The following is a 144,179-nucleotide window of genomic DNA, read 5'->3' on the forward strand; positions in this document are numbered from 1 at the left end:
CACCCCAGCCGGTTTTGATTAATCGGGGGGGGTTTTGAATCTGCATGAATTCATTGTTAATAATAATGTTTACATGTGTAAAGACATTTGCATGCAGAAAAGGCACAAATTGTTACAGAAAAATTCCCCAGAATGCAGGGAATTAAGCGTTTGATGCTCAAAAGTTCCTCGTGGACAACCAGCAGACACCCCGGTTAAGGTTTGTCCCCCCTTAATGTTGAAACAAACGTTTTCGTTAGATAGGTGGAGATCTCAAATTTTAAAAACTGAAATATGTTTAATTCTGCTCTGTATTTGGTCGACATTTCCTTCTTTTTATTACCCAAATTTGTACCATATATTTCAGCTTTGAAGAACTTCAATTTTTACACAAGCTAAAAAAAAACAAAAGAAGGTTGCCTTGTGTGTCTGTTATTTTTTGAAATACTTTGGGGAGAAGCAGATTAAATAAAAAATGAAATAATAAAGCAGCTGTTCCATATTTATTACATGGAAGGCACTTAGAGGCTGAACACAGAGGAAATCTGTGCGTGTGTGTGTGTCGGCTGTTGCGTTACATGTCTGAGCACGCGGGAGCAGTGTACCAAATGTTTGTGGTTTTTTTTTTGCTGTTGCTTTATTTATTTATTCATTTATTTATTTGTTCTCTGGTGAGCGGCATTACCTCTGAATAATGGAACAGTCCCCTTTCTCTCCTTAAGTAAAAAATAACATCTGTCCGGCAAATGGAGAGCTTAGTGTTTCTCTATAATTGATGGTAAAAGCCTCCAGAGCCGCACATAAAATATACATCCTCCGTGCAGGACCCCCATAACAAAGAGAGCGAGAGAATGCAGGGGGAGAGAGAGAAAGAGAGAGAGAAGGGGAGGGGGAGGTCAGTGAGAGGAGAGGAATAAAACACAGAATCACAGAGTAGATTATCGAAAGCGTTCAGTGTCTGGAGATGTGTGTTTAAATCTGCAGAACGCAAAATAAGAACGTGAATTCATTCCAGAAATTCCCAAATAACAGCTGTTCATTTGATAGTCATCTGTCTTGATTTTTTATTATTTGTTATTGCAGCTATTGTTTCTGGGTAGAAATGGTGCATAGTCTCATTTTGTTTTATTGTTCTTATTCCAGGCTTATTCCAGGCTTATTGAAATCCTTTTAAACGATGACTGGAGTCACCTGTAACAGCATAGGGAGTCCTGTGTGTGTGTGTGTGTGTGTGTGTGTGTGTGTGTGTGTGTGTGTGTGTGTGTGTCACCAACGTTAAAGTGACTCTGAGACTCTCACACGCTGTGTTAGAAGTTAAACTGAAATGATGACAAAAGGACAACACTAAGACTTCGTTTTCTCAGCTCTCGGGTGTTTTGGGGCGAGTAGAAACAATCTTCTTTTGTTTTTTACTTCTGGGATTATTATTGAACTTAAATTGTCGCATGCCAATATTGGCAAAAAACGTAAATAACTGCATTTAGGCTCCTACATTCTTGTAATACATGGTACAAGTGGTTTTCAACCACTTTAACCCTCCTGTTGTCCTCGGGTCTAATTTGACCTGTTTTTCAGAAAGTTCAGAAATTTGGGGTTTACCTCAACAAATTATCAACAAACAAAAAAACCTGGATGGTTCCCTACAATGCTCAAATAAAGGATCAGTTCACTACTTTCATTGAAGAACGTATAATTCAATTTTATAGCGTTTTAATTTTTTTATATAAAAGAACGTTGAAAAAAAGTGATAAAACTTGGAAAATGTTACAAAAATGTCCAAAAAAGCTTCAAAAATGGCAAGGAAAATGAAAAATGTGTCGAAAATGTTCCAAAAAATGCGGCAAATTAAATAAGTAACAAAAATACTACAAAATTGACTAAAAAGACGAGCAAATTTTTTTTTTTTGACCCAGAAAAATACACACACACACACACTCTCACATACTCACACACACACACACACACACACTCTCTCACACTCTCACACACACACTCTCACACATTCTCGCCACACACCCACTCACTCACACACACAGACTCTCTCTCTCACACACACACACACACACAATCTCGCACGCACACTCACACACACACACGCATGCACACACTCTTGCACACACACTCACTCACTCACTCACACACTCACTCACTCACACACTCTCACACACATTCTCACACACTCACACACACTCACACTCTCGCACTCACTCAAACACACACACACACTCTCACACACACATTCTCACACACACACACACACACTCACACACATTCTCACACACTCACACACACTTGCACACACATCGGGAAAGGCTGCCGATATGGTGGACATGAAGACAACACCAGGGTTAAAGTCAACACCAAACGACAATCTGCTCAACGATCAGGGAACGGTGAACACAAACGGTAACCATGAAATCAGAGATACATACAGGCTTTCACGATCGGATGTACTGAAGCACTCGATCCTAAAATGAAATATGGAGCTTCACAAAATACCGTGAGTTTACATCAGGTCTGAGTGATGGAGACAAACACCCACAGAGAGACAAGAAACAGCCTGGAATAAACCTGAAGACGGATCACACAGGAGGAGAACCCATCAGGTGTACAAAAACATAGCTGCTACTATTTTGTGACATATTTGTCATAAACAGCATTCCGATTACAATCTACATTTAGATATCTTTGTCCTGAGCCACCCCTTCTTTCAATTCAATTTGTATTTTGTATTTATTATAAGGATCACCATTAGCTGACGCCTAGATGACCAGCTAGTCTTCAATTCAATTCAATGTTCAATTCAATTTCAATTACTTTTAGAAAAATTAGGATTCAGCAATAACAAAAAAAAAAAAAAATGGAACATGCAGTTACATCATTGTCATTAGAAACTTCAATTAAGCTTACATCACTAAAAAACAATATCTGTGATCAGGTGAACAGCTGCCGTGTATACATACACACACACACACACACACACACACACACACACACACATACAAACACACACAGCCCCCACCGTCATCTGCTGGGACCCAGGTGTACAGTGAACAGCTCCCAGCTGCTTCGTTTATTGATTAGTGATAGAAAAATGATTTGCTGTGGAAGTAAACACAGAAGCACTCAGACAGTCATCAGGGAAACACACACACACACACACACACACACACACATATGTCATTAAATTTACAGACCGCATGGTGTCTGTTAGGGCCCACACACACACACACACACACACACGCAGAGGAAAAGATGAGCGCATCAGTAAGTTACTCTGTTAGAGTTAGAGCAGATTGTTTACTGTATTTATCTGCTCATGTATTTATTTATTTGTCGATCTGAGCCGTGTTAGTGGAGGTAGAGAGCTGCAGTGATTCACGGACATGTTCAAATATCAGTGAGGAACACCTTCTATGGATTTACGCAAGATATTCAGGCAGTACTCCACGAAGAGACATAGAGACCTCCAGTGGGCTCAGCATGTCAGGACAGCATTTAAACAGTTGGCGCAGATTTTTGAAGTCATTCATTACTCATTTTTATTTTACGTATGAATACGTTGAAAAAATCCTCTGAAAACCACCTGAAAGTGTGATTAGCGGTGGCAGAGAAAGGCTTATGTAAGGAAGTGGACATGTGTGTTCAGTGTGCTTTGCTGGTTTGGTCAACCTACTTCCAATGAAAATAAATTATTTTTAAAGATAGCTTTTTGGGTTTTTCTGCCTTTAATTGTTGACAGGACAGCTAGGTGTGAAAGGGGAAGACATGCAGTAAATTGTCACAGGTCAGATTTGAACCCTGGACCTCTGTGTCAAGGTATATACCTCTCAGTATATGTGCACCTGCTCTACCCACTGATCCAACCCGGGCCTCTAATACCTCAATGATGAATTAACTTTTGTTTTTGACCCTTTCAACATGACAATGGCCCCATTTCCCCAGTTCTTCCCAAGAAGAAGTTGACTGGTCTGTGCAGAGCTCTGACATCAACCACAACCAACACCTCGTACTGATAGCTGGACAAGATCCCCTGAAGCCCTGGAGCGGGTTCACCATCTGGTGGAAAGACTGAGTCCGAGTGGAGGCTGTTAGAGCGGCAACATGAATGAAAACACCTAACAAAACAAGCTTGCTTCATTGAAATCATAAAATAATAACTTCATTTTCATGAGAGACAAATAATGATGGTAGTGGTGGGCTTATTTACAAAACAACCCAACATAATAAAGATTATAGAAAAAATATATTATATTTGAATACATTATTTTGTTTTGGTTATTTATTTCATATTATGTACTATTATTATTATATATATTTTGTATCACTACTCATATGTCTTTTTTCATCACTACTCTTCATGTCATTATACTATGTTTTGTTTTCATTGGGGGAAAAAAAATAGGCCTAGAAATAATTACAATCATTTATTACTTTTGTCGGACTCGGAACCAATGTTTGAAAGCCGTTCCCCGCCGGAGCACTTTAGATGTTGGACGGGAGCGATGGAAAGATGGCGGCGGCCATCGTACAGATGTCTTGTTTGTACCGGGGGATGTTAGCGGTCAGGGCCACCGGCATCAGGACGCTGATCCCCGGGCTAGTCCCGGCGCAGTTCCGAGCCTTCTCATTGCGGAAGGAGCCGGAGCTGGAGCAGAACCCGTACTACAACAAGTACCAGGACAAGATCCAGAAGCTGCGCAGGTTAGCGGGCTAACGTAGCTAACAGAGCTAACGGAGCTAACAGCCACACAACGCAATATCACAATCAGAAAAGCGTTTATTACCACAGTATGTTACACTTACGTATCCGAATCTCATTTAAAAAAGGTTATTTACTGTTTTACCAAGTGTAAATAGTAGTTATTAGGTTCCCATCTCTAGTCACTACACTTGGCATTAACCTTCATCCTGGACTAGGCTACATCTGCCCATTACAGATACTATATATAATATATGTTTTGCACATTCTTCACTTAACCCCTTCAGGCTCTATTTTCTTATGCAAAACAGTTATTTTGTGTGTGTATATTTGTTTCATATTAAAGTGCTCATATCATGCTCATTTTCAGGTTCATAATTGTATTTAGAGGTTATATCAGAATAGGTTTACATGGTTTAATTTTCAAAAAACACCATGTATTTGTTGTACTGCACGTTGCTGCAGCCTCTTTTCACCCTGTGTGTTGAGCTCTCTGTTTTAGCTACAGAGTGAGACATCTCACTTCTGTTCAATCTTTGTTGGGAGTCGCACATGTGCAGTACCTAGGTAAGGACTACTAGCCAGTCAGAAGCAGAGTATGAGGGCGTGCCCTGACAGTACCTAGGTAAAGACTACTAGCCAGTCAGAAGCAGAGTATGAGAGCATTCCACGCTAGCAGCTAGGCGAGCATTATAACGTGTTACAAACTGACCACGTTTGTCTCTGAAGTAAAGGCTGGACTACAATAGAGCTGTTTGGAGCAGTTTGTGAACAGTGTTTTCTAAAAAAAGATGTATAACACAATAAAGGAAATGGGGAAAAAGCCAAAAAAATCATAATTACGCACCATTCACCAAGGCAAGTTCCATGTAAGTGTAACTTATTGTGGCAATAAACCCTTTTCTGATCAAACCACCGAGCAGTGTATCCATGTTTGACATGTTAACATTTACATCAGACTTTTTCTCTCATGACGAGGTATGGGCCGCTATAAGATTCTGACGGTATGATAACCGTCAGCAAAAATAGCACGGTTTTACGGTATTGCTGTATTGCAATTACAGCTTTGAAATGTATTATTTTGAAATGTCTTTGTTGAAGACAATGCAATGCATTTCACTGCACACTGTCAAGGCGAGGGATTTCTGACTTTCTACACTTGAAGACTCATAAAAAAACAACGGCACATATGACGGAAAATTGTAGTAGTTTTGAAACGGTGACATTTTCAAACCGCGGCATACCTTGGAACCAGTAACCGGTAACCAAGCCTAATCATGACCTGTGTTTCACCAGAAGTAGCGTTTTGCTAAATTTAGGACTAGACTGTTGATTCACGGACCTATGAGAGCATGGAGGGGTTAACGCTCATTGGACCCTCCCCTTGACATCCCCACCTAATCAGTGATGTACACAACTGATGGTTAATCTTACTTTGCAAAATGGGCCTTTCACTTTTCATAATACCTACATCTTTAAAACATTTTCTGCTATACAATGTCAGAAAACAGTAAAAATATACATCACAAAGTTTCTTATGTCTGTCTTAAAAAAAGTTCCAAACCCAAAAAGATCTTCAATATCCAAAGATTCAAAACGGAAGAAATGCCAAAATCTTCACATTTGAGAAGATGGGACAGAAAATGTTTTGATTTTGCTCGAATAAATGACAAACAATCCACTCTTTGTCAGAAGCATTTGAAAGCAGGATGCTTTTAAGAACTCTCCTGGTTTTGTGTTGAAAGGACACTGGAGATTAGATTAAAAGTGCTTTATTTTGCCACTGAAAGATTTAGATTATTATTCTAAGTGTCTGACAACATTGTGGAAAGGATGCCTACAGAGATACTCCTTTTTAAAACTTCTTTAAGACCTTTCTGTTTAACCAGAAACAGTTCTGAAGTCGCTAGCGCTAAACCCACCAGACTCCCATTTTAAAAAAACAATACTTTTAGCGTGTGTAGAGCCAACATATTTTCACATGTAAATTTGATGACTGATATCTGTTGATTTCAACCAAAACTAGAGTTGTGATGGTTGGAAAAGTGGTAAGACGACCCAAAATGGCTTTTCATAGTTTTATTTAGTTTCTGTCGACTTTGAATGAAGTTTAACGAAAGCAATTTTGGGGATGTTTATATGTTTAAAAAAAGGATCTTACTCTTTAACAGAAAGGTCGACCTCCTTGGAAATCCTTTCCATAATGTTGTCGGACAGAATATTAATCTGAGCCTGTCAGTGGCCAAACAAGCACTTTTGTGAAGGTAAATACAAGTTGCACTTACATTGTAGCTTGTTTCACCGCTGTCTACTGCAGCAATCTTGCTTAATACTGGACCAATGTCAAAGATTGTCACAAAAATATAAGTTAAAAGAAATGGAAGTTACCATTTAATGAGATTAAACATAACAAACTAGAAGGGCAGACCTCCACCAAGGCATGCCCTATCTAGCACTGTTAATGTTCTGACTTGAGGGGGCGTTCAGGTGAATATTCCCGGTCGGGAACTAATTTTTCCGATTAAATGGACACACCATGAATGCAGCACAAATGCCCTATTAACGAAAGTGAAAAATAATTTGTGTTTTTGTTAAGATCGGGCCAGTAGTTTTTCCATAATTCTGCTAAAAAGGCAAACTGAGCTGGAAACATGATATCCTTGTCAGAGGCAACTAGTAGTATGGTGGGGCTCCAAAAAGACCAGGCCTCTTTTCTGAGTTAGCTACAAGGTATTCTGGGAAATCTTGGGAGTCACTAACTTAAAAAAAAAAGGCAGGTTTTCTAGAACTGTAAATCATTGTTGCATTTCACCTCACCACAGAATGAGAGGGGCTTTGACGTTTTGTAAGTTGCTGGCATTTCACTGATTTGATGTCTGACTTGTTTTCAGCGCCAAACCCCAGGAGTTCAAGGCCCGAGTGGAGAAAAGTCATGAGTCCAAGAAGGAAGTGCTGGGACACTCAAAACAGGCGGAGTTCGTCAGGCTCATGGAGCAAGAGGTGGAGTATCAGCTGGGCTCAACACACAGCACACACAAGTCTTTAATTGCCTTTTAAAATAGTCAACAGGATACATTAGAGCTGGGCAATGTATCGATATTATATCGATATCGTGATATGAGACTAGATATCATCTTAGATTTTGGATATAATATCGGGATATGGCATACGTGTTGTCTTTTCCTGGTTTTAAAGGCTGCATTACGGTAAAGTGATGTACTTTTCTGAATGTACCAGACTGTTGTAACTGTTCTATTATTTGCCTTTACCCACATAGACATTATGTGTACACTTACCCTCTTTCAATAAATATCCTTTCACCAGGCATCAATTTAGATATCCCGGACGAGCCCCCATTTATGTTACGTCCCGTAGTGTCTAGGGGTATCAGGACACAAACATAAACCAGATGTAATTGGTATTTGAAAGGATATTTATTCAGGAAAAGGCAAAAAGAACTTAACAACAGGGAAAATGGGCCAAGGGGTGCTGTGGAAATCAAAAACAGAATATAACAAAAAGAGATCCTCAAAAGGAAGATTACTAAAACTAAAAAGATAAACCCAAATCCTCCCTAACTAACATACTTGGTGAAACTCAAACACAATACTCACAGCACCCCTGCACCTACTGTCTCTATACAAAACAAACCTGGTAGATGCAAGAAGGATATCAGTTTTTAAAGCTCAACCCTGGCTCACGTCCTCACACTCTCATACATCAAGTCAGGTCAGTGGTGGCCTGCCGCACCAATCAGCGTCCTCCTCCAGGAACTGCATCTTAGATATAGCACAATCAGCTAAATACACACACGAGGGTGCCGGCGGCAGCCATAAAAAAGCTATTAAAATAGTAATTGTTGGCATGATTTTATCATGTTTTAATGTTAAACATGTGGCTCAGTGAATCCTAAGGATGACTGGCCTGTAGGTCAGGTTGTCACGAAAATAGCCATCCACAGATACAGATAATCCTATCATTAATGGGGCGTTTTCTCACAATTAAGCTGATTTATAATTATATAAAAGTATAAGATGTTTTAGTAAAAAAAAAAAAAAACTTTCAATCATTTGGTCCCCTCCCTGCAGTATCTCTGAGGGCCCCCTGTTGAGGATCTCTAATCTACATAATGGAGAAGGATTACAGAATATGTTTCTCTGGTTTCATTTCTTCACGTTCTTTGCAGTTGGAGAAAAGGGACAAAATGGCTGCCGGCGAGGGAGGGTCCGGAGGTTTCACAAAGAACAAGGTGAGATGTTTAATGGGCTTGGTCTTACATCATATTGCTTTTAGTTCTCTTTAAACTTATTCTGTTTGCTTTTTTAATGTTTTTTTTAAGGGTTGCTCATGATTACTTTTTTACTGAACAAAAAATAATGTCCTAAAGTTGCAAATCTTTTTGGACTCATGGTCAACAAACTACCACTGAGCTGTTTAATTCACAATGATGTGAAAAATCGTAATCACGATTTAGATTTTCATTAATTGCACAGACGTACAGCACCGTAAATGACATTTATGTAACCAAAGTGAGGATTTTGCCTGTGGATTTTATTGTTGTTTTTTTTTAGGGCAATGACGTCCTAAAATATGACGACAGACATTCGAAGCTTCATTGGAAAACCTCCAATAAAAGCCCTCCTTCGAATGTAAAAAAAATCAAAAAAAGATCAGGACATTCAGTACAGCCTTAGATTATGATGAAGTGTGTTCTGGTACCAGACTGTGTGATGTGTTCTTCAGACGCTGGACTCCATCCTGAACCTGGAGATGATCGCGGACAAGACGTGCGAGGAGATTGCAGAGGTGAGTCTTGGTCAGCTGCAGTTTAACCACCGATGGTCCCGTTGTTTTCTGTGCTACCTGAAACCATCTCCAACTGTTGAAACTGTTCTTTACGTTTTGACCTTTTGTGTTCGTCTCTCAGCTTTGGATGAAATATTATTCGACCAAGGACACAATCAGCGCCGTGATCCCGGTGAGTTTTAACACGACAGAGTCTCCCAACATTTAATGCATTTAATCACATATCACATCACATATATAGTAGTAGAGTAAAATATTTAATCGCATTAATGTCATAGTTAATTGGCAATTAATTGCACATTTTCTCTATTCTAAATGTCCCTTGATTTCTTTTTGTCCCATTATTTTATAATTAATTTTTTGACGAGGGGGCGGAGAATTGGCATCAGCTGTGTGCTCGGCCATCAGCTGTGCGCTTGGCCATCAAGTGGTATTTCAGACTGGACGTGCTGCTATGATAGCTCAGTTCACAACGACAAAACACACAGTTCACTTTGGTCTTGTCAATGGAACCATTTGGCAAATTTTTAAAAGTAAACTTTCCATTCAGAATCTTATTGGCATCCATTTCGGCGTCTCGCGCTCGCCATCCACTCAAAACGTAATGTTAGCCTACTACTCTTTGGCCGGCTCGTGAGCCCAAACCAGTGTGTGCAGCATGCCTGTTGTTTTGTTTCCGGTCTAGCTAGATCCGGTGTGGTGTTGTAGTTTTTTCTAACGTTACTAGTTGTTGCAACTGCATGTGAAAAAAAAACTACAAAGTTTGCTAGGCCAAAAAGAACGTTAGTCTTGCGGTAAAATATTGATGCTGTTAAAATGGGTTTGCGTTAACGGCGTTAATAAAGCGTTAAACTGACAGCACTAATATATATTATATATAAAATATATAGTACACACAAACACACACACACACATATATATATATATATGGATGTGTATGTATGTGTATGTATGTGTGTGTGTGTGTGTGTGTGTATATATGTATATATGTGTGTGTATGTATATATGTATGTATGTGTGTATGTATGTATGTGTGTGTATATTTATATATATATATATATATATATATATATATATATATATATATATATATATATATATATATATATATATATATATATATATGAAATATCCAACTTTTAAGGACAGCAATTTTCTTTGTGAATGAATAATGTATTGTAAATAAATACATTTTCTTCCTTAAAATACATGCATAAGTATACACACCCCTATGTTAAATTCCCATAGAGGCAGGCAGATTTTTATTTTCAAACACCAGTTATTTCATGGATCCAGGATACTATGCATCCTGATAAAGTTCCCTTGGCCTTTGGAATTAAAATAGCCCCCCCACATCATCACATACCCTTCACCATACCTAGAGATTGGCATGGTTTTATTTCAGTTAGCCTAATAGCTGGTTTGATTTGCATTGAGATCTTATGGAAAGTACCCCCTTTTAAATAGAAGATGTTTTGATAAAAATGACTTTTTAGGTTAAAAAAAAGGTTTATAGATCCAACAAAGAACACACTCTGGAACGTGTCTGCTAATGATCTAATAACCTGTCTCCCTCATTTTGCAGACACAGATGTACGAGGTGATTCTGAGCAGATCCAAGTCGTGCCCGATGGTAAGATCACCGCCGCTCACACTGAAACATTGGTGATGAAGAGCTGCAGAAACTCAACTGTATTATCAGTCATTATAACCAAAAACAAAAACATTGTGATATTTTGTAGAATTGTTTTACATCACATGACAACCTATGTCGGGTCGCAGGGACCCAGGTTTCATCCAGCCCGAGGCTATTTGTTCTGGGTGAGGAGTCCATCCTAAGCGGGATGGCTGAGCACATACGAATCTGGGTCCAGACTAGTTTAATGATAGCCAGACAGATTTTATTTTAAGAGGATGGAAGAATGAAGGGGTGCCGTCAGTCCAGGAGGGGGCTTGTGAGACGGCTCGGGCTGACGGCATTTGAAAAAAAATGTCATATAAACGGTTTGCCAGATTGGACGTCTGCAATATAAAATGGGTAAAGTACCTGATCTTTCTGGGGGGGCTCCTAGGAAGCTCTGTCCTACGGGGAGACGTGTGTGATGGGCTTGTGGTGATGTCATTTATACATCTGTATGGGTGGGTGGTGATGAGGAGGAGGGGTGGGGGCATCATAAACAACTTCATTAAATTCTTAACTTTAACTATCATCACAGTCATGTTGCGAGTTGTATGTTAAAAAAAAAAAATTATAATTTGTTAATCACAAAAAACGCTGTTTTTAATCAGCGTCTGTGTGTGGTTTCCTGCTCCTCAGTTCCTCTACGCTCTGCCTCAGAGGGAGGGCTACGAGTTCTTCTTGGGTCAGTGGTCCGGACATGAGCTCCACTTCACCTCCCTCATCAATGTCCAGGTAAGCCAAATCCCACGGTGCCTTCACATGCGGCTGGGAAAGCCTGGCACTCTCTGGGCTTCTAGCAGCACAGCTTCCAAGTGCTCCCTTCATCCCTAAATCACTTTGTGTCCACGCTGCGGAGATCGTTGATAGCACGTTTTCACTGCACAGCGGCATCGATGAGGCGACGTTATGAATGGCAGCTTTAAGCCCAACACGAGTCCCGTCAGGATTAAGTGGGAGTTTCAATGAGACGTCCTGTCGTAGCACAAGTAGACTTTTTATTTCACAATTGAAGGCAGCTTCATTTCAAAGGAGAGAAAGAAAAGAGACGAGGAGGAAACATTCCACTGTTCCACAAAGTCCCGGGTGGTTCAGTGTAGGGTTGGGTACCGTTTGGATTTTTAGGAATGTGATGCCGAACCGGTGCTTTTAAAACGATTCCGATTCCTAAACCGATTCTTCAAAAACTGAAAAATGGCATCAAAGAAAGGCTCTTTTTATAGAGTTTTTTTTTTTTATTGAAAATTATTTAATTGTAACAATATATTAACGTTTTAAAGTACTTAAATATATAATAAGAAAGAGAAAGTGTGATATGTTTCCGTCCGTTTCGGAGCGACAGAGGGAAAATATTTCCGTTGACACTTTAAGTGGAACCGAAATTTGCATTCTGATACTATGGAACCGGTTCCATAGTGGAATCGGATTTCGGTACCCAACCCTAGTTCAGTGCTTGCGTTTCGTTTCTTGTGGCAGCAATAGAGGCAGTGATGTGTCCTGGTTCCTGTACGGGACTCTCAACACCGCCTCAAAACACATCGACAAGTCCGTCTGTCTGAGTCGGTCTCAACTTTTCGCCCACAGGCCCGCTGCGTTTGTTTGGGCCCCCTGGGGCAAACCCCCGCTGCAGCCTAAACGCACTACCCCCATTCAAAATGCATAGAAAGACCTTCGGGACGGCCGACCCTAAACGCAGCCTTAATTCCAGCTTTTCTCTCCCTGTTGGTGTCCAGATGCTGGGTGAGAACGCTCCCAGTCAGCTGATCCTCTACCACTACCCAGACCTGAAGGACGAGAAGGGCGTGGTCCTCATGACGGCCGAGCTGGACCCCAAATTCATAGTAAGCCCTTCACCTGCTGCCATTCTTATTAATGGAGCCGACCTGTGTGTTGGCCCCATTATTTTCAGATCACATGCACTGTAGGCCAACATGATGTGGGCAGAGGTGTCCACGGGCTTTTGGCCGTCGCGTAGATCAGCAGCACATTGATGCTCATGGTTTTGGAATGCCATTTAAGGCCCGTCCACACCAACAACGATAACTATAACCATAACTTTGACTATAACGAAGTGAGCATCCACGCTGCTCAACGCTAACGTTCTGTAAACAGCGGCGTCGAGCACGCACTGCACGCTCCAGCTGATAATACAAAATACGCTGATTACAGCAAACGTTGCAACATACGATTACAGGAATTTCTGTCAGAATGTCTTACGTATTCGGGAATTCAGGTACATGTTATGCAGAGCACCGCAACAAAAAACGCCGACGGTATGATAATCGCATCCAAAACACCAGATTTACCCTCAGCAGTTTCTGCGACATGAGAAATGCTTTCTAAGTACCAATGTTTAAAAAATACAAAAATCACGCCACGCCACTGACCTGTGTGAAACCAATCTTTCCGCAGTGTCTCTCTCGGCCGTGTCCTGTTGTAAGTTCAGATGGATTCTGATTGGCTGTCAGTGTTTCTGTCGTTCATCAAATCTCCCTGAACGATATCGTTCGCCGCTGCAGTTGTCATTATGGTTGTGGCGTGGACTCCGCCATCCACTTGAGTTAGAACAATTGGTAACCCTTTACTTAAAGGTATCTACATTATGACTTGTTTATGTTTATGACACGTTCACGACAGTGTCATGTCACTCTTATGTAGATACACTACCCGTCAAAAGTTTGGGGTCACGTAGAAATGTCCATTCCACTCCATTATAGACAGAATACCAGCTGAGATCAGTTGCATTGTTTTTTTTTTTTATCAGGGCAGCAGTTTTCAGATTACATTATGTGCTTACATAATTGCAAAAGGGTTCTCCAATGTTTTCTCAGTTAGTCTTTTAAGATGATATCAGATTAGTAAACAGAATGGGCCTTTGGAACATTGGATGAATGGTTGCTGATAATGGGCTATGTAGATATTGCATTAAAGATCAGCCACCCACTCAGATCAGCTGGTATTCTGTCTATAATGGAGTGGAATGGAAATTTCTAAGTGACCCCCAAACTGTTGACCGGTAGGTGTACCTTCAAGTAAAGTGTAACCGAACAATTTTTAAAACTATATATTTATAGTTCTAGTTCTTGGTGTGGACGGCCCTGAACAATTGCACACAGGTGTAATGTTCAGGTGTCCTCATACTATCGACCGTGTAGTGTATCAGTCTTGGACAGACCGATGCATTCAAAGACTCCAAATGTTGGCTCGGATGTTAAACCGTCTGTCCCTCGTCTCCGCAGACCGTGCACCAGGCTCAGTGCTTGGCCAATCAGGTGCAGATGTTCTACGGCACGCAGAGGCAGGAGACGTACCGATTGGTCGAGACATTCAACCACCACCCTGCGGACTTCAAACACATGTCGGTGATAGCAGAGCTGGAACAGAGCAGCCTGGGGTCGGCGGTCCACACCGGGGGATCGTAGGGAGACCGGAGACGGAGCCAGGTCACCAACCAGCTGGCCTACGGTCGGAGTCCCAGGACTGTCGGTGTTTATTTAAAGTCACAGAGAGATGTGTGCGGCAGTGGATACACCTATTCCTCGTACTGTACTGCAAAATAATTTAAAGGCGCATCCGAAGCTTCTCATAAACTCTGTCTGGGACTTGATCATATGACCGCTGCTACACATCTTCATTGTGCGTACATTTGTAACCACAGAAGAATAATGTGGTATTGGTATGTGGTATCAGTTCTATGATAAATAAACCCCTCTGTATCCTTCCCTCCATATTAGACCGGGCTTGAAGTACTTTGTTAGCCCAGTAGCTATCCCTGAAAACCAAAATGACGTTTAATAAATCCCCTGCAAAATCCCAAATCTTTGAATCTGACTGCTTTCATGCTGAGATATTCCACATAATGCTGTAATTCAGCAGGTACTGCATGGTGCGTTCGTCTGTAGTACGTACGAGGCGATTTTTGAAAATGGCCGGAGAGTCGGTGAGAGGAGGATGTGTTTCTAATTTGTCGTGACATTTCCCCCACCAAGTTGTGTTAATGTTATGTCCGCGTCTTGATTGTCTACAAATGGAACTAACAACTGAGTGTCGGCGCTGTTTGTAACGGCAACGAGGAGCGAGCTGGTCCAAGGAGCGGCGCCTGGAGTCGAGGACTACGGTAGGCCTCTCGTCCTTAGCTTCGTGAGTTCAAATAATAACCACCAAACCCTGTAAAGTTTCCACGTAGCCATGATATCAGCTTCTCCCCAGGGTTGTGGTTATGGACAACCGGGACAACTTTTACTGTTAAAGCCACTTGCTTTTTGGAAAATAGGATACGTGTTGATTTGTCTCTAAACTGTGTGTATGGACCCTGTTATGTATCTACTGTAAAACTGTCACAATAGATAATTTTGCATTTGGTGCAAGTAGGTTTATGCTATAATCTACATCAGACCAGGATTAGTGGGGCAGGGGTGATAGTGGTTTGTCAGGGTCAGCCCTATGTTCCCACAGCCCAATGGTCCCACATTTCTAAGATTTTTCTTAAAATTAGGCCCTATGTTCCCACATTTCTAAGATTTTTCTTAAAATCAGGCCCTATTTTCCCATATTTCTAAGATTTTTCTTAAAATTAGCCCCTATGTTCCCACATTTCTAAGATTTTTCTTAAAATTAGGCCCTATGGTCCCACATTTCTAGGACATTTTTAAAATGAGGTCTTGTGTTCCTACATTTCCCTTCAATTTAAGCTATCCTCCCAGGGTTAGGGGGATCAAATCTGATACAAATTTATGAAAAAGGAAATGTGGGAGCATGGGGTCTAATTTTGAAAAATAATCGTACAAATGTGGGAACATAGGCAAGCTCCCGATTTGTCAATTGTCACAGAATTTTCTAGAGCAAGGTAGCCATCTGTTTAAAGGATAGTTTCGGTTTGTTACAACTTAGTGTTTTTCTTCATAGTTTATTCCTTTCTGTAGCAATAGTTGTACTAATATTGAATTGCTGAGATCAGGGAACCTGTCTAACCAGTTTCTTGCTCCATTGAACAGATCTCAACTGTAACCCACTGTGTCTTATGACATACTATACTATAATTTTTTCATACTATGACTTTATAATCCTAACCCCTGAATAGAATTTCAATTCAGTTACACAGCCTAAGCTAACAGTTACATATAAACTTTGGAGGTTTGTTTTTACGTCTGTATTTTTACATTTTTAATTTAGTTCAGCACCAGAAGGACGAGTAGGAGGAGGTTGTCTCTGAGACAGGCATCTGAGTCAGTGCAGAGTATGGACGAGACTGTGAGGAGGGGTCTCCATCTCCTACAGAAAGGAAATCGACAGCATACCTCCATGACCATATTCAGGCATTCAAATACACATAAGAACTGCCCAGATTATTAGAAGTTAGACAGAAATGATTTAATGCACTGTAGTGGTCAAATTATACAGCTCACACTGCAAAATTTTCTTCATTTCAGTGTTACATTTTTAGCAGTTCTCTGAATTTAAGCTTTCCGTAAATGCAGTTTGGCAGCAGTGAGTTAACTTGGTACAAAAGAAGGTACAAAATAGCTTCCTGGTGGATCCTCAAGTAGTGATGACTGCATATATGTGGTAAAAGCAGTGTGAAGTATATATCAGAAGTACGATGAAAACCTAAGATACAAATGTTCGTCACGTGCACCCTCAAAACGTAAACATCCGCTAACTACCAAAAACTAAACGCCTAGGAAGCAATAATCTAGTTCTGTCATTCCCTTGTGTAATAGAGAAATGTCTGCGGTTGTATTTACTGTATAGACTATATAACGTGTACTGTCGTTATAAGGTATGTTTTGGTGAGAGGGTCGAGTGAACATTCAAGCAGATCCAGCTGACAGTGGTTCATTATTCACTTTTATTGTATTTATAGGCTACATGAAAAAATACAGTGCAAATCCCCAATTTCAGTCATTAAGGGGATGGTCAGATATTCAGTCAAAAACACAAATGGAAGGAAACCATATTCCTCTTCACAACACTCCTCAAACATTTACTCACTCACTCACTCACTGAGTACAGGAAGCTGAAGAGGAACGACTGTACCAGGAAGTTTCTTTGTGATCACAACATGAAATCAAGAAATTAATTCCATGATTATGAGCATGATTATTGCAATCTTGGCTTAAATTGTCAACAGTTTTTTCTTTTTATTGTGATCGCTAAACTTTCTTCCATGAATACAGAAAACGAAAACACATTACAGGTCAATTGTTGTGATCACGTGGAAACATGACATGAGAAATCACTGTTTGTCCTCTCTGGCTTTCTGTACTTATCACAAACATTGTACAGAAAGAAGAAAAAAAATAAAAACACAAAAACACAAGCCATGGCACACAAAAAAAAAACAGCATTCATTTTTTGCTGGATCAAAACAGTAATGTGCTAAATTTTTCACATTTCTAGTTATATCAAAATCTTACAAAAAGTTCAAACAATGTTAATTTAAAGAACATTTTTTTTCAACTAACATCTCATCTATTGTTCCTAATATTGGCTGGCTGTGACATACAGTACAGTGTCTGGACCGTTCTCAGAAACCATTAAGGAAACAATAGATATCAGATAGGGACGCACTGAATCCAGAATTTGGCTTCCAATATTGGGCTTTTTGACGGAGTTCGGTTTCTGCCGAATTTTTTTCCACCGAACACTACGCTTGCACTACGCGCGCTACGCTGGTCGTTGTTAACCATTTGTTTACTTCATTCATGTGTTAACTGTGTTAATGGACTGAGGATGGGAGGAGGATTCGGCAGAATCTTAACCAGTGGATTCGGTATTTGGACGAACCTCCAAAAATCTGGATTCGGTCCATCCCTAATATCAGTTAATAGAAAACACAGTGGACACCACATCTCTCAGTATCACATTTCATTTCAAATACATACAACTGCTCTGTGCGAGTGTTTCGTGTTCATTATTAACCCATCAGGTCAGAACTACATTATAAACAAGAGATTTGTCATTTTCCATATTCACAGTGCATTTAAAAATACCCAAACTACAAAACATTGGATCAAAACCTCTGAAGTGCTTAATCATCCGAAATGACAAAACTAAACACAAACTTATTATCTTACGTTAAGGACAACGTAGAGTATCCGTGAATGAACTGATCCAGATCTGGAGAGTTTAAAAAGGGGACGGTTACAGTTTTCTGTAACACTTCATGTTACAATACATAGGTTTTGTGTAAAGTTAAGTAAAGGCCCTGACACACCAATCGGATGGCTGACCGTCGACCGAAAAGCCAGTTTGACTGATCAGTCGGCTCCCCGAGGTCCAAAAAGTGCCTCGGAACACACCAAAGCGACGGCGACTTGAGCGTACGTTCTGCGCGTGCGAGAGACGTAATACAAAAAATGAAAACCGGAAATGACGAACGCGTCACGTGGGTCTGGCTTCTCCAGCTGACCGATAATGGCCGCTTGTTCGAAATACGATCTCGTATTTTCGAAAATAGTTCACCGAAACGTGTTTTTGAAAACATTTTTAGCGAGAAATAGGCCATGCAGTTGCTGAATCTGTCTTCATTTCAGATCGACAAAGGTCAGTTTAAAAGATTTCCATCTGATTTTGAGAGGCTGCTCGTCACTCATCATGCTCACCATTTCCGGGGTTAGCACTCCACCAATCAGATTGGTCATTGAGTCCGACTGCCCGCCCTCCGACCCAGCAGGTCAGGTCAGCCAAGATGAAGGCCGATGGCACGGAACACACCAAACAGACTCGAGTCACCGACCTCGCCAGACGATGGCCGATTATCAGCTTGGTGTGTCAGGGCCATAAAGGAGCTTTCGGAAAATATTTTATTCACTAAAGATTTTGCCAGCTGCGAAGGGAGCGAATGTGATCAAATCTCTGCTTTTCTAAAGCATCGACACCAGGAAATATGACTGAGGTGTATCCAATGTCACAGGGGTGGAGGTCTTCAAAGAATACATGTGAACAGGCGTTATGTGTTTACCTTAGTCAATAAAGTCAGACAAACTTTTTTGATAAACCCAATTCCAGTTTAGAGTAATCTCCAAAAGCACTATTAAGACTGCCAGTCTGAATCTGGGTTAAAAAAACTAAAACAGGAAATGATCTTTGATTTCCTGTCAGACCTCAACATTCACAAGCTGGGAGCATCGTTAAGACTAAAATGCGAGGCTGTCAGCCGTTGGTTAATTGACCCATTCACTAGTCAATAGTCACTAGTTGTTTGGGGTAACTTTTTTTTTTTAAATGTTAGTCTCAATTGTTGGCTCAAAAAAGTTCATTGACGTTGAAGTCCGTGGCTTCCAGTCTAACAGGAAGCAGAGCAGGCGTACCAGCGTGGCCGTCTGTAAAACTTTACAAATTGAGCCCTGTCTCAAAATGATTTTTTAAACCTGCATAGGGTCGGGCATCGTTTGGATTTTAACAATTCTGATTCCAATTGAAACGGATCACATGCCTATTTTCACAAATAAGAGGAAAGTTTTATTGTTATTCAATGGGTTGCAGTTTAACGTAAAATAAAGCCACACTAGAGCGCCGCTTACTGTGCTCCATGGCTGCAACACAAGCGACTGGCCGCTACGGAAACCACAACTTGCTCATATTAAATTGGGAAGCGATGATCGAATTTGAAACCAAATCCTCTAAATGATGCCAAACGATTACAATAAAGAAACTATTCTACTGGAATCGTAATTTTTGAACCGATTCCAGAAAGAACCGGTTCTCGATGCCCAATCCTAGTCCCTCATCTTAAACCTTTCCTTGAACTCTGTCTCAACGCACATTTAGACTCCTGTGAAGTACACATCACTACACAGAGTACTGCTACTCCTCAGAGGCAGATTGTCCAACTCTGGAAAATGATAATGGCAAAAATAGTTAGCTCGTCACTCTTGCAAGGTAACAATTAGCAAAAAGCTACATGTTAGAAGGTTTTCTACCTGGTATGTGTGCTTCCACATATTTGATTGGACTGTGCTGGAGCCAGGAACAATTTACTGGACTAACCTTTTGCTTTTGTGTCAGAGCTCTCTGCGGCAGCATCCCCTGCTGATGCTTCCTGGTGCAGCACTACTGTCAGTCTGAACGCGGTCCTGATCGTACCTTGTGCTCCGCTGCTGTGATTCCCTGAGTGGTTCCTCTGCCCTCGTGTCTCAGTACATGGCCTCCGTGTCTCTTATGCTCCCGAACGACAGACTGAAAGTGCTTCCTAGTCTCTTAGTGACCCCCCCTCCCTCCCTCTTCTTCTTCCTGTTCCAGTTCAACAAGGAGGCGGAGCTCTGGCCCTTAGCTCCACCCAGCAGACGCTGGCGCGTGTTTTCCTTATCGCTGCCTAGAGACAGCATGACGGCCCTCCTCTCCACCTGCTCACACACACACACACACACACACACACACACACACACACACACACACACACACACACACACACACACACACACACACACACACACACACACACACACACACACACACACACACACACACACAGGTAATGGCTTGGTCAACTCAAATCAACAGATTAGTTTTTTTAAAGCTGTACTTATAGTGTTATCCAATTGTGTGCAGTGAGTTTTCGAATGCATGTTTGGTGCCGCCCCTCAAGTTGGGCCATTTTCATTACGCAGTGCCAGACCCTTAATCTTTCGGATTTGGGTCTAGATTTCCAGGCTAGCTCATCTCCAACGTGCCTAATGAAACAGCAGCCACTGACATCTCAAACACACGTACTTACCTGTGTGTCATGGGAGTGTAATGTGACCACGCTGAGCTCTGCCCCTCTGTCGCTGCAGCTCTTTAGCATGTGGACCACCTCGCCATGTTTGGCCCATTTACAGTCCTGTCCGTCCACCGCTACTATGTAGTCTCCTTCTCTTAAGCCGGCCTCCTGCGCGACACACAAACATTAGGAAAAAAAGTAGAGATGTCCCAATCAGCTTTTCTTGGCGCCCAATCTCAATCAGATATTTAAAATATTGAATATCTGCCGATACAGAGTCCCAATCCGATACTAGTACCGCCTCGCGAAATGATCGTATTGCAGATATTGCAAGTAGATGTTGTACCAGTTTCACTTTCTAGTTTAAAATCCTCACTGCTGACATTTTTGTAATGTTAATGAGTCATGCGAGTTTACGTTCTGCCGCAAATTGTGCTCCGCTGACGTAAATGATCGGAGTAAGGTGATCAGTTAAAAAAAAACAAAATAAAATAAAAAAAAAAGATTCTTTGTTCAACACTAAACAGTAAGGTATTTCTTCATTTTCTACAGGGTTGAAAAGTGAGTAATACACTTTCAATTGTAAATCGACAGACATCGGAAAAAGTAACAAACTGGGTGCCTGGGTAGCCTAGTGGTAGAACGAGCACCCATATAAAGGGGATGAGTCCTTGATGTAGAAGTTGCGGGTTCGATTCCGACCTGCGGCACTTTCCTGCATGTCATTCCCCCTCTTTCTCCCCTTTCATTTCTAAGCTGTCCTGCCTAAATACCAGAAAATAATCGTAAAAAAAAAAACATCGGCGGGAAAGTGACAAAAGTGTAAAAAAGAAAAGTTGCTTGATGTTCGACGGGAAGACAACACAAGGGTTAAACTTTGTGGTCAAGCTAGACTGTTCCAACATCATCCCGTAGGGAGCACTGTTAAAAGCCCACTTGTCTCCTTTATAAAATTAATAAATGTACCTTTACTGTAATACACATAAATAACTGAAATGGTTGTGATGCTAGTTACAAGGTAGATACAGCATCATTGTTTTTCAGATTTTACAGAAAGAAAATATTATTAGAAATACCCAGAAGCAGATTTCATTTAATTTCGTTTAAACAGGATTTCAGCTGGATTTTATGTCTGCACAAAACAAAAGATTATTGAGTTTGCTGCTGGCACAAGACACCGTTCACTGCAGTTTACCAAAAACACAGTACAGCTCAGAAATGTTCCCAGCAATAGAAGAAAAAATGGAGTGCAAACTTAAATGAGCTGCGAGTTATGGACTAATTCATAAAACAGCATCGAAGCATTGCTTTTCTTTCTTAAAAATCTGATGTACAGTATACTAGTGAAGTAGTTGTGATTCTTGAGAATCTAACTTTTGTAACTGCTTCTAACCATTAAAAAAAAAAAAGATACCTCTGCATTTGATTCATCTGACAACGTTTCAGTCCCAGGGACCCTTTCTCAGGACACGTTTCTCAAGGTGAGGTGTCTTGAAGAAGCTCCCTGGGACTGAAACGTCGACACATGAATCAAATGCAGAAGTGAAATGTAAATGTTCTCTTCTTTTTGGAATGGATCTTCGAGGGATTTAATTCCCTGCACCACAAAGGAGACCAAGCAAGTTGTGTGTGTGTGTGTGTGTGTGTGTGTGTGTGTGTGTGTGTGTGTGTGTGTGTGTGTGTGTGTGTGTGTGTGTGTGTGTGTGTGTGTGTGTGTGTGTGTGTGTGTGTATGTGTGTGTGTGTGTATGTGTGTATGTGTGTGTTGTTGTACTGCTTCTAACCAACTCATAGTTTTCCAGGATGTGGAAGACGAGCGGTTCTGCTGTAACTAATGCACATGAAAGGTCTGTCTTACCGCTGCACAGCCTCCAGGCACCACTCCAGCCACCAGGACGGGGGAGTCTCCTCTGAGCGTGAGACCCAGTCCACCCTCTCTCCTCTGCAGGCAGATCACACGTACCGGACCCCAGCGAGCACGTGCACAAAACACTGACAGAGGCCCCTGCAGCACAGGAAAGACTCATCTTCAACTCATGTACCAGTAGGTGGCACTGCCATTTTTTTTTTAGGGCCATCTTAATATCCGACTGTTCTTATGATGAATATGCCTTACCAGTCTTTGGAAGATATCAGTAACTTGGACTGTAGAGAAGTTGATTGGAGTGATTTCGGGTTTCTGATGGGTTTGAGCTGTCAACGGAAGAAAGCACAATCTCGTACGGTTATTTAACCATAGAGTCATGTTATTGATACGACTTAAACACAGATACTTACACTGTATCTCTGGAGCCTCTGCAGTTTCATCAAAGTCGTCCTCTCTGTCCAGCTCCGAGTACTTGTCCAAAGAGCGTTTGTGTGTGAGAGACAGCACATCCTGCAGGATGTCCATCTTCCTCAGGATCTTACACAGACTGTGGACACGCATGGCCTCCTCATGTCTCATTACAGCACGCCGCAGGTGAGCTTTACCTGCATAAGTGTAAGCAGACGTATTTTAAAAAATGTGTTAAAAGGAGGACCTATTATATAGCATTTTTAGGTTCATCCTTGTATTTTGTGTTTGTACTAGAAAATGTTTACATGCTTTAAAGAAAAAAAAAAAAACTTGCACCTGTATTCACCCTCTGTATGAGATGCTCTGTAGGAGCGCCCGTCTCTTTAAGCCCCCCTCCAAAAAAAGCTTTCCCCAGACTTAGCATGTAGCTACATGTGACAATGTAAACACAGCAGTAGATTAAAAAAAAACCCCGCTTCAGTAGCTTGTCTGGAGCAGATGAGCAATAAAAAACGCTGAGACCGGAGTGTTCAAAACGGTAGAAAATCTGAGGTTTTAGCTCAAATGGGATTTCTCTGAAATACATTTACCTCGTTATTTGAAGCTTGAGCCGTTTAACATTATAGATATGCCGTAAATACGTAATTCCGAAAATACGGAAAAGCATAATAGGTCACCTTAAATTCAACTTTAACCCAAAGGGGCATACTTGGCAAATTACTTCCCTTATGTTTGCACAAAGTTGACCTTGACAGAAATATAATTGATACTTGAAGCAGATACCTGGTGCTTGTTTTCTTTATGACAGAAGGCCTCGACTGCATCTGTCGGTCTCTCCCACACACTTGATACTGCTTTATATCTAAACTAAATACAGATGAAGCCATATATTAACTAGTAAAGACGACAAAACATCCTTTCATTTTATAATTTAATTTGGCTATAATGCATGTTAAAAATTGCCACCGTAGGAACACGGTTATATAGCCTAACCTTTGAAATGAGCAACATTTTAACCGTGCACTGGTAAAAATAAACAAATGTAGGCCTTATTAAATGCTAAATTACAATAACTAAATAATAACTAAACAAAAAAATAGCGAGACTAGAGAACTATAAAATTATAACAGTAGGCTAGAACTACTGTATATTAGAAATCATTGACTTGGAATGAACTTGATTTGCTACATGTCTCTGGGGGATAGCTTCAGTGTAGTAAAGCATTTAATGTACAATAAATGGTAGCTTAACTCACTACACTTTGTGAAGGAAGCGCCACCTTATGGTGAAACCCTGCAAGTTTCTATTATTGCAAGACTATTATCGCCTTCACACCCCCAACCGGCCCCGTCAGACACCGCCTACCAAGAGTCTGGGTCTGCCGAGGTTTCTTCCCAAGAGGGACTTTTTCCTCGCCACTGTCGCAATAGCCATTTATAATGCTTGCTCTTGAGGGAATTACTGTAATTGTTGGGGCTTTGTAAATTATTGAGTGTGGTCTAGACCTACTCTATCTGTAAAGTGTCTCGAGATAACTCTGTTATGATTTGATACTATAAATAAAATTGAATTGAATTGAAGTGAATGAATGGGTGTGGTTACAGTGGAATATAGACACGCCCTGTCAGGATGCAGGAGAAGGGGGGTGACTGGAAGTGAGCTGGAAATCGGGAGGCAACCGGCTGACAGCCTTCTGGCTTGGAGGAGAACATTTAGATGGCTTCATCTGCATACTACTAAATATAAACACATTCCTTGAACTCACCAAGCTTTCTTCTTTGTTCAGGGTCTCGTAACACCTGGCTGAGTGGTGGCCCTGCAGGTACGTTGACATAGAACTGGAGGAAAGCCTTCTCTGCTTCCTTATCACCCTCATCCTCCTCAGCAGACACTACAGAACAAGACATTCCAAGTTAACGTGTGAGATACAGTCGTTTTGGGTCAGGATAATCAAAGGGTGAGCACTGAATTAAGTGGCTGTATCCAAAGTGTGTATAGAAAGAAGCAGCTTTTAAAACTCTGTAAAATTCAATTAAAACCTACCCTAAATTACCCTTCTGAATAGTACTGGAATAGTTGTGTGTGTGTGTGTGTGTGTGTGTGTGTGTGTGTGTGTGTGTGTGTGTGTGTGTGTGTGTGTGTGTGTGTGTGTGTGTGTGTGTGTGTGTGTGTGTGTGTGTGTGTGTGTGTGTGTGTGTGTGTGTGTGTGTGTGTGTGTGTGTGTGTATATAAATAAATAAGTGTTCTTCCTACTCCTTTTTGGATATTTATTCATGTTTATTTATGTTTTATGTTGAGTTTGTATATGGAGAGTTTGCTTTATGTTTGTTTTACGTTTGTTACTTACATGTTACATGTTTGAAATAAATTTAAAACTTTTTGTATTCACATTGCCTAGGCAGCTATAAGTTTGATTGCCATCCAGCCATAAAAAACATTGGTCTTTGCAAAATATCACCCACTGAACCGGGCAAAGTCTGCACTACAAAAGCTACCTATTTATGTATGTAAGTGTATCCATTTGTCCCTCATTATTTATAATTCAAATCTTTTGTTTATCTTGCTTTTAGTTTTAAGGATGGCTATATATGTACAGTATGTGTAAATGTATACTTATCTCTTATGGGCAAAAAAAAAAAAAAAAAAAAAAAAAGGCCATTAATATTAAAACAACTGAATGTGTTTGCAGAGGTTAAAATCGTGTAAAAAGCCCACTACAAAAATATGAAATTAAATATCCTGTGTGGTTTGGTGTGACTTACACGTGTGATCACAGAGTGCAACAGCAGCGTAGTAGTGCGAGAGAGCGCGGAAGTGTTCAGATTTGACCTGAACCATGGAGGCCCAAGAAAACGGCACGTAGTCCTTCATCAGAGGCTGCGTCATGGTCTGCTGCACTAAAATGTAGACGTCTGACACCTACAGGACACGTCCGGAGTGAGAATCACAAGATAGGAACAGGGACAACAGAACACAACCAGACACGTGTTATCTCACCCGTGCAGCCTCTTGTGCCAGGCGGAGTTGGGAAGTGAAGTGCGTGTCCTGTGTGGTGAGTGTGACACGCTCAAACACACACTCCTGCACCTGGGCAATCATTAGCCGTACCAGCATGCAGAGCGACGGACCACTCATGTCCAGACTGGGAGCGTTGGAGAAATTCTCTTTAAGGTAATTAAATGCACCTGAAAAAAGGTTGTGCAAGGAAAGGACATAAAGATACAAATATCCAAAAACATAATTATTTTGTTTGTTAATTAATCAATTACTCAATGTATGCATTAAGCAAAAACGCTGAACATTGGCCGGTCTCAGCTTCTTATAGTTGAGGATTTGCTGCTTTTCTCTGTGTTATATCATTAGGAATTGAAAAACTTTAGGTTTTAGACAGACAAAACAAGCTTTGAATACCATTGAATAGAATAAAGCATGTATTAATTAAAGAAAATATTACATAGATTAAATGATGAGGAAAACCATTAGTTGTTGCCCTAGGTGAATTAAAATCTATATATACAGTATATACAGTGCCTTGCGAAAGTATTCGGCCCCCTTGAACTTTTTGACCTTTTGCCACATTTCAGGCCTCAAACATAAAGATATAAAACTGTAATTTTTTTGTGAAGAATCAACAACAAGTGGGACACAATTATGAAGTGGAACGAAATTCATTGGATATTTCAAACTTTTTTAACAAATAAACTGAAAAATTGGGCGTGCAAAATTATTCAGCCCCTTTACTTTCAGTGCAGCAAACTCTCTCCAGAAGTTCAGTGAGGATCTCTGAATGATCCAATGTTGACCTTAATGACTAATGATGATAAATAGAATCCACCTGTGTGTAATCAAGACTCCGTATAAATGCACCTGCTCTGTGATAGTCTCAGAGGTCCATTTAAAGCACAGAGAGCATCATGAAGAACAAGGAACACACCAGGCAGGTGTGTAAAGCCAGATTTGGATACAAAAAGATTTCCCAAGCTTTAAACATCCCAAGGAGCACTGTGCAAGCGATAATATTGAAATGGAAGGCGTATCAGACCACTGCAAATCTACGAAGACCCGGCCATCCCTCTAAACTTTCAGCTCATACAAGGAGAAGACTGATCAGAGATGCAGCCAAGAGGCCCATGATCACTCTGGATGAAGAGCAGAGATCTACAGCGGAGGTGGGAGACTCTGTCCATAGGACAACAATCAGTCGTATACTGCACAAATCTGGCCTTCATGGAAGAGTGGCAAGAAGAAAGCCATTTCTTAAAGATATCCATGAAAAGTGTTTAAAGTTTGCCAGAAGCCACCTGGGAGACACACCAAACATGTAGAAGAAGGTGCTCTGGTCAGATGAAACCAAAATCAAACTTTTTGGCAACAATGCAAAACGTTATGTTTGGCGGAAAAGCAACACAGCTCTTCACCCTGAACACACCATCCCCACTGTCAAACATGGTGGTGGCAGCATCATGGTTTGGGCCTGCTTTTCTTCAGCAGGGACAGGGAAGATGGTTAAAATTGATGGGAAGATGGATGGAGCCAAATACAGGACCATTCTGGAACAAAACCTGATGGAGTCTGCAAAAGACCTGAGACTGGGACGGAGATTTGTCTTCTAACAAGACAATGATCCAAAACATAAAGCAAAATCTACAATTAACCCTTGTGTGGTCCTTCGGGTCCTTGTGACCCAAAGGACAAAACAAGGGTTAATACAGCACCTTAGTGCTTGTTTGTACAACATTTTGGCCAGCTTAAACTGTGTTTAAATGTGCTCTAGAAACAAACTTTCTTACTTACTTTACAAGAGACAGGGTTTAGAGAGCAATTCTCTTGTGTTGTCCTTTGGGTCCCGGTGACCCGAAGGACAACACAAGGTTTAAATAAACATATCCAAGTGTTAGAATGTCAAAGTCCAGACCTGAATCCAATTGAGAATCTGTGAAAAGAACTGAAAACTGCTGTTCACAAACGCTCTCCATTCAACCTCACTGAACTTGAGCTGTTCTGCAAGGAGGAATGGGCAAAAATGTCAGTCTCTCGATGTTCAAAACTGATAGAGACATACCCCAAGCGACTTACAGCTGTAATTGCAGCAAAAGGTGGCGTTACAAAGTATTAACTTAAGGGGGCTGAAAAATTTTGCACGCCCAATTTTTCAGTTTTTTATTTGTTAAAAAGGTTTGAAATATCCAATAAATTTTGTTCCACTTCATGATTGTGTCCCACTTGTTGTTGATTCTTCACAAAAAATTACAGTTTTACAGTGGGGGAAATAAGTATTTGACCCCTTGCTGATTTTGCAGGTTTGCCCACTTACAAAGAATGCAAAAATCTACAATTTTAATCATATGTACATTCTAACAGTGAAAGACAGAATCCCAAAGAAAATTCCAGAAAATCACATCATATGAATTTATTAAAATTGATAACCATCTGATGAGGAAAAACAAGTATTTGACCCCCTGGACAAACAGCATGTTAATATTTTGTAGAAAAGCCATTATTGGCCAGCACAGATGTCAAACGGTTTTTATAGTTGGTGACAAGGTTTGTGCACATTTCGGCAGGGATGTTGGCCCACTCCTCCCTGCAGACAGCCTCCAAATCATTCAGGTTCCGAGGTTGTCGCCTGGCAACTCAAATTTTAAGCTCCCTCCAAAGATTTTCAATCGGATTCAGGTCTGGAGACTGGCTAGGCCACTCCAGAACCTTGATGTGCTTCTTCTTCAGCCACTCTTTTGTTGCTTTGGCGGTGTGCTTAGGGTCGTTGTCGTGCTGAAACACCCATCCTCGACCCATCTTCAGCTCTCTCACTGAGAGAGCTGAATCATATGATGTGATTTTCTGTAATTTTCTTTGGGATTCTGTCTTTCACTGTTAGAATGTACATATGATTAAAATTGTAGATTTTTGCATTCTTTGTAAGTGGGCAAACCTGCAAAATCAGCAAGGGGTCAAATACTTATTTCCCCCACTGTATATCTTTATGTTTGAAGCCTGAAATGTGGCAAAATGTCGAAAAGTTCAAGGGGGCCGAATACTTTCGCAAGGCACTGTATTTTAGCAGGTAAGGTGAACAGACTTTTGTTCAAAACAATGCTTCAGGTAAGTATGTACTGGTGCAATACCGGCAGCTCTCTGAAAGGCATCTACAGCTCGGTCTATGCCAGCTGTTACAGAGCGGTCCTGCCGTGCTCCGATCTGTGTGTACAGGGCACCGATGTTGAACAACACACTTCCTTTTTCAAAGGCCAACGTACGCTGACACGACGGGACGCCTGTCAGAGAGTCGTACCTGAGTGACGGAGAAGGAGAAATAAAATGACTTCATGCATTCTGTTTGTGTGTCATTAACTGTCTCATTAATCATATACTATATATAAAGTATATGTTCATAGATAGGTATCATAGTATAGTATGTCATAAAAAGTCCAAAGAAAGTCATAGTATAGTATGTTGAAAAAAGTGATGAAAAAGTCATAGTATAGTATTTTGAAAAAAAGTTATAGTATAGTATGTTGAAAAAGTGATTAAGTCATAGTATAGTACGTCGAAAATAGTGATGAAAAGTCATAGTATAGTATGTCCAAAAAAGTCATAGTATAGTATGTTAAAAATAGTGATGAAAAGTCATAGTTTAGTATGTCGGTAATAGTAAAAAAAAAAGTCAGTCATAGTATAGAATGTCCAAAAAAGTAATTAAAAAGTAATAGTATAGTATGTCGAAAATAATGATTAAAAGTCATAGTATAGTATGTCGGTAATAGTAAAAAAAAGTCATAGTATAGAATGTCCAAAAAAGTCATAGTATAGTATGTTGAAAAAGTGATTAAAAAGTCATAGTATAGTATGTTGAAAAAGTGATTAAAAAGTCATAGTATAGTATGTCGAAAATAGCAACAAAAAAAAGTCAGTCATAGTATAGAATGTCCAAAAAAGTGATAAATAGTCATAGTATAGTATGTCGAAAATAGTGATGAAAAGTCATAGTATAGTATGTCCGTAATAGTAAAAAAAAGTCATAGTATAGAATGTCCAAAATAGTGATGAAAAGTCATAGTATAGTATGTCCAAAAAAGTGATAAAAAGTCATAGTATAGTATGTCGAAAAAGCAATTAAAAAGTAATAGTATAGTATGTCGAAAAAAGTGATTAAAAAGTCAATAGTATATAGTATGTCATAAAAATGTCATGAAAACGTCATAGTATGTCATAAAATGTCATAAGTAAACAGTCACAGTATAATATGTCGGAAAAAGGCATAGATAGTATACTACGGTATAAAAAAAGTCATAAAAAGTCATAGCATAGTATTTCATAAAAAGTTATAGTATAGTGTGTCGAAAACAGTCATAGTATAGTATGTCAAAAAAGTGATTAAAAAGTTATAGTATGTCCAAAAAAGTGATAAAAAGTCAGAGTGTAGTATGTCAAACAATTTATGAAAATTCAGAGTATAGTATGTCGAAAAAAGTTATAGTATAGTACAGTATGTCGAAAAAGTTATAAAAAGTCATAGTATTGTACGTCGAAAATAGTGATGAAAAGTCATAGTATAGTATGTCCAAAATAGTGATGAAAAGTCATAGTACAGTATGTCGACGGTAGGAGAATGCTCTATAACCAACAGATTTTTTTGTTGAAAAAAGTGATAAAAAGTCATAGTATAGTATGTAAAAAAAAGTGATAAAAAGTCATAGTATATAGTCTGTCATAAAAAGTCATAGAGTAGTAGGTCATAAAAATGTCATGAAAACGTCATAGTATGTCATAAAATGTCATAGTATAGTAAACAGTCACAGTATACTATGTCGGAAAAAGGCATAGATAGTATACTATGGTATAAAAAAAGTCATAAAAAGTCATAGCATAGTATGTCATAAAAGGTTATAGTATAGTGTGTCGAAAACAGTCATAGTATAGTATGTCCAAAAAAGTGATAAAAAGTCAGAGTGTAGTATGTCAAAAAATGTATGAAAATTCAGAGTATAGTATGTCGAAAAAAGTTATAGTATAGTACAGTATGTCGAAAAAGTGATTAAAAAGTCATAGTATAGTATGTCGAAAAAGTGATTAAAAAGTAATAGTATAGTATGTCAAAAATAGTGATGAAAAGTCATAGTATAGTATGTCCAAAAAAGTCATAGTATAGTATGTCCAAAACAGTGATGGAAAGTCATAGTATAGTATGTCGAAAAAGTGATTAAAAAGTCATAGTATAGTATGTCGAAAAAGTGATTAAAAAGTAATAGTATAGTATGTCGAAAATAGTGATGAAAAGTCATAGTATATTATGTCGAAAACAATCATAGTATAGTATGTCGAAAAAAGTGATAAAAAGTCATAGTATAGTATGTCCAAAATAGTCATAAAAAGTCATAGTATAGTATGTCGACGGTAGGAGAACCAACTGATTTTTTTGTTGAAAAAAAGTGATAAAAAAGTCATAGTATAAAAGGTAAAAAAGTGATAAAAAGTCATAATATAGTATGTAAAAAAGTGATAAAAAGTCATAGTATATAGTCTGTCATAAAAAGTCATAGAGTAGTATGTCATAAAAATGTAATGAAAACGTCATCGTATAGTAAACAGTCACAGTATAAAAAAAAGTCATAAAAAGTCATAGCATATTATGTCATAAAAGGTTATAGTATAGTATGTCGAAAAAGTGATTAAAAAGTCATAGTATAGGATGTCGAAAATAGTGATGAAAAGTCATAGTATAGTATGTCCAAAAAAGTCATAGTATAGTATGTTGAAAAAGTGATTAAAAAGTCATAGTATAGTATGTTGAAAAAAGTGATGAAAAGTCATAGTATAGTATGTCGGTAATAGTAAAAAAAAAGTCAGTCATAGTATAGTATGTCCAAAAAAGTGATTAAAAAGTAATAGTATAGTATGTTGAAAAAAGTGATTAAAAAGTCATAGTATAGTATGTCGGTAATAGTCAAAAAAAGTCATAGTATAGAATGTCCAAAAAAGTCATAGTATAGAATGTCCAAAAAAGTGATAAATAGTCATTGTATAGTATGTCGAAAATAGTGATGAAAAGTCATAGTATAGTATGTCGGTAATAGTCAAAAAAAGTCATAGTATAGAATGTCCCAAATAGTCATAGTATAGTATGTCAACTGTAGGAGAATGCTCTATAACCAACAGATTTTTTTGTCATAGTATATACATAGTATAGAATGTCCAAAATAGTGATGAAAAGTCATAGTATAGTATGTCCAAAATAGTGATGAAAAGTCATAGTATAGTATGTCCAAAAAAGTGATAAAAAGTCATAGTATAGTATGTCCAAAAAAGTGATAAAAAGTCATAGTATAGTATGTCCAAAAAAGTGATAAAAAGTAATAGTATAGTATGTCGAAAAAAGTGATTAAAAAGTCATACCGTATGTCGGTAATAGTAAAAAAAAGTCATAGTATAGAATGTCCAAAATAGTCATAGTATAGTATGCCGACTGTAGGAGAATGCTCTATAACCAACAGATTTTTTTTGTCATAGTATAGTCTGTCATAAAAAGTCATAGTATAGTGTGTCGAAAAAAATCATTAATTAATCATTGAAAGTAATAGTACAGTAGGTCATAAAAAAGTCGTAACAAGTCATAATATAGTATGTCTGGATTTAATAACCTTCAGGCTTTCACTAAAAAAGGCGCTCATGTCCCTTACCAGTGGAAGTGCACACCCAGGTTCCTGTGTTGAGGGAAGAAGCGCTGGTCCAGGTAGTACAGCTGGTTGTAGTACTCCATCAGGAGCTCCAGGCCGGCCTGGTTACGACTGGGTGTACGCATGGCCTAACCCAGACAACAGCACACATACAGCAAATATCTAATGTCAATGACACATAACTTCAAGGAGACCGCAAGTTTCAAACATGTACGTTTCAGACCTTTCAAGATATTTTAAAGTAAATCCTAAAAAAAAAAAAAATCTTTTCTACAACCCCCCCATAATGAAAAACAGATGAGAAACAGACCAACAGACACGATTATAGTTAGTTTTGTATGAAGTTGTAGGAGTGCATTTATTAACCTGTCTGAGCTCCATAAGCTCTTTAATCTCCTTGTCGTACAGAGAGCTGTCCTCTCCGTAGTGCTCACAGATGAAGTCCTGTAAGGGAAGACAGACGGTCACATAATCACAAATCAGTTTCTTAATATTTGAACAAATTGCAGAGGACTAGACTGAGCTTTTGGTTCCCCTCCGTAGCCTTTCAACAAATATGTAAGACAAAAAGGTTAAACTAGAAAGAATTGGGAGTGTCTTTATTCAAGAGTTTTCACTTTTAGTTTAAACTCCAGCCAGTTTTTAAGTCAAAACATTAAGCTTTGGAACATATTTACATAATAAAGTAATGTTATGTTAGAAAGACATTTTGAAAGTAAGGGAAGTCACAATAAATAAAGCAGATCACTTGATTTCCGTTTAATAGTAGCGTCAAAGCTGAAACACTGCTTGTAAAATTAAAACAACAATGTTCCTCCTCTACCTTGTTCTAATATTTTAAATAAAACATTCACTGTTTCACTCACAAATGTTTTTTTTCTCTCATGGAAACATTTGATAACAAATAAATCAAGGGAGTGAAATATGAGAGGTTATCTTCACCTGGATAGAAACTGTGAAGTCCACCTCTTTGGTTTCTTTTAATCCAAGTGGGATCATGGGAACGTTGATAGCCTCACTGTAAAAATAAATACTTACAGCATGTATGTGTGGTGCGTGTAATCTTTCACAGGTTACAATATGTTAACAGCAACATGTAAACACAGTGCAGGTTATAGCTACAGTCAAGTCAGCACGCCATCTGCCAGGCTTCAAACCCAGCAGGCTCCCTGATCGGTGCTTCATCCAGCTAATAAGCAAAGCTAAAGCCAAGTATTAACCGTATGGCCCTGACACCCCCCACAGTCACCCCCTCCCATTCACCATGAACCGAAACACGCACACACGCCCCAGGGCCATTAATGACACTCTAATCGGGGGATTTATCCTTCCCATGACCCCGGGCTGCAGAGGGAAAAACCTCCTGGCTGTGAAGGACCACACACACACACACACACACACACACACACACACACACACACACACACACACACACACACACACACACACACACACACACACACACACACACACACACACACACACACACACACACACACACACACACACACACACTCTTATGGTCCATTTAAAAACCATGGCCCTATTATTATATGTTCCATGCATTCCAGGCCATTCTCATTAGTCTAATGAGAATTATAATTGGAGAAAACAAGCATCCATTACATGTTTGTACTCACACTGTGCACTGTGTACACTCTATGTGTACTTCTATCTTTGTGGGGACCAATTTATGTTGTAGACCTAGAGTCTAAGGACATTTTTATAAAGTGAGGATATTTTTTTTCTGGCTTTCAATTCTAAAAGAGCAGTTTTTGCGGGATACAATTTAGTTTAGGTTATGAATTATGTCAATTCTCACAAGTATAGAAGTGAGTGTGTGTGTGTGTGTCTACCTACCTGTCTGTCTGGTAGACCTCCATGTTGCTGTTGAGCTCCTCTAGCTCCTCTTTGAGCAGCTGCAGGTTCGAGTTGACGAAGCTGAGCTCCAGAGCCACCGTCTCCTTCACCTTGTTGTTGGTTGTTGCTCTGTAGAAATTAACACACACACACACACACACACACACACACACACACACACACACACACACACACACACACACACACACACACACACACACACACACACACACACACACACACACACACACACACACACACACACACACACACACACACACACACACACACACAAAACACACACACACACACATCAGATCTCATGCTTCATTAACACCAACAAATTACAGACTACACATAACAGACTTGCATTTCCAATGTGACCGGAGAAAAGGAGAGTTATTTTGACTGTACTTTGTTGCCATTGAGCAGAAGAAAGTTAAGTCACCAACATCACAGACACTCTAGCTAAACTTCATTCGTTCCTTAATTACCGTAAATTTCCTTACATTAGGCCAGACATTTGACAGACAAACTGAGCTTTGAGAAATTTGCTGCTTTCTTCGCTATCATTAGAAATGTAATATCTTTGGGGTTTGGACTGTTGATCAGACAAAACAAAACATTTGAGGATGTCAACTTCTGCTCTGGGAACTTGTGATGGGCATTTTTTACTACTTTCACAATTATTATTTTATTTTAGACAAATTGATTAATCAATTAATTGAAAAGGCGAATTCACAGATGCCTGCATAATAAAATAACCAGTAGTTGCAGCCCTAGAGCTTAACAAATTATAGGCTACAGTATATGATGTATATCTTCTAGAATTCGGGACATTATCATGTATATATCAATAACCATTTCAATTTGGGTGCTTTATAAAGTATACTTTAATTGAGTAAATAACATTGCACATTCCTGCACAAAACTGTCCAGCTCTTTCACTTTAATATCAGATATACTGTACTGAATTGAATTTATTCAGTATTGTAAATTTTTTTATTTTCTATATACATTACTTGACTTTTTCTTTTTTTCCTTTTATCATGTCTATTGGTATGCACAAAAATACCAGAGCATACTCCTTGTATGTACCTGCAGTACTCTGTTTGCCACCCGTTGCTCATTTTACAGATCCCTGCCATTTGAGAATGAAAAATACTGAGGTCTGAAATTTACAAAATACAAAACAAATCGGACATTTTTAGAGAACAGCTTAACTTTAGGGCTGTGCTCGATTAAAGAAATTCTTAGTCGACTAACACTCATTCAATTGTATCGACTAATCGATTAGTTGATTTAATCGACAGATCTGTAAATCTGAGTTTCTCCGCAAAGAGTCATGCAAAAGCACCACTTTAATTCTTGTGTTTACCAGAGATGTGCTCGTATGTTTCTTGGAAAATAAGTCATTCAGCATGAAAAAAGCATCAAACATGACTAATCGAGTAAAGAAATCTAAGTTGACTAAGACCAAAACGACCGATTAGTCAACTAATCGACTAAGAGAGAGCAGCCCTACTTAACTTACTCATGCGAAGACACATTAGCCATTACTCCGTGGTTGCTTTATCCCACTTAGCTTAGCATCAGAAATAACATAATTTACCTTGAAAAACTGCCGTGCAGGTGTAAATCTGCATTCATGAACGTAACATAACTGACCATAAACACACTGAGCAATGGAGTTTAATTTATGCAACTATCTCATCTCTCCACCCTTCATCCATCACCCTCTGTTCATTCACTTCAAGCCTCTCCACTCCTTTTTCACAGGGGGGGGGAGGTGTTTTAGTGCTGAGTAAAACCAGCTCACACTGCTGGGGGGTCTGAGGTCAACAACACACAATGTTCCTGGAAGTCTGAGGTATTACTGGGTTGCCATAGTAGCTAATAATACACACTTGTCCAGGAAACCCCCCTACTTATGCAATCATTAAATTCTACTTGCACAATTATATGACAAGACGGAGTTGTGTGTGTCTAAAGCACAAAGAGGACCAGATTACAATACCATTAGTGAGTAACAGGCTTGCAAAACAGCACTGAATTAACAAGATAACTGATATTTTGCACATGAATGCATCATTCTGGCAGACTTTTCAATAAATCTACACTTACACAGAGGGGAAGAAATAATGAACACAGATAAAGAGACACAAGGTTTTTAGTTGGGCAGCTTAAATGTAATCTACATATTGGAAACACTGATAGACAGACAGTGTTCCAATTAAAAGAGATATGAATGGTCTCTGTGCTGAATGAGTCATCAGATGAATCATCAGGTGTGGGTATGTTTTGGGAAAAAAACGTTGCAGGAGCTGAAGATGAAAATGTACACTTATCCAACACCTCACACAAGTCCTTTCACCAAAATGCCAGACCTGTCAAGCTTACGGTCAACTCTTTTTCTTCCTCTCCATTTTTGATCACGTTTGCATCGTTTGACCTTGTGTTCAAGCAAGTCACTTGTGTCTCAACTGACATGAAGAAGGTGAGTAGACAATATAACCTGGGGACAAACTATTTTTGTGATTGTTGCAGGCAAAAATCCTTGATTATGCGGCACGTTTTCTTAAATATGCGATGGAATATGTAGGATATTTATGCGATGAAATTGCGGGAACTTGCAAAAACTGCGGTTTGATCAGATCCTAATTCCTCCTTCCCATTCTCACCTGTGACTCCCTTTCTAACCTCTGATTAGCACACACACACACACACACACACACACACACACACACACACACACACACACACACACACACACACACACACACACACACACACACACACACACACACACACACACACACACACACACACACACACACACACACACACACACACACACACACACACACACACACACACACACACACACACACACACTATATCATTGATGTTAAATCACTGTTAACAACAATCACACCTGTTTATTCTCAGGTGCTGTTACCCCACTTCTTACACTAAACAATATTTTGGTTTAAATTCACACCTTGAGAACAGTTTTTTCTCTATTTTTCCATTTATTTAGGGGGTTTGACTCTGCTGATCATCAGCAACACAGACGCTTACATCAATTTACGAAAAACACTTGCAGCCAAGGCAAGACTTGAACCATTTGGTGCATTTTTGGACATGACTAGTTTCTCGTAGGAAAACGAGAAACTAGAATAGGTCCTTCTAAAAATGAGCCAAAACTTGTTAATATTATCAAATTGATTTTTATTTTATTTAATTGACTTTAAAATGCCACACGTGTATGTACAGTAAATATAATTGGACATGATATTGTACAGACCTCACAGCAACTTATGATGCTTACTGTATATTTTTGGCAATGTGCATATTTTATATTTGCACTCTTTCCTAATTTGTACTGCAACTGGTGCACAACAATTTCCCTTGGGATTGATAAAGTGCTCTTATTTTATGAGGCAGATGTTCCTAAAACAGTGTTTTGGATACAAATGTTATTGTATGCTATTATATACAGTACAGTACAGGCCAAAAGTTTGGACACACCTTCTCATTCAATGTGTTTCTTTATTTTCATGACTATTTACATTGTAGATTCTCACTGAAGGCATCACAACTATGAATGAACACATATGGAATTATGTACTTAACAAAAAAGTGAGAAATAACTGGAAACATGTCTTATATTTTAGATTCTTCAAAGTAGCCACCCTTTGCTTTTTTTGATAACTCTAAAACCCTTGGTGTTCTCTCAATGAGCTTCATGAGGTAGTCACCTGAAATGGTTTTACCTTTACAGGTGTGCTTTGTCAGGGTTCATTAGTGGAATTTTTTCCCTTATTAATAAAAAAGCAAAGGGTGGCTACTTTGAAGAATCTAAAATATAAGACATGTTTTCAGTTATTTCACACTTTTTTGTTAAGTACATAATTCCATATGTGTTCATTCATAGTTTTGATGCCTTCAGTGAGAATCTACAATGTAAATAGTCATGAAAAAAAAAAAAGGAAACTCATTGAATGAGGTGTCCAAACTTTTGGCCAAACTGTGTGTGTGTGTGTGTGTGTGTGTGTGTGTGTGTGTGTATATATATATATATATATATATATATATATATATATATATATCTATATATGCGTTTTAATGACAATTACTGACCTGTGGAGAATCTGAAAATTGTGATTCTTTAACACATGACCAAACTCGGCTCAAACACACTGCTGAAGCTCACCTTTGAGCTTCTGTGAATAATGTTAATCTCTCCAGTTAGACCACTTTTGCCTTCACCTCTCTCTTCATCACACACACACACACACACACACACACACACACACACACACACACACACACACACACACACACACACACACACACACACACACACACACACACACACACACACACACACACACACACACACACACACACACACACACACACACACACACACACACACACACACCTATATCTAGGATCAAGCCAAGGGCAATCTGATTAGTCAGCTTTAAATGGGCTGCCAAATATCCCCTTCACACACACCCACATGCACGCACACCACACTGCAGCTTTTAAGGGGAGAAAAGAACTCTCTTACTCGGAGTGTATGAGCTGACTGAAAGATATGAGGTATCAGAGAAGCTGAAAACAAGGTTTTTCTGTAACTTATATTTATAACCAAACTAACTCAGAGAAAGACCTAAACAAGTAACTGTCCCTCAGCTCAAACGGACAACATGACGTCTACATCAGCCAATCACGTGATGATTTACAACCCCTCTTCATCTGCAATTAGCCCCCCCCCCCACACACACACACACACACACCCACCCACCCTCACAATCACATCCCACCCACCAGCACTCATACCACGACCCAGTTCCACATCAGTGTCAGAGTGAGGGAAGTGAAAGCGAGACGTTTTGTGTGTGTGGACTATTCCAGTTGACCGGAAAGGGGGAGGACAGAAAAATGAAAAAGGTCTGACAGTGCCAGACAAATAAGTGGGGGGTGAGCTTGCCGGGGCTCCGTTGGGAATCTCTGCATGAGAACAGGACAAAAAGCCGGCTGATTACAGGCCGGCAGGCTGTGTGTGTGTGGGGGGGGGTCCTCTTTGTCTCTGTGACCCATCGTGCCAATAGAAAGGGCAGGAGCGCTTGTTTTATTTCCACTAAACTGAGTCATCACCTTTTAGAATAACAGCCTGAATCCAGTCAAAAATGGAGTTGGGGAGAAAGAATGACTACCTGTTAAAGAAATACTCCAATCAGCCCGTTAGCGCTGATACAATTAGTTGATTAAATCAATCAACAGAAAATGAATTCATTTATTAACTAAATTACATTTTAGTCATTTATCAATAAAAAAAAAAGACACATATTCGTGTTATGAGGATGTGAGGATTAACTACTTTTCTCTGTTTTACATACAGCAGGGTTGCAACTAACAATTATTTTCCGATTGATTATATTCTCGAATTGCCTGATGGTGAAATGATCAAAGCTAATGTCTTCACGTTACTCGTCTAACCAAGACTATATTCAGCTTACTTTAACATTAGACAAAGAAAAGTGGTAAATCATCACATTTAAAACAGCTAAAACAAAGTACTTTGCTTTGAAAAATTACAATGAATGGGTTATCAAAAAAGTTTATTTTCTGTCGATTGACTAATCAATGAATCGACTACTCATTTCAGCTCTAATTATATATACTCCAGTGTTCTCCCTAGCTTAATGGAAGACTTAGATGCGAATATTTGGCGGGGGGTTTAGGCGTCCTTCCTCAAGAAAATGTTACGTTTTTCAATTTAAAAAGAAAATACATTTTGTGTGTCTTTGTGGGTTTTTGACTCTCTTTGTAGTCATGTTGTGTCTCTTTTGGGCCTTTTTTTCTTTTCTCTGGGGTTGTTTTAGCTCTCTGTGGTCATTTGGTGTCTCTTTGTAGTCAGTTTGTGTCCCTTTACATATCATTTTGGACCGTTACAATTCCCATATCTGTGTCTAAGATGTTGGAAACAACTAATGAATAAATAGCACGCAAAAAGCTTAAAGACAAAACTTACTAAAGAAGTCCAACTACAGTTATTAGATCTGAAAAAAGTCTTTTAGTGACATTCACTTGACTTGAGTGCTGCCCAAAATGGCTCGGCTGCTGCACCTAAACCTTATAATGGGAGGGAAAACCCTGTACTTGATTTTGGACCATGTGTCAGGCAAAAAAACTCATTTGAAGACGTCACCTTGGTCTCCTGTGTGTAGACTAAACACTAATGGAAATTATTATAAGTGGTAGCCCTGCTATCTATCATCCATAGATCCCTGAAAAAAAGATCTTTGTCAAACTTAATTGGTTGCAGCCAAACAAGTCCGGAGGTAATAATGAGAGGTGCCCTTGGTTGTCTTTCAATTAAAGACACTGTTGTTTTTGTGTGTTGATCTTATTAGATTCTGACACAGCGCCACTAAAGCAGAAGAAAGTTGCTCCTTGCTTTAATTAAGTGGCTCCTCCCTCCTTCTACTCCCTCTACTCCCAAGTTGAATCTTTATGAGTAAAGGAGTGTTTGCAGAGAGTTTTGCACAGTGGACTAATTATGCTGTGAAGGTTCTTCAAAACTCCCACAACAAAAGTGTAGACCGAATATATGTAAATATGTTAAATGTATACTTTCAAGCTCTGTAGTGATCTACCTCCAGTGCGCAGAGCCTGAGAAACAGTCAGAGGTTTGAAAGCAAAGGCCCCGAGACATGGAGAGAAGCAGGAGGGGATAAAGATGACGCTAATGTTCTCAGAGAGAATACTTTGATGTTCTGCCACCGTTTCTTTTTTTCATTTCCTTCATTTCTCCACCGATAAAACTCTAGCGTGCTGTGTGAATGACAGCAGACTGCTTCAAAACGCAAAGCCAGCACAGTTTAGTTGAAAAAGGAAAGCGTGTAGAGCTGCAAAGATTAATCAATATGTTTTCAACTATTAAATGACTTGACAACTATTTTGATTTTTTAAATCTTAAAAAAAAAAAAAAAAAAAAAAAAAAAAAAAAAAAAAAAGACATTTGAGGATGTCGTCTTGGGCTTTGGGGAAAAAACTGATCTACACTTTTCACCATTTTCGGACATTTAATAGACCAAACACCTAATAGATAACTGGAGAAAATAATCGACAGATTAATCTACAATGAAAATGATAGTTCATTTCAGCCCTAATTCATATTCAATTATCGTTTTGTAAGAATACAAAAAAACTCTTAGTAGGAAAATGCGAGAGGAGACACAAACAGGGTTAAAGAAGTAGAGAAGACGCAGTGAACACAAACAGAGCCATAAACCGGGTGGTGCTGGTGTGAGTGTGTGTGCGTGTGCGTGTGTGTGTCTGTGTGTGTTTTGGAGGGGAGTGATCTCTGACCTTTTCCCATCACAGGACACCACCACAAATGTGAAAGAGCCAACAAGCTAACAAAGAACCACCAACACAGAGGAGACGTGTAGCATTTTTTCATTCCGTCTTAGAGAGGGAAAGCTAATGTCGGAGAAAGTTTGCCCTTTCAAATCAAAATAAATGCCATGAACGATGAATCCACCAGACTACATGAGATACTTTGAAACGACTGATGAACACATAACACATACCGTAACAATGTTTTACCCTCATATTGTGTCTAGAAATCCTTTTTTATCAACAGGTAAAATGCCAACGCCATCGCAAATTTTGACTTAACTCCAACATAAATTCACTTAATTTCATTAATTAAGTTTCATTGTCGTAACTGGCTCAGTGGTCCACATTATTTTCAACATGTCCAATGCAGGAAAAGTCCCTCAACAGATGAAGCTGCGGCTGGGCAATGTTAAAATGTTCCCGCCTAACTTTGACCTCACCTGAAAAGGTTCTCTGCTCCGGCTCTCATGCGCATCTCCTTGTTGATCTGCTGGTTGATGCGAGCTCGCCGGTGCTGCAGCTTACTGCGCTGAGTCTGGGCGAAAGGATCACAACCCTGTGGAGAGAATTAAGCAAAAGAGGAGCCAAATAAATGATGAACTGATGAATTAATTAATTATTCATTACACCAGAAAGTTTGGCTATTTTAAGCGTTGAAAAAGAGGAGTCCGTTTCCAGGTAAGAAATCAAAAAAGACAAATCGCTCACGGTGGATGGACTACATCAAATTCAAAGTTTAAAAAAAAAACAAAAAAAACAGCCTGGACAGAAAGCTAAACTACAAATGGACTTTTTGCTCTGAAGTAAGCCTCTCTACGTCAGAGCAAAAAGTCCAGCATGCTAGAGATGATGAGTGTGTCCAAGGGCGTGTCAGAAATGAGGGAGCTCAGGAGAGGACAGCGCTGTGGATGCTAAACATTATAATAACCCAGCTTGTACCGCAGGCTTAGAACCAGGGGCGATTCTAGGATCAGACCTTTAGGGGGGCTCAGCCCCTAATGAGAATGTGACACAGATACACTGAGTCACAGTAACATTAAACTTCACAACCGTCTCCTGCTCTCCCTCTGACAGATCAGATAGAGACTCTGGCACAACCTCCTCTAATTGGCCAACACTACGTTTCTGCCAACACTACGTTTCTGTTAACCCTTTTCCTTGACTGGGTTACAGGCGCATAGCATCGGCGACAGCCACACAGTATATTAAACCTGTTTCAAGCCCTTTGAACCTATAATTGTATGACCTCTGTCACTAACAGACAAGTTTGCAAACTCTAACTTGAAAATTGATTTAAAAATGAGATCAAATTCAGGGCTTGAGCCCCCCTAAAAAGGGTCTAAAATCACTGTTGCTTAGAACCTTCTACCCAGAAGGATAATATGTTTAAAAAGGATCTGGTGATGTGTCAAAGCTGTGTATTTGTCTAAAGATTTAAAGGCCTCTTAAAACCTTTGCCAACAACACCAGAACAATTGATTGTTAAATGTCTGCTGAGTAAATTAGCAATCACACAACGCACCACTGTTTCACACTCAAACTGTAAACAGATGTACAGTAACATGACACATGGAGCAGCTGTACATATTAAAATACCCCCTTTCCTCATACTTGTGGCTCCTTGTCCCTGTCACTGCCAACTTGTACAGTAGGTATACGGACGTTCCTTACTCTCTTACACTCTTTCCCCCTTTATCTCTCTTGTTCCCTCTCCCCCAGTTAAAGTGTTTGTTTAGCATGCGCACAACAAGTAATCCTCGGAGTGCCTGTGTGGATTAGGATTCTGGCCGAGCTCCCACCTCTGCTCAACCATTGGGAGGGCAGGAGGATGGAGGTTGCCCAACATCGGTGCAGATAAAGTCTAAAAAGCCTGTGTCAAAAACTTTCCATTTCCAGGTGATTTTCATCAAGCACACGCGTTTTTCAGCAACACCGATACAAACATGTCCACTTGTATGTTGCTGCTACAATCACAGTCTTTTACACACTCAAGCAGCAGAAGGTGAGGTGCCTTGCTTAAGGGCACCATGTCTGTAATCCTTCCTTATCTCCGTCCATGTTTTCCCATTCAAACCGGGGATTCAAACCAGAAACACTCTTACTGCCTGATATACTGTATACTGGCGCTGGTGTATCGCCAATGATTCCCCCGAATCGATTCGACTTCACAAGGTCCCGATTCGATTACGTTTCCGTTTCGATTCAATTTAAATTAGGTTAGGGAAATTTCAGTTCCAATACCAATTTTGCTTGGATAAAAGAGATTCTCAGAGAACTTATGCTGTAAATTGTACAAGAAAGAAGCAACTCTCAAATATTTTTGTAATGCACCAGGTTGATCTTTACATTAGGAATGGACAACCCCAAAAGTTTTTTTGAAGTACTTTATCCATGGTGAAAAGGCATATGTGAAAAGACTGATTTCTAGATTTTATTAATGACATGAGATCACTCAAACGAAAGAGAATCTAATTATTTTAAACCAGCCCTACTGTATACTATATTATACAGTCCCTCCCGAAAAACTCTATGCAATAATGCATAATCAGCCAAAGTCCGCATATTTATGCGGGGGCCGCATTTTTTCAAATACTCCGCATAAATTGCCGATTTCCGCGCATGATTTCATAAGAGCAGCCATTTTCCCCTGTTGCTGCATATTCCATCGCATTTTTTAAGAAAACGTGCCGCATAATCAAGGATTTTTGCCCGCAACAATCACAAAAAAACTCAGACAAACATAATAATATATACACACATATATACACACATATATATATATATATATATATATATATATATATATATATATATATATATATATATATATATATATATATTAAAAGATCGATACTTGGCGTCTGTGTATCAATACAGTATTGCCACGGAAAATATTGCGATACTATGCTGTATTGATTATTTCCCCCACCCCTAAGAGGTTCTTGAAAGACACTTTGCTGTGGTGTTTCTCAAATGTTAGTTTCCATTCCTTTGAACTCCACAGTCGAAATTAGATTGAGCTGATGGCAAAGGTTTCAGAGGCTGGTATCTCAAAACTCAGGTTTCAGAGGCTGGTATCTCAAAACTCAGGCAAACACACAGCTGATATTATCACCATAATGAGATAATAGAGGTAAGTGAGAACATGTTTGTTGTAAAAATGTGGGTGAAGTAGTTTTTAAGACCAATACATTCTGAAGGTAACCAAATCAACCAAATACCGTCAGGGTAAAGCTCATATTTGAGGGTTAGGGATCATGTTTGTTTATGTTACTGACCCCAAAGTATCCAGAGGGAAACCCACATTGCCCTTTTAATGATGCTTTGGCTAAGGAGCCTCATGTGAAAGGTTGTTTTCTTGTTTATTTAATGTAACATAATAATCTGTCTATGAGGATAACAAAAGAAGGAGGACCTACAGACTACAGTATGGTAACGGGAGTTATCTTGTACATAAAGTCCGGAGTCTGCAGTTACTTTACTCTTGATTTAATGGATCCACCTACTAGGCTACCTATGGTGGACATCCAGACTATTATCAGACACTTTCCTCATGTTTACACATACGCCAAGTGTGTGTAAATGTATATATGTTTATGAGTGTTTATGAGTGTGTGTGTGTGTGTGTGTGTGTGTGTGTGTGTGTGTGTGTGTGTGTGTGTGTGTGTGTGTGTGTGTGTGTCACCTTTCGGATGCTCCCACTGTGGCTGCCCTCTGCGGGTAACGTTGAGGGCATTTCGTCGTCCGAGTTACCGTCTGACAGGGACATCTCCAACTCTCTGTGAAGAGTAATGTCAGTATTATTTTACTCAAAAGTGTAACTATTTAAACACACTTGCCGTACATCGCCCTGCATTTTAAACACAACTATTTAAAAGACTTAAAGTTCAATACACAGGTTTAACGCCAATAATATTGAAATAAAAAAACGGTTAGGTTTGAGCTAACGTTAACGAGTCGTGGTTTTACCACTTGCCTTGTCGCAGGTTCCTCCATCGTGAGGCAAAGACAAATGCGGCCGAAAAGCCCCTACATTTCTCCCAGCGTTGTATAACTCCAAGTAAACACAAAGGTCCAATGTTCGGTCAACCGTAGAGTGAAATAAACAACTTTTTACTGCTCAAAACAACCCAGCTTCAACTCATTACATTATGCTAGCACCTCCTCCGCTTGCTTTTTTCTTACTTGTCTGCAGCTGCAAGAGCTTATTCTCCTAGGCGGGCCGCGAATGTAGAAGCTAGCCAATCACGGTGCAGCCTGTAAGAACGACAGTAGATGAAGCAAATCAGAGAAGGGATAAGGACCGAACGACGGCCTGATCTGACCAATCACAAGTCACTCCAAGCGTCCCTCTCTACTCCGCGGGCCGTTGCTACGGCAACGTCAGGGCTGTGGCTTGTGTGTGGGCTCCAAAAAGATTGTAGAAGCTCCACCTCCTCCACATGAATTTAAATGATTATAACTTCATTTTTACTTCATTTTGATGGTGATTTTTTTTGTTGTGAATTACTTTTGAGTTCCCTCGCATACACGTCTTTTGTTCCCCCAAGAGTTAGTGTGTTGGTCCAGTCCACGTTGCCAGTTTAGGTAAACCCTCTTCAGATGTTGTGACAAGAAGAGATATTGTGACACTTTACATTATGCATATTGCTCAGTACCCCCCTTTAAAAGACACTTTCCTCATATATCTCATGTAACGTTAGGCTGTATGAAGTAACCTGTTACGTTAATCATTTCATATTTATTCAAACACCCTTTGCACAAGGCACCATTGCACTATTGTTTTGTTTGCAAATGTCATTTTTTGTTTTTTACTTTTATATAAAAAGCTAAATATTTATGTTTAGCTTTGTTGTCATAATTTTTAGCTGTATGTCTATTTCTGTGGGCTACACTGAGAGCGAAGTAAAAAACAGGGTCAAATTCCTTGTGTACACGTTCGCATACTTTATGGCCAATTAAACTTTTCTGATTCTGATCTAAAAACTGTGGTTAGGTTCAATATGAAAAGCAGCTCCATTTATTTCCAAAATAAGGTTGCAGTGATCTGTTTCTTAAATTAATGATCTCAAATGGTGCATATATTTGCACAATTACATCCAGTCCAAACCAGTATTGCTCTTATGCAAACTAGGCCCTGCTTCCTAAGTAGGCGTAGTATCACTTTTTCAGTTGTCTACAGACACAACTGCCATTTAATTACTGACACATGTTTGTGATAAAAAAAAAAATTTAATTGTATCTGCCTGTAAATCTGTCTGTACACAGCACACACTGTCAGATCATTTGCTGGACGATGACTGCTTGAATTTGTTTTGTGCTTGGATGGACAAAGGACCTAATGGCTTCTCTTTAAGGCCATCAATAAAAGCCTCCATAAATTGTGTGTCTGACTCCTGGACAGCCCAAAATCTCACATATCTTTTTCAAGTCAATCCTCAGTGTCCAGATGGATGATTATCATCATTCTTGCCCGTTTCCTTCCTCACAATAGCACCATTTTCTCAGCAAGTTTTACCAAACTTGCACGGCATTCTTGTCTACTAATTCATCCTGATCCAATTTATTTTACTTCCATCCGTATGGACAAAACTAGATTGTTTCAGGGTGGTATGGACATAATGAAATGACCTGACCTCATTCAGTCTCTGAACATTGTTTCTGTCTGACAGAGGTTGCTGCTCATTCTCAGTGCTTCCCAATTTGTCTGGCCACAAATGACAGGTTCTCCTGTCCTTACACATTTGGCTTTTGAATACCAAGTTGCTCTCTGCAGGTATTCTGTTGTTTGGCCACTTGAGGGCACTTTTACCCTTTCAATATCACATTGTATTCTATGTTTAAACACTGGTATCATTTTACCCACACTTTGAAAATATTTAGAATTTAACAATTCCTATGAAAGATGTTTGGAGAGCTATTGGGTATACGCTATTATATTATTAAATATAAATACTTAGGATTACATGTAGACTCAAACCTCAACTTCAAAACTCACATTAAGAAAGTTAGTAGGATTAAGTTCAGTCTAGCAAACTTCAGATTCATTAGAGACTTTCTTTCAACATAAGCTGCTAAATTATATTTCTTCTCTATGATTTTATCCCACATAACATATTGTTTAATAAGCTGGTCCAAAACCCACTCTTCAACAATAAAACCATTAGAAATATTATACAAACAAGCATTAAAAATACTGGACAAAAAAACCCACCACTGTAGTATTCTGAGAAAATATCAGTTACTTACCTGGGATAATCTCGTTAAATTCAAAAATATCTGTTTAATTTATAAAATTAGACATGGTTTAGCACCTCCTCCACTATATGATTTTATACATTTTAGATCCAGTGAGGTTGGGTTAACTAGAGGGGCAGTGAGGGAAGACTGCATCATCCCACGGAGAAAAACAACTTTTGGTCAGGCTGTCTTCTCCGTAAGAGCAGTTCAGCAATGGAACACAGTGCCGGCAACTATTAGAGAGTCTTTGTCATTCTTTTCATTCAAAAAGAATGCAAAAACTTGGCTGGTAGAGAGCCAAACTTGTGGGCACTAATGTTATCTGTGTGCACTTAAACGTTATATAAGTATTTTACTGGAATTGTATTTATTAACCATAATGTGTTGTATGTAATTTTATCTTGTGATTTTATATCTGTCATTATTTTAAAGGCTGCCTGTTTTACATCTATCTGGGGGACTACCGATGAAAATTAGCACTTTTGAGCTAACTCGGGCACATTTACATTGTTTCAATGTTGATTAATGTTCACTGTCCCCTTTCAAATAAAGAAATTTTAAAAAAAATTGAAATTAATTTAAATACTAATAATGAGGGCTGGTTGACAAATGATCAGACATTAAATTAAAAAAGCATAAATAAAAATAACTTTACTCATGACTTTGCCTCTTCCTGTTAAAGGACAAATCCGGTGAAAAATGAACCTAGGGGTTAAAAACGTGTACCGAGGCGACCGTTCTCTGGGATTTGTTTTCATGCTAATTGAATGTGACCAGTTTTATCGCAAACCGCTAATTAGCTTATAACGCTAGTCATCGGGGCACGGCTAAAGTAAAAAGAAATGGCTATTTCTAAACAACTAACAAGGCTCAAAATAGCACCACACTTCCACGGTAGCATAATGAGGGTCCCTACATGTAAACCGAAGCATTGAGAACTTTGTAAGTGTACAGACATTATTATAAAGATAGTTTAGAAAGACTGTACTGTTCACGTATGTAGAAGGGCGCCATCTTGGGAAAACAGTCACGACCAGTCGAACGATGAACGCCATGCTTGAGCTATGTTTCTGGTTACTGGTTGCACGGCATTCGTCTCGTTATATATCGTATATCTCGTTTTATAGAAATAGCAATTTCTTTTTCTTTTAGCCGTGCCCCGACGACTAGCGTTATAAGCTAATTAGCGGTTTGCACTAAAACTGGTCACATTCGATTAGCATGAAAACAAGTCCCAGAGAACGGTTGACTCGGTACACATGTGTTATTAACCCCTAGGTCCATTTTGCGCTGGATTTGTCCTTTAAACTGAACAACAAATTGCTGTCAGCAGAATGATTGTACTCAGTTTAAAACATGTCTGCTCTGGAGGTCACAGCAGACTAAAGCTACAGCAGAGTCAAAGCCAGATTTAATGGATGTGAAAGAGCTTCACGTTCACACCAACTTCTGCGACGAATCTCACTCATGTAAACCTTTATCCTGCAGTGAAAATCAATTAAAAACAAAGTTGTGACATTTACTTCATTGGAATCTAGAGAGTTGGTAGAATCAAACTTTTTGCTGCTCACACTAACACACCGCCCCGCACGATCCTGTGTGACATTTTTAGACGATCAATAATTTAGTGTGCTTTTCTCTGTTTCAGCACAAACAATGACGAGGACCTGCTGTCACGGTGAGAAATGTCTGTGTTAGCTCTCCTCAAAGTCAAGTGAGAACAATGAGCATTGGATGAGGCTATAAAGAAATAGAAGAGAATAGACTAGATCCTCTGGATCATTTTTATCACAAAGTACAGTAAATATGGCTTTTGACTTTGACATGTCAAATGACATTTCTGTTTGTGTATGGATTAAACAAATAGGATACAACATGTTAATTTAAAAGTGTTGAACACTGGACAGAGCCAGGCGAGCTGTTTCCCGCTGCATTCTTCATGCTAAGCTAGGCTAATCACATTTTGATTAGAGCTGTAGTGTTTAACACAGAGACATGAGATTGATATTGATATAAATATATTTATTTTGCTGCTTTTAAATATTTTATGTATCCCTGTATGGTGTCCTTGAGTGCCAAGAAAGGCGCCTTTAAATAAAATGTATTATTATTATTAATATTTTTATTATTATTATAAAAGGACCTCCCAAAAATGTTGAGCAAATAGTCCTGTCTTGTGCAAATGTAGTGTCATACGCAGTTTCTTATAAAAACAGTTTTTTATCAAAGGATGGCGAATTGTAAAATGCAAACTTGGTTTATAGAATTAGTACTTTTACTTAAAGCTACATTGTGTAAGAATTTCTCCCATCTAGCGGTGAAATTGTATATGACAACCAACTGAATATTACTTTCTAGCCCCTCCCATTCTGAGCGCGTTTTAACTCCTACGGTGGCCAGTGAAACTATTCATCGCCTGTGATCTGTCGCAGGACACAGATTTATGTTACAAGGTAGACACTCCTTTTTCATCATTGACGCGAGGAAAAGTATCCAAGACGTCGTTCTAGCGTTATGCACAACCATGCTATAGTTAGCCAAGCAACTATAAAACTTAGAATTTACACAAATAGGCTCAATTACCTGTCGAGAAGAAAGCAGGCAACTTTGGCATCCCTTTTAAAATCCTTTATTCCTCATGAGCTCTTTCCATCTTGGAAAAGCCACTCCAATATTAACTTTGGTCTTGTTGCTTTGCCTGTCGCGTTGTCGTTTTAATTCTCTTTTTCACTTCCTTGGCGACTCCGTTACATGTCCTCGAGAATAGGTGTGACACAGTTAGACACATGTCAATGACCTGCTTCATGTAGTTCTACTGGAATATAGGGTAAGTTTCAGCAAATATGACAGAAAGTTAGTTTTATAAGTCTTACCTACTGCACCTTTAAGAAAAAACATCAGAGTACTTCTTCCACCACTGATCGTCACAATGCATTAGGGTGTATTTGCTGGCTTATAAGTAGGGCTGGGCAATATATCGATATTATATTGACAAGGATATATGAGGCTAGATATCGTCTTAAATTTTGGATATCGTAATATCTTGATATGACAGTGTTTTCTTTTCCTGCTTTTAAAGGCTTTTTAAAGTGATGTCATTTTCTGAACTCAGACTTCCTAGCTGTTTTATTACTTGCCTTTACACACTTAGTCATTGTATCCACATTATTGGTGATTATTTATCAAAACTCTCATTGTGTTAATATTTAGTGGAAGCACCAAAAGTCAACCCTACAATATCGCCGCAATATTGACATTGATGTATTTGGTCAAAAATATCATATTTGATTTTCTCCTTATCGCCCCCAACTGTACTCATAAGCTAGTGATCAAAAGAGACGCGTGATTAAAGTAAATATCTATTAAAACTTCTAAGCTATTTCTACACAAGACTTTGATGATTTTGGTGTTAATAACAAAATATTTGATACGGTAAAGGAGAAAAAGAAGTGTTCAAACAGCGTCCAAATGCTTCTTGGGTATATAGAACTAAATGGACGATAATATGTTTGCTCACAGTAACCGAATGGGCTTGCTGGATGCCGAGGTTGTGTCTGATGATTGTAGAAGCTGCAGGCTCTCAGTGAGTCAAGCAAGGTGACAGCTCTTGGGACGAAGCTGCTGAGGTCACATGAGGTCTCAGTGAGCGGGCGAGGGGAAGCGTTTTGAAACAGATGGTTCCCTGGCCTGGGCAGGGTCCCTGGCAATCCTTGCTGCTCTTTCCGTAGCTCCGGTGTCATGCACCTCTTTAACGGAAAGGGCAGCTGGCAGGTAGCAACAGAAGTGTGCATAACACGCTGGAGTTTGTCCTCAGCATATAGGAAGGCAGAAGTAGGGTACTTCAGACTCAGAAGGTGCTTTAAGGCAGTGTTCTCAAAGTGGGGTGCGGGGAACCCCAGGGGCACTTGAAGGGTTTCCTGGGGGTCGCCGACAAATATAGGGGAATCATTTATTTTCACTATAATTTCATCCATAAGTAACACAATGACAGATTGTATGACTATTTTTCTCATGGGTTTCATTCAGTTTCTGTAATAAAACATCTAAAAGCTAAAATTCTATCAGGTAGGGGACCATGGGACAAAGTCTGATCAGATGGGGGTCCGTGGTCTAATTTGTGTCAGTTTAGGGGTCCTTGATGTGAAAAAGTTTGAGAACCATTTCTCTAAGGTTATAGCCTGACTTGGTCCTACTCAGATTCTAGTCAGAATATGAGTCTGATGCTGCTCCGTTGGGCTGTGATTATGGGGCGTGTTTCAACCAAACCAGGAAAGAAAATGCCTCTGCATTCAATTGGATAGACCTACAACCAATCAGAGCAACGGATAGACCTACAACCAATCAGAGCAACGGAGACAGACGTCACAGAAGCTGCAAGTCAAAGGCAGGCTTCGACAGAGGCGGCAGTTTCCACGTCGTGCGGACAGGTGTGGCAACGGAATCTACACATCTCAATTCTCCAGCGGCAGCCATCTTTGTTGCAAACAAATTCAACCCAAGCACTCTTTGGTGACGTGGTTGATTACATTACTGTTGATCATCTGTCCGTCATCGTATAAAGCCCGCCCTGACAATTTGTTGGTCCACACATCTCTGGTTCGAGCATTGTTGCTCCACAACGGATCAAGTCCAGACGGAACTTTCCGACCTGAAGAGTTGTGGGCGGGGCTAAGTTTGGCTGGCGTCCAGACTACTAAGGTGATGGAAAAATGTGAGACTTCTGTCTTGTATTTATGTTTCTAGTGGCCGCGCCCTCTAGTGGCCGTAGTAGTTATGACGGGAGCAAAAGCAAGAAGTATAATGACAAAAACAAAGAGCGGCAAATTTCAAACAAACACAGGACTTTCCACTGAAGTGCAGGGGTTGAGTCCAGTTTAAAAAAAATAAGTAAATGGCGAGTTTTTTTAACTTAACGAGCGACAGTTAAGGTCTGATTTTAACCCAAACCACAACCTTTTTCTAAACTTCATTAAGTAGTTTTGGTGCCTAAACATAACCAAACTGTGAACATTTCAGAACGTTAAAGACGTGTTTAGAACCGTGACTTTAACGTTCAAAACCGTGACCGACGTTCTCTGGTTTAGATATGAGGTTGTATTTCCGCCAGCATTAGGGGTGGTATTTTATGATACGTTCCTGTGGTACCAAAACTACTTAGTTAAGTAAAAAAAAAAAAGTCATGGATTGGGTTAAAATTAGATGTTACACTTCCTGTTTGTTTGACTCATCTAGCTCCCATACCTACCTCCTTATACGGGAATCTGGCGCTCTTAAATTTCATCACCTTACTTCCTGCTTTGCTCCCGTCATAATTACTGCGGCCACTAGAGGACGCAGCCACTACAAACATTAATATAATCGTAATTGCAGCTTGATCAAATGACTTTTTACTGGGAAGGACATCCATCCAAAAATTGTTGAGATATTTAAGTCTGAATCGAGAGACATTATGCAACTATGGCTGAAAATATGAAACATTGGTGGAATCCCACCAGGGTTTGCCCAAGATGTTTTGGACTTCTAAGTAGGATTTCATAGGATTCCTTTCTCCATTGATATCGTATCGCACGTGTGCGCCGTGTGCCGTGCTCATTAGTATTTCCACTGCATCCTAACAGCAGTTGGTCGCTGCATTAAAGAACCTCTGAGACCATGAGGTGTTAAAGGAAGGGATGTGTAGGAAAAACATACTGCAGCATGCATCTTCAAGGGCATGTTCCATCGAACTAAAACATCCAAACAGTGCATCAGTGATTTCTCCGCAGTCAGTTCTGTGATATAAGAAAAAGTTATTTTAATGCTTTAGTGCTTCAGGAAGACACGACTGATATAATATCTTTATTCTGTTGTCCCTGTGACCTTCTTAGACGGCCTTTCACTGACACTGTATATTCTAATTCATGTGAAGAAAAGCAAAAACGCAAAAGCAAAACATTTGATACACATTTTAATTGATCAATGAGTTGTTTTTTTTAGTTTGTCAGTTTTACAGATTTCAATTTAAAATGCCAGTAACACACAATAACCATCACTGGTCATCATGGTGAATTGATAGTTAATTAAACTTGCCCATATTATGCTCATTTTCAGGTTCATAGTTGTATTTTGAGGTTATATCAGAATAGGTTTACATGGTTTAATTTTCAAAAAACACCATATTTTTGTTGTACTGCACATTGCTGCAGCTTCTCTTTTCACCCTGTGTGTTGAGGTCTCCGTTTTAGCTACAGAGTGAGACATCTCACTTCTATCCCATCTCTAGACTGAAGGCAGGATACATTCAGAAACTCGTATCTCACTCAAAACAGCATGGATGTTTTTTTTTTCCAAGATTGGAAGCACCAGAGACACAAAATAACACCCCAAATCCCAGAAAAAGTGATTTTTTCATAATATGGGCACTTTATGTTCATAGTTTACTGTTAACAAACAATGAAATGACAATTAACAATCTGTTAAGTAAAAGCTATAATTTATATTATTCTAACAGTTTATTGTTGCACACATCATAACATTTTATATGTCATATTAAAGGCAGGGTTGGTAATGTTGAAAGTAGCATCTCCTCGGGGCTCCGTCTAACCCCTCCCCCTGCCCTCCGGCTCCCATAACTTATTTATTGCGGTCGCGGTGTTAAGACCATTTCAAACATATATAAATAACAAAGGAGTATATTGGAAATAGTTACCAACCCTGCTTTTAAGTATTTGTTAATGATTACCTAATGATTTGTAAACCTTTAAGAAACCGTTTGTAAACCATCAATGAACATTATTTGGATGGCTTTTTATAAAGTGGCAACCGATGGTTATAATTGTCAATGGTTAATACATATTTGTAAAGCATCTATACACATTATTTTGTACGACGGAGCATTAGGGCCATAAAAATTGAGGATGTTTTTTTTCGAGAATAAAGTCGAAATGTCGAGAATTAAGTCAACATGACGAGAATAAAGTTGAACTACCATTTCGAGAATATTGTGAAATATTAAAGATTAAAGTTGAAATGACGAGAAAAAATTCAACTCCTTTATCAGTTAATCACATTAGAGCGACTGTCCGCCATGCCAACTGCCTTGTAGGCAACATCAGAGATATGGGTTACGTCCTTGGAGCCCCACTCCTTCAGGATCAAACTATTTGATCAACTGTCTTATTGCGTCTTGTGATACAACATATGTGTAGGTGTAACCATGGATACTCTTGCATCCGTCCATTACAAGCTATTTCAGTTTGCAGGAATACGGCCACCTCTTCCAAGTTTGTGTGGTTTTTCTTTCTGAACAGACGCACTTCTCGGCACAATCTTTTCAAAGTCCTATTACTTATCACCATACTGTGTTTATGCGCTAAAAGATAAATAATTTCCTTGTTATTATAACCGATTCTGAAATATAATTTCATGGGTTCATATAGGCCTTCACAATACATTTAGTAGAAGACTATAGGTAAAGCTAGTTTGGTGTATTCTCAAAAGTCCGACTTGATTCTTGCAATATCAAGTTTTTTTCTCGACATGTCGACTTTATTCTCGAAATGGTATTTTTGACTTTATTCTCGACTTTATTCTCGAAATGGTATTTTCAACTTTATTTTCGTAATGTTGAGTTTATTCTCGACATTTCGACTTTATTCTCGACATTTTGACTTTATTCTCGAAAAAAAGTATTTCAACTTTATTTTCGTCATGTTGACTTTATTCTCGACATTTCGACTTTATTCTCAAAATGCAAAATAAATAACAAATCTTCCTCCTTAATTTTTTTCCCCTTGATGTGGCCCTAATGCTCCATCGTAATTTAGATATTTCCATTGCACTAATAATCAATAATCTCTTTTATAGATCACTAAAAAAAGATGGAATGGGGCCAAATTAATGTTACTTCATGCTTTATAAACCACTAATTAATCATTAACGTATAATTATAAGCTTTAGTTCCAACTTTATAATAGGCATCAAAATGTCTATAGATGGTTTACAAAACAATTATTAACCATTGACAAAGTATTAACCCTATATAAATTTATGAACAATGTATATAATAATTACTGTATTTCACACTAAACTAATAATGAAATAGGAAATTATAACATTACTAATAATTAGTAAATATTATAAATCATCATTTCATTGTTTGTTAACTGTAAAATAACTACTAACTAAAGTTTAATGAACTATCAATTTACCGTTTATTAAGAGTGGTTATAATCAAGTGTTACCAAAATGTCTATTTACTTTGAAACTAAAAAGATCAATCAGTAAATGTATGTCAGTGTGAAGTTGACAGAATGATATTTCAGTCAGTTTTCAGATGCCGTAAAGAATGTAATCATCCTCTCCACCCTTCATTCTATCTCAGCTGCAGTTCAGAAAATCTTCCCAAACACAGTTTACAGAAGTTGCCCGTGTGCAGAGTATAGCGATCCCAGCATGCACACACAATAAGCCCCATTAGTTGTAGCTTTGAGAATCATCAGCAGTGGTCCATAGCCCTTAACAGTGCTGTAAGAAAGGTAAACAAAGGCTTTGACATTAAGCCATTACACAAGAAATATTAAATATTACAAGGATCAACAAACAATGAACACTTTTTGCTTCAAAGGTGGTGCCATGTTTAGACAGAAATCATACGTCTTTGATCACTGAAATTACTCAGCTTGACTTTTTTTATATATATGTATATATAGGCCTAACAACAATGGCTTTGATACTTTTGTGTTTCATTTTTTGCAGTCATAGCTGTTAAAGGTGATTTAGCGCTCGTTCACGTCAAGCTAATAACATGAAACTACAAAATACATTTCATTTTATCAACAGGTTGTGTGAACAAAAAAAAAAAAAAAAAGAACATTTGTAGCCTTCCCGGTGTCATTAGAGGTGCTTGGTACAAACTTTACAATAATTACGAAAAACATCTTTGAGTGTCTCACAGCAACCAGGGAAATAAAAAACTTTGCTGATGTGATTGTTTTTATGAAGGCGATGTTTTTAACCGTGCTATAGCGGCAACATTACAATAAGCACTGACCGGCGTGTATTCTATATTTAGAGTGATTACATACTGTTTGTGGTTAAAGTTAAGTGCATGTGTTGCGGTACGAGACTGGTATTTTCACAAGGGTGTCACTTGAAAAAAGGGACAGCACGATGAGAACAAAAATGACAACAAAAAAAACACTTGTTTTTTCTGCCTGCTTGTCCAAAAACAGCTGTGGCCGTCCTCTCTCGTCACCTCCGCAGAAAGCAGTCCCATCAGATACAAACATCAGCATCCGATGCCTCTAATGTTCCAGCAATGGCCGACAATTCAAAGTCCCTTCTGGCTCCAAAGTTGCAGGTATTACAGCCCACCTACAGGTGAGAAAAGAGTGGATAGAGCTTTGATTCATGACAGACTTGTAAATCCACTTGCACAAGAAAAGCAGGCTAACTGGCTGCTTTATTTTCCCCTCCGGTAAAGGTGAGAAGGTCCCAGGTTAAGTCCCAGAGGGAGTGTCCGGAGGTCGCTGCTGTAACGTCTCGTCTATAGTGACCACTGTCTCCTCCGGTCTGACGGAGCTCAGGCAGTTAGTGTGGTTCAGGGATATGTAGCCCATCTCCACCAGACGGGGCCTCTCGCCCAACTCGCTCATCTCGTTCATGTTGCTGCTGATACAGTTGATCTCTGTCTTGTTGCGGCTGCTAACTCGACGAGAGCCAAACACCAAGTCTGAAACGAGACAAAGGGATAGCAGTGGTGTCACTCTGGATATCAGTGCAGAAAGGGGCAGAAGCACGGGGTGGCGTCAACCCCAAATGTTTTCTTCAAAACATCTTAGGGTTTAAGATAACTTCAACTTTGTATCATTTTCCCTTAGTCAGTCTGACTGGACGGGCAAATCAATGAAGCAAAAGTTGTATTACTGGGGAAATATTGCCGTTCATTCTATGAACTCTACTCCAGAATAGTTGAACAAAAATAGGTTTCTAGATTAGTAATGCTGTTTACGCCAATTACCCACCCTACGTATGCTATGTAGTACAGCCCGACCGATATTATCGGCTGATATTAGGCAACTATTGGTATCGGCATTTTAAATTAATATTTAAAAAATAAAATAACAACAGAGGAAACACCCTTCAACTATGTTATGAGTGTTGGCGTTGTCCACCAGAGGGCGCTCTACAACGTCCCTGTTGGAAACCGTGTTTAACCCTTTAAGTTTCATATCGTTTGTATTTTTTATACATTTTATTCATCAGAACTTTAATATATTTTGATGTTCCTCTGTTCTGTTGTGACAATAAAACATACAAGTTTATTTTTAAACTGCATTATCATATTATTTTATCGAGGACTCGCAAATAACTAATGTTAGGGAAATCTGTTTATGTTTTGTTAAGCATTTCTGGATTTTTAAAGAAAATATATATATTGGACGATATATCGGAATATCGGATTTTGAAATCACCAAATATTTACAAAGCAAAAAACATACATTTTTTGTTCAAACCTTAATGAATTTTACAGACAGAAATGTGGTATCACAGTTAATTTTTTTTCTTTTTTTTGCATAGATAGATATATTGTCCATAGACACGGAAAATTGTCTTGCAATACAAGCTCCAACAATTAAAACACAACAACCTAAAGACAAAAAGCTAAAAACATATAGGCATCATTCAAAAAAAAAATGAAAAATTGAGAAGTGTTTCCACCAAGTTTATGACAAGCCTTCAAAGATATTAAGCTGAAACATTCATGCACGGGGCAAAAACAAGCAAGCTTGAGTATTTAGAACGTGCGCAGAACACGGCTGCAAACTTCATCTGACCGAAAGTTATGATGGGTTCAGCCTCTGTAATTCCATTAGAGGCAAAGCACCATAAAATTGTTTCAGGCGGAGATGTCTGCCGCACAGCAGCCCCATCATGAGCGGTGGAGCCTGTTTGAATTGGGACACATCAATCATTGTTCTGTCAGATGAGGAGCTGAGATTAAGGCTGATAGTTGCGAGCGTGAAGAACAGACAGAAGGCAGAACGGGATTCCTCAGACCCCAAAAAAAGTGATACATGACCACAAGGGACCACCGCACTTTCCACAACCCTTTTATTTGTCCCCATCGGTTACTGTTTCAGGTTAAAGTCAGATTTATTAATCTTCTTTTTCATTGCTGAATGCTTCCATGACTCTTAGCGCAACGATGGTATGAGACTCAGTGGTGGAATGTGACTAATGTAACATTTAATCATTTGTTTCCTAACTCATATGGTTCTTAACTGTTCCTTTCATGCAACTTTGTACTTCTAGTCCACTACATTTATCTGCATTATCTACATTTAGCTTTAGGTACTTTACAAATTAAGATTTTTGGCCCACAAAACACATGAAGAGTTTATGAAATATGATGGATATAACTACCCGTTAGTATACATACAGCTAAAAGGATTAGGCGGTTAATCAATTAGTTGATTGACGGAACCAGTTTGATCGTTTCAGTCACTTTTCATGTAACATTTTCATGTTTTCAGCTTCTCAAATATTTTTTGCATTGAGTACTTTTACAGTAGTCTATATACACACTGCTCCACTTCCATGATTGTTCAGGTGTTGCTGTAAATTCCACCCGATGTCCCTTTTTTTTTTCATCCGCATGTGCGTTACCTTCTGCTTTGTGCTCTAATTTTAAACTCCGGTGGATTTATAAAATAATCACTTTATCTAATGTTTAAAGTTAATAAAACAGCCTTGCCAGCCTACTTACTGATGCAATTCAATCTCTCCCACGGAGTCCCAGCGGACTTCTGCGTACCGCCAAAGATCCTTTATACTAAACGTGACACAGATACAGGAAACTAGCTCGAGTTGGGGCGTCTCGGATTATAAACCGTTATCACCGCCTGATGTGAGTCGCTTATGCTCAGATTTAAACGGTTTACGGCATAACGTGTCATACTGAAATTTGTGAAATCCATAAAATAATAAACTTTTCTCATTACAAACAATAACAGAAGATGGAAATCATTTCCAAAACGTTTTAGCGTTCTATGATTTTGAGTTTGATTGCTAACGTTAGCTCAAAACGCCATTCAAGTGACAGCCTTTGTTGTGTTTGATTGTTAACTTGTAGCCAGCAGTGAACCAACTTCGTCATGTAGGTCCATTTTTACTGTATTGAAATTACAGAAGTCTTGTTCTTGTAGGCTACTTGTCGCAAAGTGACGCACGCACAACTCACATCTTCACTTGACACACATTTGTGACACCATCTCTTGTAAAGGGCGCAAACCAAGCGGTGGACCAAACCACTGTAAGACAAGGGATGGGGGGGCGCATAAAATGCATTTTTTGCCCCGTTTTGCATTTGTATTGTTTTACTACTTACACAATTATTTGAAGTATATATTATATACAATACACAATGTGGTTTTAATGATATATTTAGAAGGGGGACCACACTCAGATGTGAGGTCCTGACCCCCCTGACCCCTGCTTTGATTTATACCTATGTTTCCTTTATATGTGGACCGTAACATGTCTACAACAGGCTGTTTTGCTTTTCTGATGTCGCACCATGTCAGAAGAGGGAAGCGTCTCGCTGTGAGCACGAGGCTTGACGCTGTCTTTTCCACCTGCCTCCGGTGAGAAGGAAAGCAGCCTTAAAACACACATTCTCCACATTTACACCTCAGCAAAATGCCCAGGAGCCCAAACACTCTGTGTGTGTGTTTTTTTTTTTGTGTGAATGTGTATGTGTGAGTTTTCATACGAGGTGCGGGTAGACAGACAGATGAGCTCTTATACTGCCGGCCTGTTGAAGGGGGGGTCAGCATGTCTCTGTGGCAAAGCTAAGTGCTGCAGACTGTGACCCATGTGAGCGTTGGTTTTTACCTGGTCCACTGCTTTCACCACCGTCCCCTTCAGCAACCATCGACCTGCCTCCACCTACATGCAGTGAGCAAGAGAACAGACATGTTAGGGACTCTGAACGCACCGCTCCATCTGTGTCTTATGAAATGATAAAGACAAGGCAAAGAAGGTGTGATAATGAAACGTAGCAACTCGGCTAAAAAAGCAGGACAGATATTTATTACAAATATTTCTAGCTGGTAATAAAAAAAAAAATGAATATCCAGGAAATTAAAAAAAGAGTCTCCAACAGTCCTTTGTGCTTAGAAATAGTTTAGGAAATTTATTTTATGGAACTTTTTTTTCTTTCTCTGAGACATGCCACTAAAAATTGTAAACAATTCTGGAAAAACTGGAAATCGTAATTGAGTCTGAAGTGATTTATTTAACTGGATATTTATTTTGTTCGGAGAAATTTGTTTTATCCGCTACTGTACCAAGGTTTACAGAACGGACTTTAGCCTATGAATGAGTGGAACACTCCACCCTTAAAACACCTGGGCTTTGCATGAATCAAAGTCATGGATCATAAGGACCTTCATGTTTTTAAAGGACAATCATGGACACAGAGGACCATGACACTGCAATGTAACCTGGTTTATTTTCATATTCTGTCTTACATGATGGCATGCATTTTACCTTACCTACATGTCTGTTGGACCTGTCTGTTCTCTCTTGTTTTGTCTGTTTTATTCTTATCAAAATAACATAAAATGGTGTAATAACGAGTCGGCTCAAGCCTCTCCCGGGTGCGAGATTTGATCTCTCCTCCCATGTATGGGACCCCCATGATCCCAAAATTCGTTTTTTAAACCCCAAATAGTTGCTATAATCACAAATTGTAGTATTGTTGCTCCCTGAAATAAAAGTCCCAAATTTTAAAATGTTTTGTAACGTCTCCGAAATGTGTTGTCATGATCCGAAAATGTGTTTTAATGCCCCAAAGTTCAACATTTTGCTATTTATCGAGAGATATCTGCTGGTGCTTCTTCTAAATCTGGAACAAAGAGTCCTAACCACTCTCACACAAGTTACCAACAACATGTGTTAGCATGCCAGCTAAACCAGAACAAAGGAAGATGCCAAGAGAGAGAAAACAAGGTAGGAGCGTTGGAAGAGGAAATGGAGGAGATCAAAAATTCCCTGAGATTTATGACTGAGGAGATAAGCAAACTCGCCAAACAAACAAAACTTGTTGAACAAATGACTGAGGGTAAACAACTTAAAACGCTTATCAAGGAAAAGGACAAGAAAATTGAGGACTTGGAAAAAAGGATCGACTACTTGGAACAATACACGCGGATAGATGATGTGATTATAACTGGATTGGAGACCAAACATCAAACTTATGCAAGAGCGACATCCGACACTAACAAAGGTGAGGACGCACAAGAGTTACAATCTTTGGAACAAGTCATTCAGTTTTTTGAAAAACAAAGCATGTCAATCGACGGCAAAAACATCTCGGCCTGTCACACTCTTCACCGGAAGGATAGTAGGCCTAAAGCTAAGGCTATACTAGTTCGCTTTGTGACTCGGAAAAGTTAGATTGAGTTATTAAGACAGGCTAAAAAACTGCCTGGAACCGGCGTTTACCTAAATGAACACCTGACCAAAAAGAACGCGGACATCGCCTGGCAGGCACGCACTCTACGGAAGCAACCAAATTTATTATCCCCCAAATGTGTGGTTGCAACTTTAAAAATTCTTGTAGCAAACACAGATCTAAAAATGGGTTCTCATAAGCTCGTTATTTGTTGTGTTTGTTTTGTTAACACTATCCAGAAATGTATTAAGTTGTGTCACCAAATCCCCAAAAGTGATATATTTGGTGTTCTTAAGCACCCCAACATGTTAAACTGTATAGCATTCCCAAAATCTATTGTAAGGCTTAGAATGGAATAATGACCCCCTCCCCCAAAACTGCTTTTGTTGCACCCCAAAGTTGAACTATTTGGATCAATGCTTCCAAAATTGGTGGTTAAAACCTCAAAACAACCACAGAATGTCTTGTACACCAAACCATCACAAAATGTCAAGTGTTGCACCCAATTTTAAAACACTGGTGTAGTATCCCCACGTCCAATGTTGCTGTCATTAACCATGAATGTTAATGATAGAGAATCCTAAAATATGAAATAATTCCCACCATAAATTGTTGTCAGTATTACAACATTTGTTGTGTCACCCCCAAATCCCAAAATGTGCAAATTTGTTGAAACAAACAAATATGTGTTATACTGGTCCTAAATCCCCAAATTAGCATTTTCAGGGTGTCACATTCTCAAAACCTTTTGTATTTCTATCACAAAATATTTGATAATTTTGAGACACTATAGGGTCTGAGACCAAATTCAAGGAGTGTGTCTTAAAAAAAATTAAATTGAAACATTACGGAGTGATATCTTCTATTTTGCTCTAAATCACCTGATATAACGACCTAACTATCAGGTCAAGTCAGCACTATGAGACCTTAAAATAGCCTCATTGTTTCATTCATTATGTATCGCTCACAGGACGCTCTTCAGAAATAGAGAAACAGCAGACCTCGTCTCCATTTCTCACGCAGACACTTGCTGATAGTGTAGGACGTTTTCCTCACAAGGTCATTGGCTGAGAGCAGAGCTATAGGGATGACAATATATATACATATATTAAAATGTACTTAACCTTACCCTAACCTTAAAGTCAATTAATGAAAAGCATGGCGGTCCCAAAACCTAATAATTTATCTAAGATGTTGTCAGTTTCAGGTCTTTAACTCAAGCATTTTTCTCTGAAACAGTGACTCTCAAAGTGGGCTCTAGAGTGGGGTGGGGTGGGGGGGTTCCTTGGATGGGTTCCAGGGGTCCAAATGCGAAAATAAGAAAATCTCCATTTCACTTATATTTTACTAACGTTTTACTAAATTACTCCCATGTAAACATGTATATGTGTATATTCATTGTCTGTACCTTTACCTTCGTTTCACAGTCCTTTTAGTAATCCCAGTGGGTATTGTATACACACACACACACACACACACACAAATACACACACAACACCCACACACACACACACACACACACACACACACACACACACACAACACCCACACACACACACACACACACACACACACACACACACACACACACACACACACACACACACACACACACACACACACACCGCGCGCGCGTAAAAGGGGTCACATACCGACAAACTCATTTACCACATCTTTGACCAGGTGCCCAACTATCGCATACGCCACCGCCACCACCACCAGCGCAGCCATGACCAGGTAGAGAACCGCTTTCGGCAGCGGGATGGAGTCTCGTGCAGGTGTGCGGTAGTCCGTGTACAGCAGGTCACTCTCGGAATAAGAGTACTGAAAGACGTGCTCCATGCCCGAGGTATGGTTGGAGTTGAGCGGCGGGTTACTTGCGCTCATGGCGCCGTCCGGCTGCAGAGCTGTCACCATGGTGGTCGTCACATCCTCCGCTTTGTCGATGTTTACCAAGCCTGTAGTTTTATTCATCAGAGGCAAAATCTGAGACAGAAAATAGCTCCAGTCCTTTATGGCACTCGTGTTGCATAAAAACATTGTTTCTACCATGTGAATACCTCAGGGAGGTTTGAATTTGCACGGTCACAAAGGCGCAAACAATCCAGAATGAAAAACAGCAGACTCTCCAGACTTGTCGTGCTTGAAAGTAACAGATTGTCTTTCTTTTTTATATATAATCCAACAGTTTCCCTCAGATGCCAAAAGTCTCCGTCTGACAGGAGCACAGTGCCTCTGAAAACTTACCCATGCAGCTTTCATTGACGAAACACGCACAACGCGCTATTCATTTGACGGGCGGCGCGGCATTTACGCGCGAATAAAGAAAGCATTTTGTGCGCCCACTCTTTGACTTTTTTTTCCAAAAGTGAAATAAAAACAATACAGTGGCAGAGTACAACAGCCTGCAATGTCATCCAAGGAAAGAAACGTTCCGGAAAACGTGTCAGCAATTTCCTTCCGACCTTAAAAACGCGTAAATGTTGGATGAAGGAGCCAAGAATCTGTGACTGTATAGACCCGGCGTCCCCGCGGCTGTCACATCCAGTGATGATGACAATTACACATGAACAAACTGCAGGAGTCACGACGCCTCCTCCGCTCCTCTCAGAGGTGTCCGGGGCTGAAATGTGCGACTGGTGGTGGGAGAGCGGGGGACACCGGGACCCAATTGTCGCCCTTACCGTCAACCTCATGTGGGACGACGTTCCTCCCACTCTGCAGCCTGGGGTGAGTTCACCTTTCTGCTACAGGATGGTGGTTAAGACCTCGGTGGGTTGTTTGTGTGCTGAGGTACGAAAGACGTCAGAGATGGCGCTCTGTGGTTATATGCATCTTTACTTTCAGTACATCTCAATTTAAATCAGACACATTCTCATTAGGAACTTACACAAAAGGTTCAAACTAGACTTAGTGGAAATTAAAATAAGTAAGTAAGGAGAAAAAAAATTCATGGATATGGAAAAGTAAAATACTATTTAAAAAAAGTTAACCTCCTAATGAAGCCATATCATTAAAAAATAAAAAATTCAAATTGAAAATGAAATTTAAATTCAACTTTGATGGAAAAGCATTTGAGCCAAATCAATAAAGCAGAAGAGCAGCTCAAAAACAGACACTGATTGGCCGGGTAAAAAAGTAGTAATCACTTAATCTGGTGCAACTAATATAAGTTGGTTAACCAATTTCTTAAAGTGCTCATATTATGCTCATTTTCAGGTTCATAATTGTATTTAGAGGTTATACCAGATTTGGTTTATGTGGTTTAATAAAAAAAAAAAAACATATTTTTGTTGTACTGCATGCTGTTGCAGCTCGTCTTTTCACCCTGTGTGTTGAGCTCTCTGTTTTAGCTACAGAGTGAGACATCTCACTTCTGTTCCATCTTTGTTGGGAGTCGCACATGCTCAGTAGCTAGGTAAGGACTACTAGCTGTCAGCTGCAGAGTATGAGGTCGTGCTACGCTAGCAGCTAGGCAAGCATTACAATGTGTGTTGAGCTTGGAGCAGTTAGTGAACAGTGTTTTCTCTGGAAGATGGTAAGTCCCTTTGGGGTGGACTTTGGGCTTTTTCACTTTTTAAACCTATAACAGGCATAACAATATACAGTACAGGCCAAAAGTTTGGACACACTTTCTCATTCAATGCGTTTCCTTTATTTTCATGACTATTTACATTGTAGATTCTCACTGAAGGCATCAAAACTATGAATGAACAAATATGGAATTATTTACTTAACAAAAAAGTGTGAAATAACTGAAAACATGTCTTATTTTTTAGATTCTTCAAAGTAGCCACCCTTTGCTTTTTTATTAATAAGGGAAAAAATTCCACTAATTAACCCTGACAAAGCACACCTGTGAAGTGAAAACCATTTCAGGTGACTACCTCATGAAGCTCATTGAGAGAACACCAAGGGTTTGCAGAGTTATCAAAAAAAGCAAAGTGTGGCTACTTTGAAGAATCTAAAATATAAGACATGTTTTCAGTTATTTCACACTTTTTTGTTAAGTACATAATTCCATATGTGTTCATTCATAGTTTTGATGCCTTCAGTGAGAATCTACAATGTAAATAGTCATGAAAATAAAGAAACACATTGAATGAGAAGGTGTGTCCAAACTTTTGGCCTGTACTGTATATAACACAATAAAGGAAAGGGGAAAAGCCAAAAGGATAATATGAGTACTTTAAGGTAGGTCTCCAATCCTTGACCCAAGCAAAGTTGGCAACCGGAGGCAACACCCGCTTATTTTCTGTCATCTTTGTTTGGGTCAAGATGAACTTTGTAAAATGAGTTGAAGTTGTGTTAACTGATTTCACTGGAGGGAATGCTCTATGTAGTATAAAAGAGTCACTGAGATTTATGGAAGTCTTCAAAAATTACAAAACATGAAACATGCTGAATAATTGTCCTGCTGATGGCGCTAGATGAAAAGTTATTAAAATTCATCTTGAGTAAGACAGCCGTCTTCTAACATGAATATCGACCGAATTTCATGACAACCCAACCAGTAGCTGTTTAGATATTTCACTAAAATCCATAAATGTCAAAGTCATGGTGGCTCCAGAAGAAAAGTGAGAGGATCACTAGAATTGATTGTCAGGGAAGCATAAATGTCTGTACCAAATGTGCCAATTCATCTTGTAGATCTGGAGATACTTCACCTGATGAGTGAAAAGTTTAATATTCAGGTGGTGCTAGAGAAAAGGTCAGGGCATCAACAAAGTTATCATGATTCATCCTCTGGACACAAGGAATATCTGTACAAAATGCCATTCCAATCCATCTAAAAGTTGTTGAGATATTTCAGTCTGAATCAAAGTGGTAGACCAACCTACATTGCATTACTGTACAAATCTATCTGCTGCTTGAGCACCACGGACAGCGCCATGGATTTGTTAATACACAGTGAGGCTACTGATATTTCAGAGCCATGGTCGGGGCCGTAGATTCACAAACCTCAGTCAGAAAAAGGATCAATGAGTCAAGCAGGCTAGACTACGACAACCCCTCTGCCCCTGCACTCTCTATGCTACTAGGGGATGGAGAGGGGGCATTGCCTACTGGATCAGGGTGTTCTCATGAACCATTCATACATACAGCTTTGAAAAGTAATGCACTGTAATTTGTATGTATTCCACGTATTTATTACTGTATGAACCACATTGACTGCCGCTGTAAAAGAGCGTGAAGATCAGCATAGGGAGGCGGTTGGATGGGTGGGTGGGTTCTAAAACACAGGGTAAACACAGGGGTTTCAAGAGTGGGGGGGGCGGAGTTTGTGTCCCTGAAGTAGTTAAAGGAACACGCCGACTTATTGGGAATTTAGCTTATTCACCGTAACCCCCAGAGTTAGACAAGTCGATACATACCCTTCTCATCTCCGTGCGTGCTGTAATGCTGTCTGACGGCTCCAGCGGCATCAGGCCAGCACAGAACATGCAGGTGAATGGTTCCAGCAATCCTACTGCTCCCAATAAGTGACAAAATAACGCCAACATGTTCCTATTTACATGTTGTGATTTATAGAGTCAACATAAAAAACAACATAACATGAGACACAGCTGTCTTCTAACTGTAAACAAACCGGGAACTATATTCTCAGGCGAAAGAATATAGTACTTGGGCGGAGTGATATGCTCGCAGCAAGCCTGTCTGAGAATATAGTTCCCGGTTTGTTTACTGTTAGAAGATGGCTGTGTCTCATGTTACATTGTTATTTTTTACACGCTGTGACTCTACAAATCACAACATGTAAATAGGAACATGTTGGTGTTATTTTGTCACTTTTGTCACAATTCGGAGCAGTAGGCTAGTTGGAACCAGTTACCTGCAGGATCTGTGCTGGGCTAAGCTAATGCTTGAACCGTCAGACAGCATTACAGCACGCACGGAGATGAGAAGGGTATGTATCGACTTGTCTTACTCTGGGTGTTATGGTGAATACGCTAAATTCCCAATAAGTCGGGGTGTTCCTTTAAGGGGAAAACACAAGACTTTCACCTAGGAAACGGGGGGTTGTGTCCCAGGAGTACTACTTAAGGGGACCAGTGTATTAATCCAAAACAATATGATAGTATTATAATGTGTATAATTTGCTAGTGTCTGGGCCCCTATGCATAAGCTTCAAATAGCTGTGCATAGGTGTCCTATTTCACATATCTGCGCTATGTCTTACAATTGTCCTTCTTTTGTGAATAAAATTGAACTGAACTGAATCCAAACAACAATGTTTTTTTCTAATCTTAACTAGTCGTTTTGCCTAAGCTTAACTGTGATCCCCGCAGGACAGTCACGTTTTGTTGTGCAGAAGTTTGAGTACGATATCAAACAAATCCATTCACGAGAATGCGTTGACTGGATACGTGTTTGTAGGTAATTATCTGTTACAGACATAGTTAATAACGTCTGTTTAGCTGCAATGTTAAGAAGTGATATGTTGTGTTTAAGGACAGTGATCACACAGTACAGGTGTCATTATTCTCTTGTAAGGCGCCTACACAAGACTAAAATAGGGATTTGATGCTTCTGTTGTCGTCTCACAACAGAAGTTGCTGTTAGCCAGCCAAAAAGGAAAAGGAAAAAAGACAGAGAACTACTGGAAAACTATGTGAACACACTGAGTGCTGTCATTTATCTCCACGATATTCCCCGCACCTCTGTGAATCTGAAGTTCAGATTCACAGAGGTGTGTTCAGATTCAGATTCTGAACACTGTGTTTCTCGCTTCCTTCTCTTTTCCCCTGGAAGACAAACTAGACTCAATTAAGATCACATCAGCCGTTCAAAGATCGGCTCAGAGGAAATGGATTGGACTCACTGACCCTTAAATCAATCATGGCATCCAGCGGTGAGTCACTGCGGATGCCATCGTGGCATTCAGAGGTTCAGTCGTCACAACCGAAGAGGACATTTTTTAACATTTTCAACCTTGTCCATCAATAGTCTCAAAATGGAGGCCATCTTCTTGTAGCTTTGCTTGTTCACCGCTGAAATCATAAAATATGATAAAGGTGCAATATATGTAGAATCAATTACAACAACTCTAAATTATCTTCATATTCACCATGAACCAGGATCAGAATACATGAATGATCTGTCACTGTGAGATCAGGTGATTACGGTGCCGTAAATTCCTGCTGTGATTGGACAACACATTCTTACTCCCAACTCGTCAAATACTGACGCTTAGTCAGGAACTCTTGGCGTCACTTTTTAACGTTCTGGGTTGGGACCCCTTGCGGTCATTTTTCAACGTGTAGATTGAAACCACTTACTTAGGGTTAGGGAAAGAACGTGGGTGGGGTTAAACAATGTAAGTTTAAGTCAACCGCGGGACAACAACGGGGCACAAACGCCGGTCTCCTGGGTGAATGTCCTGTGTTGTTTGACCCATCCACCACCCCAACCAACCTTATGCAGATTTTCATTATTTCTTACTACTTGCTACCGTTGTCTCTCTTAATACTACGTCACCTTAATAAGGTGATAAATCCTCTCCAAGTTATGCGGTAGGTTCGGTCTGCCAGGTAAGATGTGAGCAAAGAGATCACAGAGCCTGAGACACCCTGATCCTTGTGTGTCGAAATAAGGATCTGGTGGTTCACTGTGTCAAAGGCAGAGAGAGGTTGCTCTAGCGATGTGAAGCTGTTCAGTGACAGCAAGGAGGGCAGTTTCTGTTGAGTGGCCAGCCTTGGGTGGGGATCAAGAAGGTTGTTCTGGTGGAGTAAAGAGTAGTAGAGAGTTGATCATAAATGGTACGCTCAAGAGTTTTGGATAGAAATGGAAGAAGGGAGACGGGTTTGTAGTTCTTCACCTCAGACGAGTCGAGTGTTGTTTTTTGAGTAGTGGGGTCACTCTTGTCTCTTTGTGGGCGTCGGGGGAACAGCCAGTCTTCATTTCAGATCAAAAATGGTCAGTTTAAAAGATTTTCGCTAGCTTTTGAGATGCGTTGAGCTAAGCCGGCCACTCTTCATTTGCATGAAAATCAACTTTATGCAAATGAGGAGCAGGTGACTCGTCCCCTCAACGCTACCAGAATGCATTGCACGGCTGCTCCCATAGAAATTAATGGGAAGCGTGTAAATGACGCTGACAATGTACACGTACCATTACTGCTATGTCATCTTACGGCACCACGGTCACTGCTATGCCCGTTGTGTCCCATACGAACCCTAAAGCGTTGGAATCTAATGTTAAGGGCCACTGAGGCATGATAGACTTCTTCATGTTAAACCCTGACTAATCATAGCTAATGACCTAAAGTAATCAGGGACGAGTGGGCAGAGACCAACCAACCATGGCATCCAAAATGTCACACAGCACTTCATAGATGTGGTAAAACTTTAGGCAAGAGAGTTGAAAATAATCTGATACGCTTGTCTTTCTTTTGTCTTTCACTATAAAACACTACTGCACATGTGTTAAAATGACAAAGTGCCATGTAGGTGCTGATACTGTGTAGTCTGACCCCTGTCTTAATAGTGTAGCAAAGTGGGAAGTATTTTATCCCAGTGACATAATTAGAAGATCTCTGATAGGATGTTTATCACTGCAATGCTCTTGTACAAATATCAATGAAAAATACAAAAGAAAGGATCCCAATCATATGCATGTTTTACGTTTCAGAGCTTCATTTGACACATTGTTCTGTCAACAACATAATAAGCAGAAGCAATTGCTCATAAGTTAACTCCTTTGTCCTTGAAATCGTAAAATGGACTCTGCTTTCTTATCAGAACATTTACTTACAAGATCTTTGCTGCGGAAGGTATTTTAGTGTGAAAATCCACTGGGAATATGACATGAATGTAAGTCCCCTGAAAAGTTTGTTAATTTGTGTGTGTATGTCTCAGGAAAGACACTGCAGATATTTTTATAGAAGAAAGAGGAGCCTGTGTCTAACAGATCTGTATTAGGTATGTGCAAAGGTGCACACGGTATATTTGAGGGACAATCCATGACAAGGTTGTAGTGGATTATCGCACTAATGCCATCATTCACTCAAACCAGGGCTGTCGTCAGGACGCAGACTCCGAGACAAACCAAAGCCCAAGTAGGTTCAAGATGAAGTCAAGACAGTCTTTTTGGATTTAAAAGACGAAATATTTCTGCACAATGTTACAAGCTGATTATGAAAGAATACATTTCCACAAATCTGTGCATTAAACTACATTTCTGAAATTCTGAAATACTGTATCGAAACTCAGACGCCAAGTATCAATCTACTTTTATACATTTGTTGGTCAATTTGTCTTGACAATCCCATTTTGCAGCTATAAAACTGAAGTGAGATGAATAAACAAAAAAGAAAACTTTTGGGGACATAATTTGAAATTGGGAAAGATTTAAAGTTGAAAAAAAGGTAATACATTGCAATATATCACAGATTATTGCTATATGTTTAAAATTGCAATAACATCATATCGTGACATAAGTATTGTGATGATAAAGTATTGTGAGGCCTCTGGTCATTCCCAGCCCTACTGTGTTATAACATAGAAGAGACACCTCCACATATTAATGTCAGTTATACAACAAGTATATCCGACCAGACAATCTGATTGGTCAACTAGACATTTAGAACGTGCTCAAATCAGCATGACAGCACACCAGCCATTTGAGCACACCTGGCACATCACTTGAAATATCACTCCGCCATTTCTCTGTCAACATTACAGAGTTGAATTAAAAAGCTGTTTAAAAACATTTGTATTTATGTAAGTAATGCAAGAACCACAGAGGAACACACAAAAGCGCTCCAACTAGTATATAAAGTGATTCATCAGATAAAACGACCTATTTATTACAACGCTCTGAAGTTAACTTTCACTGGATATGTTTGGATCAGCTGTGCTGTTGACGGCGCTATCTATAAAATAGCGGTTAAATGTGATTTTCGCGGACAGGAGCTATATCTGTCGATGGAAACATTTATTTTTTCAGCAGATATCTTAGTTATAACAAGATTGAACTAGCAAAGCAGTTTTGTGTTTATATGTGCGCTAGTTATTTGGTTTGGGAAGTCCCACGATCTCTACAAAGCTAACATTAGCTTAAGTTAGCTGCTGATTAACATGTTACAGGGACAGGAAATTGTCTATGTTGTTGGAAGTTTGCAAGCGTTTAGTTTCTAAATCTGTCCATGGAAAAATATTTTTTTCAGCAGATATCTTAGTTATAACAGGATAGAGCTAGCAAAGCAGTTTTGTGTTTATATGTGCGCTAGTTATTCGGTTTGGGAAGTCCCACGATCTCTTCAAAGCTAACGTTAGCTTAAGTTGACTGGCTGACTAAACAGGGAGGGACTAGAAATCGTCTCTGTTGCTTTTTTATTTATTTTGAGAGTGAATTGCCCAACAATATGAATACAGTTTAATTATAACTTTTATTTTGTTGGTAACCGTTGTTGTATGCTTACAAACCTTGGCGCAAGCGCCTCGGTCCTAGCCGCATCAATGTCGTGCCAATAATGACGTTAAATCAAACCCTCTCGTGTAATATTGCTTATTACAAAACAGTGCAGCAATGTTAAAGCTGTGAGTCTTTTTGGGAAACTGCCAGCAGAGCAGCAGCCTCTCCATTCTGCTCCATGAGTATTCACTGGGCAGGAAACCAAAAAACAACAACAAACATTCAAATCCAAAGACTGTAACAGGAGAGACCATTGACCGACAACGAGACAAGTCCAAGACACAAAAAAAAAACCATCTCAAAACCAGACTCAAACAATCATTTGTGACCTTTCCTTTACTTTTAAATTGTAGGAAAGAAGTCATTTGATAGTCTGATAATCAGGTTGAACTGCCATTTCATCATACTTCATTATTCAGTCTGACAATGTGCTAGCTGTTATATACCTCTGATATATTTTAGTAGCCTACAGGCTGATATATCTGTCTGGCTGACGTAATTTTCAAATGACCTAGAAGAAGCAGTTAACTTAACATTTCTAATCAAATGAATACGTTGATTCAAAGTTACTCTGTGGAGTTTTGTTTAGATTCAGCTTTACTCATCGGAATGCATGGTGTGTATGCCCGAAGCTTAAATGTGTTGAATTTCCTTCCTCATAATTATTTTTGTGCTTAAATGAATTGGGATGGCCTAGGCCGGACTGGGCTTGAGTCAGACTGTGTTTTTGTCATCTTGACCAGTTTAGTCAAGTCTAGTATGGTATGATCTAGTGGTCTAGTCTTGTTCTACTAATCACCTCTTGCAGAATGGAGTACTCAGATGGCTCTCAGGACAGGATTTTTAAAGGTACTATGCTCAGCTTAGGTACAGGACTTTACACTTGGAGTATTAGAGTTTTCTTGCTGATTATTTGCTAACTTCAATTGTTTACATTTATGTTTTTTGTAGCTTGCAGTCTGCTTGCTGTGTTTGGCAGTGACCACCACTAATTGTCGATCAGCGGAATCAGCAGAGATGCCTTTCCTGTCGTCCAAGTACTTCTACGCATGAACATGTACATAATACATACGACAGAGGGACCCACACAGAAAAACATCATCTATAGCCTTAATAGTGGTCAAAACTCCACAGAAAACTTTCTGTACAATACAGTTTTTATACAATAACCTGTGTATGTGTGTCCATCTTATCTATGCTTCTCCTTCATTTTAAATGCAATTTTTCTATCACTATGTTATTGGCTCTGGCACAGCAATGCTTTCATTCTTATACCATCTACAAAGTGGGGATTGGTTAATTGTTTCTAAAACCAGCCAAGCAAAACATTGGACATGCCTCACCCAAAAAACAAGGTGAAAGGGATTCAGAGTTTTGGGATTTACCTCACATACAGAATATTAATTTGAGATAGAGAATTTAATTCAAGGCTACAAATGATTTAGTCTTAATCCTCGCCGTTCCACTTCCGGGATTGCTCCAATGCCGCTGGAAATTCCGCCGGATATCACTTTTTTCGGCCGGATGACCTTTACCTTCCGCTTTCTTTGTGTTGAAATTTTAAACTCCAGTGGATTTCTGAGGACTATGGTTAACTGCTTCTCAGATCTCTGCAGAGTAAATCCAGACTGATAGCTAGACTATCTGTCCAAATCTGAGTTTTCTGTTGCACGACTAAAACAACCTTTGAACGTACACACGTTCCATCAAAACAAGTTCCTTCCAGAGGCTATTTTGCAGAGGCAGCGTGACTCTGCCCGGCGCTTATGTCGCCCGTGACGATTGTGATTGATTTAAAGAAATGCCAATAAACCAGAGCACCTTTTTCTCCCATCCCGTAATGCTGTGTGGACTAGCCAGACCCTCCTCCGCAGCGCTGTGGAGGAAGGTCCGGCAAAGCGAGACTACAAATGACTAAATTGAGAGAATAAACTAGCTACATTGAGCATACAAATCAATTTAAGGGAATTCATCTTAGTTTGAGGGAACGATTTATAAAAAAATGTCCCCAATCTGCCTCCTACCAGGCTCTGTGTAATAAAGAGAGACACAAGGGAGACTGAAAGGCATAGTGTGTGTGTGTGTGTGTGTGTGTGTGTGTGTGGGGGGTAGAAAGAGAAACTGGAGCAGAGCATCCTCTCTATTCCTGTGTTAATCAGCAAGGATTGTAACGGCAGCAGAGGACACACGCCTGTGATCGAGTCCTGCTGAATAACAAAGAATCTGTGTCCGTGCAGCTCCGGCTTATCTGGCTGCCTGATGAAAATTACCCCTCATACTGGACTCATACTTTAATCAGATATGACCCGAGCCAGACAAATGCTCAATTTCACCCCTTCGCTCATCCATTCTCTGTATCCTCCGAGCTTCTCCCTCCCTCCCTCCATCCTGCAGGCAGAATTAAGCTCTCTTGTGTCAGTCGGAGGCCCTCATCCTCGCAGCCAGCGTGGATGAAAAGTCATTTCCTCTTTCTAAAACCATCAAGGTGACACTCTCCCTCTCTCATGTCAGATCCTGATCCTCAGACACCCTTTAGCGGAGTTTCAGGAAGTAGATTCACTTTTCAGTACACACTCTCCATGATCCCTATCCTCAACCCTGTGGCCTTTTCCATGACATTTGAAATGAAATTAACGTCTTAGATCCCAATGGCTCTGCTGTTTTGTAAATTTTTCTCACTAGTTACACTGGTTTTATGAAAAACAGGTAATGCGTTTAATTTACACCTTGACACGGTAGGAAAAAAAAAAAACCTGAGTAGGCCTTGATGTAGAATAGTTAATCCTTAAATAGTGGCTTTTTTTAAATGTTGTGTTCATCTTGGAGACGTGCGACAGCACATGTCGGGTTTGAATAGTTCCAGGTGACCCAAAATCTGGATTTAGCTTCCATGATCTTAATCCTCTGACATGATGAGCAGCGACCGTTTCCATGGCATTACATCACATGGAAGAGATCCCCTTTTAAAAATGAGATATTAATCTAAAAAATGGATATCATTGTTTGTATTACGGTCTCAATATTTCAAATGGAAAAAGAAAGGTGAGCATGAATTTAGGAAGTGAGTTTTTTTTCTGTGTTTTCATTTAGTTTGCAGCAGTGTTTTTTAGTCGAGGTATTTCAGTGTCCTGCTTCTTTACTGCCAGGTGGTCTTTTTATGTGGAGAAGGCTAACTCCCTGTTCACCTTTTGTATCGCTGCGAACACCTTCGACCTCGTGCCAGCTGAGCGGCTGCAAACTGAGGGAACAGATAAAATGACCAAACTGAAAAAGCATAACTGAGCCTGACAATCATTTCGTATTCCAGTTATTAAACGTTTGCTATCTGGTTTGTGATATGTGATACATTGAACAATGATTAAATTCAATACACGTCTAAATAATCAAGATAATTCAGTGAGCATGCTTAAATCCTCTGAGCCAGGATGTGGATAACCCTTGTGTTGTCTTCCCGTCAACCATGAAAAAAAACGCTAGCTTTTTTCAGTTCTTTTCTTCAACGTTTTTCACTTTTTTTAGTCACATTTTTCTGGCGTGTCACTTTTTTTTATGTTTTGGGTGCTTTTTCATAGTTTTTTATGTTTTATTCCGGTGTTTTTTTACATTAATTTTCATCGTTGTTGGAGCTTTTCCTAACTTTTTGTCATTTATTCATTTTTAACATTTTCTGCGCTTATTTCGACATCCAATATTGTCTGATATAAAAAATAACAATTGAAAACGGATCAAATTTGACCCGAGCACAAAATGAGGGTTAATGCAATATAAAATGTGAGAATTTATTTCAAATTTACTTTTGGGCAAACATCTGATCAATAACACAAAAATTACTTTTTATGCACATACTGTACAGAGCTGCTTATTTGGATGTTATCCTTTTTTATATCAACCTTTCATTACATTAACCCTTTACAGCTGTCCTAACTGCACTGAGACGGTTATTGTGAACAGCGGCGGTTAGCTCCTTTTTAAAAATTCAGCATGAAAATCTGTTCTTTCTGGTTTTTGGTTCTTTCGCTGGAAATCTGTAATAACAACAACAACAAAAAAAAGTGTCAAAGTAGATTTTTCACATGTCTTTGAGAAATAGGTGGTGCCGGTCAGTCACTAATGGGACTGTAAATTAACACAATTTATAAAACAGGTAGCTTAAATCAAGAAATCTGATTCACACAGTTTCTTTTTTTTTTTTTTTATTATTTTTTGGGCATTTTAGGCCTTTGTTTTTATAGGACAGCTGAAAACATTAAAGGGGAGAGAGAGGGGGAATGACATGCAGCAAAGGGCCGCAGGTCAGAGTCAAACCTGCAGCCTCTGTGTTGAGGAGTAAACCTCTATTTATGGGCGCACGCTCTACCAGGTAAGCTACACAGGCACCCGTAAAAATAATAAATTTTTTATCAATAATACATGTTATTTCATGTTGTGTTAACAAAAAAAACATTTTCAAATTATTGACAGGTCGAGTATCATTTTGTATGAACTTGTTTCAGTTTTGTTCTGATCTATTTAGAACCTAATTGTGCTAGATAAATGTACTGGACAGCAGCTTAAGGATGATACATGAACAATTTATTTAGTTAACCTGATACCCAACCTATACCCAACTTGCGAATGTTTCACAATGCCAACCACGTGTTTAAAACTGCGACTGCAAAAACTTGGTAGTATTTGTTACTAGCCCCCCAAACATGTAAAAGTAACCTACAAATGTCCCTTAGTATCTTAGTATTAAATCCTTACATATTAAACTTTTTTTTTTACCATTGACTGCAGATAGTTCAGGAACTACTGTTGTATTCTGGTGCTGTCTTCAGCTCGGACGTGACACCGGGCAGAAACAGCTTTATACCTGAACGTTAATGGGGATTCACCCTGTTTTTTTCCTATATGAGCTCCCAGAGGGTTTTCCAGGACGGCAGAGCTAATTACTCTCAGTGATGTGCAATAAAGAGATGGTGTCAGTGTGTGAGTTAATGTTGGAATGTGTCTGTCCCACAGCTGAACCAGAGGCCCAGCACATCTGGCCCAGGGAGTCCCCGTCAGCACGCCTAATGATCCAAACCCCTTCTGTTTAATAACTGATCTGTAGCACCAACAGTTTGTGATTCTTGGTGGATGAGTGATTGTAGTTGCACGAGGCTCACAGAAGCCCACATGGCAAGCCTTTATGTCTTTCCAGCCTGACAGCGGGAATCAAAAGAAGCACGAGACTCTATAGACGCCATTAAAATCTATGCTTTCTCAAAACAATACAACACGAGGTCAGGATATCATCTTTCAGACAAGGCAAAGCCAAGAGGATAAGAGGAGCATTCTGTCTATATCCAACCGTGTCGTATCGAAAGATTCTGCAAAACCCAATAGTAAGCTCAGGTCAAGCTGTGCATTGCAGCTACTGTGTGGCAGAGATGGGGACTCGAGTTTGAGACTCAGACTCAAGTTGCACTTGACACAGACTTGACTCGAAGCTCGTCCTCAAAAGACTTCAGACTCGATTCGGACTTACCTAAACCTATCCCAGTAGTTGTGTGGCCTAAAGAGGTTCTGCGCTGCCGAGGCTTGCACAGGCGCACTGATCGCTCATGTTGCTTGACAGTCGTAGAATAAGGCACAAAAAAGGATACACGACTTTTCGTATCATACGAACCGTTGTTTTCTTATGATGTTATCTGTCAATGCTGTCATTGGAAACTATTTGGTTAAGGGCCAGCACTTTCTAGAAACTCCTGACAGGTGATTGGATGAACCATCTGCCTATCACGTCCGCCATTGTTGTTTTGATCGAACAGTCGCGGCCGTCTCACACACACACCTAAACCACGCCCACAGCTGCCAGTAGCTCCTCACCAGATGCTGACTGGTTCGACCGCTGGTAGTTCAGACACAAACACATTACTTGAAGCCCGACAAGATGGATTTTCATTTGATACAGTGGTCTTCGCTATTTTTTGCATGAGACCACACTGACAGGACAAAGTCAATAGGAGAGCGATTTTTACCACAAAGTATCAAAAGTACTAGTCACAAATAGCATGTCTACTTATCGATCTGTCATCCCTAAACATACAATATTTCTTCATTAGCCCATTGTGTATTCAACCATCCAAGACCACATTCGGCGTTAAGAGCTGGAAAGACCGCCATGGCAACTGGTGTTATGCACAGAAGGGCTGAGCAAGTTTAAATATCTTTTCTAGTGTATATTTCCATCTTGTAGTCCAGCCTTTACTTCAGTGACAAACGGAACTTTGTAACACGTTATAATGCTCGCCTAGCCGCTAGCATGGCATGCCTTCATACTCTGCTTCTGACTGGCTAGTAGTCCTTACCTAGGTACTGAGCATGTGCGACTCCCAACGAAGTGAGATGTCTCACTCTGTAGCTAAAACAGAGAACTCAACACACAGGGTGAAAAGAGGAGCTGCAGCAATGTACAGTACAACAAAAATATGGTCTTTTTAAAAATTAAACCATGTAAAGCTATTCTGATATAACCTCTAAATACAATTATGAACCTGAAAATGAGCATGATATGAACACTATAAATATAAATAGTTGCATAAATTTGTAAAAGAGCAGACTTAGGGTTCTGTTATAACCTTACTTGTTTGTAATGTTTTTATGAAATATCTGTATTGACTGAATGATCATATCACAGTATCATTTACTGCCATGCGAGCCACAAATTAAAGCTTGGCGAGCCACAGGAGTCTTGCCAGCCCCTCAATGAGTAACGCCTGATCTCGTGATATCGCGAGAATCTGGCTATATTTAAAAAAAACACAAAGGAAGAATAATAATGATAATTTACTCAATATTTAACTGCTAGCCGTGCCGTACTTTTATCTTCCCCTAATAAAAGAGGAAGCTTTTTTGTCCTCAGTGTAGGCAGTGAAGCCTGGTATGAGTTCTTCAAATTTTTGGAAATATTTTGTTCTTAAGTTTTCATATTTGGGACATGGACATGAGAAATGTAATTCTGTTTGGATGTCCTGGTGGCAGAGTGTACAGACACGTTCCTCCCTCGGTCTCCACAATTTGAAATGGCGACCTCTTTCAGTTTCCAACTCATGGTCACCCACTCACATTTGTTTTTTCTTTTGGATTTTGTGTTTTGAGATATCCGGCCAATTGGATATCTCTGTTCACGGATTGATAACAGAGGAGTTTGTGTTGCATTTTCTTTTCATTTCGCCATTCACTTTCTCTCTCTCTCTCTCTCTCTCTCTCTCTGTTGGAGAGGTGGACACACAAGGTAAAGTCCGAGTGAGTGACTGCGACCTTTCTGTCCATCTCACTGATAGGAATGTCATACTGATCAATACCGCATTAATGCATTCCCCTTGTCCTCTCTCCTTCCAGTGGACTCCAAGGGTGCCCGTCTCAGCCCGTTGAGCAAAGTCACTCTGGTTCTTTAGTCACCTCCGTCACGAATCATTAAACAACATTAAAAGTCGATCTGTCATCTGCTGCTGCATCCGAAACATGTCGGGGGGGTTTCCCTGTCATCGTCAGAGATCGGGTCGATTCAGTCTAAAACTTATTATGTGTTAGAGATTTTTTTTTTTATCAGTTTGACATAACTTCAATTCTTTAAAGTGTTAATAGAGACTTTGCAGTTTTCTGCTTAATGTCAACAGGTATCAAATCCAATTTAGACTTTAGAGGTTACTATCTGAGAATAAGAAAAAATGTCAACTGAGAAAACGTAGGCTACATAACAAAAGAAAAAAGAGCACGTAACCTCTAATTAATAACAGTACATTTTATGAAACTAAACATTGGTGACCAAGGGGATAGACTGTCCGATATACTGTACATTTTTAGCAGAATATATGTATTGCTTCGTGCAATTTTGCTTCAGAAGATTGCATTTATTTTGTTATTGTCCCTCCCCTCCCAGTGTCCTCCATCACAGACTTGATAATGGAAACCTCTGGCAAATGGAATTGTTTTAAATAGCTTTTCCTGGCTGTCTTTCCCCTGATGAAACACATTTGTTTCTGCTGCTTTCCCTCCTTAGACTCACGGAGAAAATGGGTCTTTTCACAGCTTCCCCTCGATGTGTCAGAAAGATAAAATCTGCTCTGCGGAAAATTTAATTATCACAAATGGTGAGTCGGAGGAGCCGGGGCTTGCACAGACAGGGCCACCCTGTTTACTTACAGAGGGAGATTCCACGTTCATCACATTGAACCCCCCTTTAGTACTTTTAGACTAAGGTTTTCTAACCAGCAGAGCGAGTGAATCCCACAGACGAGCATGTCCTATAGCACTCAGTGCTGTAAATGATCACATGCTCGGATTGGTGCAAATCATTTAATCTGGTATGAGGGTGAAATAAGAGCCCTCTTTTACTGACCCAGAATCTGACACTGAAAGAAAATTTGCATCTTAGCAAGTCAATTTCTCCTAAAATCTTATAAGAAAAAAAGAAATCAAATAAAAGAATTCTGCCCACTTTTTTTAAAGATTAGTTCAAAGTAGCTTTGTCATTATATTGAGGGGTCAGATAATATATCACGCAATTTACGGTGGCAGTTTCCTGAGGCATAAAAACATAAAGAACACAAACAAAAAAGTGCATTGTAATGTGCAAACACACCGAGCAGCAGCAGTACTGTAAAAATACGATACTACAGCCATGAAGACCGAAATAGTTCTGCTGGATGGATTGCCATGAAGTTTACTTGACAGAAATTCATGGTTCCCAGAGGATTAATGATGACCTTTCCTCGAGCACCACCAGCGTGTCAAAGTTTTCACTTATCCTGATAATATCTTAGCATCTACCAGATGGTTTGCCATACAATTTGGCAGAGACATTCATAGTGTACATCATGTATTCCACACCATGAAGTCACAATTTTTATAACAATACTATCATATATAAACAAAATTCCTGCAAAACTGCCATTCCCATCAGCCTCAGCTGTACTATGCATTTAATATTAAATGTTAGCATGCTAAACTAAGATGGTGAACATGTTAGCATCGTCATAGTCTATGCACACGACGTTCCACTGCCGGGATTGCTCAGGTGCTGCCGGAAAGTCTGCCGAATGTCCCTCATTTATGCCCGGTGGCCGTCACCTTGAGCTTTCTTTGTGTTGGGGTTCTAACCTCCGGTGGATTTCTGAGGACTATGGTTAACTGCTCCTCAGATCTCTGCAGGGTAAATCCAGACAGCTAGCTAGACTATCTGTCCAATCTGAGTTTTCTGTTGCACGACTAAAACTACTTTTGAACGTACACATGTTCCACCAAAACAAGTTCCTTCCTGAGGCTATTTTGCAGAGGCATCATGGCTCCGTACGGCACTTAGCGGCGCCCAAGATGATTGTGGTTTGTTTAAAGACATGCCAATAAACCAGAGCACGTTTCTCTCCCATCCCGGGATGCTGGGTGGACTGGCCAGACTCTCCTCTGCATCGCTGTGGAGGAAGGTCTGGGAATGACTAACATAGTCACGGTGAGCATGTTAGCATGGTGATGCTAACATGTAGCTCAAGCACTACTGTGTCTAAGTGCAGCATAGTCACGGTGAGCATGTTAGAATGCTGACGCTAACATGTAGCTCAACACTACTGTGTCTAAGTGCAGCCTCACTGAGACGCTAGCAACAACAACTACGCTTCCTGCATTGGTGCAAAATTTATTCTGTGCAGGACTGGCAGATTCTACCAGTAAATAATGAAAACTACAACTACCACATGAAGGGCATTTACAGAATGCTATTACAAAAAAAATGCCAGCCCTAAATTGTATCAAATGGGGTTTGATTAACACTTGAATGATGACCACCATTTTTTTTAACCTTACTGTAACAGCCAGGTACAGTTTATCATTATGGAACACCTTTTGGGTCACTTATGGTAATTGGTGTTGGCAGAGGAAGCAAGAGGGCTATCATCTGTTCAGTTTTTGTTAATGGAGAGAGAGGGGGTGATGGTGGAAATATAAGGGCGCTTTCACACCAGCCTTATTTATTTCGGTTAAATCGCACAAGAGTTTGTTTGCCCCCTTCGTGCGGTTCGTTTGGGCAAGTGAGAACGTGGCAATCGCACTCCTGTGCGCACCAAAAGCGGACCACACAAGCGTACCGAGACCTCCTTGAAGAGGTCATCTCAGTACGCTTTCAATCCAACTCTGGTGTGGTCCGTTTGTGGGGAGAACGCGATCCAAACTCAAACCGCCCCAACTGCTGTGTGCGTACTCCGCAAGTCTGAGCTGATGTCTCCTGTAGTCAGCTGTGCTTTGCAATCTGCGATGCGGCAGTGCAGCAAACTGTAGCAGTTCGCAGTGTTTCTCTCACAGAAATAGACTGCGGTCAAGCTCGCCGTCTGTCATTCGCATCTCCGTGGTCAAAGCAGCGGCTGCTAGAGCTGGAGACAAGACGCCGGCAGAGCAGAGCCAAGTCTCGGTGACCAGAGCAAACGTAGTAACGTCGCTCGCAAAACAATGTCAGATCATTTTAATGAAATGAGCACTAGACCAGAACACAGGACCTTCTTCCTGTATTTACTGTCTTGCTGCCGCCCCCAGACACATCCGACCAATAAGCGTGGTGAACATTTTAGAGAGATTTGTAATGATGCATTTTGGTACGCTTGGATTGTTCCAGGTATGAAACCAAACCTAATCAAGGGGAAATCGCTCCAACTTTACAAACTCATCAAGTGATTCGGGCCAAAGCAAACGAACTATAGATGTAAAAACGGCCTGCCTTTTGGACACCTTTTGTAAACAATTAAAGCACTTATGGAACGTCTTGGATACACAACTTTGTTTCTCCTACAAATAAATGTACAAAACGCAGTCATTGACTCTGTGAGTCATTGACAGGCAGCACGTCTGGGGGGGTCAGCATCTGCAGGATGAGGCCTGTTTTTGTTGGTTGTGTAGCTGTTACGTAACCGTGGCAGTTTAATCTCAAAGTAGTTGAGATTTATTTGGATGATCTAACCTTCCCACGGTCGTCATAGCCACCGCGTGTGATTCGGTGCGGGTTCCCTCTAGGTGAACTGCGAGCTCGTCTTCGTCTCCTGCCATTAACAGTCCCATCTCTGCAGAGTGGCGCGGGACAGCAACGGGAGGGACTGAAACATCGAGTGCACACGGAACAGGATGTCAGGACGGTTCAAAATTATGTTCAGAAATGTGGATTTACTCTCAGAAATCACATTGGTTTAATGTTATTACAGTGAAACTGATGGAAATAGCCGGCAGCCTGCATGAAAATGTCACTGACCTCGCAAACAGGAGTATAACTAAAATTGGATCACTCGCTCTGTGTTGGAGCCAGAGCCATAAACGGCAACGGTCTACCCAACACTAATCAACATCTTAATGTGATGCACATGGTGTTGAGTCGCTGCAGTGTGTACATCAGTGATGCTGTGAGCTATGCACCAAAATGAGCAGAGTTAATTATCCCTGTTAGCTGAGTGAAATGATGCCATGCAATGAGATTTTGTAAAAATATAAAAAGCTGAGTGGCAGCGGTGGCTTATCATTTTATTACACACAGTATTTTCTTATCTTGAGGTAATAATCTTACTTTTTTCCATTACAACTGACTTTTGTTAAGCAGGGTGAAAGAAAATAGTGCTCGGCAAGTGCAGGAGGAAATGCAACTGTTGTCGTTTGTGCGTTATTCCCTACATGACAACATAATGTTCAAACGCAAATGGTGGTCATAACATTATGTGTAGATCTACTTTTACTTTCTGTGAAGACAGAGAGGGATGACTTCATGATGAAGACTTGGACAGACCATGAAGAACAAAATCATTTGATACCTTAAAGCTGTAATTTAAATTACATAGTCATCTGTGAACAAAGGGCCTAAAACATGAGTATCGCTGCTTGTTGTGAGATAATACACAAAGTTCAGATCAGGTTGTGACCAAGATAATTGGCCTTAAAAACTGCAAATGTCTATAACTATTTTTAAACACACAGATGTTAAGTGCAGAACGTTATACGTGGATGTCATCCAACGGAAAGACGTTTAGACTGAATTTCAAAGCTATTTTTTTTGCCTCAACATATTTGCATGAATCTCCAGATTTATTTAATTATTTTAAAGATTTTTTTTTTTTTTGGGGGGGGGGGGGCTTTTTTCCCTTTATTTCAGAGTGACAGTGGTTAGACAGGGAACGTGGGAGAAAGATGGGGGATGACATGTAGCAAAGGGCCACAGGCCAGATTTGAACCCGGGCCACTGCAAAGGCCTCAGCCCATGCGGGGCGCACACTCTTACTGGGTGAGCTAGAGGTCGGCCCGAGTCTCCAGATTTTTTGATCAGTGCACATTGTTTCTCTCAAGTTGAAACATTTTCAAATTTGGCCTCATTTCATGCCCTCCTGAGTCCAATTTACTTTACGTTCAGTTGGAGAAAAAGGAGAGCGGAGTCCGTATATATCTCTGACTAGAAGTTCCCCTGCAATCTGTTCCCCACATCTCCTTTTGTTTTAAAGGGGAGGCTGCGGGGAGTGAGGGGGGAGGATATTGAGAGTGATGGAGTCAGCCGTCAGGGTTTGGCAGGGCCGGGGAGCCCTATCTCACTCTGACAAGGCCTTAAATGTCTGCTTGTCTAGAGGTTGTGGTTTCAATTTTCCTCCTCTCCAATCCTACTGGGGACAAAGTACAGCCGCCATAACCAACACCGCCACAGATTCCAATCTAAACGCTAATGAACTGAGGGACTCTCGCCGTGTGTGTGTGTGTGTGTGTGTGTGTGTGTGTGTGTGTGGTATGGAACTGGAAAGGCTATACTTTACCGCTGGAAAAAGTTCAGTTGAGTAAAGATTATGTTTACTGTAGAACTATTGCTCGTTTAGTTCATAAAATGGCATAAAATATATATTTTTTAAAAGAGGTCCATCATACCTCGTTCCTAGAGCCAAAAATGATGTCTTCAAGTGTGACCCCAAAAGTTGTTTTAATTTACAATTATATAAAACAGCAAATTAACATTATTTAAAAGCAAAACACAGAGGATTTAAATTAAGGATGCATTGATTTAACCTTTTTTTCTCCTGATACCTCAACTCAGGTATATCTATTACCCCTTGTGCCTCAAATGGGACATGTTGGGCTTTTTCATTTTTCAATCATTTTGTTAAGGGTGTGTTTTTTTTCTGAATTCCTGAAGTTCAATGTTAGCTCCTATAATATGTCTATAAACACAGACCCTTAAGGACAAAAGTGTCCCACTGAAACCACAATTTTCTTCACTACACCGCCAGTACAGCATAAAATCATGCATTCTTTTATATCAGGCTTTCAATCTCGAGCCCTGGCTTTAAACGTTTTAGTTTTTTACTATTTTCCACCAGATTGAGCCATGTTCTCATGTCTGCTATGTTCATATAATGAATTATATGTTACTAGTTTCCAGTCTGTGCATTGCTGCTGTATTGTAGAGCATTGCAGTGTTTGATGCAATGCATCAAAATCAGTGTTGATGCTCATCATTGACATATCCCCGACCGTGAAAAAAACAACCAAAAAAAAACACCTTAGCATTTAGTATACAGAAAATATAATTTTTGCCTTGTTTCAACAGTGGCGTTATGTAAACAAATTGCCATTTCAAGTGCTACAAATACTGAAAATGAATGAACATTTGGTAGTTACGATCATGACTGAAGTTGGTTAAAAGAACTTGACTCAGTGAAAATAAGAATTAATATATAATTGTAGTAACAGTTTTTGAGGCACACTTTCAAACTTTTATAAAGTGAGGCGCAGGAGTTTATCCTGTTTGGGCACATTGTGGCCGACAAAAGCAAAAGGGCAGGACAGGCAGATAATAATCTCCAAAAGGTCAGGTCACAAAAAGGCAGAAAGCTGTGAATGCTTGCAGCCATGTGAGGCTCTACTTTAGCACAGCGGTGTTTTGAGCTAAATGCTAACATTGGCGTACTAACATGCTGATGATTAGCAGCTTTAAAGGGTACCCTGGTGGCCATCAAAGCTATGCATGATACACTTGCATGTTAACGTTAGCTAATTAGCATAGCATTAGTGTTGCCGATCGTTGGTCACGAACCCAAGTGTTGGAGAAATTTGACCAACAAGACAACCCGTTCGCACTCCCAACTCGTCAAATACTGACGCTTGTTCAGTGGCTCTCAGCGTCAGATACCGACAGCGGCTTGACCGCGGCACCGTAACATGACGTAGTATTAAGAGCGACAATGGTAGCGAGCACTATGAAAGACCGAAAATCTGCGTAAAACGGTTGGTTGGGGTGGTGGATGGGTCAAAAAACACAGGACTTTCACCAAGGAGGGTTCATGTCCCGTTCTTGTCCCGGGTGTCACTGAAACGTACATTTTGTAACCCCACCCAAAATCTATTCCTAGATCTAACTGTGCCGTTCTTGTGCCGTATGTAAGTTAAACGTACGTCCCGACCCAGAGCGTCAAAAAGTGACGCCAAGAGTCCCGACCAGGCTGGTCTAAATATGACGCCAAAGGGCAAGACTCGAGTCCCAAGAGCGTCAAATAGTGACGCCAAGGGTCCCGACCCAGAGCGTTAAAAAGTGACGCCAAGAGTCCTGACTAAACATGACGCTAAAGGAGACTTTTTGCGTCAATAACAAAAGCCAACGGCACCTGACCAAGCGTCGCTTTAGGACACGATGGGATTGAGATGATGAGATGTTGAGATGATGGCGCAAGATGAAAAGTGAGTGAATTACCACGATTCATTTTGAGAAGAACTTGAATTTCTGAACCACAGTTCATGCCAATCCATCCAATTAATCCATAGTGCCATCCAGAATGTCATCCATAGAGACAACAACAACCCCCAAAATGAATCCAGCTAGAGATATGCCCTTAAAAAGAAAAAGTATTTTCACGAAAGGAAGTGTCACAATCCAACCCACTAAGGTCGGCCTAAAAAACCTTTTTCTTCCATATGTGGAAATGTTGAGAGTGCAGATATCAGAGGGGAAGCACCAGATAAAAAGTGCTCCTGATGGTTATCAGTTGTTGTGATACTGACAGTGGTGAAGGAGAAATGGAGGCTCACAGCTCTGGAGAGCAGTAAAAGAGAGTTACGATGTTATTGAGGACCTCCACTCATGTGCTTCATTGACTCTCACCTCCAACGCAGTCGTAAAAGTCCCTTCCGCTGAGGTAAATCACTAAGTGCTGAGGTGCAGAAGTGAACAAAGGGCTGTAAATTAATGCCTCTTTGACTTGATTACACAGCCACAGAACATCAGTGCGTCGACTTCAGGAAATTGGTTTGGAAAAAGTTATTAAACAAGATGTCAAAGCACAAACAAGCATCTACACAAAGCATAAACAATAACCTGTAAACCGACATAAATATCAATAAACAGGAACGGGAACCCCCAAAGTCCCAAAAAGATTTGTTAACCCATTAGAATAAAATGTGAACTTACGAGAACAAAATCAGTTTATATACAAGTTGAAAATACAGATCTTGTTCTAACAAGATAACTTGTTCCCACAATATATGATTCCTCTTCCTTAAAGATAAAAAAAAAATTCACAAAAAATATGTTCTTATTTTCACAAAATAAAAAAATAAACCTTCTGGACATCAGTGCCCCCATAAATAAGAGCAAAAAATTGAATAAAACAGAGAAACTCAATAAAAAAGTGAGCATTGTGACTCAGAGGTGATGTGGAGGAGGACGTTTTATGGAGTAGATGATTAAAGATCAGAAGATTTTTTTTTAATGACATGCTGAAAGTAAATGTCTGTGAGATGATCCCTTTTCTGCATAACTTGATATTTTCAAGTATAAATGCATTGTTGTACCACTTGATGTTTAGAACCTTAATCATAAGCTCATAATTGCAGAAATCACCTTTAAATCCATTGAGATTTGAAATTGTCTATGTTTGTGTCTTGTATTTATGACATTATGGGGACACTGTTCACACAGTGCTGTACGTATGCCCCCACAACGTCACTGCAGGGTTGAACCTCCTTTTGAGGTTATAAATCTGTTTTTAGGTTAGAATTACTAAAGTTTGGATCAGGTTTGATTCCAGACACGTAGGATCCTATTTTAACGATCTAAGCGCACGGCTTAAAGCTAAAAAGTGACGGGTTTGCAACATATTATTTTTATTTTTAATCTTTTGGATGTTTGTGTGCTGCTGTGCGTCCCTGTGTGTGTAACAAGCATAGGCACATTTTCCTAATTTGCTGTTAAAATAACAATGAAATGCTGCGTTATTGTCTTTAGACCAGGTTTTTGTTGGTCAATGACAAGATCACTTTCCGCTGCCTCAAGATAGCAATACGCCAAGAATGCACCTGAACACACCTCCCTGTAAGACCAGCACGCCCATGGGTGCACAGATGGGCGCAGGTGCATTTGCCTTTTAAACGACGTGGACGCTGGACAGGAAATTGACAACTGCATCAGTCTTCAACAAGCAAAATAGAAGGTGCAAGATAGGGCCCATAGTGTTTATTATTAAGGTTAGGATAAGGGATTGGTCACACAAGTATTCATAGCATGTCAGGCCATGCCTGGCACACAATTTAATGTGAATCAATACCTTTTCCTCACCTGTATAGTAATATGAGCTTGAGGTCATTCATTTTGGGGTAGAAGGCGAAAATGACATTGTGAAGACCCTCTCAGCCACATGGATATAGAAACTGTAAATTGTGTTTTATGGGGACTCTCATTAGAAAAACACAGGTCTCTATGAATCTATGAATGTATGAATCTATGGGCGGTGATGGCGCAGTGGATATATGACACAAGCTTTGGTGTGGGAGATCTGGGTTCAATTCCCACTGCGATACATCAACCAATGTGTCCCTGAGCAAGACACTTAACCCCTAGTTGCTCCAGTGGCGTGCGACCTCTGACATATATAGCCTTTGTGTCGCTTTGGATAAATTATTTGTTTTGCTCACGAGTGTTTTCTTTAACTCTGGTTGCACCATTATCTTTTTCATTTTCATTCATGGGTTCAGTCTTGTTTTAAATAAAAGGAGGGTGAACATTTTCCTCGATGGTTCTCTTTTTTTTTTTTTTTCCTTCAACAATTGTTATAAAAGATAAGTCAATACAAATTTTGACTAAGAAAAGGTTAGGGTCAGATTTGCGGTAAGGCGCGGAATAGACAATGTAAGGGTGTAGCCTCCAGATAATTAATATGGGTCAACAGTGTCCTCACAAGTGTACTAATGATGTAGGGTACACACTGTCCTCACTCTACACAAGATGCAGCCCCCAATTTGATAATGTAGATCAGACCTGAGTGTTATTAATCCATTTTCAAACTCACTGGTCCAATTAAAAAATACATGGCATCAGATCGCTGAAGTGATGAGCTGACTGACACCCGCTGCACTGATAACTGACAAAAGACAAGCGTATATGTGGGATAGATGAGGACACAGCATCTGGCCCTTTCACGCCTCATTGAGTTGATGGAATACTAATAAAAGCCATATGACAACAGCATACTAAGTGTGCAATTAATATTCTAAAATATTCCTGCACTGCATGTCGCAGAGACCCGTTCGAGGCTTCCTCGCAGGCAACGTGACGGCGCTGTCTCTCCGGTACAGAGGCGCTGACCTTATTAACCTTTTTTTCCTGAGCTGTGCCTCCGACAGTACCCAACAGGCTCGGCGGGACGCTCCGAGTACATGCAGGCGGCCGTTTGTTGTCCCGTCGCCTGATAACCGTCCTGACAGAAGATAAATAATCTCTTCTGGAGCCTTTTTCTCGGCCGGAAGGAGCCAATCGATGGATTTGGAGATGAATCAGAGAGTGGTGAAGTGTCGCTCCACAGCTAAACGAAGATTCCCTTTTTTTTTTTTTTTTTTTTTTTGTTACAGCCTGGGTGAAGAAGGTGAAGATGTGTTCTTTCAGATCAAGGTCAGACCATGCGTAGATACAGTGAAGAAGCCAAGTTTGATACACTTTTTTTTCCGAGCGGCGTTCGTGACGGAGGAGTGACAAGCTGGCCAAAAAAAAAAATGGAAGCAGCGTGATCTTGTCTCCACACAGGAGGGTTGTTTCCTTTGTCTGTGAGGAGGTTGATCCTTCCTTCCTGAAACACGTTGTTTAGTAGCCTGGGAAAACCCTGACAAACTTCCGGCAAATTTGAGATTTGCTCTGCAAGTCAGTCTGGCCAAGAGCCCATTCAAGCCCATTTCCGATTTTTCCAAATCGAGGCAGCGATCACAACCTTTGAGGCGGGCTTTACACGATGACGATAGCGCAGCGACGGCGAGCAGCTTTTTTGTTTACATTCAACATGACGGCTACCGAAGCTCAGCAACCCGTTGATGCCGCTGTCGCTGCTACATCACCTGGATCGTTGCTCTGATTGGTTGAAGGACTACCCAATCGCGCCCAGAGGCATTTTAGCGGCGTCCGTTGGCGACGCCCCTTTGGAAATGGTCTGTGAATGAAGCTTCCCCCAGACCCACTCTCAGTTACAACTGAGAAGGGTCTGGTGTCAACCAGGCTAGTTGTTTAACAGAGGCTGCCTAAACCTAACTCAACATGAATGTAATTTTCTGCCACTAAGAATCTCTAAATCAAAACAATAACAAAAGACCCAGTTTGGTGAGGTGGTGAATTAGCGCGGGATCATTGTCTTTTCTGTCGTATTGTCAGCAGTGGTCCCCTCCTCTCCAAAACAAACGGACCCAGTGATTAAAACCGTTAAAAACACAATGAATAAAGCACTTTCACTTCATGTTGCACCAACTTTACTGCCAAGATCGAGACGCAGAATGAACAGGACAATAGTGCAACCAGGTTCGCTCTTTAACATTTGGTTCGAAACAAAGTATTTGCAAAGGGAATTAAATGTGAACATTTTGGTCTTTAAAAATATTTTATAGAGAGAAACGCTAGCAGAGCATCAGGGACCGAATGATTAGCAACGCATGAGCACAATGAGGACTGTGGGCACGTGTTTTTGAATTTCACTGTATTCTGGTTTTTCTGTCGTCATTCCTCTTTTACAACTCTTTTCTGCAACATCTGAGGATAGAATATAGAAATCGACTCTGGACACACACACAGGATGGATACGGACAGATATTTAGAAATTATGTTCGGGTTCGGTCACTGCAATAAAGCATTGAACATTTTAAATTTAAAAAAGCTTATGTAGGTGCACGCCTGTGTTAATGTGCACTTGTTTCCCCATGTGCGCTGATCTGTTGACATTTCCAAATGCCTTCCTACAGTTGCTTAATAAAATCGGAGCAGCAGAAGAAGCCCAGAAAGCTCTCTGCTGTACATGATCGTCAGCTCCAGAAATTCAGAGCAGATTTACGTCAGACAGCAGCCTTCCTCTGGGCTCACCCCACTAACATGTTGTGTTAGTTTAATATTTCATTGTGCAAGCTGCTCTGTATCCATTTAAAGAAGGTGGCTTTATTAGTACAGCTACTGGTGGAGAAATCAGATCTACAGTCGGATTCTGTACCGCATTACATAATGCCTGGTAAGCTCTTAACAATGTGGAATCTGGGGCCGTTTTTGCAATTTTACTTTATGTTAAAATGGGAACATAGCATCAATAATTATACCATACAAAACTGTGGAATGTGCTTGTTGTGCATGTGCAAGTTTTAACAGCTGAATTTAAGGTTTATTTAAAGTGCCTGTAGCCCAGTCTCGCAAGTTAACAGAGAGTCCAAGCATTACATTCATATATTTAAAGTAAAAGTTAGACAGTTTGATTTTTAGATTAGGAGATTGATACCACTCTAAGTGCAATAAATATGAAGGTTAATAAGCCAGCAGCGGGTTAATTTAGCTTAGCATAAAGAGTGGAAACAGGGGGAACAGCTTACCTGGCTTTCTTTAAAGATGAATAAATCCACCTATCAGCATCTCTAAAGTTCACAAATTAACATATTATCTTATTTGTTTAATCTGTAAAAAAAAAAACGTAGGACGAAGACGACAATTTTTCGTTTTACGAACTATTTCTTGACTGAACAGTTTTTAGGGGAAATAATTTGGCGCATAACCTTCATACAAACTGCAACTTGGCGCTTGCAGTTTTTATATGGCTTGAGTAAACGAGATATAACATGTTCAAAGATAATAATTAAAACAAAGTAACTTTTGAACATCCATCCATTAACTATACCCACTTATCTTTGAGGGTCGAGGAGTGGGGGGAGAGGGGGGGCTGGAGCCAATCCCGTCTGACAGGTCGCCAGTCAATCACAGGGCTGACACAGACAGCCATTCATGCTCTTCATAGCAGCTTCAATTTTAAAGACTAGTCTCACATTCCAGACATATCTCCACAGTGCTTTGGAGTAAGATCTGGCTACACCACAGATAAATTATGGTATGGAAAAAAAAAAAACACTGGGTTGTTTACATTTCTTTAAATCAATCACAATAGTCTTGGGCGGTGCTAAGCTCCGGACGCAGCAACGGTGGCTCCGCAGAATAGTCTCGAGAAGGAACTTGTTTTAGTGCAACATTTGCACCCCGCAATCGAAAACGCCACAAACAATATTAAATAAAGTTAACTGTTCACACAATACAGTAACGTGAGCTATTTAAATCAGCTGATACATGGTTAAACCTCATTTGCTCTTACTGGTGTATCGCCGTCTGTACTTCGTTCACAGCAAATCCCACCAGCATGTCCCAAAACGTTAGAGTTAGAGGAGGAAATGCCGTAAACATATCATTTGTAAATATGCAAGCCTGCCTTGTTGCCCGATCCAAATTTTCACTCCCAACTCGTAAAATACCGCCCCTTGGTCAGTGGCTCTCAGAAAATCCACCCTTTAGCGTCTGCGTGGAATGCACCGGGCAGAGCAGCAGCTCGACCTTGGCGCTGTAAGATGACGTAGTATTCAGACAACGATAGCAAGTAAAAAGACCGAAAGTCTGCGTTAGGAGGCTGGTTGGGATGGTAGATGGGTCAAACATCACAGGACTTTCACCCAGGAAACCGGGGTTTGTGTCCTGTCTTGTCCTGTATCAATGTAATGTACATTTTGTAACCCCACCCAACATCTTTTCCTAAACCTCACTGTCCCGTTCTTGTGCTGCATGTCAGTTAAACGTACGTCCCGACCCAGAGCGTCAAAAAGTGACGCCAAAGGAGACTTTTTGCGTCAAAATAACCAAACGCCAAAGGCACCTGACCAAGCAGAGAGCGGAAGGTGATGGGGCAAAGGCTGACACTCGCCAGATGTGTGGCTTTATCCTGGAAATGTACTTCCGTTGATCCAGACTACATGTAGAGTGACTGCTCATTTTAAATGTGAGTCACACCAGTGAAGCGGCAAGTAGAAGACCAGATCCCTGCAGCGGACACCTGAATGAAATACAGCCATGATTAACGAAATCAGTTACACCGGTGTGTGACAATTTGGAACGTCCAGTGTGAGAAATAAGATATTAAAACCTCTGATCTTAAATGTAAGCACAGTGACGTTTATAGCTTTAAGGACTATTTTCTAGGGCTGCTCCCTCTTAGTCGATTAGTCGACTAATCGGTCGTTTTGGTCTTAGTCAACTTAGATTTCTTTAGTCGATTAGTCATTTTTTATGCTTTTTTCATGCTGAATGACTTATTTTCCAAGAAACGTACGAGCACATCTCTGGTAAACACAAGAATTAAAGTGGTGCTTTTGCGTGACTCTTTGCGGAGAAACTCAGATTTACAGATCTGTCGATTAAATCAACTAATCGATTAGTCGATATAATTGAAAAAGTTAGGTCGACTAAGAATTTCGTCAATCGAGAACAGCCCTACTATTTTCTGTTTCCATTCCATTTATTACACCTTAAATTACAAACGTGACCGCAAAGGGTTAAAGATATGCTGCAGGGATTATATTTTGGTGTTTTTGTCTGGTTTGCCAGCTGCCCTGTTGCCATGGACGATATTATCTGCAAAGCCGCCTCGCCCTGTCAGCGCCTGCTGCATCATATTGTGCGGCCTTTTGAAGCAAAAAAAAGCAGGTCACTTTGAAAGCTACAGGCCCCCCCCCTGTCCACTGCAGAGGGGTCAGGAAAAAGCAATTTGCATTTTAACACGGGGAACAGTGTGAGTGGAGTGTCGCTGCCGCTCGAGCTCCCTGAAGGGCGGAGCAGAGCGCTCCTATCACGTTTGACACCTCCTTAATAGAGAGGCATGGCCGCGCTGCAGCCTGCCAAGGAACGACTAGATTAATAATCCTGTACGGATACATCCATTTGATGTATTACATTTCGTTGTTTTTCTATTTATTTGTCCGGACAAGTCCCAACATACAGTAATTTTATCTTTTACATTTTGAACCTAGTTTTGACCAAAACACAGCACCGAATGAATACTTGAGGGATCTATTTCCACTTTGCGCTCCGGCGACCTCTGCAGCTTCCCTGAAGGCTCATTTCCTGCTGCATCAGAGGATTTCTGTCCAGCTCAGGACCGAGATTGTAAATGGATGATAGCTGCCGCTTGTGAAGGATACACAAAAATGTTCTTTGAATAACTTATGTTGATGCTCAACCATCAATGCCTCCATTCGTTTAGCATGCGATAGCAATATGAAAGATTGTATTGTGTAGAGGGTAGGAATAAACGATCAGTGTTGTCGTATGGTTTGGAGGACTTATTTAATGACTTGTTGGCGCGTTAGCAAGCTAATAAGTTACAATTCTAAAGCTCAGTATGCTAACATTGAGTAGTTAACTTGTATGCTAACACGCAGGGTGCGATTTGTGAAAGAAACACCACGGATATGCACTTTAATATTCAATGGAAAATCATCTTTAAATGAAATAGCACAGCATGGTGTCAACGTAAAACACAGCGCTTTCAAGCCGGAGAGCAGAGCTCACTTGGTGGTCATCTGGCGGTGCCTGTAGCTGGCTCGCAGTCACCTATTGGCGGCTTAACAACCGCCGCTGGTAGCAGTCGTCCCGGAGCGCTGTAGCGGCTAAATACAACCACCAACTGTCGCTCTGATTTGATCGTTTTACGGCACTATGTGTTCAGGTTACACTAGGGCTGGGGAAAAAATCGATTTGATTTAAAAATCGAGTTGGTAGGTCAAATTGATTTATATTTTCAAAAAATCGATTTTTTAGATTCTTTTTCAATCCAAATACAGTATAAATAATTTGGATGTTTAACAATCTTTGTTGCACACTGCACAGTGACTTTTCCGTTAGAGAAATGGTTTGCCTTTGCAATTTTGTTTATGTTGATGCACTTTAATTAAATATAATTAATACAATATATATTTTTAAAATATATTTACAGTTCGCAGTTATTTTGTTTTAAATGGAACGGGGGGGAAAATCGACTTGAATCGTAAATCAAGTTTTTTATAAAAAACATCGCAGATTTTTTTAGGGAAACAAATCGCCCAGCTCTAGGTTACACGGATTTAATTTAAAATACTTCTATTTTAGGAATATAATGGTCTATAGGTGAAGTAGCATTGATCACTTTGAGGGGGGGGGGGGGCATTATGTGTCTGCTAACAAGTACACATTAACAAGTCAGCATTCAGCTCAAAAGTTCATGATGAAAGTTGAGCCTGACCGGGTCTGAGATGTCTGAAAATGTCCACTGTACAGAAGATAAGGTTTAAAATTGAAGTAACAACATGATGTATACGCTGTCTCAGGACAACCTCCACTAGTTGTAATGATTTAAAAACAACAAAGAAGTCTATGCATTTTTCATCCATCCAACAAATGTGTTTTTTGAGGTGAAACGAGCATTGCAGCCTCCCAAGTTTGCACGTGTGGCTACAGACGTTCGGTATCCTTTGGCATTTCAAACATGTGTCCACTGGACTGTTGAAGGACATTATAATGTCACATATTTCCTGGGCAGGTATGTCGAGCAGAGGGCATTTATAAAAATGTTAAACGACAGTGCCATCTGAGCCAGAGAAGGGACCGCTGATGGATGGCTCGGAGCGCAGCAGGAGTGTTGGAGATCCTGGACGTGACGCTTTGATCAATGTGTCTCTCCACACGGCCAGTCAGGAGATGTAGTGCCTGCCATGTTCCGACCCCATTGTTTAATCCAACACATCATTTGCACGCAGGCGAAGGTTAACGAGACAGAGATAACCCATTAAATGATCAATTTATCATTCAGAAATTTGTCTCAAACGTGTTCTGCTAACATACACTCCTACACAGACAAACCTGGATGTGCAGTCGCTTATAGGCACGAATGCTGCAAAACCTCTGATCAAATGAGACCGTCCTCCCCCGAAAAACGCTCCCAGAAGTCGTTTGTACAAGCAATAATTACCACCAATATTTAGGTTTCTAGTGGCGGTGCCCTCTAGTGGTCGTGGTAATTATGACAGGAGCAAAGCAGGAAGTAAGGTGGATGGGCCAAACAAATACAGGACTTGCACCCAAAGGGGTAAGCTTCGCTTCAGAACTCGAGCCATCATGGCGCCATTTTGTTGCTAACTGGCCATCACCTCCTGTTAGCATTCCGCTGACCGCCATTTTTTTTTTACGTCACTTGACTGCGAATAACTTTACATCAGAAATGTTTGAAGACTCTATTTGTCCGTTTTTTAGTTCCAAAGAAACAATGTATAAAAGGCTTCATTACCTTGTACCTCACGTTATGGCTCCGTAGCAGACGTTTTTGTAAATATAAGCTAACGATTGTGTCATAACCAAGTGACTTACTGTCGCATAGTAGAGGAATTACCGTATAGTACAGGAGAAGCTCGCAGGCAGTTTCGACTTACGTTAGCTGTTTAGGTTTAATTACTAATGTTAACTAGCATGTTAGTTAGCAATAATTAGCCTGTGCCCATGTTATCTCCTTACACCCACCTACACTCTCCGTATCTGTAAGATTGGGAATGATTGAGATTTCTCTCGGCACAGCTACCAGAAGACTTCACACTTTCAGACACGTTGCTCACGTCACATTCTCTCAGTTGGAGGCTGCGCAGTAAAGCTGGCCATCACCGGAAAAGTGCTTCTAATAGCCTTCACTGGTCTCCGTCCAGAGCAACGGGGTCTATTGGTCCATTATATACTGTCTATGCTTGCACCTGGGAGAGCGGGGTTCGAGTCCCATTTGTAATTATTTTTAAATTAAGGAACGTCACGTGCGTAAATGCCCCAAAACTTTTTTAGATAATTTTTTGGGCATTTTAGGCCTTTATTTATAGAGGACAGCTGAAGACATTAAAGGGGTGAGATAAGGGGAATGACATGCAGCAAAGGGCCGCAGGGACGCATCAAGGAGTAAACCTCTATATGTGGGCGCCCGCCCTACCAGGTGAGCTACCCAGGCGCCCTCTTTTTCAAAACTTAACACAGTAGATTTGGGGCCTAAACATAAGCAAACTGTGATCTTTTCATAACGTTAAAGATGTGTTTAAAATTGCGACGTTTACGTTCAAAACTGTGACTGATGTTCTCTGGTTTAGATATGAGGTTGTATTTCTGCCACCACTAGGGGCGCTATTTTATAAAATGCTCCTGTGGGTCGTATTTAGGCCAGGGACCCCTCAGCTAAAAAAAAAAAGACAGAGCAGGGACCACCTACTACATAGAGTACAGGCCAAAAGTTTGGACACACCTTCTCATTCAATGTGTTTCTTTATTTTCATGACTATTTACATTGTAGATTCTCAGTGAAGGCATCAAAACTATGAATGAACACATATGGAATTATGTACTTAACAAAAAAGTGTGAAATAACTGAAAACATGTCTTATATTTTAGATTCTTCAAAGTAGCCACCCTTTGCTTTTTTTGAGTGTTCTCTCAATGAGCTTCATGAGGTAGTCACCTGAAATGGTTTTCACTTCACAGGTGTGCTTTGTCAGGGTTCATTAGTGGAATTTTTTCCCTTTATAAATACAAAATCCAAAGGGTGGCTACTTTAAAAAATCTAAAATATAAGACATGTTTTCAGTTATTTCACACTTTTTTGTTAAGTACATAATTCCATATGTGTTCATTCATAGTTTTGATGCCTTCAGTGAGAATCTACAATGTAAATAGTCATGAAAATAAAAAGGAAACTCATTGAATGAGAAGGTGTGTCCAAACTTTTGGCCTGTACTGTATATTGTATAAAATTGAGATACATATTCTGGGCCTACAGTAATGTGTATGGCAGCCTAAAGCCATTACACATACCTTTTTATCATGCGTACAATACTAAGCTTTTCAAATAAAAATTGTTGGCATATTCATATATTTAACATTATCATGTTTTAATGTTAAAATATGGCACAGTAAATCCTTAAGCTTAACTTCCATTATGGCTAGCTGTAGGCCATGAAGCCTACCATCAATGTTGTGTAGCCTACATTAAAAACAATACTATTAATAATAACATGTTAGATTCATGTTAATGTATATTTTCAGACATTAAATGACGATAGATGGATGGATGGACATATATATATATATTTTTTAAACCATCCAACAATAATTTGCCGGCCCCCTTGCATTGACTCTGAGGACCCCCCCTAGTGGTCCCGGACCCCCTGTTGAAGATCTCTGTATTAGAGGGTATAGGAACAAATGACCCATATCGTCGGATGGTTTGGAGGACTTGTTAGATAAAACCCTTCAGGAGTTGCTCTGTTGTTTTTTATTCCTTGTACTTTCCTCCTTGTGTCATTTGTCTGCTTTATCTCAGCTGAGGGATTGAGCTGGCTTTTGGGTGCGTGTTTAGATAGCCCGGACATCCATTATCAGTCCGAGGCAAACCCGATTTAGAACCTCGGTAAAAGAATTACTCAGGGCGAGAGGGGAGCGCCGTGATTCTGTCACCTTCTCTTCCAGCCTCGGCCCCCATCGCTGCTCTTTAATTGGGCTGCTAATCAATTAAGGCCTGTGTGCGAAAAGATCGTCTCAGCCAAGTGCATTAATGAGGCTGACAGTCAGAGCTGTGACACACACACGGAGGTGACTAAACAGGACGCACTTTGCCTCAGTGTTTCATAGTCTGCTGGCCATAACTTCACTAAACAAACATGCACAGAAATCACTCTTTTCTAAATGACTGCAGCTGTTTATCCAAACCTGTCTCCTAAGAAATTTGTACGTATCCATACAACTAAACCGCATTTCCAATTACATTTCGTAACATGGTTAATGTTAGGAATTGCAACAAAAATATTTGGTTATGTTGAGGTTACTGTAGTCCCACATTGACCATGAGAGCCAATGAGAGTGAACCAAAACAGTATTTGATACTGTTATTATAAAAAAATCAATTAAAAGCATATGAGACGCCATAAACAATGGTTTATAATACTTTTACGACTGGAGAATGATCACGGCGGCTACTACGTTTTTTCGTCCTACCGATCGTGAAGTAAACAGTTGAAACGAGGTGTTCAGTTACAAACTAATCTATGAGAGGTAACACTGCAAAAGGTGAATCGATTAGTCAACTATTAAATTCATCGCCAACTATTCTGATAATCAATTAATCGGTTTGAGTCATTTTTTAAGGAAAAAAGTCAAACTTCTCTGATTCCAGCTTGTTAAATGTGAATATGTTCTAGTTTCTTCTCTCTTCTGTGACCGTAAACTGTTTTGGAAAGGGAGGTTAATAAAACCTGAGAGAGAGAGGGGTAGCTCCAGCCTGCTTCACCAGTTTACTTATAATTGAATATTATATTAATACACTATATGGAACTTACGCATTGACTCTTGCAGCAATTTTCTCCCACGCAAATTCTCTCTCTTTTGCCGCAGCTGCTGTGTTGCTTATTTAACGAAATATATGTTCAAACTCACTGTATGTGCGCATGTTTGTTTGTGGTTGTTACCATGGTGAATCGTAGTATCATGGCTCCATTCATGCTGCCTATTTGTAGTGGTGCGCTTAACTCTGAGTCAACCTACTCTGAGTTGATTGAACCAACTCTAATCAGCTGCTCTGGAACCGAAAACTCAGTTTCCCATCTCAGGGTAAATCAACTCAGAAATCAGGGTTAGACTCAGAGTTTGTTAAACCTCCTTCCTGAAACGTTTGCCAGCTGTACATTATGATCGATATTTTGAAATACCTGTTCATACACACTGTCACACACACACACACACACACACACACACACACACACACCAACACACACACACACACACACAAGGATCCTTTTGCCCAGCAAATATCCCACAGCAGTATCGTTGCTGCTCGTTTGATCATGAAGATCTAGACTTTGTGTTTGACTTTCACACTTCAGCCGCATCAGGACATTGACGAGGGTCTGTGACGTGGAGACTGAAGAATCAGCGGCCATTTTCACAGTGATTAAGACCGTTTAATAACTTAATTCTTCCAAATCAAACGGAGAGACGCCGAGCTCCAGCGGCTGCGCTCTGGCAGTGTTCCAGACTGGGGATAAAGCCATACAGCACTCCACCTTCCTGCTTTATTCTATGAAAAGATTAGAAGGCTGCAGAACTTATTGACTCAGATTTCTCCTCCAGGTATAGAGTAATTAATGTAATTAGGCCCTCTATCTCTGCTCAGGCCTCTTATCAAAGCTGTGTCCTTATCGTTCCTGGAAATTTAATTAGAAATAATCTTTCCAATTAATGATTTTGCAAAATTAAAGTTAACTAAACCAGTTGATTCCCTTGTTAATTGTCGGCCAGAGTCATATAAAGAGGAGAGCCGGACACAGCTGGAAGTAATAACAGGATGTACATTAAATTAAGTTCTGTACTTAAAGCGCCAATAATCAATATAGTCTGCCCTGTGTGCAGTTCCAAGTACAGGTAGTAGGTTATGGTACTTTGGTTTTCCTTTTTTGGGAGATGTTCCACATTTCAGAGGGAAATAATGTACGTTTTATGAAAGCCTTTTATGGGCCAGGTCCAAAAGGGACCCATGGAAAACCTAAAGGGACCCAATACAAATCCGAGTCCACTCCGTTACATTTACCAAGAACTGACCGTACCATAAAGACCTCTACAGTTAACTCCGCTACATTTCTTCGATGGCTGGTGTTATGAGTGATTTTGAAGAGTCAGATTTTACATTCATAAAATATGGCTGTTGCCCAGTAAAAATCGTATATCTTGTAGCCGCGCTCTGCAGCATGACCCTGTGGATGGCAACGTCGATTTGTCCATCAGTCCATCACTTTGATCCTGCAATTTGTCAACAACTGGATGGATTGTTAGGAATTTTCCTTTAGGGATTCAAGGTGCCTAGAGAATAAATTATTACAACTTTGGCGATCCTCTGACTTTTCCTCTAGCCCAGGGGTCTAGGACCCCTTAACTGAAAGAGAGACGGAGCAGGGACCCCCTACTATATATATTGTATAAAATTAAGTTGCGTATTAACTGAGCCTACAATAACTTGTAGGACGGCTTAAAGCCTGTTTACATAACTTTTTAGTGCATAAGCTATTAAAAAAATCATGTTTTCATTTTAAACAGTGAATCCTTATTACCTATCTATGGATGACCTAAGTGACTAATTTACATATAGGCCAGTATCAATATTGTTTATTTTTTCCACAAATAAGATGATTAATATTTGCTAATATGTTGGATTCATGTTAAGAGATTTAAATTTAAAAAAAATTCATTTTAACAATAATTTGGTGCTCAAACAGATGCAAAACAAACACTCACTCTCAGTGTGTGTGTGTGTGTGTGTGTGTGTGTGTGTGTGCTGAAGTAACTCCCAGTCCTCTACAGAGTGCTGCAGAGTGTCAGGTAACCATGGTGCAGAAAGAGCAAACAGAAAGCCAGACACCTCAGGAAACTGTTAAAAAAAATTTTTTTAAAACACCGCACAAGAAACAAGATCCACTCAGTCATGGAAAAGTAAACTGTAAAATGGAATAATTTTGCATGTAAGTAAAGGATTAATGTAGCAAACTGAAGAGAACTTAGAGTATGTTTCATGCTTTATGTGCTTCCCTTTAATGGCTTCATCACTTTAATAAAGGTCGGAGCTGTGTGATTGATGCGTCTGCTGCTCTCGGTCTCTGTGTCTCGGTCTCCAGGGAATCCCGATCGCATCACGGCTCAGAAAAACACATCTGGAGCAAATTCAATCCCCAGACTTGGTGTCAAGATCATAGGCAGCAAACAAGTCAAGCAGCTAATTGAGGAGCAACAATAGTGAGGATAAGAAGATAAGGCCGAAAAGGGGGACATCTGGAGGAATTTCCGGCGGCACTGGAGCAATCCCGATAGTGAAAAGTCGTGGATATAGACTACTAATACACTGACTATGGAGAAGTAGGTCATACAACACCACTTCAAAAGATGTGAACTATCCCTTTTAAGGCCCAAACAAAAAAGTGCCTCGGAACACACCGAAGCGACGAGACAGGCGCCAAAAAATGAAAGCCGGCAGCTGATTGGACGAACGCGTCACGTGGGTCTGGTTTCTCCAGAAATTCAAAGATAGACTGTCATGGCGGCTCGTTCAGCATACGATCTCATATTGTACTAAAATAGTTCACTGAAATGTGTTTCTGAAAACATTTGAAGAGAGAAATAGGCCGTGCAGTTGCTGAATCGGTCTTCATTTCAGCTCGAGAAAGGTCAGTTTAAAAGATTTTGGTCAGATTTTGAAAGACTCTAGTCACACTCATCCCGCTTCCCGTTTCCAGGTTAGCTCTCCACCAATCAGATGGGTCATTTGAGTCCGACTGCCGTCAGTGCCCGCCCCGCTGATTATACATGTCAAATCGGCCAAAATGAAGGCCGACGGCCCCTCGGACGGACGACGGCACGGAACACACCGAACAGACTCGCTTAACAAATAAAATCCCACTGAGGTCTAGGGTTGGGTACCGAAACTCGGTGGCAATAGGGAACCGGTGCCGACGTAAACGGTAGTAACGAGACCGAATAAGAACGAAAGTTTCGGTGCCTCATTTAGGTGCTCAACTTTACACTACACCTGACAGCATGTAACGTTAGCCTACCTTTAGCTAGCAGCTGGATTAATCACGGTTAAAATGCTGACAGCTAACGTTAAACAGTGTAAAGTGTGACTGTATTTCACTGTGGAGGACTTCAACAGCGGGATGTAACAGTCTGCGCAGCAGCGCAGCAGCTGCCGTTGTCGCAATTCATAGATATACAGTATGTTTATATGGTCGGAATTAAACAACACAGACGGTGCGTTCACTCGCAGCTGCCGTTGTCGGAATTAAACAACACAGACGGTGCGTTCACTCGCAGCTGCCGTTGTCGGAATTAAACAACACAGACGGTGCGTTCACTCGCAGCTGCCGTTGTCGGAATTAAACAACACACACGGTGCGTTAACTCGCAGCTGCCGTTGTCGGAATTAACCAACACAGACGGTGCGTTCACTCGCAGCTGCCGTTGTCGAAATTAAACAACACAGATTCACTTAAAACAGGTAGCCTCGTGGTGCATTCACAGTAATTGTAAAATACCCTTTTCCCATCTGGGGTTCAACAGCAATTTACTGGTGAAATAAGTTATTGTTATAGTTATTAAATTATTATTAAATCTTTAATTTTGACCATGGCCTTAGCAATAAACAAGTCACTGACTGTTGTTTACTACCCTTTTTTTTTTTTAACTTTATTGAAAAGTACCAGTTCAGGCACCGGCACCGTTTTAAAAGTATCGATTTAGCACCGGAATCGAAAAAAAACCAAACGATACCCAACCCTAGTGAGGTCTACTGTATATGGGAGTTGTTCCTTGTTAAAATGTAATCGTTTGTTGTGTATTTTTGTTCATTGTGTCATTTTGAAGCCCTTTGATGCTGTGATTGTGGGACAAAAAGTCTCATTTGTTTTTTTTCCAAACTCCTCGCAGAAATACTAAATGTATACAACCTTCACGTTCCCAGAGCAGAAGAGAGAAAAAAAAGATGTTTTGACCATACAAGCCATATCCATCTCGTTTTACATGCAAATGTAAATCTTTACAGTAAGCAGATAAGTGTATATAAATGTAGTTGAGAAAGAAAGCACAATATTTGTCTCTGAAATGTAGAGAAAGAAAAGTAAAGTCTCTGAAAATGGAAATATTCAAGTAAAGCAACACAACTACGGAAGTGCAATACATAAAATACAAAAAAATATTTGCCCAGTATTTGTCTGAATTATTGAGATAATTACCTTCAGATATTCTGAAATAATTTCATGAAAAAATAAAATAAAAATGTTGCTCTGCTTTTCTGACGGAAATGTACTTCATCTTACCTGTGTTGCCTTCAGGTCACTTCCAGGAGGGTGTTAACACAGCAGACTTACTTCACTGATGGCGCATGGGTTTTCTCTCCAGGTTCCTGACGGGCTGTGTGTGACAGCGCCCTCTGGTGATCGCTCCAGGTCCTACACCCACCCAAAGACTCACCACAGCTCTGATCCTAGAGCAGCCGAAGGACTGCGGACAAACACAACGGGTTCTTCTGTAAAATATAAACCAAAAAATACGGCTTTCAAATAACACTTTATTACAGTGAAATGGTCATGAGTGACTCATCGGTGAGAAATAAGCTGATAAAACCTACCTCACGTGCAGATTCTGACCCTCTGTAGCTCCCACACCAAGCAGAAGTAGATATTTTATCTATCCAATTCTTTATTGGGACATAAGCAGTGGAGGAAGCGCTGTGGAGGAAGGTCTGCAAGACTAAGTGTTGAGCAAATGGAATTGTTCATTTTGGTACAGACTCTAGATGAGCTCCTAATGGGATTCGTCCTGGTAGACGCTCTGATGGAACCCGGGAGAACTTATAAAAATAAATTCCAACCGATAGAAGAGTCTTCTATGAACAGTGTTGGGGAAGTTACTTTTAAAAAAGTAGTGTTTGCTCGTTTACTTCTTAAAAAAATTATCCGTTACATTACTTAGTAGGAACTTTTTACTTTACTCGTTACTTTTACGTTAATTTAAAAAGCAATTCATAAAAGAATTTGTCTTTCCCCCTTCACTACCGTTTATATTTTTTCCGAGTTAAGGTCCCATGGCGGTCCACCAGAAGGGCGGGACTTCGCCTCTCTATAATCATAGATTGTGCAAAAAAAAAACAACAAGTAAAAGGAAGATACAAAAACACCTGCCATTACTGCTTATCACCATAAGAGGCTCCAAAGAGAATGAAACAGAGATCTTAGAGACTGAAACTCTTAAGATAAGTGCCAGCATGTTAACATCTTGTAACATCTCATGTAAAAAGACCTGTGCAGTTGCTGTAGTGACTTGAGTGAATTTATTTTCAGAGCGGAGTTTTAAATCTTCAAGATACAACACATTTTTCGTGCAACAGAAAACTCAGATTGGACAGATAGTCTAGCTAGCTGTCTGGATTTACCCTGCAGAGATCGGAGGAGCAGTTAACCATAGTACTCAGAAATAGTTTAGAACGCCAACACAAAGAAAGAGGAAGGTGAGCAATCCCGGAAGTGGATCGTACATCTGGCAACACTGCTCAGCAACTGACTGACCAATCAAAGCTCTGCAGGCTAAAGAATGGAGACATCATTTCCCTACATAGCTAGCTAGCTAGCTAGCTAGCTACCTCGCTACATCCACGCAAAGGGGCAACAAAGAAAATGCCAGCAAGCGTGGATGAATTTTCCACAGATGCACAGGTTGTGATGAGCAGACTTACAGAAATAGCTAAAATTCACATCTCTCTTTTTCCTGAAAAACAAAGTTAACAGCGGTGGATATATTATGATTTCAAGATGGCTCCCATTTGACTGAATAAAAAATTGCCTATACACTTTACAATGGGACGAGATCACAGACCAAGAAAGGTTTTACAGATATAACCTTCCTGAAGGTTTTTGTGTGTTGTACTTTAAAAGGTCCAATGTGTTTCTCCCATCTAGCGTTGAGATCACATACATCACATCAACTCTCGCGCCACGCAATTCAAAGAGCATATTACATCTACGGTAGCTTTCACGCTTCAAAAAGCCGGTCTCTTGCTCTTTTCAATATCCTTTTTGTTTTTCTGGGCGAAGAAGAACTCCTGTTCCTGAAATCTGGATTTTGAATACGTGTGGTCCTCCATGTTTCCTTCTTCAAACTTGCCGGGGGCCGGGAAGCGACGATACCCATTAGCAGCATTAGCAGCAGCTGTGAGTTTATCATGTGACAGCAGTATGTCCTGTATGTCCCTTACCGGCTAACGTGTTTCAAGATGGAGCATGAATATGGAGCGTCTACCCCAGTGAGCAAACGCAAATGTAAAATTCCAAGCCAATAGGAATACTTGGAATTGATGGTGGAGGTAAATATTCATGAAAAAGGACAAGTTTGTGAACGGGCAACACAGATTTAGCTAATAAACAACTAAACACGTTACACACTGGACCTGTGTATAAAAACCACACAGGATCATTCAGTAGTGCACACAAACATGAAACTGAACACATGAAAACACACGACACATTAAAATTGTTTGCTTTTTTTCCTTTATTTTTTTGGTAGCCTTTTTTATATTTAAGATTTTTTCCCTTTTTTCTTGCTAACCCTGCTTTTGGCACTACATACTTAGGGTGACATGTTAGAATGTTTTTAAAACGTCTATTCAAAGCCTTCATCTTTTGGCAAGCAAAGTATGAATACAGCTAATAAAAATAAAGGTTTATATTTTTCCTTACTTTACACATGAAATAAAAACACATTTTTTGGACCCCCTCAAAAATGGGGGTATTAAAATATTTGACATTTGTATCACAAATCAATGTAATGAGACAGGAAATAAAAACATAAAAACTGTACAAAAATGAGAAACAAATTAATTTTTAAAAAATCCTTGTGATCAAATGATGCAAAGAGTACATAATTTTGCTGTGTTAGGTTACTGACCATAGATCTAATTAAAAGAGATGCAGGTTCACTTCTTCTGTTGGATGAAATTTAGATTGACTTGATGTCGGACGTGGGGGACCAGTGGGAAGTTTGGATTCGGATGCACCACAGACCCTAAATGAAAGAAGCAAAGCAGGTCAAAGTCAGTGCAAATGAACTTTCTCCGCAGCAATAAAAAGAAGAAGAAATGTTTATCATGTCTGACCTGGGCCCACGAAGGGTTTGCCAGGCTGGTAGCGACCGTTGCCCTGCTGGATGAAGTTCTGGGGCATCCGGTAGGGCCAGGATGGAGACAGGGCGTACTGTGGGGTTTTATTGTGCTCCCATAACCGCGAGCCTTGGCTCATGCCTACAAACTGGGCCGGGTGGCCTGACTCTGTAGAGACGAGATCAAAGCACACTCAATAACTCGCAAAAGAAGGAGAGGCAAAGTTCAATAAAATCTAATAATAAAAAGGTCATATCGCAGTTTGTGTAGGATGGGGCATCGTGGACCGGTTCCAACTTGGAATCATCTCAAAAATAACCATTCCTATGGAAATATTTTGGAAAATTAGGTTTCGAATCCGATCATCGTTCCAAATTTAACACGCGCAACTTTATGGTTTCCGTAGCGGCCGCCGTACTTCCAGGCGCTTGTTGCGTTGCAGGATCACAGTAAGCGGTGCTGTAACACATGGCTGTTGAGAAAGTCAGGTAAAACTAGGGCTGGGAAATAGATCGATGCTATATCGATATAAGAGGCTAGATATAGTCTTGAATTTTGGATATCGTAATATCCTGATATAAGTTTGGTCTTTTCCTGGTTTTAAAGGCTGCATTACAGTAAAGTGATGGAATTTTCCGAACACACCAGATTGTTCAAGCTGTTCTATTATTTGCCTTTACCCACATAGTTATTATAACACAACTGATGATTATTTATCACAAATCTCATTGTGTGCATATTTTGTGAAAGCACCAATTGTCAACCCTACAATATTGCCACAATATCGATATCGAGGTATTTGGTCAAAAATATCGGGATATTTGATTTTCTTCATATCGCCCAGCTCTAGGTAAAACCATTGAAAATAATCATTGATTCAAAATAAAGGTTTCCTCTTGTCTGTGAAATTAGCATGAGACCCGTTTCAACTCCAGCCCTCAAGTAATTGGAATCAATAAGAAGCGGAATCGAAAGGAAGAATCGCAATTGTTTAAATCAAAACGATGCCCGACCCTAAGTTCGTGTAAACCAACCCGTGTCCCTTGACCAGTGATGTGATGAACCGTGACCCAACATCCCAATGCATCTTACTTTATTTAAGCCTTTACCGTCTAAAATGATCATGTTTTATTCATTTTAAAGAACAACCCCTGTTTTAAGTTGATCATTTGCCCTTCACATTCTCCAAAAATGCATCAGGGCTGTCATGTCCAATCTGTTTTACAACTGTAAACAAGCTCAACGTATGTAACTACAGTTGAAAAAACAACTATCGCTACGAGGTCAATTTAGTAGGCATTTTGAAGCTTTCGCTCTGATTAACACCATCTTTCTCAGATGTAGTTTGCCCAGTTGGCACGCCATTGCAGATGTCCAAATATTATTTGAAGCACCTTTAAATCTTGAGATTGACTATGACATCGGGATGACTGCAGATGATGGTATGTAATACAGGGTACCCCCAACTTAAATGTAAGACTTTTTAAGACCTTTTTAATACCACTCAGGATTAAATTCGATGCCAACTTTATGACTTTGCAATGGAAAAAGATGGGTGGATTTTAAGCCAGAGAAAATAAGTATTTACCAAGTAACTGAATCTGAATTTATAAAAAAACATTTTTGTTATTTGTGTTTGTCCTCCAATAACATAAATTGAATGAATTAAATATGTGTTGCCTTTAGAGCTCTTATGCTATGAAATGAAAAATACATTCATGATGTTACTGCATTTATTTATCTTACAAAAGGACACGTTAACAAAATGTAATACTTTTAAGGCCTTCTTTTTAGAATATTCAATTTAAGACTTCTTTAATATTTTTAAGAACCTGTGGGAACCCTTGAATACTTCTTCATTTCTAAGGAAAGATTAAACAAAACTCTCTAAACTGTGTGTATGACTTGATTTGGGGCCTGACCTAGATCACACTGAATGTGATAGAGTCCGAGACCAAAATCGTTTCATAGTCTAATTAAACGACAGGAAGACAGAAAGACAGAATCACACACAGACGGTGCCACCAAAGTTCCCCCAGTGAATACCTGACTTGACCACGGTGCCATTGCCCATGAGTGACCCAGGTTGTGCCAAGTGATTGTGCCAGTGTCCTTCCCGACCCGGCCCGATGCCCATCTGTCTCCCCGCCGGCTGGGCGAAGATGATGCTGGGGTCGTTCAGGTTCATGGGGCTGGGGCTGCCCCCTGAGCCTTTGGGACTCCCGTTCCCCGACACCGACCGCAGGGCAAATTTCAGGCCGGGCGGGGAGGGGGCGTTGGGAGAGGACGTAGTGAGGACCGGCCCGTGTATAGGCCAGGAGGTGGAAGGGATGTGGACCGGGTGGTGAGGCTGCCCCTGGGACTGGTGAGAGGGAAGAAGCCCCAGTGCGGTGAGCGCCCCCGGGTGGTACTGGCCTGGAGGGAAGCTGAAGAGAGACAGGGGGACCTGGGGGTGAACCGGTTGCTTCGGGGGACCCGCGGAGCTGGTCTTAATGTGGGAGGGCTGAGGGGAACTGGAGGACTGGGAGGAACTCTGAGGGACAGCTGCAGGCTGCGGGGAGTAGGGCGGAGTCTGCCGACTGTCGGACTGTTGAGAAGAAGAACGAAAAGAGGTAGAATTCAGATCAAAGTCACACTTTTATTTATATATTCAAATAATTCATTCAACTCGGAAAATTGTATTTCATGAAAAGTTTTGCAGCATCAACAGGATTTTAACAAGAGCCAGTTCACCCAAATTAGTTCTGATTTTAGTTGCCCACATTTCCAGCTAGCAGTAATGAACAGTCTAATTTAGGGAGTCTCAATTGGGATAAACTCCTTTTTTGGGCTCCCACATACAAAATGAAAAAATATTAAAACAAAATACTTATGAGTTGCTGCTAAAAAAAAAAAAAAAAAACATAAAAAAGAAATGGCTTAAGCCGGACACCCGATCTGTAGAGGGCTGGTTTGAATTTGAAGACATTTGCAAGAAGTGGAAATTGTATATTTCCTCAAACACCCTTCCTTTTTTATATTGTGTTCTATAATTACATTTTTAAAAAGCTGAAAAGATGGATCATTCCATAAGTGTCTACCTAGGGATGACTGTTGTTAAGTGATTCCAAATAAAGGAAAATAAAGAAGTGTGCACTGAAGAAACCAAACATTCTGCACACTGTCAATCACTTGTAAGTAAGTAAGTAAAGTTTATTTATATACCACTTTTCACAAATCACAAATTAACAATAAAGTGAAATACAACTCAACTAACCTTTAATTTTTAGGGGCCCAACAAATAAATTCTATTCACTTCTTTTGTATTAGGGTGAACCCCAGTGTAGTCTCATTGCCAGACCTTCCTCCACAGCGCTGCGGAGGAAGGTCTAGACCCCACAGCATTTCGGGATAGGAGAAAAAACGTGCTCTAGCTTATTCAGGATTCATACGCATTTTAACCAATACTTTTCGGCAAATTTCCATGACTATGTGTTCCTGAAAATGTCAGTCGACATTATACTATATATAATAATAATACAAATCTGTGTTAAAGTTTACCCTCAGAGGTTTAACTATAAAATGAATGATAATTTATGTGGTTCATAGTGAAATTCATAATATCGCTCCCCGAATAGAGTGTTGAGGTTAAGACGACATGAAAATACATTTAATAATGACATATAATTATGCTGTGTTAAAAAAAAATTCCATGACTTTTCCAAAACCTTTCCAGGCCTGGAATTTGCATTTTTCAAATTCTATAACTTTTCCAGGTTTTTTCAAAATGTATGAACCCTGTTTATTGCCATTTCTTGCAGTTGTCTTGGACGGCGCTAAACGCCAGACAGAGCCACGGTGCCTCTGGGGAAGGAACTTGTTTTGGTGGAACATGTGTACGTTTAAAGGTTGTTTTAGTCAGAAAACTCTGATTGGACAGATGGTCTAGCTAGCGGTCTGGATTTACCCTGCAGAGATCTGAGGAGCAGTTAAGCGGAAGGTAACGGACATCGGGCGGAATTTTCCAGCGGCACCTGAACTTTCCCAGAAATTAAACGTTGTGGAAATAGACTAATCCCAGTGTAATGTCTGTTGTACTCACACATTCAGAGGGCTGTCTGGTCCGTCCAGGACAGTCTGTAGCTGTCTGGGGAATGGGGATGGACTGGGAGCTCACCATAGTTCGTACCATGTGAGGAGCTGGGGAAGAAGACGTATAAGCAATTTTATCAATCTCCAATTTACAAAGCCCCTCTAAATTCTTTCTTTATATGTAAATATCATAAATAAATATGATGTGTGGTTGTTGACACTCTGTGAGACAGATTTTGTGGATACCTGGTGCTCCAGTGGTCCTCTGTTTGAGGTGGCGGTACTCGGGACAGTCCCTCCGTACGTGACCCATGTCCCCACACTGGAAACAACGTCTGTCCTTCGGCTCCCGATCCTCCTCTTTAACGTCCTCGTCTTTGTCGTTTTCCTTCTTCTTCATCCTGGCAGAGGAAACGGGAAAAAAGTTCAGGACGCGACAAGAAGGATTGTATAAAACACACATTCAGTACAAATGCATAAAAAAATGCAAAAAAAAATCTGTCAGTATTAACCTTGCAATAAAGATTTAGCCAAAAGTTGAAAAACAAAGTGTACCTTTACAAACAGCTTAACATTACTACAGTATGTTAGCCTAACTTAACCTACGTTAGTCAGTTGGAGCTTCAGGACAAACCAAATCTCTCGTGCTGGTGCTGCTCTACTCCTTTCTGAAGTCTTTTCTTCTCAATCACCCCGGGAACACACCGCAGGCTCAAGTGTCGCGTAGCGTAGATACGAGCCTGATCGTGTGAGCCTGGCCTTTCACACCAGACGCATATTTCTACGTCACAAAGCGATCCTACTCCTCACGGCGTGTAGCGTGCGTGAATCTCTCTCCGTGGGCCTGATCATGTCTCGCTACGAGAAGTCAAGAACCTAAATCACCGTGAATCATTTTGAAATGTGCTTTATTTTTGTAAAAAATAAAAATAAAAAATATAGTTGCACTGTGGTCCAGTATGTGATGCTGCCTGGCTTGACACATACCCTCGCGTATCGCATAAAATATAAAGGAAACGCAGAAACTATTGCTGCAGCTCGCGGGCATACGCGGACGCTACGTAACCTGTGTGACCGGACAGATTAGATAACATGGGCGGTGATATAAAATAGCTGCGCTATGCTGCTTACGCATGAGGTGTCTTTCCGGCGTAACTCTCCACTGTAGTCTTTGATAGTTGTGAAATGGCGCATTTCTTTTTCCGTATCCCTGTGTCTCTATTTTTGGGTCGTTGTGTTGCTGTTTGTTGGAACTTATAACCCTGACAGCTCAAATAAAAAGTTAATTTGAGCTGGTGTTAATGTGTAAAAATGTATGAACCTAAACAAAATTGCACATTTTATATTATGTAATCAAGTATAAAAGCCTAATTATTTTATATGAAAAAAAAAGAAAGGAAAATCAACTAATGACTTTTAGTTTTCTTCATCAGTTTACAGCTAACTGTATAATGGAAATGACAAGCTATTGTTAGAAAATCCACCAAAAACCTCTTACCCCAGTCACATTAGCTACAAGAGACAGAGACAAAGCAACAAGTTACCATTAATTTGCAATGGGAGTGGCCGTGTGCCAGCGACAAGTGACGAGCTCGCCGCTGCCACGAGCAAGGTGGGACCAAAATAGGCAAGAAGTCTATTTTATGCAAATGCAGAGCGATGCGACAAAATGACTGCCAATCGGAGTGAAGGGGCAGCGTGACGTATGTCAGTGGCTCGAGTCAAAGAAAATATTTCAAGATGGCGGAAAACGCTTCAGGACATCGTATTTCTGTATACATCTGATATGTTTGCCATTTTATCTCATATATATTTTGTTACTTTTATCGAGAAATAAATAATTTAAAATCCCAAAACATCGTTCTTGTGACTTAACAATACCTCTGAAGTAACTTTTAAGAAGTGCTTGAAGGTTGCACCGGAGAATTTCTGTTTACTGTTGCCAAGCAACCAGGAGTAGGCTAGCACGGCCAGGAGCGCCCTCAAGCGAGTGCATGTCGCTCTCTTATATATAATTAATAATTTTCTTTTTACTTTGAAGGAAAACAGACAAGTAGAAATAATATGAATTCATAACATATTACTTCTCAGTAGTTTCTTTAATTTTTTCTCTGTATTCTACCGGCGCAAGAGAAACAGTTCCATGAACAAACGGGGGACAACCTGCGTCTCTTTGGACAGTCCTTCATGTAATGCCCGATCTTCCCGCAGATCCTGCAGCACCTGTCGTTGGGCGCCAACTCGCCGTCGGTCAACACCTTTGAGTCAAAGAAGTAGTCCTGCAGCAGAACACAAACGGAAACAGCGGATAGCTTAGAAAGGTTCCTCAAGACGCAGAGCGGGCAGCATTCAAATTTGTAACCTTTTCAATTCACGAGAGTCAAAAGTGACGTACCACTTCAGTGCCCGGGATGGGGTAGAACGGAGTCCCAAACAACTTTCTCCCATTTATAAAGGCCTTCATGATGAAGTTTGTCACTAGAACAAGCAAAGGAGGAACATTTGCACTTGCTTCTTCAAATATTCATATAGAAAACAGCCATGAACAAAAAGGCTGAACTGACAGAACAAATGTCTGTAGTACAAGAAGAAAACACCTTTGACTAGAAAACAACAATTCTTCTATATATATTTTTTTTTTTTGAAGAATTAGATACCAGAATCATCACTTACTTTTGCGAGAAACTCCAGCACCAAGATTATGATTCAGATCAAAGGGATCTGAGGAGAGAGAACAGACGAGTGAGTAGAAAGGAAGATCCCGGCTGTAACGTTAAGGAGCAGTTAAAGACGGAAGGGATACGTAGGTCCGTGCGAGCACCTTCAATAGCGATGCATTTACTGGTCCACTGTTTCTCAAAGGTGGTGAGGCGTTTCCTTTGGCGGATGCTGATGACGTGCTCTTTGAAGTCAAATTCTTCCGTGTAAAAGCGCAGGAGTCCCAACCACAGCTCTCCTACCGACTCGGTGTTAGGCTGCAGCTCTGAGAGAAGCTGACGCTGTGCAGAAGAAACACACTTACATACTGTAGAACATCTATTGAATGCTGAAATAGCAGAACATGTGTGAGAGGAGCAACAGCAGATTTGGACAACATTCAGATAATGTCAAATGGTGCAATGCCATCCAGGGGCGGACTTTACCATTAGGCAAAGGTCGGCAATTGCCTTGGGCCCCGAGCTACCTAGGGGCCCCCAAAATGCCCCATTAACTTATGGTTAAGGTTGTTTGTTTTTTTTACTTTTCGCAAATTATATATTTGTAAAACTCCATTTGCAAAAAATGGCATCAAATCATTAGTTTCGCAGAGCGGAGGCCCCCCCTCCCCCCCCACCTCACTACATTGGACTATTCCATTATCTCACTTACTGCGCATCTGCGAAAGTGACAAGGCTGTAATGTACTGCGCCAAAAAACGGAGAAAAGAAAGAGACAGACCATGTATGTATTGAGACAGACAGAGTGTGTGTGCAGAGTGACAGACAGTGGACAGAGTAGAGTAATGAAGCGAAACTACCCAAGCGGTGCTGAAAAAAGGAGGAAGCGGGAGGAAAGCAAAACATTTTTGTTTTTAAATTGCCGAAGTTAACAAAGTTCTTCGTGATGCCCGCCGCTGACAGTGACAACAACGCTACAACCCATGCTACAAGCACCATCACGGCCGCACCGCTGCTAGCGAGGAGGAGCTACCCGCTGCTGCCGACAGTGCCGGCCCAGGCTGCTCCAGCGCTACTGCTGCTAACGTTACATCCAAGGCAACTTTACAGGATGAGGAGGAGCTTCAACTTGAGGTGACAAAACTTTGCGTTCACTTTCAGTGACGGTGATAATAATGATGACGACGTCTATGACGAAAAAGACGACAATTCCAATGAACAACTAATGAGTACTAGCAGTCATTGTGTGTGTGTGTGTGTGTGTGTGTGTGTCTGTGTGAGTGTGTCTGTGTGTGAGTGTGTGTCTGTGTGTGAGTGAGTGTCTGTGTGTGAGTGAGTGTGTCTGTGTGTGAGTGTGTGTCTGTGTGTGAGTGAGTGTCTGTGTGTGAGTGAGTGTGTCTGTGTGTGAGTGAGTGTGTCTGTGTGTGTGTGTCTGTGTGAGTGTGTCTGTGAGTGAATGAGTGTGTCTGTGTGTGAGTGAGTGTGTCTGTGTGTGAGTGTGTGTCTGTGTGTGAGTGAGTGTCTGTGTGTGAGTGAGTGTGTGTGTGTCTGTGTGAGTGTGTGTCTGTGTGAGTGTGTCTGTGTGTGTGTGAGTGAGTGTGTCTGTGTGTGTGTGTCTGTGTGTGAGTGAGTGTGTCTGTGAGTGAGTGAGTGTCTGTGTGTGAGTGAGTGTGTCTGTGTGTCTGTGTGAGTGTGTGTCTGTGTGAGTGTGTCTGTGTGTGAGTGAGTGTGTCTGTGTGTGTGTGTCTGTGTGAGTGTGTGTCTGTGTGTGAGTGTGTGTCTGTGTGTGAGTGAGTGTCTGTGTGTGAGTGAGTGTGTCTGTGTGTGTGTGTCTGTGTGAGTGTGTGTCTGTGTGAGTGTGTCTGTGTGTGAGTGAGTGTGTCTGTGTGTGTGTGTGTGTGTGAGTGAGTGTGTCTGTGAGTGAGTGAGTGTCTGTGTGTGAGTGAGTGTGTGTGTGTGTGAGTGAGTGTGTCTGTGAGTGAGTGTGTGTGTGTGTGAGTGAGTGTCTGTGTGTGAGTGTGTGTCTGTGAGTGAGTGAGTGTCTGTGTGTGAGTGAGTGTGTCTGTGTGTGAGTGAGTGTCTGTGTGTGAGTGAGTGTCTGTGAGTGAGTGAGTGTCTGTGTGTGTGAGTGAGTGTGTGTGTGTGTGTGTGTGTGTGTGTGTGTGTGTGTGTGTGTTTGAGTGTGTGTGTGTCTGTGTGTGTGTGTGTGTGTGTGTGTGTGTGTGTGTGTGTGTGTGTATGTGTGTGTGTGAGTGTGTGTGTGTGTGTGTGTGTGTGTGTGTGTGTGTGTGTGTGTGTGTGTGTGTGTGTCTGTGTGTGTGTGAGTGTGTGTGTGTGTGTGTGTGTGTGTGTGTGTGTGTGTGTGTGTGTGTGTGTGTGTGTGTGTGTGTGTGTGTGTGTGTGTGTGTCTGTGTAGAGGGCCCCATTTCTGTGTTTGCCTTGGGCCCCAAAATGACTAAATCCGCCCCTGATGCCATCCCTAGTTTAGGAGACCCTGAGAAGTGGAAGTTAAGTCCTTTTTTTTTTTTTTATTAAACTCACCAGATCATCAAGATCATCACAAAAGAAAGCATTCCAGCCATCTACCATCCGCTGGGGGACAGTGTTCCCATCAAAGATCTAAAAAGACATCATACAGACATAGCTCATTTCATTCAAAGCTAAGCAGCTAAGTACTTCAACTTCCAGGTGTATTTTATTTCTTTTGAGTTTAAAAAGCCATGGCCATTAATGAGAGACTGGTACCTCCTGCAGGACTGGAATGACTGGCGGCTGCCTCTGCTGCAGGAAGTAAAGCACCATGAGGATGTACGCATACGATGAGAGGCTTCCTCTGGACGCATCCCCAATGTCGCAGCGCTGAGAGCACAGAGAGACGTTAATTACACAAAAAAATATATTTCCTGCTGAAGGTCGATTTATGCTTCTGCGTTAGATCAACACCGTTGAGATACGGACCCTAGGCTTAAGAGTGAGACACAAATGAAAAGGCTCTTTTAATAAAAGGTTTAAATTAGTTCAAATATGAGTGACCTGAAGTAACATGGACCCAATAAGGTCTGTCAGGTTGCATGATTAGATCATTCCCTCCTACTTTTACCTGCATGCATTCTACTTAATCTGGACATATTTTTCTCTTTATTTGCATATCTGAATATAACTTTCTTTACAGAGGATTGGCAGTTTTAAGTTTGGTACATCACCACTTAAATCATTAGTTATTTTTGGAAATTATGTTACACCTTGTGATGCTGCAGCTGCATGTTATACCTATTACTTGTTTTGTAATTTGTTGGTGCCAAATTTTCCACGCAACTGATTTATAATTGACATTTATGAGGGCTGACTTACTTACTTACTGTAGCCAGTAAAGCTACTAGCTAAACAATTGAGTTTTAATGGTGCACACGCATTTAGTATAAACCACTCATTTCGTTAATGAGTTTAAAATTATTATTGGATATTTCCAGGCAGTGCTCTTGAAAATCAATTAATTTCGGACGGACGAGCTTCTAACAAACCCCTTAAAGGAAGAACTAGAACAGAGGACTGCAAACTGGACCGTCCAAACGCAATCAGCAAAGGGTTACTGTTATCAGTTCGTCAACTTTCCCATACCTTAGCAAAGACCTTCATCGTGTATCCCAGAAATTGCACGCGTGGATCCAGGGCTGCATACATAGCCAGCATTCTGGTGTTGTGTTGAGCCTACAAGAATGACCCGTCCAAATTAATTCATACATCACTTTTAATATAAAGGCATGTCTAAGCACTTTGTATAACAGCGACGGAAGGTCTTGGTTCACTCACCAGCGTGTTATAAAGGCTAATATCTCCCTCTAAACCACTCTGTCTGTGTTCAAATTTCACAATAGGCACTTTAGCTGTTGTGATAGGCAAGATGTTCCTCAAACCTGTGATGTTCGGAAAATGGGAGATCCCAACCAGTCAGATTAAGTCCTTGACACATTGAAATATCAATGAGTTATACAGAGATCATTAACTCACCTGTATGCTTCTTTAGCACTTTTGCAAGGCCTTCAATGATCTCTTTGCAGTTCAGCCTCTGTTCAGACAGATCACAACTTACATGTAACAGTGGAAGAATATGAGGGTCACATCTCTAACCCCGCTGAAGAAGCGTTGAGCTGCATTAAGTGTGTGTGTGTGTGTGTGTGTGTGTGTGTGTGTGTGTGTGTGTGTGTGTGTGTGTGTGTTTTTAGTCTGCCTACCTCTGCAGTCTCATGGCCCTCCAGAGTCATGCAGATGTCGAGGTCACTGTCTCGGAAGCCGAAGCCGTTCTTGGATGAGCCAAACAAGCAGAGCTGAGCTTTATCTGTGGATCCAGACACAGAAGAGATTCTATTTTCCATCCAAATGGAAAACACACATTCTGTATCATCAGACATTCTCATGTAAAACAGTAGTTTCTCAAATAGTAGCCAGCCTGTTTAAAATCTATGTAAAGCTGCAGTCGGTAGAATGCAAAAAACAACAGAAATCTCTCTTTCTGAAGTGATTGACCAAAGTCTCCCGTCACAGGCTAGATTTATCAAAATCTCAAAATAGAGCCCAAAGGAAGTGCAGAAGTCTAGTTTTCTGTCAGACCACTTTATCATGACAGACATTATCATTAATTATTTGCCCAATGATGCCACAAAAAAAAAGCAGAAATTGTTCTTACCATCCGATTTATTCATTCTGATCAATTCTACTTTACTAAACTCTCGTGGTGTTCAGCTGCTGTTCAAAAAAACAATTCCCAAAAAAGTTTCACAATAAAGGCCTTCCAGCGAGGACATTATGTCTCATGAACTGCTGGATGGCTTTTAACATGAAAAGGCAAAGCATTTTGCATCAACAGCAACAACTAAACAGAACAGAAAGAGAGTAAACAGAATGCTTGCCAATTAAATAAGTAAATAAATAAATAAATTGCGGGCATTAGAAAAAAGGCCTGGTTCTCTCTTCAGTGGAAGAACATACACAAAGGCTTCGGTCAATACTTGAGATATTGCTGTCCGTAGTAGTTCACGCCTAATGCTCACCGTTGTACTCCTTCCTTATGAACCTCTCCAAGCTGCAGAGGATCTGCTCCCTCTTCTGCTGCTCAGCATGTGTAGGTGACAATTCAACTACAAACAGCAGAACAGAAATCCAATCACACACACAGTTGCGGGAATTTATTGATCCAGGCCAATCGAAAAATAAAATTAATCTGTAATCATTTACTGCTTCCAGTGTTCAGCTTCATGTGAGAATGTGCTGCTTTTATTGTTCTAATTATATTTGTTTGTTTTTAACATTGGTCAGACAAAACAAGACATTTTTAATGTGGATAATAAAAACTATGACTAGTTGGAGCCTAGTCTGGCATTACGAATGTACATTGCTGGGATAAAGCTTGGGACATCAGGCCTCTTCAGCCATCTCCGCTAGCGATTTTGCAGGGGAACCGTGGCTGCATCCGCTCTGCCCAGGACAGTTGTAATTGGTTTAAAGAAATACAAACAAGCCATAACTTTTTTTCCCCATATCCAAGAATAGATAAGAGGTGTAGCCAGACCCTTCTCCAGCACTGATAAGGCGCTGTGCTAGACTAGTTGCAGCCCTGCAATCATAGAACATTGATTGTCTAATACTGATCCACTAATATAAAAGCAGGTTTACTAGGAGTGGATAAGTGTAAACCTACAAAATTATTTCCTATTCATATTATAGTTGGGAGTAAATGTAATGCGGTTTACTTTTTTTTATGATATAATGATAGGACAACTCAGACATGAAAGGGGAGAGAGATAGGGGGAAGACATGCAGGAAACCGTCACAGGTCGGACTTGAACCCTGGACCTTCTGCATCGAGGAATAAACCTCTATATGTGTGAGCGTGTGCTCTACCAACTGAGCTAACCGGGGACCAGTTTACTTTTTAATGGTATCACCGTTTTTAAGTTTTTCATGCCAACTCTTCACTTATTGTGATTCCTCAATGAAATTATCAAAAAAAATCCACTGTACCTTAAAATTTATATATATTTGTATTGTTTGTATAAACTGTTAAATTCACCTGCCTCATGTATATAAAGTGTATTTTGTATGTACATTAAGGGCAACCAATCCCAAAAAGATTTAAGTGAAAGAAAGTGCACTACTGACTACATACAGTAGCACAATCTGCAGAGCCCATCGAGGATATCTCTGAAGCGGTCGTTCATCGGAGGCAGAGGCTTCAGCTCAATCTTCTTGAAGTCTTCGGGACACTCGTCCTTCAAGTGACCATCTCGCTTGCAGATGCTGCACACAACCGTTGGAGGCTGGAATGAAACGGCCGATTACACATGACAGCCTTCAATAACACAGAGTAATCGCAAGTATAAAATAGCATGAGTTCCAAATTGTTGCAGCCATCCTGCATTAGTTACAGAACATCCTGTGACCAAACATTTGTGTGGGGCAATGTCCCATGTTACACAGCTTATAAATAAAAAGGTCTTAAGGGTTGCAGTATGCTCTCCAACAATCACTGAAGCCAATGCATGGACTAAGTCCACGTGTGTCAATCAACCAATAAAGACCCTCCCTAAATGTAAACATCTCACCCAAGTGACCTGAACCCATCAATGCTGACAGGTGAGATTATGCTTCTTCTATACTGCAGCGATAAAAGTGGGAAAGCTTGAAAGGTAAAAAAAAATGTCTTCTTTTTTTCAAATTAGCTCTCTATCACAAACAGTTCAGGAGCTATATTAGATAGTAGGGGTGGTACGGTTCATGAAAAAACATCCTAACCGTTCGGTCCACTTGTCTCGGTTCGGAACGTGTGTGTGCCGCACGGTTTGACGCATGCGCAATGTAGCCTCGTGCCCGTATGTGACCTCAGACAGTGCGTTTCCCTTTCGCGCGAAAGAAGGGGTGTGGACAAGATGCCAACAAAACGTACAGCGAAAGACCGTGCAAAACATTTCAGACCGTCCTGCCAACCTGTAGACATTTTAACATCCATGTACGCTGCAACGTTTTTTTTTCACTCTAAAGTCGCTGAAGCAGCTGCAGTTTCAATCCGGTCAGGTCTCTGCAGCGGGCGGGGCTGCTCAGTTCTCCCCGCGACTGACGCGCGCACACACAAACAAACACACAGTGGATGCAGGAAAAAACTGAGATGAGATGTATACAGGAGGACCTGACAGCTACGCTCGTTATCGTGTGTCCCAGCCCAGGCCAGGATAGGAAATTAACTAACAATGTAAACTGTTGTTATGTTTAAGTATTCTGACTTATTCAAAAGACGGAGCTTTAAGAGTACCTCTCTTTTTCTTTTAAAGGATACATTTTTGTAAGAGCTACGCTGAAGTTGGCAGTTTGATAAATGCAAGTTATTTCAATTGATATTCTGTAATATTTCAATCTTCATGTGCTAAAAAGGCACATAAGTTCCTGTAGATGGCAATACACTTTCTCCTTTTTTTGCCAAATAAATGAAAAGCTTGTTGAAATCATCCATGTCTTCCCTCTGGCTGTATCAAAATCTCACCTAGCTTTCCTCAGAGATGTTACACAGAGTGTTAAAGATCAAAAGAAAAAATAACAAGAACCGTACAGAACCGAAAACCGTGACCCTAAAACCGTGATACGAACCGAACCGTGGGTTTTGTGAACCCTACCACCCCTATTAAATAGTATTGCAGAATGTTATATTTTTGTTAAAACTACAATTATTAATATCTCGGTTAAATCAATGCTTGATTTGATGCTACTGACTTTATAAAAACAACATGTGTACAAAGGTTGAATGGTGTTCATCATAATTACCTTCCCACCAGTGAAAATCATCTTGTCAAACACATAGTGCAGATCCTCTGATGGTACTGGTCCGTCCTTATCTGAAACGCTGCTTTCCACTTCTTCTTCTTCTTCTTCTTCTTCATTATCATCATCATCATCTTCATCATCTTCCTCCTCCTCTTCTTCTTCTTCTTCTTCTTCCCCCTCCTTGTCACTGTCCAGCAGGCCGTTGGGGGAAAAGGAAGGTGTGTTGCCCTCATTGAGAACCATGTCCATGAGGCTGGCGTCTAAAGTCTTCTCATCCTTCTTTCTGAACGAATCTGATCCATCTTCATCGTCGCTGTCCGGCTCCTCATCCTCCTTAAACCCCCGGTGCCCCCTCGGAGCGCACGGACTTCCTTCACCTGTCCCGTCGTCTTCTTCCTTCTTCTTGTCAACCTTTTGCAATCTTGCACGTTGCTTTCCTGCCTTCTTGCCTCTCTGGCGCCCCCCAGTGCCCCTTCTCTGAGGGCAAGCAAAGTATTTGTAAGCCGTACGGAAGCGCTCTTGGATGTACTCGAACACCATTTGGCTGTTCAAGCTGCGTGCAACATTTCGCTTCAGGGCAAAGGGATCTAAATGAAGAACAAAAACGAGACGTACAGAGTGAATTTCGGAAATTTCTTTAGAACTGTAAGATGAGTTTTCCAACATTGTTGGCTCTCACACCTTCAATAGCAAGCCTGCGGCGAGGCCAGTTCTTCCCTTCCCTAGAGAGGAGCTCCTTTAGGCGGATGCTGATGATGTGGTCTTCAAGAGCAAACTCCAGTGTGTAGAAACGTAAAAGCTCCAACCACAACTGGCCCAGGGACACATCTTTACCCCGGTTCAAGGTCAGGCGGGTCTTTAAGGGACAGCGACAGAGGGATAGTTAAAAGCAGGTCGACAAAGCAAGAAAATCAACACTGCCCTCCATAAACATATCCCTGGAAATCGGAATCACAGTCAACTGTTCTCTTACGATATGACTGTGTGCTGTAGTGAGACTCACCAAGCCTTCTGAGTAATGAGTATCATCTGGCTTTTTCTGCTCTGGTTTGGGTCTGCCTTCTCCTCTGGCCTCGTTTCGGTTCTCCGTGGAGGTCGGAGGTCTGCGCTCCCACCGGACAAACATGTCCAAAGTGATTCCAGTTAGGTGATACTCGTCCACGCGTTTCACATCAAAGCCTTCGATCTGAAAGAGGAAAATTAAGTCAAACATTGTCTCGATTTGCCAGACCTTCCTCCACAGCGCTGTGGAAGAAACCTCGGCAGACCCAGACTCTTGGTAGGCGGTGTCTGACGGGGTGTGACGAACAGTGGCAGTCATAATAAAGATAATGGAACAGTGACTACAAGGTAGTCGTTGTACTTCATGTCATAGCAGGGCACAGGAGGGCGTTGTGGGATGTAACGTGGCACCGCAGAGCATGGGTGGATGCAGGACGCGGCCGGACAAATTTAAAAAAATAGGAAAAAAAGAGGAAAACAACCATAAAGCAAAGGTCTTTCTATGTGGACCTGTTGATGTAACTTTTGGGTATGGTTACAGGTTCAAGAGCAGGTTCAAGAGCACATACCAATGACACAAAGCGGTGATTCTGGCTGTGGAATGCTTGGAATGAAGGCTTAAAACTTTTAAAAGAGCAGCAAAACACAGTTTTTCACCTTGGTACTGATACTCTTTAACATGCAACTTCAGGAAACCTTTGTTAAGTGTAATCATCCCTCTGTGATCACCTCATGGCACAAATAGACTGAAGGTCCTCTGTTGCTAAACAAATTAATGGGTTGTAGCTCCTTCAAATCGGGTTTCCTCAGTATTATGCAAATGTCAGCAGCACAGTGGAAGGAGGATTTTTCAGCCATGCATTTTTCTTGAGAAAAATTGGGCCTGCTCACAATAACACCCACAATTTTATTACATCAACATCTTGTGTTCAACCCGTGTTTTGCAACACAGACCTGAGCAGTTTTCATGACAACATGACACAAGATGCAGACGAAGAATGCGACTCATCCTCTTAAATTCCCATTAAAAACGGCAGACGCTGTCTGATTTACACCAGGATGTGACATGTTTTAAATGTCAGCCTTTTTGAGGAGGATAGGATTTTTGTCAGGATAGCACTGACAAATAACATGCGGAGAGGATTTTTAAACTTCCATAGAGTTAATTGAGAATTAACATTTTTTTAATGTATGAGGAAAATGTTATAAAGTATAAACAAATTAAGTATACTACCACAGCCAATATATGATAAATGGGCAAATCATTAGTTATAGGAGATGAAAATAAGCAGTTTTGGAGTATCATATTTAGAAGAATATTTTAGAAAGAAGATTCAGAGTCTGTGTACCAGGGTTCAGGTGTGTATTTGTCGGAAGGAAACAGGATTTTATAGGTTCAAGTGTACAGGTTATATGTATGATAATGATTGAGATCATCATAAAACAAGTTTGATCAAAACAGGTCCGTTCTTCATGGCCAACCATTGACATAAACTCCTTCGGCTTCCTGTCATCTCGCTACTGTCAGCTTACAAAAGGCATAGATTGCCCAAAAAGTGATTCAAAAGAAAGAAAAGGTTGAAAGATTTTTTTTTTTTCTCTTTTGTTTAAAACGGAGATTGGACATTTTTCCAGTGAAAGTGGACAAGACTAAGACCTGGAAAACCTTCACCTACCCAGCGGCCCAGGTAGACGGGGAGGATGGGCTCTTTCCTCTGCTGCAGGAAGAAGATGACCATGAGGGCGAAGGAGTACGAGGGGATGCCACCTTCAGCCTGGCAGTCAATGTGACACAGCTGCAGAGATAAACAAAACACTTTCTGTTAATCTGCACTTAGGCCTTAATCCAAATTTTGTATTTTTGGCATTTTGGACCTAGAAGTAATATAGCTGGTTTGTGCAGAGATGGAGGTGCTTAATTTTAAAAAGAAAAAAAATTACGCAAGCATTGCGATCTGTCTGGTTTAAAATCCAATGTGTCTGATATCAGGATATACTTTTTAGACAGTGGGACTGGTATATTGTGTGTGTCATTTAATAAACATACTAATTAGTAAAAGTAAAAAATATTTTTGAAAATTCAAACCTGCTGACAGACATGCTTTTGTACTACAAAAGGGATATATCAGTATGTGCTGACATGCGGAGCAACGTGCACAGAAAAATCAAGCCGTTTGTTTCTTCTTTCAGCTGAGGATTTAGTGTCAGCCTTACCCTTGCCCAGTAGCGAAAGGCCAGCACCAGCGGGACCAATCTGGGTTCCAGTTTCGAGAGGGCTGCCAGGTGATTGGTGGTGAGACAAGCAACGTCATTACCTGCACTCACTTTACACAACAGGCCACTGCACAGGAACAGAGGCGAGGGAAGACGACAGGGAAAAGGTGGATTGAATTCTTACATTGATATTGAACAGAACCTCATGCTGCAAGGGCTCATTGAGGGATACCATAAGGAATATGTTGTGTTTAACGTGTAAAACACTGGGAGGTAGTGAGGAATTGCAGTTTCTTTTAAGAGGGATTTTTTTTTGGGAGGCACTAAAGTTGGTGACAGGCTCTAAATTAGTGTTGGAACTGCATGCCTCAGATGTCAGGAGAGGGGGAGATGATTTGAACTGTAACAATGTGCAGTTACATAAGGACACTGAAATAAGATCCTCTGAAGCAGCTGACTCTTGAGGTGCCAAGTTGCACTCGTATAAAGATTTCTTTGTTCTAGTCATACATGTAAAGTCACAAACAAAGCAAATATATGAAAATTACATCCTATACTATCACTACTGTTATCTTAAACTCACTTTCTAAACCTGTATGACAAATAATTTGAACATCAATAAGTGTAAACAAATATAATATTACATAAAAAAAAAAAAATCAGCAAAACAAACTGCATTGATGCATTTAAGGCAGCACTCACTTGCTAACGTCCCGACAGAACACAGCAGGAACTTTGGCATGAAAGTCGGACTCAACCTCAGAATATTCGGCTAGAGAAGAAAGGCAGAACAACAAAACAAAACAGCGAATGACCTTCAAGAGGGCTGCACAAACACAAATTAATTGCAGGACTTTTACATAAAAGTGGAACCGCACACAAAGAAGCATTAACAATCCAAACCACGTGACGTGGATGAGGTCCTTAAGGAGAAACATTTTATTCAAATTCAAGACCAAAGCAGATCAGGAAATTTCCAAGCAATGTGCTTCTTGAAAAATGTTCTGCTAAGCAAACGCGAACAGACATGAACCGACAATACACCTGATAATTCCAGACAAACCCTGAACAGTAGGTCTATGCACCTTAGTAACAATTGATCACGTCTCAACTTGTGGAAAATTGAACATGCACCGAGTACTTTAATGTATATGACAATAAACTAAACTTACGGCTCTTCTTAAGGATTTCCAGGACTTGAATCAAGACCTCAGGTTGTGTCATCTGAACAGACAAAGGTAATGAGAAGAAGTCAACTATAAGGAATGTCGTGTGCAATAAGTATTTTGTAAAAAAATTAAAAAAATAGCAGAAGCAGACTTACTGAGGAGGGGTGGGTGATATCAATGTTGATATCACTCTTCTTGAAGGCAAATCGGGTTAGACATGAGCCATAGAGACGGAGAGCACAAGCTGGAAAACCAAAGACAAGACATTGGAAAATATATAGAGAATATTTCACACTCAGAAATACTTAAAACAGTGGTGGAATATAACAGTACATTTACTCAAGTACTGTACCCAAAAATTTGAGGTACATTCCACGTTCTACTTCTACTCCGCTACATTTCAGAGAGAAATCTTTTTTTTTTTATTAATCTGACAGCTTTAGTTACTTCGCAAATTAAGATTTTTGCACACGAAACACATGTAGTTTATAAAATATGTTTTATTATAAATTGAACTACCCAACAATATAACGGCTTACAAGTCCAGCTGAGATGATTAGACCATTAAACACTTAGTTAATTATCAGAACTGTTTTGATTGTTTTTAAGTTTCTAAAATGTGAGGATTGTTCTTAAATACAGTACATTTTACTAATGATACTTACATACTTAAGTAACATTTTGAATGCAGGACTTTTACTTGTAACAGACCATTTTTACAGTGTGGTATTAGCACTTTTACTTAAGTAAAGGATCTGAATACTTCTTCCACAACTGATATAGCTGCTGGTCGGGGTAGAGCATTATAACTTGCAGAGAAGGTGTCCAAAGGACAACAGCTGATTTTCTATAAGACGTGGCATTGCAACCAATGGGCTTTGAACTCGCAATCTTCTGGTCCAAAGGCAAACGCCGATCTCAGGGAGCTATTGTCCAGGTGATGACTCATCTAGCTATTTGGGCTATATTTTATTATAACATGACTTTCCATAACTGGACTGACTGTTCATCAGAATCAGGTGTGTTAATGCAGATACACATTTAAAATATGCAGGGTGGTTGTCCACAGCACAATGCCCGATTAGATACGTGTATGCTCATCTTGCAACACCATGGGCTCGAACTCGGAACCATTGAGGCTGTAGGCAGGTTCTGATCTCAGGGAGCTATTATCTGGGTGATGTCACAAGTGGTATCGCAACGCCTAGTAGACAAGGCGCAAGCTTGCGTGAAAATGCAGAATTTGAAGCTGCTGTAAAAAAAATATTTCTAATTAGAAAATTCTAAGAATTTGTGTACTTGGTTAAGACAACATAGAGATGCCTGTAATTTATTTTCAAAAAGATCAATAAATGCCAAACTGATGTTTAAAGGTACTCTATTTTGCATTGACTGCAATGCGTAGATGGGGACACAATTCAAACATGAATTCTGAAATTTTGCACACCAAATCTACAGTGATCTTCCAATGTTGTGAATTTTTTTTCCATGAACATCAAAGATTTAGTTTGAAAGAAATTGCAGTATTTGTTCACACTACTACATGTAGTAAAACATTTGAATGCACTGTGGGCTCAATTTTTGATAGTTTGAGTGGCATCACAGCATACAACCTGAGAGGTGCTTCTTTATGATCTCTTCCATCCTGATGACCACGGCCTTCCGAGCCTCAAAGTCCTCCTCCGAGATGCCGTGCTGCCGGGCTGTTTCTAGGACCGCCGCGTCCACGGCCCTCAGCTGGGCAGCGGAGGCGCGCGGCAGGGAACGCAGCTCATTCTCCTCCTGTTTCTCCTGATACACCAGACAGACAACAGAATATGTAAAATACTCCCGTTTAGAACAGCATGAAAAACCAAGGCACTCTTGTTGAAGAAAATATTATTATTAATAATACCTTTACCTATGAATTAGCTGCATCAATAAAAAGGATTATTAATATTTTCTTCAACAAGAGTGCCTTGATTTTTCATGCCGTTCTGATACTATTGGATTACGCCTGCATCAAAGAGCACCTAGTTAGACTTTTTTCAACCACCCCAAAAAGAAGCGCTCCTTTTCTGTCTTCCCACATGTAAAATACTTTATTCTAAAGTCATACTTTATGCCCAAGTGCTGAGATGAGTGACAACACAGACTTAAAGTTCCCATACCATTATGTTCTTCTTGTGTCTCTTCTCCTTGATGTGTTTGTGGGCTCCTTGAATGTTCTCGATGTGCACAGAACACAGCTTGCATAAGTACTGATAGTTTGGGTACTCGGGGGACTGCTGTGGAAACAGGAAGAGAGGCAAAAGCAAAATCGGTTTATGCAGGTTCTCTCACAGTTCTTCGGTTGAAAATCTGGGGATTTGTCATTTTCAAATGATCATAATAACATTCTTTAATCCCACCTGCTCATGCTAGGTGGAGATACAAACCCGCAAAAAAACATAGGCTGACGAGGACTCCATGAGCCAATGTGAAAGGGTAAAAATGGGAGGAATGGGTTTGCATTATTATTTTGAATTTATCAAAATAAGCCCAACGTCTCCTTCAGTGCATCAGCCTTTCATTTTGTCTCTACACAAAACAGCTGTACAACAACTTTGGCTCTAAATATTCTCATTTGAGTCATTACCAAAGAAGTATTAGCATTCAACACATCAAACAGAATGGACCGGTCAGTATTTTAGACATAACTCGTTAATCTCAACTAGGGCTGCAACTAACGATTGTTTTCATAGTCGATTAATCCGTCGATTATTTTCTCGATTAATCGATTAGTTGTTTGATCTATAAAAATGTCAAAACATGGTGAAAAATGTGGATCAGTCTTTCCCAAAGCCTAAGATGACGTCCTCAAATGTCTTCATTTGTCCCAAACTCAAAAAGATATTCAGTTTACGGTCACAGAGGAGAGAAGAAACTAGAACATATTCACATTTAAGAAGCTGAAATCAGAGAAATCTTCATCAACTAAACACCAAGAACTTCATCAGTGATCCGCTCTTGTGTGCAGTTATTGTTCCGCCAAAACATATTAGATCTCAGTTGTTGTTTTTTTGTGTGCAGTTGATATTAATTAACTAAGCACCGTTTTACAGCCAGTTTTGGGCTAAGCTTTATAGTAAACTCCATACATCCCGGTGGAAAACAATAACATATTGTTTGTTCTCAATTAACTCGACGGAAAGTTTAAAAAATCCCCTCCAGGCATGTTTTATGAAATATAAAAATACTCTGCTGGGAATAGCAATGTGTGTCGGATTTAGTTTTTCCACAAGTTAAATTACCTCGTTCAAAATTCTTAAAAGTTACATCTTCTCCTTTACCCTCATTAAAAAGCACAGAAACGTGGCTGTTTAGCTCAGTTGTTAGAGTGGGAGCACACGTGCAGAGGTTGATTCCTTGACACAGAAGGTCCAGGGTTAAAATCCGACCTGTAACGGTTTTCCTGCATGTCTTCCCCCCTCTCCCTCCCCTTTCATATATCTCTGCTTTCCTGTCCAATAAAGGCAGAAATGCCAAAAATTAAAAAGCACAGAAACTATGAATTTACAATATGAGGGTCCGTGGTTTTAGTACACAGAGTAGGCAGACTAAGACTTCCATCAATTGTTGAATTCTGATCACATTTAAAACTATCTTGTCTATGGACAAGAACAATAGATGATGTTTGATCAAAGAATGACAAATAAATGTGTTTACCCATGGATCTATTTATCAACCTATCTATTACAGATGTAGCAGACCCATAATGCAGCATATGGATGAGCGGAGTCCTACATTTATTGTATGTCAGGCGAGACTGGATTGTTTCCTTACTTTCAGCAGTCGATGGATGTAGTCTCTATAGAGGCGCTCCTCTGCCTGTCGGAGGCCCAGCTGTTGCTCTGTCAGGGGCCCTTCCTCCACAGTGGGCCTCACCTCTTTGACGGACTGATGCATCAATGCAGCAGCTTTCACCCCTACAAACAACAAAGACAAAGCACTGTTTACCAATGATACATTTGGTGAAGAAGACAGAAGTATCTCAGGAAAAAAAAACATGGTGCAAACCCACCATGAGACTTTTCCTTTGCAGGAGCTATAGTGGAGCTCTTGGTTGGCTCTGTGGGGCCTTTCGCAGGTGTACCGGGCACTACATGAGAGCTGGTCCCTTGGTTTGCTGAGGGCCTGTTGTCTGGAGAAATAGACACCCTGGAGTCAGGAGCCTGTGCCACCGGCTTCTGTTGTGAGCTTGTTGCTTTTCCTTTCCCTCGCTCTCCAGAACTTGTTCTTCCAGTCAGTCTAGTCAGCCTGGAGGACCGTCCTCTCCTCTTGTCCTGGGGGACGTCTGTGAAAGTCTTGCCTGGCCCACGGCTTCCCTGACTGCCTATATTATGTTCATCCTTTGTGGCAGTGAGGTTGTCTTTGCTGCGGGCTGCAGACTTGGTGCCCTCTCCTCTACTTGACTTCTCACTGGACAAAGGTTTGGCTCCTCTGGGTTGAGACTGTTTGACAGATTTTACTGGACTTTTGGACTCCTCCATCCCTCTCGCTCTTGCACCTGGTGGAGTCAACACCACGCTGAGGATGACCAGGGAGGCAGGCCACCTAAAGTCTAGGTAAAAAAAAAAATATTAGGTGAAGCTACCTGACCAAATATGTGCAGACACACTTTGAATGTAACTTACATATATTTTTAAAAAAAGTACAGAACTTTAGTATGTGACAAATGTATATGGCGTCAGGATTATGTCCTATCTCACGTGCGCAATAAAACATGCTCACGAGCAAGTTATATCATTTCACACAGATATTACATTTTGCGTGCCAATTAAACAATTGAGACTTGTAGAGGCAGCTGCGAGCATGAAACAAAACATAGGGAGAGGGAAAAGAACGGCACCTGTGTGTATAGAAACTAAGCATCACACGCCTGTGAAATTCTGGATTGTGAGTGCCGGAGGGCATACACGCTCTCGCTGGTAAACCTGCCCTCCAGCGCTCGCAAAGCAGACACTCGCAGGTGCGTTGTGGATGCTCTGTGCTCATGCTGCTTAGTTTTGTACGCGCAGGTGCCTTTCTTTTTCTTCTCCCTATTTTTTCCTTTCACGCTCGCAGCTGCCTGTACAGGGAAGGTCAGCACCAGCTGCAGTCCGTCAGCGTGCACAGAAAAATTTATCTTTTTAGATAAAACAGAACAAACTTGACAAAGTTTTCCTTTGGGGACATAATCTGAAGCTGATAATGTGTAATAAATTGCAGTACATCGCAAAATATCACAATAATATCGTATCGTGACATAGGTATTGTGATATTTTCGTATAATGGGGCCTCTGGTGATTTCCAACCCTAATAATGAGTACTATAATAATGGTACTTTAAGTATATTTTTATTCTAAAACGTTTGTAATTTAAAAAAGATTTTGAATGCAGGACTTTTACTTGTAACAGAGTATTTTTAGACTCTGGTATTGCCACTTTTAACTTAAAAGGTCCCATATTATAAAAAGTGAGATTCCCATGTCTATTTTGATTATAAAGCAGGTCAAGGCGCTGTATAATTACTGTGAAAGTATCAAAAGGCTCAATCCACAGAGAAACTGAGACTTCAGCGCAGTTGTGATGTCAAAACTATACTTTATAGGTAGAAAGTGCCGCTACGGTGGCATTACAGTCATCCCCGGGTGCAATGACCACAGATGTTGAAAGACCAGGAAACACTGAACAGACTGGGCTTTTTTTCGGCAGAGGGGGGCTTAAAGAGACAGGCGCTAAAACAGAGCGTTTCAGACAGAGGGTGAATACAGGTGTATTCAGACAGCCAGTATTTGGACATTAAAGCATGTAAACGTGTTCTAGTAAAAACTCCAAAACATGAGTAGGCTAGGAACCTGAAAATTGGCATAACGTTAATTAGATTCTAGGACCTTTATGTAAAAGATCTGAGCACTAAATACTTCTTCCACCAGCAGTACAGAGCAGACCGAGCAAGTGATGCCGATGTTTTGTTAAAGTCTGTTTCCCCTTCGTATTCCGTACCGCCCCCCTCCGTTGTCGGTGTTATTTGGGAAATACCGTTAGTTATCGCTAGCTAACTGGAGTTAGGTTTTGGTTTAGGCGCCGCAGCTATGACTGATTGGGAATGAACTACCGTTTGTTTCAGGTAGCTAGCTAGTTCAGGGGAATCGAAACTGATGGGAAAACAAGACTTCCACACAACACTGGGACTTCACGTTAGCTCAACTTTCAATACAGAACCGAACAGAGAGGGTCATCATCACAGATATTATCGACTAAAATAAGTGCTCACCATTAAAATCAAAATGTGTTTCCTGTGTTAAAGGAAGGATTCACGTTGACTTCCTTCCGTTAAGCTAGCTAACTAACGTTAGCTGCTGTGCCCCCCGGTCGTCCGGCTGAGCTAGCTAACGGGAAATAAATAATACTGGCACCCAGTTGCCACACAGCAGCAGCAAGTCATTAAAAACAACGGCTTCAACCATTTCAACACAGAAGAGCGCGTATTAACTTACAGTCGAGCTCTAAAGTTGATTCCAAATTATTGTTTAGCTGTCTCCATGGTACTGTACTAAATATTTTTCAAATCCCACGGCCCTGTTCCAAACAGCATAACCATTGACGCCATGTTAATACGTTACCCCGCTGCATTGTGGGAGCGCCAGTAAGGATGAGATGAAGAGGGGCGTGAAATGTGCTGCGTTCAAATACCGTTTGAGAACTCCTTACTGTATTTACAGTATTTTAATGTATTCAAAATATAAATATCACGACAGTGGTACGGTGACACATAATATAAATGATAATAATAATTATAATTGCCGATACATTTGTTTTAAAAAGGGGATACAAAATAAACGAAATAAAATAATTTGATGTGTTTACAAAAACACATTTTAAGAAAAGGGTATAGCATATATATAGTATTTTGCTCGTTTTTCTGTCCTAGTTAAGTAAAATGTTTTCAACATATATGCTCCCTCATAATTAGGCTATAGTGTTAAAGTTACTCCCAAGGTTTATGCAAAGCAAGGCAATCCAAAATATATTATAATCCCAGAGCTGTCGTCTCTTCTCTTCATAATCCTGTTGTATAATTGCCAAAGATCTGATGTAAACTTGAAAGATTGGAAATGTAGCAGATTTATTTTTACAGAGTTGAAACAACATTGTATCCACAGATATAAAACAAACGAGATATTGTTTTATATCTTTGATTGTATCTTGCACGGAGAAGCATCTGTCCTTTTACTCAAAGATAAACACAGCAGTTGTTGAAAAGGTCCCACCCCCCTCAGATACTGAGTAGTGCAATGCACAAAAATAGTAGGCCATTCACTTAAACCAAAACTAAATTTCAGACCACAGGATAAAACAAAAACATTCCTGTCTGAAATATGTGTAGTTATCCTAACGTGGCAAACATAATACATTTGTGAAAACTTTTCTTGCAGAGGAACATGCCTGTAATTAATATGCAGATTTTAGGTTTTGTTTTCTATTTTTTGGCATGTGTTCATTTGTTTTCCTCCAGAAAAAAAAGTAGGCCACGGTGTGCATGCCTTAATTTGCTTAATGAGCTGAGATGTGAGAGGTGGACAAGTTTGTGTTCATGTTCCAGCTCTACTGTATTCAATGCGCCTTCAATATAAAAGCCTGAGACTCCTCATGTCCAATGTCCTGCACTGGTTGAGATGAAATGGACTTTTACAACTTTTTACAGGGTTTTTGTTTCAAGTAACAACAACCAAATTGAAAAAAACTAAACAATTTGTGGTGCTTTTTTAGATAACATTCATTGAAATTACAATTTTGCTTTACCATTTCATGATTTTCCACTTAATAGGCCTTTGTCAATTTCTTTTAATTATTTTGTGGTAAAATTTAAAGGAAACATTTTTCTTTCATAATTTTGATTTACTCAAGTTTTCTTTTTCTTTTTATTTCATTTTATAACGAAATTTATAAAAACAGAGAAACTCGTAAAAAAGAATTTTATTTTGTAAGTGACGTCCGGACCAGGAAGTCTCGTCCTTCTGGCTGTAATTCAATGCTGTAACTTGACCGACGGACCGGAGAGCAAATGTTTTTTTCCCCACTATGGACACGCCAAGACCCGCCCTTAAATAGCATTCACACACTACTATTGGCCAGACGTCCATGCTTACACGTACAGGTCCCATCCCCTGACCAATCCCCTAACCCTAACCTTAACCACTCGAGGTGAAATGCCTAACCCCAACCAATCGAGCTGCTTCGTAGGGCGGATCTTGGCGTGGCCATGGTGGGTTTAGTAATTTTGCGGACCGGAGTCAATGAGAGAGGAGATCCCCAGGAGTTTGACAAGTTTCCCCGCTGTTGCGTTGGCAGTTTGACTGTAAAGATGCTTCCCAGAGCGCTCGCCGTGTTAATTACTTTATTCAGCCTCACGGAGAGCAAACAGAAAGACTTATATACTTTTAAAGTAGTGAACAGCAGGGGGAAGTTAGTGTCCCTGGAAAAATACCGGGGTTCGGTAAGTCTGGATCTGAACAGATGAATATTACTGTGGTATAACGTTATATATGCTAGGTGATGTTAGAGTCTTCACTCTAAGTCTCTTTGCATGTCACCCGGTTGCATGAATAAATGTCGCATGGGAATGTTTATTTGTTTCTACTTCTCCCACTTAGCATTTTGTTAGAAGCCTGTAACTAACACAGTAGCCTAGTATACTGCAGCGGATCACGTTGACTGTAGCCTGCTCGGGATGTCCCATCATGTAGCCCCGCTAGCCTACGTGGCAAGAGGCCTGCAGAGCCCCCTGCAGCTGCAGGAGCGTATAGGGTTTTCATTCAAACCAGGTACGGATCAGTAGACCGGATTAATGTGCTGCAGTTTTTGTATTTTCAAACATTTGATATAAAGTTCACTGTTGTTTTAAGAAAAGTTGCCTATGTGTTTGTGAAGGTTCGGTTTGTGTACAGGATCTATTATGCACTAGGGCTGCACGATATGAGGAAAATATCTAATTGCGATTATTTTGACTGATATTGCGATTGCGATATGATTCACGATATTGGAGGGAATGATCGTTTTTGTATCATTATTCTTCATTTTCATTGAAGAAAACAAAGATTTTTTCTTTAGTCTGTAGGATAGGATTTATAGGCCGGGACGTCTCTGCAGCACCACAGTACTTTATTTTAGAATGGTTTGACACATATTTTGCCTTTAACAAATAGTGCGCCCCCACCCCTGCGATTTGGATATTGCAGTAGTTCATATTGCGATTTCGATAAAATTGCGATTAATTGTGCAGCCCTATTATGCCCATAACTCCATGATTTTTTTAAATTCTTTTTAGATGCATCACAATTGAATTTCTTGATGGTGACACTAGATGTCAGCACTAGTCTGTCGTCTAACTCTAAGAACGCATGTGCTTACCTTTCCAGTGATGAGCTGCTCTCCCGTCCTTTGCAGAGACTCTTCCTGATTGACTGTGAGATGAAGCACCAAGCTGTAATAACCTGCACTAACAACTGGTTCTGTGCTGTGTATCTGTACAGGTGCATGCATGTGACCACTTCACTAACACTTAACATGAAAAGGTAAACAACAAAAGCATTGATCTCAGCAGACATGCAGCATCTCATTTGGTAAAGAAGTAGTATTTAGAATCAGAAAAAGGATTTATTGCCAAGTAAGTAACACATACAAGGAATTTGCCTTGGTTGTTGGTGCATAAAGATATTAAACATGAATATGAAATAAACAATAATTACAGAAACAAATATATACATATAACTGTTGTACATACAGGAAAAATAGGCTGTATGGATGAGTGCAGGATGTGCAAAAAGGTTGAGGGATGTGCAAAAGTTCAGCATATATAGAATGTGCATGATTAAACTTTTCATCTGACTCGTGTTAAGTCACTCTTAAAGACTAGTCTCGCATTGCCAGACCTATACTACCGCTACAGCACAGATGCATTCTGGGATAGGGAAAAAAAAAAAAAACCTTTGTTGGGTTGTTTGCTTTTCTTTAAACCAATCACAATCGTCTTGGGCGGCGCTGAACTCCGGACGTAGCGACGGTGGCTCTGCTAAATAGTCTTGGGAAGGAACTAGTTTTGGTGGAACATTTGCACCCAGCAATCCCACCAATCGGTCCCAAAACGTCCCAGTTAGAGAGGAAATGCCATAAACATATTCTTTGTAAATCTTTACAACGATTCCTCGACAGAACCAAGCAGACCTGCCTTATTGCACGATCCATATTGCTTCTTAAGTTGGCATTTTCAGTGTGTAACTCGCTAGGGAAGGGATTTTAAGATCGGCAACACGCAGAGTTTTATCATGAAAATAAGCTTCCTTTGATCCAGGCTACTCTTACATAGATAAAACATGTAGGAGTATATACGTCTTAGTATCTCATGTGGTAAAGAATCATCATATTGAACATGTTAAAAAAACATTATCTTTTTAAGCTCCATCCATCGTGTACGTGTTGTTAAATTAAGATCGACCCTGGTATGAAAATAGAAAATATGGTGCCAACGGGCTCCGTTTGCGGAGAGTCCAAATCAAAACGGGGCCAGAAGGGTTTTCAAATGTCTCCGCTTTAGGGGCTCTGAAACACAAGAGCAGTGTGAATGGTGAATGTAGAAAATGATATTAGTTTTTAAACCAAAACGTAGCAATGTCAGTGTAGCCTGAGATAAACACAAGCTAACAAAACTAACAGATGATGTGCATACAGAGCATGTTCTGTACATCTGCTCTCATTCAGCTACAGTATGTGAACAGCTGTCTACAGTCTCCCATTTGCTGCTGATTACTGTTTTGTGACTGCCGGGGCTGCTACTGTGTGATCCTGTGGTTGTTTAGGTGTCCCTGGTGGTGAATGTAGCCAGTGAATGTGGCTTCACAGAGGAGCACTACAAAGACCTGCAGCAGCTCCAGCGGGACTTTGGGCCGTATCACTTCAACGTGCTGGCCTTTCCCTGCAACCAGTTTGGGCAGCAGGAGCCCGGCAGCGACAAGGAGATCGACAGCTTTGTGCGCAGAGTCTACGGGGTCTCCTTCCCTCTGTTCAGTAAAATCGCTGTCGTCGGAACCGGAGCCAACAACGTCTACAAGTACCTTGTTGGTGAGTGAGATGCAATGGTGTTGGTGTGAGTTTGTTCTTTCAATCACATGAAGATGTTTTCTTTATTAAGCAAAAGAGTCCGAAATTATAATTTATGAATTCCATTACAAATTACAACATTGGATCACATCATTAGGGGAAAATGTTAAAGGAACACGCAGACTTATTGGGACTTTGTCTTATTCACAGTGTCCCGCAGAGTTAGATAAGTCCATACATACGCTTCTCATCTCCGTGCGTGTTGTAACTCTGTCTGACGCCCCCACCGCTAGTCTAGCCTAGCACAGATCCTGGATGTAACCGGCTCCATCTAGCCTACTGCTCCCAATAAGTCACAAAATAACGCCAACATGTTCCTATTTACATGTTGTGATTTGCATAGTCACAGCGTGTACAAATAACAAGGTCACATGAGACACAGCCATCTTCTAACCGTATACATACTGGGAACTATATTCTCAGAAATGGCGTTATTTTGTCACTTATTGGGAGCAGTAGGCTAGATGGAACCGGTTACCTCCAGGATCTGTGCTAAGCTAGGCTAGCGGTGGGTGCATCAGACAACACACACGGAGATGAGAAGGGTATGTATGGACTTATCTAACTCTGGGGGACACGGTGAATAAGCTAAAGTCCCGATAAGTCGGCTTGTTCCTTTAAATATTCAGAAATGCCATTGGTAACAGAAATCGGATGGTGGGAAGGCAGAACACTCAATGCATTTCCACGTGATTCAATAACTAATAGATTGAAAAGCTGTGTTATTGCAAAGTCAGCTGTACAACCTGTAAAATTAGCAACAGCAAGAGGAATCGTAGCAGTAGGAGGAGTGTTAAAAGTACAATAAGAGGAAAAAGAAATAAAGGGAAGAAAGAACAAGGGAGGAAAGCGGAGAAGAAAAACTGATTTCAAGAAGAAGAGACTCAAGAAAGGAGTAAGTGAAAAGAAATGAAGGTAAAAATGTAAGGGAGGATAAATGAAAGTGGGTAGAAATGAAATAAAGGTATAAAGGAAGAGGCCAATTAATGAAGTGAAAAAGTAGGGAAGAAGGGAAGCAACAAGGTAAGCATGAAGACCCACTGACACAAAGAAGATCTCCCTGTGGGACACAACTGGCTCACGTCTCAAGGCATTGTGGGACAGCAAGAGGAGTGGGACTGACCAGTGATGCAGAAAAAAAGGATGGATCAAAGTTTGAAGTTCTAAAATTGTAATTGTTGGCAATTAGGGGCAACATTTGCCTGGAAGCTCTGTGGAGATTTGTAAAAGAAAAAAGTATGTCATTAGAACAAAAACAACAAAAAGAAACAAGTTAGGAAGAAGAGGAAGAAGAGAATTCAGAAGTGTTTCTGGGTGGGATCTTAAATGGAAAACACTGTAATGTACCCCTGAAATAATGTTTTTAAATTGTGAAGGCTTTCACTTCTTTTTCTTCTTTCATACTTTGCAGAGTCTGCTGGAAAGGAGCCTGACTGGAATTTCTGGAAGTATCTCATTGATGTAAACGGCAAAGTGGTGGATGCATGGGGGCCAAAGGTTTCTGTCAAAGAAATCCGACCCAAAATAGCTGAAATGGTGCGGCAGATCATCCTAAAGAAGAAAGAAGAGCTTTAACGTCCTGTTTAAAAGACTCCTTAGTGTTAGGTTTAAATTTAAATTCCCTGGTACATAACCCAATGAAGAGATGAACTGAACACATTTATTTTGCTTAGACAATCAGACTTTGTTAGAATAAACCATTAAATTCACGTCACATAGCGAAAGCAAGTTCCACTTGCTCTCTGAAAGCAGTGATGAAACACCACTAGGTTTTTAAATTCAAAGTCAAATTATATATCAGGTGGATGGCATTTGACGCTGCGGCTTTAAGCCAAAGAGCTCCGGTTTTCTGTCATGTGGGTTATGAGTTTGGTTTTTACGCATTAGGGCCACATGAAGGGAAAAAAAATGAATGAGGAAGATTTTTTTATTTATTTTGCATTGCGAGAATAAAGTCGAAATGTCTAGAATAAAGTCAACGTGACAATAAAGTTGAAATACTTTTTCGAAAAATAAAGTCGAGAATAAAGTCGAAAATACCATTTCGAGAATAAAGTCGACATGTCGAGAAAAAAACTTGATATTTCAAGAATCAAGTCGGACTTTTGAGAATACACCAAACTACTAGCTTTACCTATAGTCTTCTACTAAATGCATTGTAAAGGCCTATATGAACTCGTGAAATTATACTTCAAAATCGGTTATAATAACAAGGAAATTCTTTCTCTTTTAGCGCATTAACACAGTATGGTGATAAGTAATAGGACTTTGAAGACATTGTGCCAAATATTGCGTCTGTTCAGAAGGAGAAACCACACAAACTTGGAAGAGGTGGCCGTATTCCTGCAAACTGAAATAGCTTGTAATGGACAGGTGCATTTATTCTTGTCATTTCGACTTTTTTTTCAAAATGGTATTTCGACATTATTCTTGTCATGTGGACTTTATTCTCGAAATGCAAAATAAATAAAAAATCTTCCTCCTTAATTGTTTCCCCTTGATGTGGCCCTAATGTTCCGTCGTAGGTTTTTTATTCATTGTGATTTGTGGAATAAACTTTTACTGTGATGAGAGTGATATCTTGCTATACTGTGTTTGTTACACGGTTTTAATTAGTAGACATTTTCAGAACACTTTTTTCGTGTACTTTTACTTAAGGCACACAGACCTTTGTGATTTCACTACATCTATTTACTATATAAAATGGTTTTTAACGCACTATAATGTAGTTATAAGCATATTTAAGTTTTTTTTAAAGTTTAGGTGTAGTTGTCAACAACCTGTGAAACATCCAAAACTTGATGATGTTAAATAACCAGAGAATGAATATATACACTCACCTAAAGGATTATTAGGAACACCCTGCTAACACCGTGTTTGACCCCCTTTCCCCTTCAGAACTGCCTTAATTCTTTGTGGCATTGATTCAACTGCTGGAAGCATTCTTTAGAAATGTTGGCCCATATTGATAGGAGAGCATCTTGCAGTTGATGGAGATTTATGGGTTCCACCACATCCCAACAATGTTCTATTGGGTTGAAATCTGGTGACTGTGGTGGCCATTTTAGGACAGTGAACTCATTGTCATGTTCAAGAAACCAATTTGAAAGGATTCAAGCTTTGTGACATGGTGCATTATCCTGCTGGAGGTAGCCATCAGAGGATGGGTACATGGTGGTCATAAAGGGATGGACATGGTCAGAAACAATGCTCAGGTAGGCTGTGGCATTTAAATGATGCCCAATTGGTACTAAGGGGCCTAAAGTGTGCCAAGAAAACATCTCCCACACCATTACACCCCCACCACCACCAGCCTGCCCAGTGGTAACAAGGCATGACTGATCCAGGTTCTCATTCTGTTTACGCCAAATTCTGAGTCTACCATCTGAATGTCTCAACAGAAATTGAGACTCATCAGACCAGACAACATTTTTACAGTCTTCCACTGTCCAATTTTGGTGAGCTTGTGCAAATTGTAGCCTCATGTTCCTATTTTTAGTGGAGATGAGTGGGACCCGGTGGGGTCTTCGGCTGGTGTAGCCCATCCGCCTCAAGGTTGTGCGTGTTGTGGCTTCACAAATGCTTTGCTGCATACCTCGGTTGTAATGAGTGGTTATTTGAGTCAACGTTGATCTTCTATCAGCTGGAATCAGTTGGCCCATTCTTCTCTGACCTCTAGACCTCTCAGGACTGCAGCATCCTGGAGGTTTTTCCTTTTTCAGACCATTCTTTGTAAACCCTAGAAATGGTTGTGTGTGAATATCCCAGTAACTGAGCAGATTGGGAAATACTCAGACCAGCCCGTCTGGCACCAACAACCATGCCACGCTCAAAGTTGCTTAGATGACCTTTCTTTCCCATTCTGACATTCAGTTTGGAGTTGAGCAGATTGTCTAGACCTGGACCACACCCCTAAATGCATTGAAGCAGCTGCAATGGGATTGGTTGATTAGATAATTGCATTAATGAGAAATCTCACAGGTGTTCCTAATAATCTTTAAGGTGAGTGTATATTATAACAATAAAACAGTAATACTAATAACGTTCACAATGTCTTCATAGGAGAAGTTTTAATTGTTGATTTTATACATATATCAATAAATACTTAAAATATCCTTATATCCACTTTTAACTACATTTTAATGTGTTAAAACTATTATAATTATTAAAGTCAATGACACTTAAACAGTAAATTTGTAAGTCTTTTTTTTTTTTTTTAAACATCTCGTGCCATAACTACCTATTTTTTAGATATCTTGACTCACAGCTCTCAAATTGCCTGTAAAGTTGAAAATTTAAAAAACATTACTGATACAGATATGCCTTCATATTAGTGTGTGCTCCAGTAAATATATGTTAACCCTTTAGATTTGCTCCAGGGCTGTTAGAACATTGCCACAACTGCATTATTTATTATTAGCACAATAATGGTCCTCTAAAAACAAAAACACGATTCAACAAGTAAAGCCAGTATGCCGGGTATAACCACTGACTGTAAAAAATAATGAGATAAGGCCTTCCAGTCTGAAAAGCAGAAGTGGAAATGCTGGAGTGCCTTAAAGCTGCATTCTCTGTAACTTCCAGCAGGTGGTGACTCCATCATCTCTCTCTCTCATCTCTGTTTCTACCGAAGTCTATGAGAAAATGAGCCTACTTCTCACTTTTGGCATTTTTGGCACACTGCTATCCTCAGCCTACTGCAAAACACAAATGTCATTTTGCATATTTTGCATTATTTCCTGCTCTCAGTGAAGATTGATAAAAGTTTGAAAACCGGTTTGTTGTTTTAAGACATACGTTAGTAAGCCCGAGACGTAAGTAAAACAGGACAAGAATTTCCTTGATGCAATAACCCATTATTAAATTGTGATTGTCCTGACAGGGAGAACAAATGTGTCATGCAGCATAAAAGAATGACTTCTTACTTTATTATCCAACCCAGTCTCACGGCAGTTAATGAACTATTCATGTAATTTATGGTTTCAATAAATAACTGAAATGTTCTAGTCTGTCTTCATGTTCTTGTCTAGTGTTCTTGTAAGTATTTGGACTTTGAAGAGATTGTGCCAAAACCTGCATCTGTTCAGTACACTGTTGTACACAGTGTACATTAAAATAGAATGAAATGAACTGGTTTTTGGGTTTTGTCTGTGCTTTCATCTTAAACTTTGACCCTCTCAGTGTTTGTTTTCACTTCATCAAAGTTAATTGGAACATTTTGGTTGCCTAAAAATGTCTTGTTCAGCGTTCTGCCAACCAAGCTAACTTAAGGTAACTTAAGTGGTTAGAAAGTGGTTAGAGCTGCAGTTGTTGTCGGGTGACAGTGGTTAGGGCAGCAGTTGTTGGGCCAGCAGTAGTTGTCTGGGCGGCAGTTGTTACCAGGGTGGCAGTTATCAAGGCGGCAGTTGTTATTGGGTCAGAAGTTATTGTTGGAGTGGCAATTATTGTCGTTGGGGGAACAGCAGTTGTCAGGGCAGCAGTTGTGGTCGGGGCGGGTTGTTGTCGGGGTGCCAGTTGTCGGGGTGCCAGTTGTCGGGGTGCCAGTTGTCGGGGGAGCAGTTGTTGTCGAGGCAACAGTTATTGTCTGGGCGACAGTTGTTGGAGTGATCTGTTGTTGGGGCAGCAGTTGTCTGGGCGACAGTTGTTAGGACAGCAGTTGTTGTCAGGGCTGCAGTTGTTGTCGGGGGAGTAATTGTTGCCTAATTAGAAGGACAATCAGATTGCTGCCGAGGTTTTGTTCCCAGAGTGAGATGTATATAGCTTTGTATGGGTACATGTGTACATAGACTATGTGTTTTGTCATTTTTGGCACACTGCTATCCTCAGCCTACTGCAAAACACAGGATAAGAATTTCCTTGATGCAATAACCCAT

At 40.3% G+C, this 144,179-nt stretch overlaps 5 protein-coding genes and 1 long non-coding RNA gene across 9 annotated transcripts; 3 read left to right on the forward strand and 3 right to left on the reverse strand.

The window, feature by feature from the left end:
- The first annotated feature begins 4,440 nt into the window (after window positions 1–4,440).
- atpaf1 (ATP synthase mitochondrial F1 complex assembly factor 1) lies at window positions 4,441–14,983 on the forward strand. 2 transcript variants are annotated; one of them, XM_028587658.1, is made up of 10 exons: window positions 4,446–4,683; window positions 7,573–7,681; window positions 8,868–8,930; window positions 9,253–9,330; window positions 9,425–9,487; window positions 9,609–9,659; window positions 11,073–11,120; window positions 11,805–11,900; window positions 12,899–13,006; window positions 14,405–14,983. In XM_028587658.1, exons 1-10 carry the CDS (start codon window positions 4,469–4,471, stop codon window positions 14,585–14,587), a joined length of 1,014 nt encoding a protein of 337 aa, XP_028443459.1. In that variant the 5' UTR covers window positions 4,446–4,468; the 3' UTR covers window positions 14,588–14,983. The 2 variants fall into 2 exon arrangements, with proteins under 2 accessions (XP_028443460.1, XP_028443459.1); XM_028587659.1 differs by lacking the exon at window positions 9,253–9,330 and having other exon boundaries at window positions 4,441–4,683.
- Window positions 14,984–18,509: 3,526 nt separating this feature from the next.
- On the reverse strand, window positions 18,510–46,275 carry rhpn1 (rhophilin, Rho GTPase binding protein 1). The gene is made up of 16 exons (XM_028586564.1): window positions 46,075–46,275; window positions 45,784–45,877; window positions 42,539–42,654; window positions 34,680–34,808; window positions 33,762–33,837; window positions 33,186–33,263; window positions 32,823–32,947; window positions 29,271–29,437; window positions 26,143–26,330; window positions 25,908–26,064; window positions 24,911–25,036; window positions 23,145–23,339; window positions 22,984–23,060; window positions 22,726–22,872; window positions 20,884–21,036; window positions 18,510–20,512 (listed from the first exon to the last, which is right to left on the reverse strand). The coding sequence occupies exons 1-16, from the start codon at window positions 46,092–46,094 to the stop codon at window positions 20,303–20,305; spliced, it is 2,058 nt and encodes a 685-aa protein (XP_028442365.1). The 5' UTR covers window positions 46,095–46,275; the 3' UTR covers window positions 18,510–20,302.
- A 6,565-nt stretch (window positions 46,276–52,840) lies between these two features.
- LOC114561869 (uncharacterized) lies at window positions 52,841–57,868 on the forward strand. The gene is made up of 3 exons (XR_003693400.1): window positions 52,841–53,036; window positions 57,551–57,698; window positions 57,802–57,868. It is a non-coding gene; the product is annotated as an uncharacterized LOC114561869 (long non-coding RNA).
- On the reverse strand, window positions 56,538–64,924 carry LOC114561868 (uncharacterized). Its single transcript, XM_028588004.1, has 3 exons — window positions 64,431–64,924; window positions 61,215–61,268; window positions 56,538–58,050 (listed from the first exon to the last, which is right to left on the reverse strand). Exons 1-3 carry the CDS (start codon window positions 64,828–64,830, stop codon window positions 57,818–57,820), a joined length of 687 nt encoding a protein of 228 aa, XP_028443805.1. The 5' UTR covers window positions 64,831–64,924; the 3' UTR covers window positions 56,538–57,817.
- Window positions 64,925–107,599: 42,675 nt separating this feature from the next.
- On the reverse strand, window positions 107,600–133,781 carry tut4 (terminal uridylyl transferase 4). Of its 3 annotated transcripts, none has more exons than XM_028587339.1 (30): window positions 133,647–133,781; window positions 131,189–131,728; window positions 130,951–131,093; window positions 129,297–129,413; window positions 128,760–128,937; window positions 127,302–127,390; window positions 127,150–127,201; window positions 126,680–126,749; window positions 125,978–126,104; window positions 125,440–125,559; window positions 123,765–123,947; window positions 123,443–123,617; window positions 122,762–123,348; window positions 121,116–121,266; window positions 120,001–120,087; window positions 119,185–119,288; window positions 118,961–119,018; window positions 118,763–118,866; window positions 118,571–118,660; window positions 117,698–117,811; window positions 117,494–117,571; window positions 115,117–115,294; window positions 114,969–115,016; window positions 114,691–114,773; window positions 114,459–114,574; window positions 112,542–112,696; window positions 112,306–112,403; window positions 110,640–110,811; window positions 108,222–108,392; window positions 107,600–108,130 (listed from the first exon to the last, which is right to left on the reverse strand). In XM_028587339.1, the coding sequence occupies exons 2-30, from the start codon at window positions 131,655–131,657 to the stop codon at window positions 108,042–108,044; spliced, it is 4,206 nt and encodes a 1,401-aa protein (XP_028443140.1). In that variant the 5' UTR covers window positions 131,658–131,728; window positions 133,647–133,781; the 3' UTR covers window positions 107,600–108,041. The 3 variants fall into 3 exon arrangements, with proteins under 3 accessions (XP_028443140.1, XP_028443137.1, XP_028443138.1); XM_028587336.1 differs by having other exon boundaries at window positions 110,271–110,811; XM_028587337.1 differs by lacking the exon at window positions 133,647–133,781 and adding an exon at window positions 133,424–133,627 and having other exon boundaries at window positions 110,271–110,811.
- Window positions 133,782–135,376: 1,595 nt separating this feature from the next.
- Window positions 135,377–140,883, forward strand: gpx7 (glutathione peroxidase 7). Its single transcript, XM_028587763.1, has 3 exons — window positions 135,377–135,646; window positions 138,006–138,267; window positions 139,718–140,883. Exons 1-3 carry the CDS (start codon window positions 135,413–135,415, stop codon window positions 139,879–139,881), a joined length of 660 nt encoding a protein of 219 aa, XP_028443564.1. The 5' UTR covers window positions 135,377–135,412; the 3' UTR covers window positions 139,882–140,883.
- Window positions 140,884–144,179: the final 3,296 nt, after the last annotated feature.

Source organism: Perca flavescens, chromosome 9 (assembly GCF_004354835.1).
Source record: "Perca flavescens isolate YP-PL-M2 chromosome 9, PFLA_1.0, whole genome shotgun sequence".
In the NCBI taxonomy this organism is placed as follows: domain Eukaryota; kingdom Metazoa; phylum Chordata; class Actinopteri; order Perciformes; family Percidae; genus Perca; species Perca flavescens.

Bases quoted from the DNA above. Each gene is read 5' to 3' on its own strand.
- atpaf1 (XM_028587658.1), top strand. From the start codon at position 4,469: ATGTTGGACGGGAGCGATGGAAAGATGGCGGCGGCCATCGTACAGATG. The intron at 4,684-7,572 runs GTTAGCGGGCTA...ACTTGTTTTCAG, and splicing joins AAGATCCAGAAGCTGCGCAG to CGCCAAACCCCAGGAGTTCA. The intron at 13,007-14,404 runs GTAAGCCCTTCA...TCGTCTCCGCAG, and splicing joins AGCTGGACCCCAAATTCATA to ACCGTGCACCAGGCTCAGTG.
- rhpn1 (XM_028586564.1), bottom strand. From the start codon at position 46,094: ATGGAGGAACCTGCGACAAG. The intron at 33,838-34,679 runs GTAGGTAGACAC...TTATTTTTACAG, and splicing joins GAGGTCTACCAGACAGACAG to TGAGGCTATCAACGTTCCCA. The intron at 21,037-22,725 runs GTAAGACAGACC...TGTGTCGCGCAG, and splicing joins TGCCTGGAGGCTGTGCAGCG to GAGGCCGGCTTAAGAGAAGG.
- LOC114561868 (XM_028588004.1), bottom strand. From the start codon at position 64,830: ATGGTAGAAACAATGTTTTTATGCAACACGAGTGCCATAAAGGACTGG. The intron at 61,269-64,430 runs GTATGTGACCCC...CACTGCATGTAG, and splicing joins TGTGGTAAATGAGTTTGTCG to GTGGAGGCAGGTCGATGGTT. The intron at 58,051-61,214 runs GTAAAAACCAAC...GTCTCGTTTCAG, and splicing joins TGGTGAAAGCAGTGGACCAG to ACTTGGTGTTTGGCTCTCGT.
- tut4 (XM_028587336.1), bottom strand. From the start codon at position 131,657: ATGGAGGAGTCCAAAAGTCCAGTAAAATCTGTCAAACAGTCTCAACCC. The intron at 123,349-123,442 runs GTGTGAGAGCCA...TTCTTCATTTAG, and splicing joins CCGCAGGCTTGCTATTGAAG to ATCCCTTTGCCCTGAAGCGA. The intron at 118,661-118,762 runs GTGAGTGAACCA...TCATTCTTGTAG, and splicing joins TTAGCCTTTATAACACGCTG to GCTCAACACAACACCAGAAT.
- gpx7 (XM_028587763.1), top strand. From the start codon at position 135,413: ATGGTGGGTTTAGTAATTTTGCGGACCGGAGTCAATGAGAGAGGAGAT. The intron at 135,647-138,005 runs GTAAGTCTGGAT...GTGGTTGTTTAG, and splicing joins TGGAAAAATACCGGGGTTCG to GTGTCCCTGGTGGTGAATGT. The intron at 138,268-139,717 runs GTGAGTGAGATG...CATACTTTGCAG, and splicing joins CGTCTACAAGTACCTTGTTG to AGTCTGCTGGAAAGGAGCCT.